This window comes from Gigantopelta aegis, chromosome 7, assembly GCF_016097555.1.
Source record: "Gigantopelta aegis isolate Gae_Host chromosome 7, Gae_host_genome, whole genome shotgun sequence".
In the NCBI taxonomy this organism is placed as follows: Eukaryota; Metazoa; Mollusca; class Gastropoda; order Neomphalida; family Peltospiridae; genus Gigantopelta; species Gigantopelta aegis.
The window spans coordinates 41,132,839-41,277,017 of NC_054705.1; the positions used below are offsets into that span (position 1 = coordinate 41,132,839).

At 39.1% G+C, this 144,179-nt stretch overlaps 7 protein-coding genes across 12 annotated transcripts in view; 5 read left to right on the forward strand and 2 right to left on the reverse strand.

The window, feature by feature from the left end:
* The first annotated feature begins 2,597 nt into the window (after nt 1-2,597).
* LOC121377059 (serine/threonine-protein kinase STY8-like) lies at nt 2,598-20,901 on the forward strand. The gene is made up of 6 exons (XM_041504918.1): nt 2,598-2,839; nt 7,909-8,366; nt 9,852-10,237; nt 13,925-14,184; nt 19,622-19,835; nt 20,166-20,901. The coding sequence occupies exons 2-6, from the start codon at nt 7,925-7,927 to the stop codon at nt 20,748-20,750; spliced, it is 1,887 nt and encodes a 628-aa protein (XP_041360852.1). The 5' UTR covers nt 2,598-2,839; nt 7,909-7,924; the 3' UTR covers nt 20,751-20,901.
* Nucleotides 20,902-27,872: 6,971 nt separating this feature from the next.
* On the forward strand, nt 27,873-30,531 carry LOC121376902. Its single transcript, XM_041504686.1, has 3 exons — nt 27,873-28,179; nt 28,623-28,856; nt 29,442-30,531. The coding sequence occupies exons 1-3, from the start codon at nt 28,095-28,097 to the stop codon at nt 29,876-29,878; spliced, it is 756 nt and encodes a 251-aa protein (XP_041360620.1). The 5' UTR covers nt 27,873-28,094; the 3' UTR covers nt 29,879-30,531.
* Nucleotides 30,532-31,252: 721 nt separating this feature from the next.
* On the reverse strand, nt 31,253-34,333 carry LOC121378088. Its single transcript, XM_041506187.1, has 4 exons — nt 33,876-34,333; nt 33,010-33,136; nt 32,330-32,539; nt 31,253-31,510 (listed from the first exon to the last, which is right to left on the reverse strand). Exons 1-4 carry the CDS (start codon nt 34,331-34,333, stop codon nt 31,253-31,255), a joined length of 1,053 nt encoding a protein of 350 aa, XP_041362121.1.
* A 212-nt stretch (nt 34,334-34,545) lies between these two features.
* LOC121376901 (protein REDUCED WALL ACETYLATION 2-like) lies at nt 34,546-65,271 on the forward strand. 3 transcript variants are annotated; one of them, XM_041504683.1, is made up of 5 exons: nt 34,546-34,663; nt 52,997-53,473; nt 55,188-55,306; nt 58,647-58,774; nt 63,995-65,271. In XM_041504683.1, the coding sequence occupies exons 2-5, from the start codon at nt 53,012-53,014 to the stop codon at nt 64,960-64,962; spliced, it is 1,677 nt and encodes a 558-aa protein (XP_041360617.1). In that variant the 5' UTR covers nt 34,546-34,663; nt 52,997-53,011; the 3' UTR covers nt 64,963-65,271. The 3 variants fall into 3 exon arrangements, with proteins under 3 accessions (XP_041360617.1, XP_041360616.1, XP_041360618.1); XM_041504682.1 differs by lacking the exon at nt 34,546-34,663 and adding an exon at nt 41,376-41,675; XM_041504684.1 differs by lacking the exons at nt 34,546-34,663; nt 52,997-53,473 and adding an exon at nt 41,376-41,675.
* Nucleotides 65,272-70,541: 5,270 nt separating this feature from the next.
* Nucleotides 70,542-88,759, forward strand: LOC121377200 (HCLS1-binding protein 3-like). Its single transcript, XM_041505105.1, has 7 exons — nt 70,542-70,686; nt 71,960-72,122; nt 76,338-76,545; nt 79,690-79,819; nt 81,469-81,596; nt 83,481-83,622; nt 88,009-88,759. The coding sequence occupies exons 1-7, from the start codon at nt 70,661-70,663 to the stop codon at nt 88,484-88,486; spliced, it is 1,275 nt and encodes a 424-aa protein (XP_041361039.1). The 5' UTR covers nt 70,542-70,660; the 3' UTR covers nt 88,487-88,759.
* A 13,485-nt stretch (nt 88,760-102,244) lies between these two features.
* LOC121377768 (solute carrier family 22 member 18-like) lies at nt 102,245-123,590 on the reverse strand. 2 transcript variants are annotated; one of them, XR_005958655.1, is made up of 10 exons: nt 122,811-123,590; nt 120,037-120,280; nt 119,002-119,134; nt 118,195-118,307; nt 114,589-114,681; nt 110,128-110,240; nt 109,288-109,389; nt 105,440-105,560; nt 103,035-103,262; nt 102,245-102,888 (listed from the first exon to the last, which is right to left on the reverse strand). XR_005958655.1 is itself a non-coding variant. In XM_041505860.1 (9 exons), exons 1-9 carry the CDS (start codon nt 123,012-123,014, stop codon nt 103,090-103,092), a joined length of 1,296 nt encoding a protein of 431 aa, XP_041361794.1. In that variant the 5' UTR covers nt 123,015-123,590; the 3' UTR covers nt 102,245-103,089. The 2 variants fall into 2 exon arrangements, 1 of the variants encoding a protein (XP_041361794.1); XM_041505860.1 differs by having other exon boundaries at nt 102,245-103,262.
* Nucleotides 123,591-128,378: 4,788 nt separating this feature from the next.
* Nucleotides 128,379-144,179, forward strand: part of LOC121377794 (ras-related protein Rab-32-like) — a 19,768-nt gene continuing 3,967 nt past the window's right edge. Inside the window, exons 1-3 of one of the 3 annotated variants that reach the window (XM_041505889.1) lie at nt 128,379-128,469; nt 137,311-137,436; nt 141,772-141,850. In XM_041505889.1, coding sequence (XP_041361823.1) covers nt 128,467-128,469; nt 137,311-137,436; nt 141,772-141,850 — 208 coding nt within the window. In that variant the 5' untranslated portion in view covers nt 128,379-128,466. Of the gene's footprint in view, nt 128,470-135,076; nt 135,242-135,452; nt 137,437-141,771; nt 141,851-144,179 lie in introns of those variants that run through there. The other 2 variants (XM_041505887.1, XM_041505888.1) reach the window with 2 other exon arrangements.

Genomic DNA, 144,179 nt, shown 5'->3' on the forward strand with positions numbered 1-144,179 from the left:
CAATTTTGATATAACATTTAAAGACTACACCTTTAACTATATGCCCATAAATGATTATAGGAAATAATTTTATCTACTAGTAGAAAATAAATTTTTTATTGGAGAATCTTTATCACAAATAGATGCTCACATGTAACTTCTAACATAGCACCTTTAAGTGGTTGCAACATTGTGTAAATGTACTTATATTGAATTTATATTCACTAAATATGCTGGTTAAAAATGTATGCTGCAATTCAAAATAATCAGTTAACTTGCAGTTTTAAATTAAAAGTATGTTTAAGGGTAAATGAAATTGACACATATCGCCAAAATGTATTATAGTCTGTTCCAATAAAGGTCACAAATCTCCTGTTTACTGACATCTTTATTTTAATTTCACGAGTAAACACCACCTTGTACATCAATGAGAGCCCAAACAAGTAAATGCTAAATTAGGTAGAGTATCATTAAATTGGTATTTACAAAATATTTACTTGTCAGTTTAATATGAAAGAAATAATTGACGAAAATCATTTTTATTCTGTTTCCTACACTACTTTAGTTACCTTAAGAGTGGTCTTAAAGGAACATTCCTGAGTTTACTGCAATTTTTAAGATGCTATCGACTAACAAGAGACGTTTTAACAATTGTAATTACATATCAATTGTTTTTCTGCATAATATATTAGTGGCTGTATATTAAACATGTTTCTGATCGTTCTAATATTTGTACTAGGTTAAGTTTCATTTTATTTCCTAAAATATATTTGATATGTAAGTTTAATCGTAGAAATATTTTATTAGTCGGAAACATCTTACAATGTGGCAAACTCAGGAATGTCCCTTTAAGAGAAACATCTTACAATGTGGGAAACTCAGGAATGTCCCTTTAAGAGAAACATCTTACAATGTGGCAAACTCTGGAATGTCCCTTTAAGAGAAACATCTTACAATGTGGCAAACTCAGGAAAGTCGCTTTGAGAGAAACATCTTACAATGTGGCAAACTCAAGAATGTCCCTTTAAGAGAAACATCTTACAATGCAGCAAACCCAGGAATGTCCCTTTAAAACGTATTTAAGTGATATGAATGTAGTATTTTAGTTCAGTGGTATATCGATCGCTTGATGCGCGGTCGGTTTGGGAGCGTTCCCGTCAGTGGGCCCATTGGTCTATTGCTCGCTCCAACTATTGCAACAAGACTGGTATATCAAAGTTCGTGGCATGTGTTATCCTGTCTGTGGGATGGTGCTAAAAGATCCGAATCCCCAACCAATGATAAGTGTTCAGTAAAACACCCCCTAAATCAGATGTGTGGTATACGACGACCATTTAACTGATTGGGTTTTTTCTTGTTCCAACTAGTGTACGGACAAAGGCCGTGGTATGTGCTTTCCTGTCTGTGGCAAAGTGCATATAAAAGATCTCGTGTTGCATTTGGAAAAATGTAGCGGGTTTCCTCTGACGACTACGAGTCAGAATTACCAAATGTTTGACATCCAATAGCCGGTGATTAATTAATCAATGTGCTCCAGTGGTGTCGTTAAACAAAACAAACAAACAGTTTTTGTGTATACGACGGGAATCAATTTTAACTTACCCCCAGGCCTGGACATTGATTTAGTTTTTATTTACATTATTTTAATTACAATAGAGGGGGCGGGACGTAGCCCAGTGGTAAAGCGCTCCCCTGATCACGATGCACGGTCGGTGTAGGATCGATCCCCGTCGGTGGGTCCACTGAGCTATTTCTAGTTCAGTGTACCAAGACTGGTATATCAAAGTCCGTAGTATGTGGTATCCTGTCTGTGGAATGGTGCATATAAAAGATCCCTTGTTACTAATGGAAAAATGTAACGAGTTTCCTAAGACTATACGTCAAATTACTAAATATTTGACATCCAATAGCCGATGATTAATAAATCAATGTACTCTAGTAGGAGTCAAAAATAAATAAAATAAATAATAATCATAATGTGTTTGTTTTATCGTGCTCCTGTCATTAAACATCCATTCATCTAAAATGTGCCGAAGTATTGTTGGAACTTTCCTTTCCTCCTAGAACAACCTGTAGCGAGACTGAAAGTGGAGACATTTCGTGGAAAATCTGTCGTCATAGCCATAAATAAAGATCAGCGTCATTAAATATGTCCGAGGTATTGTTCACCATTCCAGTCGTAAAGGGGGCGGGACGTAGCCCAGTGGTAAAGCGTTCGCTTGATGCGCGGTCGGTCTAGGATCGATACCCGTCGGTGAACCCATTGGACTATGTCTCGTTTCAGCCAGTATAGCTGGAGTATCAAAGGCCGTGGTATGTTTTATCCTGTCTGTGGAATGATGCATATAAAAAGATCCCATGCTAGTAATGGAAGTAATGTAGCGGGTTTCCTCTCTAAGTCTATATGTCGCAGTTACCGAATGTTTGACATCCGATAGCCGATGATTAATAAATCAGTGCGCTCTAGTGGTGTCGTTAAACAAAACGAACTTTAACTTTTGTTCAACATTCCATTCCTTTCCTTTCCTCGAGATGGTGTAAACTGAAAGTAGAGATATTTCGTGGAAAATCTCCCATCGATGCCGTAAATAAAGCTCAGTGTCATTGAACTTTGTTTCCCTTCTGTATCGCGTGAACTGCTTTAAAATCTGGGTCACATTCTACATTGTGAAGTTATCGCTAAGATCCTCTCTGTAACGAGACATTTTAGTTTTATTTGTGGCTACCAACGGACGACATCCACATTGAGGGCACAGTTCGACGTCGTCGTGAACGTCAACGGTCACCTAGCTACATCGCCGTCAACAGTTATTCGCCATCCCAAAACGTAACGGGATCTCCTGACGTCCATTTTGTTTTGGTAAGGTATACTTGTGACGGGCGTATGACACGGGTATCCCCAGTCAATAACCGTGTTAGCAAACCTTCAGGGGCGTACTGTGGTTTGTATCCGTGTGTGTGTGTGTGTGTGTGTGTGTGTGTGTGTGTGTGTGTGTGTAATATAAACCTTGAAGCCCTCTGGACACGTATATATATATATATATATATATATATATATATATATATATATATATATATATATATATATATATATATATATATATATAATGTCAAACCTGTCTGGAATGCATCTAATTGCCTCTGGGCAGGCTACGCTTGACATTTGTAGATTCACTTACTATGACAGTACACTGCATGAAGTAGGAATTAAATAATTTAAAAAAAAACCTTGTTGAGAACGGTTAATTTAATACATTCCATTTGCATTAGTTCTGAAGGACCGGCCTCGGTGGCGTCGTGGCAGGCCATCGGTCTACAGGCTGGTAGGTACTGGGTTCGGATCCCAGTCGAGGCATGGGATTTTTAATCCAGATACCGACTCCAAACCCTGAGTGAGTGTTCCGCAAGGCTCAATGGGTAGGTGTAAACCACTTGCACCGACCAGTGATCCATAACTGGTGCAACAAAGGCCATGGTTTGTGCTATCCTGCCTGTGGGAAGCGCAAATAAAAGATCCCTTGCTGCCTGTCGTAAAAAGAGTAGCCTATGTGGCGACAGCGGGTTTCCTCTAAAAACAGTATCAGAATGACCATATGTTTGACGTCCAATAGCCGATGATAAGATAAAAAAATCAATGTGCTCTAGTGGCGTCGTTAAATAAAAGAAACTTTTAGTTCTGAAGGAGACGACGTGAAAAGTTGATTTATAGTCAACTGTGAAGCACACATCCGTTGATTAGCAGTACAGACTGTAAAGAAAGAAAGAAAACAAATGTTTTAAAGACTATATATGTGGCAACCTGTACTCAGCGGTCACCTGTCTTAAGCGGCTACTTTTATCTACTCCCTTGTATATATATATATATACACACACACACACACACACACACACACACACACAGTGGACTCTGTCTAAACCGGACTCACTTGGTGCCGTCGAAATAGTCTGGTTTACACAGAGGACCGATTTAGACAGAGTTCATCCAGAGTTATGGTTCTTGAATGATCACGATCAACTATTACATTTGAACCCATGGATGGTTGGGAAACACAGTCATACAAGCCAGACTTGCAATCGATTATTTCACAGTATACTCAAAGGGACATTCCTGAGTTTGCTGCAATTTTTAATTTTTATTATGTTTCTAAATAGTTGAAATTTAAAAATATAAATTATTGCATTCATTGTACTATGCCTAATAATAATAATTAAAACAAACAATTGTGAAATAAGAAAGATTTATATCGTAAAAGTATATTGTACATTATGTTTTAAATAAAGTTTATTATGTTTTAAAATGTATTAATAATTTACATTTAATCTTTGTTATTTTTCCTAGAGTAAAGTATAAATAAATTAATTAATAAAAGAAATCGTCAGTGGATCACAGGAACGCATCGCAGGTAGGCGCACACGAGACGCAACCGCTGCCTTGAGTCTGCGTTTTTTAACGCAGACGCATGCGTTAAAAAACGACTCGGGATGGGGGGGGGGGGGGGGGGGGGGTTAGAGTTGAAAATGGACAAAATTTAGAAAAATAGCAATTAGTAAAAAAAAGTTAATAGAATTTAAAAAAAAAAAGTTACAAGCCAGAAATAAAAAGAATTGATTGCTCGGTCGAATATTTATATAATTTGGAGCATTTTAGAAGGACAGTCAAAATAAATAAGAGAAAGAAGGGAGGATCGGACTATTTAATAGTACACAAAAAAAAGAGTAATTTCGACATAAACTTTTGAACGAAGGTCTAAAAGTTTAAAGTCCGATCTATATGTCCACGTGAGTGGCCTCGTGCACAGCTTGTAGGGACGAGATGGGTTGCATCCCGTCAAGAAAACCCCTAGATTGACAGTCAATAGACGTTGAAGGTGTAGTGCTGTGCTGAAATACAGATCTTGAGAAGCCGGATCCGTCTGAACGAGAGAGAGAGAATCAGACTAGGGTATAGTCCAGTCATGGGTTGGTATAGTGGTGCGGACGGGCCCGACTCCGGAGGATACGAGAGGGTATTACAGTCAAACAAAGTAAAGTCTAGAAAAGAGTAGTAGGGGCCGACCCCGCTTCCTTTTTCTTCTTAGAGTGGGGCGATCAATCTTCCAGTGCTGCTAGGACAGGCGCGGACATGTAGAGAATAAACGCGAACAACCGTGGCGTTCTGCAGAATGGCCGTCATACGAGTCACGAAAAAAACAAGTCAACATAGTCCGACGGAGAAATGACGTGGAGGCAAGGGATCTCGCTAAAAAAGAATCCAACCTGATGGTGCAGACTGTCGAAACGAGAAGCGTTCCAGCATTCAATCAGTTCCAATGGCCGCATACATCCCAGTAGAAAACTTCATTCGTTGACAAAAACAACAAAAGTGAAGGATCCCGAAGTCGAGCCACGAAAGCACGTGCAGTGTGCACAAACACGTCTTACCGCGACGAGCTGCAGACTGGGAATGGGGCATTAGGTATCAACACACACATTAATATTAATCCGATTGATCTAACGGCCTACCGTATTAAGACTAAACTTCACACGAGTGTGATTACATTTTGTATTTGATCTTGCGACGGTGTCCTGATTACTTGGCAAATGACGATCATTGTTCAACTAATTAAGCAGCCCGTCAAATCCCAATCCGGTGTAGACAGGGGTAATTAATGCATGAACGATTCTTTCGTTCTTGATTTTTTATCCAGAGTCCGGAGTAGACAGAATACGGATTAGATAGAGATTTATACCTAAGAGATAAACGGTAGCTGGACGGGGCTTTAGAAATGGACCGGTTTACGCAGAGATCCGGACACACACACACAAACACACACACACACACACACACACACACATATATATATATATATTTATATCTACATCTACATCTACATCTACATATGATTTAGTTTTTATTTACACTATTTTAATTACAATAAATTAGAGGGGGCGGGACGTAGCCCAGTGGTAAAGCGCTCCCTTGATGCACGGTCGGTCTAGGATCGATCCCCGTCGGTGGGCCCATTGGATTATTTCTAGTTCAGTGCACCACGACTGGTATATCAAAGTCCGTAGTATGTGCTATCCTGTCCGTGGGATGATGCATATGAAAGATCACTTGCTACTACTGGATAAAAAAGCGGGTTTCCTCTCTAAAGACTATGTCAAAATTACCAAACGTTTGACATCCAATAGCAATGATTCATAAATCAATGTGCTCTAGTGGTGTCGTTAAACAAAACTTTTTTTTTCAGTATCTAGTTTTTTTTTATCAATAATGAATAAACCTTGCAAACAAGAACTTATCGTGACTGTTTTTAACCAGCCTCTTGTACGATCAACCTTTGTTCCTGTTGTTGGCGTTACAAAAGTGCTATTGCGAACAAGCTCTGTCAGTGGCAGTCCTCCTGTGATGGATGAAGTTGATTTTGTGCCGGGTTCTCATCTGTCATACATATTTAACGTATTCAGACGGGTTACGATTCATAAGCTACACGCTACCTGTACCTATATATACTCAGCAATTTCCTTATTTTAAATTCGCTGTTAGTCGAAAACTCCGATCTCTTGGGATCAGGAAGAAGTTTGATTTGTTTAACGACACCACTTGAGCACATTGATTTATTAATCATCGGCTATTGGATGTCAAACATATGGTTATTTTTGACAGTCAAAGAGAGGATTTATTTAACGACGCACTCAACACATTTTATTTACGGTTATATGGCGTCAGACATATGGTTAAGGACCACACAGATATTGAGAGAGGAAACCCGCTGTCGCCACTTCATGGGCTACTCTTTTCGATTAGCAGCTTTATTTAACGACGCACTCAACACATTTTATTTACGGTTATATGGCGTCAGACATATGGTTAAGGACCACACAGATATCGAGAGAGGGAACCCGCTGTCGCCACTTCATGAGCTACTTTTTTCGATTAGCAGCAAGGGATCTTTTATATGCATCATCCCACAGACAGGATAGTACATACCACGGCCTTTTTTACACCAGTTGTGGAGCACCGACTAGAACGAGAAATAGCCCAATGGGTCCACTGACGGGGATCGATCCTAGACCGACCGCTCATCAAGCGAACACTTTACCACTGGGCTACGTCCCGCCCCCTAGCAGACAAGATAAGCGTGTCTACATTTAGGGACCGAGGACAATGGGTACAACTTGACAGGTGCGCTACAACAGCTTGCTATGAATGTGCACGCTGAGCCATATGACCTGACCTGACCTGACCTGACCTGACCTGACCTGAGATAAGATTTACCGAAGTGATAGCTAAATTTCATGTTTTTAATAATCAACTTCCAACTGGTATCGCGTATTTTCTTTTATTTTGTTACATGCCTTTATTGAAATCGGTTGACACTGCTGAAAATAGTATGTATGATACAGGCACGGCGGAAGCAAGTAGACATTGGAGGGGCTGCTTGAGATCGAGGGCGCAAAACAAAGTTTCTAGGGGATGCGGGGGTATGCTCCCCCGCAAAATGTTGAAAACTTTAGGTCTTGAAATGCAATTTCCTACTTTCTACAAGTCAAATGCATCTCTTCCTTAAGATTTACTACCAATAATATTTTTGATTCAGTATCATCAGCCCAGCCGTGCCTGTGATGCATATCGTGGGCCCATGTGCAAAATGTTTTAGAAGGGGGTCTGGACTTTGACGAGTGAGGGTCGGGTCGTGCTCCCCTTGAAATTGTATTAAAAAAAGACACAAATTTGCTTGAGAGAGGAGAGGAGATCCGAACCCAAAACACTCCTGCACACGTGCCTGACTTTGAACATTTTGAAGTTTTGAGTTTTGCATTTACCATAGTTCGACACCCAACAGCCGATGCATTTTTCGTGTTGGGGTGTGGTTCAACATCTATTGTGTTCTATTCTATTCTACTGAACATTTTGAATATAAGCATGAACATTTGTTGTTTCAGGGTTAAATAATCGAAAATGCCGAAAGGACATTACGTGAACAACGCAATGAACCGCAGTCTTGGACGGGTTGGAATGGATCGAGGATCGGCAGTCCACTCTACAAGTGGATCCTCCAGCGGTGGTGGTGGTGGTAGCAGCTACTCCTCTGGCATTTCATCATCAACGTACGTAGACAACTCTATGAACCGCAGCCTTGGACGGGTTGGAATGGAACACGGGACGGCAGTCCACTCTAGAAGTGGGTCCTCCAGTGGTGGTAGAAGCTACTCCTCTGGAGTTTCATCTTCAACATACGTCGACAACGCAATGAACCGCAGCCTTGGACGGGTTGGAATGGAACACGGGACGGCAGTCCACTCTAGAAGTGGGTCCTCTGGATCGTCGTCAAAGACGTACGTCGACAATGCCTACAACCAAAGGTTAGGTCGAGTAGGACAGGAACTTGGTACAGCCGTTGGTAAGTGTCATATCCTGTGGCAGGCATCCATATTGCCAATGACAGTAGTGAAAGCCCTGGATTAAATTTTAGATTCCCTTGCATCAAAATACTAGTATATGTTTCAGACTGAGCTTTATGTTTCCACGATTGACAGTATGTATGACAGTGGAACATCTTCTACTTGGATGATGATGATGATGCGGAAAAAGTGTATTTTTGTCCATTTGTCAGTGTGGTAACTGGTTGTTCTTGTTTTTATTTCTTTTTCTCCTTTTTTAATTTTTTTTTGGCGGGGCTGGTGTTTGGTGTGTGTTTGTGTGGGGGGTGGGTGTGGGGGGGGCGGGGGTTCACGGCTCTTTAAACTGTTTACATTTAACTTTTGAATTTATATAAAGATGTTGATCGTCGATTTATTTATACATTTACACATAACCGTCAATATATATTTCGTGCTGATATGTCGTAAAACATTCATTCAATAGATATTACATTTTAAAAACAAATTAAAACTTAATTTTATCCAGCCAGTGCTCCACAACTGGTGTAACAAAGGCCGTGGTGTGTACTATCCTGTCTGTGGGATGGTGCATATAAAAGATCCCTTCTGCTAATCAAAAAGAGTAGCGCATGAAGTGGCGACAGCGGATTTCCCCTCTCAATGCATGTGTGGTCCTTAACCATATGTCCGACGCCATATAACTGTAAATAAAATGTGCTTCCTTCCTTACTTAATTTTATTTCCACCCACGCGAATCGTCTGTGGGCCCATTGGGCTATATCGCGTTACAGCCACTGGTCCACGACTGGCATATGAATGAATGAATGTTTAACGACACCCCAGCATGGTTGGTTGGGTTCGTATATGTCCAGTTTGTGGGATGTTGCATATTTAAGTATCCCTTACTACAAATGGAAAACAATGTAGCGAGTTTCCTCTGTAGGGTGTATACTACCAAATCAAATCCCATAGACGATAATAGTAACATATGTGGTTAAAACTCCTACCTGCAGCGTATCAATCGACATAAACGCCACGGATATAAATACTACCACCCCTCACCCTTAAAGTGGATCAGAAAAATATTGGTGGTCAAGCTGCTCATGACTACCCTAGTTCCGCACAAAATTCTAGTTCAGGTTTTTTTACAGGTACCCCATACATGTTTCAAGCACAAGGCTACTTGACACAGTGATACTAGATGAAATAAAATCGCATACATTTTTTGCCCAGATGAATTTTTTTTTTTTTTTTTTTTTTTACAACCAACACACTCATATTTATCACCAATCTCAGGATTTGTGGTGTTCACTTGTCTATCAAAGGTTCCGTGCAGCTCCAACTTTGACCAAGCCGGAAGTTATTTGGTTTAATACTACCTCTAAGACTATTCGTCAAAATTACCAAATGTCTGACATCCAATAGCCGATGATTAATAAAGCAATGCGCTAAAGAAAATAAACTTAACTGATGTTTGTTGAAACTGGTATTCGTTCTATCTTCAGTGTCTAAGTCTGGGAGCGGCAGCGGTCTTAATGCGAAATTCGACCAGATGGCTTTGTCTTCATCCAAGGTCTACAAGGACAACTCGCTGAACAGGAAATTGAACCGGGTTGGGAAACCTTTTGGAACCGGCTCAAAATCGGGTGAAAAGCGAGGGACCGGAAAAGTGTACGTCGATAACGCCTTCAACCGAAAGCACGACCGTGTGGGGAAACCGCTGGGCACGGTACCGATCTCCAGAAAAGACGAGAAATACCGGGATACGGAGCTGAACCGGCAGTTGGGTAGAGTTGACAAGCCGTGGGGGACCTGTCCCAACCCGAGACGAGCGAAGAAGGACAAAATAACCAAGCTCATCGATGATCTAGTAGCCTACCTTGAACAAAAGGTTAGTTTGTTCAGTCAAATCAAGTTTGCACATATTTCAACCCTGTTATGTAAGTTTCTTTTCTTTAACGACATCACTAGAGCACATTGATTTATTAATCATCGGCTATTGGATGTCAAACTTTCGGTAGTTTAGACAGAGTCTCAGAGAGGAAACCCACTAAATTTTCCATTCAACAGACAGGATAGCGCATACCAAGGCCTTTGATATACAAGTCGTGGTCCACTGGCTGGAACGCGAGATCCCAGATTGACCGCGCACCAAGCGAGCGCATTACCACTGGGTTACGCAGGCCGTTAGGAACCCGGGGGGAGGGGGCACGTGCACCCCACACACACACCCACACACACACACTTGCGAGCCGTTTTTTGTCTTTTTACATATTAATGTTTGCCATTGTAACCAAAATCTGATATAGTTTGTACCCGATCCGTCAGTGCCCCCCCCCCCCCCCCGCACCTCCCACTCCCACACACACACTCCCAAAGTCTTTCCTACGGGCCTGTTACGTCCCGCCCCTCCCTGTTACGTAGCCCGAGTACTCTGCAGCTCAATAAAGCTCAGGTGCTGGCGGGTTTCTTCTTGTAGTGTGTGTATTAGTGGTTAATATGTGAAATATTTGTTATTGGCGAACTCGACAATTATCAATGGAAAGGTATTTAGCGTCAAACATAGGATCTGTGTTTCATTAATTAGTGCGGGAATCGGCCATTCAGTGTTTTAAGTTCAGTTATCACTGATTGAGAGAGCGATCATAACTGCCCGTCTATCTCTCGAACGGCAGAGTACTCGGACTAACCTGTTATCACTGACTGAGAGAGCGATCATAACTGTTCGTCTGTCTCTCGAACGGCAGAGTACTCGGACTAACCTGTTATCACTGACTGAGAGAGCGATCATAACTGTCCGTCTGTCTCTCGAACGACAGAGTACTCGGACTGCCCATTTATCACTGACTGAGAGAGCGATCATAACTGTCCGTCTATCTCTCGAACGGCAGAGTACTCGGACTACCCAGTTATCACTGACTGAGAGAGCGATCATAACTCTCCGTCTATCTCTCGAACGGCAGAGTACTCGGACTACCCAGTTATCACTGACTGAGAGAGCGATCATAACTCTCCGTCTATCTCTCGAACGGCAGAGTACTCGGACTACCCAGTTATCACGGACTGAGAGAGCGATCATAACTGTCCGTCTATCTCTCGAACGGCAGAGTACTCGGACTACCCTGTTATCACGGACTGAGAGAGCGATCATAACTGTCCGTCTATCTCTCGAACGGCAGAGTACTCGGACTACCCTGTTATCACGGACTGAGAGAGCGATCATAACTGTCCGTCTATCTCTCGAACGGCAGAGTACTTGGACTACCCAGTTATCACTGACTGAGAGAGCGATCATAACTCTCCGTCTATCTCTCGAACGGCAGAGTACTCGGACTACCCAGTTATCACTGACTGAGAGAGCGATCCTAACTCTCCGTCTATCTCTCGGACTACCCTGTTATCACTGACTGAGAGAGCGATCATAACTGTCCGTCTATCTCTCGAACGGCAGAGTACTCGGACTACCCAGTTATCACTGACTGAGAGAGCCATCATAACTGTCCGTCTATCTCTCGAACGGCAGAGTACTCGGACTACCCTGTTATCACGGAGTGAGAGAGCGATCGTAACTGTCCGTCTATCTCTCGAACAGCAGAGTACTCGGACTACCCTGTTATCACGGAGTGAGAGAGCGATCATAACTGTCCGTCTATCTCTCGAACGGCAGAGTACTCGGACTACCCAGTTATCACTGACTGAGAGAGCGATCATAACTGTCCGTCTATCTCTCGAACGGCAGAGTACTCGGACTACCCTGTTATCACGGAGTGAGAGAGCGATCATAACTGTCCGTCTATCTCTCGAACGGCAGAGTACTCGGACTACCCAGTTATCACTGACTGAGAGAACGATCATAACTGTCCGTCTATCTCTCGAACGGCAGAGTACTCGGACTACCCTGTTATCACGGAGTGAGAGAGCGATCATAACTGTCCGTCTATCTCTCGAACGGCAGAGTACTCGGACTACCCAGTTATCACTGACTGAGAGAACGATCATAACTGTCCGTCTATCTCTCGAACGGCAGAGTACTCGGACTACCCTGTTATCACGGAGTGAGAGAGCGATCATAACTGTCCGTCTATCTCTCGAACGGCAGAGTACTCGGACTACCCTGTTATCACGGAGTGAGAGAGCGATCATAACTGTCCGTCTATCTCTCGAACGGCAGAGTACTCGGACTACCCAGTTATCACTGACTGAGAGAGCGATCATAACTGTCCGTCTATCTCTCGAACGGCAGAGTACTCGGACTACCCTGTTATCACGGAGTGAGAGAGCGATCATAACTGTCCGTCTATCTCTCGAACGGCAGAGTACTCGGACTACCCTGTTATCACGGAGTGAGAGAGCGATCATAACTGTCCGTCTATCTCTCGAACGGCAGAGTACTCGGACTACCCAGTTATCACTGACTGAGAGAGCGATCATAACTCTCCGTCTATCTCTCGAACGGCAGAGTACTCGGACTACCCTGTTATCACTGACTGAGAGAGCGATCATAACTGTCCGTCTATCTCTCGAACGGCAGAGTACTCGGACTACCCAGTTATCACTGACTGAGAGAGCGATCATAACTGTCCGTCTATCTCTCGAACGGCAGAGTACTCGGACTACCCAGTTATCACGGACTGAGAGAGCGATCATAACTGTCCGTCTATCTCTCGAACGGCAGAGTACTCAGACTACCCAGTTATCATTGACTGAGAGAGCGATCATAACTCCGTCTATCTCTCGAACGGTAGAGTACTCGGACTACCCAGTTATCACTGACTGAGAGAGCGATCATAACTGTCCGTCTATCTCTCGAACAGCAGAGTACTCGGACTACCCTGTTAAGTACAAATGTGCATTTGTAAACTTGTTTCTGATTGGTTATCTTATTATAATTATAAATGTATAATGCTAATATTTAAGATAAAACCAATGACTTCTATCAACATGATTATGTCACATGACCTGACAATAGCAGGTTATAATTTCATTTTCATGTTATTTTTAATGACGTCACTTGTTTATAAATGTATATTCAGCATAATTAAGTAAGGGCCTGTTAATATTTTCGGAATTTTCTTTAAATATTGGCAAAGAAAGCGATTCATCCGTTGTAAGGTCTCTACCTTTATTTTAAATGCTAGGAAGGACGGAAATATTTTCTTTAACGACGCACTGAACACATTTTATTTATGGTTATATGGCGTCGGACATGTGGTTAAGGACAACACAGCTGCTGAGAGAGGAAACTCGCTGTCGCCACTTCATGGGCTACTCCTTTCGATCAGCAGCAAATGATTTTTTATATGCACCATCCCATAGACAGGATAACACATACCACGGCCTTTGATATACCAGTTGTGGTGCACTGGCTGGAGCGAGAAATAGCCCAATGGGTCCATCAGTATATGTGTGGTCCATAACCATATGGCCAACGCTATATAACAGTAAATAAAATGTGTTGAGTGCATCGTTAAATAAAATATTTCCTTCCTTCCTTCCCGTTCGGTGATTACTGCATCGACATAGTAGATTTGTTGAACCCTCTGCTCGAATCATTCATTCACAAGTTTTGATCTTGCAGCAACAACAATCCTACGACTTCCCGTTCGATGACTACAGCGTCGATGGTGAAGAAGTGAACGAAGCCACGGACTACGCTGTAAACTACACTAACCGCCAGAGAGAGTTGTCTCGCTGGCAGGAAGAGACGGGCTCCACCCAACCGCCGAGGACAGATCTTGAACACGTGGACGTCGGCAGAGACTACATCATCAACTACGACGAGCTGGAGATCGGAGAACAGATAGGAAGTGGGTCATTCGGTGACGTCTTCTTCGCCAGGTATCCATCCATCGATCATTTCATTTCAATTCAGTTTCAGATTTCAGAGAATATCTCGTCTTCTTCGCCAGGTATCCATCGATCATTCCATTTCAATTCAGTTTCAGATTTCTGAGAATATCTCGTCGTCTTCGCCAGGTATCGATCCATCGATAATTTCATTCAATTCAGTTTCAGATTTCAGAGAATATCTCGTCTTCTTCGCCAGGTATCGATCGATCATTTCATTTCAATTCAGTTTCAGATTTCAGAGAATATCTCGTCTTCTTCGCCAGGTATCGATATATCGATAATTTCATTTCAATTCAGTTTCAGATTTCTGAGAATATCTTGTCTTCTTCGCCAGGTATCCATCGATCATTTCATTTCAATTCAGTTTCAGATTTCTGAGAATATCTCCTCTTCTTTGCCAGGTATCGATCCATCGATAATTTCATTCAATTCAGTTTCAGATTTCAGAGAATATCTCGTCTTCTTCGCCAGGTATCGATCGATCATTTCATTTCAATTCAGTTTCAGATTTCTGAGAATATCTCATCCACTATGGCGAACAGATATGACGTCTACGTCGTCAAGCATCGATCATTTCATTTCATTTCAAATAGAGTTTCGTGCTTATTTCCAATTAAGGTTCAACCACTCTGTCAAGGACAGTTGATTCGTGGCAAGTGAGAGAGGAGAGGGTGTAGTGGTGGTCTGCAATTTAGTTCCGTGCTTATATCCAATTAAATGTTCAAGCACTCTGTCCTGGGCACACATATACCTCAGCTATATGGGCTATCTCTCCAGGACAGTGTATTAGAGGTTAGTGAGAAAGGAGTGGGTGTAGTGGTGGTCTGCAATTTAGTTCCGTGCTTATATCCAATTAACTGTTCAAGCACTCTGTCCTGGGCACACATATACCTCAGTTATATGGGCTGTCTCTCCAGGACAGTGTATTAGAGGTTAGTGAGAAAGGAGTGGGTGTAGTGGTGGTCTTCAATTAATTTCGTGCTTATATCCAATTAAATGTTCAAGCACTCTATCCTGGGCACCTTACACCTACTCACTGAGTCATTAAAACTCACTTTGGGTGGAAGCCGGTGCCAGGCTGCGAACCCAGTACCTACCAGCCTCATGTCCGATGGCTTAACCACGACACCAACGAGACCGGATGAGTATCGATCCCTGTCGGTGGGTCCATTGGGCTATTTCTTATTCCACCCAGTGCACCACGACTGGTATATCGAAGGCTGTAGGTATGCGTTATCCTGTCTGTCGGATGGTGCATATAAAAAATCCCTTGCTACAGAATTAACAAATATTTGACATGCAAAAACCGATGATTAAATAAATCAATGTGCTCTACTGGTGTCTTTAAACAAAACAATGAATGAAGGAATGAAGAAATATTTAAAATTAATTCTGGGTGGAATTTAAAAGATTCCAAAACATTTCGGTTGCCAAATATTTAGAATATCATTTCTCGTCGGCTTCAGCTGATCACACTCAGCCAAAATGTGACGCACAATTAGTGCACACTGACAATGTTCAGACTGAGGAGGAAGGTCTTCCTTTAAAACAAATGAACGCGTCAAATATGTATGACCGATGCGGACAAGGCAAAATAATACTTCATCCTTCCTGCACCGCCTGTAGGAGTACTGCCAAGTCGAAAACATATATTGATTAATATTATTTAAAATCATTGTAGAAGATACCGACACTGTCACGTGGCAAATTCAACGCAACAACTAACTACCTTTTCATTGCCTTCAATGCCAACATAACCGGCCTCGGCGGCTCAGTGATTAAAGGGACATTCCTGACTTTAAAGCTAATAAAATGACAGTAATATGGATTAGTAAACTCACCTGTAATACATTTGTGTAAAAAAAATCAATGAAAATAGCGAAATTGAAATACTTACATAGAACAATACTTTCGGGATTCCCCATGACACGATTATTTGAAATCCTTGCGGAAAGGTCGCAGTGATGACGAGAACACAAATTTCCCACAATGCAATATTCAACATGGCTTCGGTGAGTACACGTTTTTGGGATGCAGTCGATTCGTCCACTGGACAATTTGTCCACGGACGATTCGTCCACTGAAAATTCGTCCACTGAGGAATTCGAGACGATTCGTCCACTACAAAAAATCAGTTCCGGACGATTCGTCTACTGGGTTTTTATTTCCTCAGTACATTTCCATGGGTGAAAGTTTTCTGGCATATGCCGGATTTTCCGATTTTTCTGGGTCTCTAAGGATCGTTTTTCCAAATCGTGTAAATCCTTTGAGATTTTCATAGGGGGGTGGGTAGGGGTTATGACCCAACTTCTCCGATTGTTGATAGTAAAGTTTGTTTTATTTAACGACGCCGCTAGAGCACATTGATTTTTTATCTTATCATCGGCTATTGGACGTCAAACATATGGTCATTCTGACACTGTTTTTAGAGGAAACCCGCTGTCGCCACATAGGCTACTCTTTTTACGACAGGCAGCAAGGGGTCTTTTATTTGCGCTTCCCACAGGCAGGATAGCACAAACCATGGCCTTTGTTGAACCAGTTATGGATCACTGGTCGGTGCAAGTGGTTTACACCTACCCATTGAGCCTTGCGGAGCACTCACTCAGGGTTTGGAGTCGGTATCTCGATTAAAAATCCCATGCCTCGACTGGGATCCGAACCCAGTACCTACCAGCCTGTAGACCGATGGCCTGCCACGACGCCACCGAGGCCGGTCCCATTGTTGATAGATGATTACTCCAAAGTTCAACAAAAAGTTCGATTCTACAACCTAGTTTTAGCAATGATTCAATCCGAGAAAGTTCCCCGATCTAGCAGATGCACATTTCAGTAAGTGCGTGATTTGTTTTTGAATTATTTTTTTTTGGGGGGGGGGGGGGGGGGGGGGGGGGGGGGGGGGGGGGGTTACGGAGATCGCCGATCCTTTCCGTTCGATTCCGACAAAACTGACTCAATGCGATCACCAGTCAACGGAAACACAGTCCGTGAAACGAGATCCGGAAAGTTGAATCAAGTCGCGTCTAAAACAACACGCTTTGTTTGAATGACATTTGTTGAATTGTTTTTTAATGTACATTTAATTATATTGGAATTGAAGACAACGAGTTTTTATTTTATTTCGAGGTTATTAGGCATATGGGGATAATATGTGACGAGGGAGGGTACAGTGGATATAATGTACGCCACTGAAGGAGAACATGACATGGGGGAGGGTAATAAAGTCTTCCGACGCGGAGGCTTGCATTACCTATTTACCACATCGTGACATGCGAGATAATGTACGAGCGAGTGGACGAATCGTCAGTGGACGAATCGTCCGGGGCATGATAATGAATACAAACAGTTAATAAAAAATGGATATTAATGTTGAATTCTAACTCTATTTTACTTTTTTGGTTATAGTACACCACAAAATAATGTTAAGAAACGATTACAATGTCAAAGAAATAACTATTAATATGTATGAAAAAAATGCAGTCATCGAGTGGACCAATCGTCCGTGGACGAATTGTCTAGTGGACGAACCGTATGGAAAGCACGTTTTCAATGTTATTTATTTATTGACGTTTTGCATTGATTACCAACGACTTTCCATTTGTTTCCTACAAGTCAGTAGTATTACACAAAATTCGTTGAATTAAGCGATACGAATGGACGCATTTTAAAAGAAACAAGTAGAAATGATGCCGATAACAATTCCAAGATTTCATAACAATGTTCTTTTTTTTCTTCTTTTTTTTCAACTTCAATAACTTTTTGATCTTGTCTCTTTTCTATTGCCTTCGGCTTGGCAAGCCTTCTGATCGTTCTAGCATTTAGGGTTAGGGTCACTTGTACTTATAGCTATAGAGATCTATAGATGTTGGAAAGATCGGACCTTTGTCCATTAGTCAACTCGCCCCAACCCAAGCATTATACTCATAATACTGTGACGGTGCAATTTTATGGGTATCTGGTCGTTTCGGCCGGTTGCTAGTCACTTCGTACCTTGGTCCTTTCGTACCATAGTCATTTCGTAGCTTGGTTCTTTTGTACCATAGTCATTTCGTACCTAATTTGGTCCTTTCGTACCATTGCAAAATTGAAAGTCATATCGTACCCAATCTAATTACGTATATAAGATGCAAACACCACCTGCAACTGACTTTATAAATCATTAAATATTTAATTTTGTCCCTAAAAAAAGATCAAGTCATTTCGTACCATACACTGAAACAAATTTGTTGTTAATTTAAGGGCGTTTCTGATCAGCAAAAAAAATAAAATAATTGTCATTGTGTATAAGTAATAAACATGAGCAACTGGCTGATTTGGTAATCGATAGGGTAGTCAATGTGTTCAGTGGTTGTTATTGTTTATTTCTTAAACAAATAAGATAACGAGTAATAATAAGTAATATTCGACCATTTCAGCTGGTAACTGAAAAAAAAAAATCATATTTATTTATTATTATTAGCATATGTATTAATTATGAATGTAAAAAAGCACACTTTGGTCAATTGGAGCCAATTTCACAAAACATCGAAGTTGGCCGTTAGTAGTACATACCAAATACGGCTCTTGTCAGGTAAAGTGGAAATAACAGTTGACAGGTGTTATGGTAAATCAATAACGATATGCTGCACAATAATGTGTTCTGATTTTCAAACTGTCAAAGTAAATTTAAAAAACAAAAAAACACTGCTTTTATGCTATGGTCGATTCGTTTTTTATATACTGGTATGAAATGACTATGGTATGGAAAGACTTCTCACAATGGTACGAAATAATTAAGGTACGAAATGACTTTTTGCAATGGTACGAAATGACTAGGGTACGAAATGACCAGGCAGCATGGTATTTACATGTGCTCTACGTCACAAAAAGGTCACGTGATGCGCTTCAAATGCATGACAAGTCGAAGGGAATCCGCCGTCTAAAAATAGACTTTATTTGACGGTTGAAGGGGAAAATAAATGGATACGTACGAAAAAATATTTGGCAAAAATGCATATTGAGCTACTACGAACATTTGGGGGACCAAAAACACATTGGATATACAGATATAGATATTCTGGACAAGGAAATGTAAGTAAATTGTCATTCTAACAATTAAAAAAGGTTTTATTAGCCAGAAACTTTATAGCATTGCAACAAAGTCAGGAATGTCCCTTTAAGCCTCGGACTACAGGCTGGTAGGTACAGGGTTTGCAGCCCGGTACCAACCCCCACTACAAAGTGAGTGTTTAAGGGCTCAATGGGTAGGTGTAAGGCCACTACACCCTCTTCTCTCTCACTAACCCTAACCCAATATCCTAGGAGGACAGCCCAGATAGCTGAGGTGTGTGCCAATGACAACGTGCTTGAACCTTAATTGGATATAAGCACGAAAATAAGTTGAAATGAAATGATGTCAACATGGCTTTTTAACTTTGTCCGCCAGGTGGAGGGGCACGATTGTGGCGGTGAAGAAGCTGCACATGCAGAACGTTTCCAGGCGCCGTCTGGAGGACTTCATCAAGGAGGTCCGCCTCGTCAGTGATCTGAGACACGACAACATCGTCGCCTTCATAGGGGCGTGCGTTCAAACCCCCAACCTGTGCATCGTTATGGAGTTCATGAATATGAGTCTGTTTGATGCTCTCCATAAGCAGCAGGTACACACTCTCTCCCTTTCCCCCTCTCCGTCCCCCTCCCTCCCTCCCTCTAGTTGGTGAGGGGGCGGGGGTGGTCACAGCCTCCATACTGGCTCCATAGTATCTCTAATATATCATTTAAAAACGTGTAGGATAAAAAAACAAAAAGTTACATTTTCATCCTCAAGTGAGGGGAGGGTAAGGGGCAAATGCGCCGAGGTGTTAAAACTAACAATTCCTAGACTCGTATTTTTTCATGACGCCATATAACCGTCAATAAAATGTGTTGAGTGCGTCGTTAACTAAACCATTTCCTTCCTTTATTTCCTACGTTTTTTTTCTCCCTCCAAGATGGCGTTCAACGACAAGGAGAAGATACGCATGCTCAGACACGCGTGCGCGGGTCTAACCTACCTGCACGAGAAACGCGTGGCTCACTGCGACATCAAGTCCCAGAACGTGTTGCTCGACATCCCCCTGGAAGAAGAAGACAAGGAGAAGGACTACAGGATGGTCACAGCCAAGATCACCGACTTCGGCCTGAGCATGATGAAGGCGGAGACCGGGACATCCATGTCCATGCAGGACGCGACGTTCAGAAACCGAGGCACGCCCCGCTACTCCGCGCCGGAAGTCCTCCGTGGGGAGATGCTCGATTCGTCGCAGTACATGATGGCAGACGTCTACTCCGTGGGGCTGCTGATGCTGGAGCTTACCGTGGAGGAGGAACCCTTCTACGGGCTGAACGAACTGCAGCTGCGCAGACAGGTCGGAGAGGGTGGTATGCTGCCCGCCGTTCCAGACGACATCACGCTCTCCGGGGAGTTCCTGGACGTGCTGAATCGTTGCTGGAAGTTTCACCCCACCGCGAGACCGTCTGCAAGAGAGCTTCTAGGGAATATGAACGAATTGCAGAGATTAATCAAGGTGGATTGAATCGAGACCGAGATTGTTACCGACTGTAAATGTTAAAATTATATGCTTGGCATCGTAAATTTCTTTTTTTTTAAATGTTAGACCTATTATTAGTTTTAGCCCTCATTAAAGGGACATTCCTGACTTTTAATCAAATTTTAATATGTTATTGACTAACAGACGTTTTAACGATTGTAATTACATATATTGTTCTACAAAACATATTAGTGTCTTTACATGTATATTAAAGAGACATTCCTGAATTTGCTGCAATTTTAAAGATGTTGTCGACTAACACTTTTTAACGATTGTAGTAATTATTACATATCAAATAGTCTGTCATACATATATTCAAGTAGTTGATGGTGTAACAGAACATTTTGGGGGAGTGTATAGTTTAGGTATTGTGTGGATTTGTTTAATTATTTGGTTGAACATTGAAATTTAACCTAACTTGATAATAATGGCTAACGGCTGTCAAAAGCTATCGGCAGTGAGCCACTTACACTGACATATCGCATCCACGTGTTTGGAGTGTTCGAAGGCCCTATGGTGTGTACTATGTACTGTGTACAGTCAATAGAAATGTAGTGATGTAACACATGGCTCATAATAAGCGGTTATAAATTATCGGCCAACATGATCATGATTAAATCGATGTTTTTTATCTCATTTTTGAAGGACTAGTAATCCGGAGAGGCCCAAACAAGCACGCGCCGCGGCTGCGTAGGAAAAGCATTTTCCCGCGTCCCCTGGCATGTTTGGGGTTTTTTAGAAAATTTATATGAAATGTATTTCAGGCGGCCATTGTTTTAAGCATGACTTCTGGCGATAGTTTAAGGTATGTAGAGGCGTTTTAAGGTGCAAAACACTGTTGGGGGGGGGGGGGGGGATGGTGCAAGCAAATTTTCTTTTTCTTTACGTCCCAATTTGTTTCTGAAATGCTGACACAGGGGTTACGCATTTCCTTGCCTCTATGTATTCATATCCCTGGGATAGGGATTCTTACCCCGGTGTCAGTGGCGGTGGTGGTGGTGGTGGTGGTGGTGTGTGTGTGTGTGTGTGTGGGGGGGGGGGGTTGTTAAATCAATGTTTTATCGAGTTTGGTGTCAAAATAAAGGGAATTTGAAACTGAATAACATTCTAGTCCTCGTTACCTTCTTTTCAAACTTTTGTTATTTTCAAAGATAAACATATCGTGTTTGGTACCAAAATAAAGGGTATAATAACCTGTTATTTCCGGGAAAGAAATATGCACTCGTGGATTTTGAGAATGGACTCATGGAAATGAGCCAACTCAGAAGCAAATGAGTCCACTGGAAAACAAATGGACGCCTGGGAAAAGGTCCTTAATGCTACGCCTGGAAACCACTCCCTGGAGGATGTTTAACTGCACGTGTTCTAGATGACAGCTCACTATGGCACATACCAGACCCTGAAGCAGCTATCATCATGTATGTGAATTACGTATTTAAATTGTCCTCTTGTAACACACTGCAGTGTGTTCGAGTGTTGTTTAATAAATCTTCTTATCAAATATCTAAATTGCCATGACTGTCGGGTTCATAAAGGAAGGCAGGCATTGTATTCTTCGGCGATCTTCGTTTTCCCGCACACTGGGACGAATGAATGGGCGTTTAACAACACCACAGGTCGACGTGTATGTACATCACCGATCGGGTGCCATGCAGTACTACATCCAACTTGCTGGCATGTTTTAAACACAAACATATGCATGCAGTGCAACTCTAATATTTAAAATTGTGCATAACTAAATATCATCAACAAAAAACTACAGGAAAAAAGCACATCGTTTTTTAGCAGTGTATGTTTCTCACCTCCTTTGGCGTGTATAATTAAGATCTCGAAATGGCTTCATGGATGTTATGTTTCGTACACACCCACCCAAAGTTTATATGTAGCAAACATATAACATTATTTACTACATCATAAGCTATCTTTATATACCATTGATAAAATATCACATTTACTTATTTTCGCATTTGTATTATGTCTGTACTACTACTATCTTTGCTCCTGTAAACCATGTCCTACCACTGAACACATGTCCTCATATGCCGTAGAATACGGCCCGAGTGTAATAAATTATTGTCTTGTCTTGTCTTGTCAGATTGATTACATGAAGCTGTGATCAGCGACGTCTAGGTAATACTTGGATTTAAAGGTGTGGCAAGTACCTATAACATCATAATCAAACGAAAATCTTTAGTGGTAATTGTGCCTACTTGCTGACCTATTCCACATCTACCAATAAAGATTATATATATATATATATATATATATATATATATATATATATATATATATATATATATATATATATAGCACTAATTAAGAAGTATGTCCAGTGGTAGTTTTGATTTAGTAATTTAATCTGAGTAGTAGCCTCTTTGTGGCAGTGCAGGAGGGAAGGGAGGAAATGGTTTGTTTAACGACAAACATTTTATTTATGGTTATATGTCGTCGGACATATAGTTAAGAACCACACAGAAATTTAAAGGATTCGCGCTGTCGCCACTTCCTGGGCTACTCTTTTTCAATTAGCAGCTATCTGGGTTCTTTTTATATGCACCATCCCACAGACAGGATAATATATACCACGGCATTTTGTTAAACCAGTTGTGGAGTACTGGTTGGAACAAGAAATAGCCCAATGGCAGTGCCAGAGGGGTGCAATCTCAAGTAAAGAATGTCCTCGGATGTGAGCTGTCCTCTAATAGATGACGCACTAGATAGAGATATTCATGGAATCGGCTACTATTTTGTGAAACGCCCCTTCGACTCTGTATTGTGCACAGCTGTGGCCCTCATTACGTATTGACGTTATGCACGATATTGCTATCAATTTTTAAACTTTAGGATTCGACTTCCGTGTTGTTGAGTTTTCAAGGCTATTTACGTAGATAATAATTAAGCCTTTGTTTTTTTAGAAGATATATTTGCTCGTTATCAGTTTAATTTATTCTCGGCTATTAAATGTTAAAAGTAGGAAATATGTGCATTGTTCAACTGATAAACGTCGTATTTTGACGTGTAAATTGTAACATTTACAAATGGTCACCTTTAATCAAAACATTGCTTGAAAATGCATGCAAAACTGTGGAGTTCTGCGTAAACGGCATGCATGTCAGATGTCTCTACTGACATCACATGATTTTAGACTGAGGAAAGTTTAAAAGACAAACAACTCATGTATGTCCAAATAAAGAACAGTCAACTAAACGCACGTAAACTTTAAAAAGGCGATAAAACAACTAATACAAATTTCAGGGCTAAAAATTTGGCTTTTTTTCACGAGAATCCATATGGATTCCCATTGAAGGAGTCCACGGGAATCATCCGATCCTGAACTTCATCAACAGTGTTAGTTTATAGAATTCTGTATCATATGCTACTAACTGTATATGTCTATCAATCAATAAAATATTTACATGCTCCTATACCACGAAGGTTTCGAGCATGTCTATCCCAGTTTCGGCCACCGGATGCCAGTAGTCCAACCTGGGACAGAACAATTACTGGGGCAATTTTGATATTTAAACAAACAGGGAAAAAGGACTTTACAATAAATAATTTTGTGCGTTATTTTGCCAAACAATATTTAATATACAGTAAACAACTGACAATTTGTAACGCAAATTTAGATCGGGCAGTCCTAGTAAATATATAAATGTTTTTTGATGAATGGTATTTTGTATGGTAATTTATACGTTGTTGTTAGCCCTCAAAATAGTGGAGCATTTTAACAAACGTTGCCACGTGACGTATTTTGATTGGTACCGCGTCAGCGCTGGGAGGCAAGAAACCAGTTGTATAATGAACAATCGAATGTTTTTTTCCGTCAATTAAATCAGTGTAGACTGTTTTGTGATGAATGGTATTTTGTCATGGTAATTTCATACTTGTTGTTAGATGCACAAGTCACTGTACTAAGGATTATGAAATTAGTTTCATCAAATACAGTGGAAGCGAAACGTTGAACAGTTAAAGCTGATCAACTTTGCCCATCCCACAACGGAGATCGTCATTTTATACAAGGTTTGTTGTATGTTATTCATTCGTAATACTAATACACGTCAGTATTTATTGAAATGAAAATTGAAAAAGATAATAAAATAAAAAATAATAATAATAAAAGCCCCCACCAAACTGACATGGAAACAAAGATAGATACTCTGTGAACAGTAGGCCTACCCAGTCAATCGACAAACAACGTTTTATGTAACTTTTTGTTTGTATTGACAGATCCATTATAGTGGGTAAAACAAAAATCTGAATATATTTTATATTGTATTATGCCATAAAATATGTAGGTGGCTGGAGTATTTATATTTTTAATTAAATAACAGGGAGCTGTGCGTGTGTGTGTGCAATCAAGCATATATATATTGTTTCATATGAAAAGGTTCTGAAATATTTCCATTTATTAATTATATTATATGTTAATTATAATGTTTTTACTTTTTTTTTTATTGAAGAAGTGATCCACAGGTGTATTTGTAATGTGTAAGTTGATTTTTTAATAATAAAAATAAAAGGTATAAACATTTCAGGGTGGGATATCAGATGTATTAAATCATTTGTTTGGGATTAAAAATAAATAAATACTAATAATAAAACTGGATATTGATCCACAAGTTGGTGATAGCCACCATATTTTATTAAAAACATAAATTATGTTACATGCATTTATTATACAAGTTATCTGAATTTGTTGCAGCAAATAAAGAAAGAAAAGGGGAGCTGATTGTATTTATAAGTATTATTGTCATCAGTGACAGATGTCAATATGTCTTCACAAATACATTTATGTGTATTCAAATATTTCAATAATATTCAATATACACAATATAAAACTTTCATACTTATATATCATAGAAATTTACCAATTTTTCTTATTTTTTTCTAGGTATCAGTGATCCCTGTTTATGGACAAAAAGAGAACTGGCAACTCTTGGATGAAAAATGGGCCTTTCACGATGAATTAAGGGCGTTCAAGTTTTAGGGTGAATTAAGGGATGCTAAGGAGAACACTGGTATTAGATTCAGCGATTCTTTTCTACAGTATCTCATGTTTCTGTGCATAAGAAGGATACCAGAACCTTTTTCACTGACTTTCCAAACTACCATATGCAATATTATTGGGGCTATTCAGTATGTGATGATGACTTTGATAACACTTGGATTTAATCTTTTTTTACCAGGATCTCTATTTTCTAATAAAAACAGACTTTACAAAATCAATAAAATTATATCGAGAAACAATAGACAACACATATTTATTATTTTCTTTTTCTATTATCATTATAAACCAATGATCAAATGATATTTGCATTGTGTTAATGTGTGTCTTACATTTAAAACATTGTATTGTTACCATTTACAGTAATTTGTTGTTTTAACTGGTTTATTAATCAGGTTGAAAGTGATAGCCTTTGAAACTGTGCCTCTTGTCAAAGGTAACTGACACTGTTTTAGATTTGAAAGGAAGGAATCTTTTATTTAACAATGCACTCAAGTCATTTTAATTACGGATATATAGAGTCGGAACATGTTTAGGGATCACACAGATAATATTAGGGAGGAAACCTGCTGCTGTCACACAATGGATTACTCTTTCCGATTAACAATAAGGGACCTTTTATATGCATCAGCCCACAGACAGGATAATAAATAGTGTAGCCTTTGTTACACCAGTTGTAGAGCACTGGCTGGAATGAGAAACAGCCCCTATAGGACCACCAACAGGAATCAATCCTAGATCGACTGCGTATTAAACTATGTCCTGGCCTGCATGGGATTAGGCAATTAAAATATTAATGGCAATTTTTATGTATATATATATATATATAAAAATAATGCTACAAAATGTTCTGAAGATGGAACCACAAAGGTGAGGGACCAAGTAAATTTGAGATGTATCCGGTTTTAAAGGCTAAGTTCTGTACTAATATTTAAAAAGGGACGCTGTAGCTAGAGGGAGCAATGTATGTGTGGTCATGGAACATGTATGGAAACTAAATTTAGGTTCCTCCATTTTAATACAATGTGTTAATATGTATCCGATATCAGCAAGTTTAAGGAATAAAAAAGGACTTGATAAAATTAATAGTTTTATTAAAGTTTTTGTAATTTTTCTAATAAGATACTTGCTTAAATTTATTGTTGATGAAAAGCCTTACAAATGAACCAGTAGACAAGTCTGATGTGTTATATATATATAACTACTGTCTATATATTGTCTACTGGTTGTTCATTTGTAACAAATGTTCATATATATATATATGTGTGTGTATGTGTATCTATATGTACATATATATGTATATGTATATGTACATGTATATATATATATATATATATATATATATATATATACATGTATATATACATATATATATATACATATATATATATATATATATATATATATATTATATGGGTTATTTAAAATTGTTTAAAGAAATAATTTCCTTTAACAAAGTGTAGGCCAATTATTTCTTTTAAACAGTTTTAAATAAAAAATATAGGCCTACTCGTTTTATTTTATTATTTTTATTTGTGTGTGCGCGCGCTCGTTTGTAATGCTTTACTTGAAATATGGACCAGACGCTTTAAAAATACATGGACTAAAAATATTTATTCAGGTGAAAAGAAAAAGAAAAAAAAAGGAAGTTTGCTATAGTTTTGAACTCGGTCAATCGTCAAATTTTATGGGTGGAAAGAGTACATGTATCTCCTCCATACAGGAGCTATGTAGAATAGCGTTCCCGTGCTACAAGCGGTAATTTAAGCACGTGTTGGCCATTCTTTGCTATTCACGCTACGCTAGTTCGCTTTGTTACTAATGGCCATTATGATAGACTTCTGCCTACCAGATGCGCGCGCATGTTGATACGTGACGTCACTTCCCTAAACACATGGCTTCTCCTATAGGGGTGGCAGGTGACTAGGAGGTTAGGCTTCAGCCACAGGAGGGTTTTTTTAATAGGGGGATATGTTTTACTTAGGGGCACCCATCGTATTGGGGACTTCGGTGTGGCCGAAACCGGGGAAGGCTCCGGGTCCCCCGGACAAACCTAACACCCTTACGGCCAAAACCGCCTACGCCTACCACTGTATACGAGGGTTGACCAGCTACGTCATGGTCACGTGACGCGTGTTGACAAAAGGCTTCCGGTTGGCAAAACAAAAGAGGATTCAGTGAAATCAGTAGAGCGATAAGTGTTTTGAACTTTGAAGTGCTGTTTATAATAACAATGCCAACTAGTTGCTGTGCCCCAGTCTGGTATCGGTTTTTATCGATTTCCAAGAAGTACTGATCGTAGGAATCGATGGAAAGTGGCAATGAAACGCACCTGCATTGAAGACAAAACTAAAACATGGGAACCGGCAGAACACGACCGCGTGTGCAGTAAACATTTTATCACAGGTCAGTTTTACGACGAAATATATTTTTATCTTTTACATTGATGTGTTTTATTATCTCAGTTGTTTGTAAATAATGTCAGTTTTTTTCTGAGGTAAGATTTAAGAGTAAAATAGTTTTTTGAAAAAACCCACCCTATTTTTGTGTGCGATGTAGAAAACTGTGGGCTCAGAAATAAATACCTTGTAGTAGTAACTTGTTGTTTGTTGAGTTTAATGCAACACTGAGTAAAATATATTTTGAAATGGCTCACAAGATAAATTATATAAAATATCTGTGGGTAGGGGAGGGGGGCTTGTTTATAGTGGGCAAGTTGATGGAGTCGTCAAGTAATAAAGGAGATTTTGTTAGTGCAGTGCAATACGAGATTCCCTCCAAACAATTATAAAACTGACATACCAATTTAATAATTACTGTACAATACTAAAGTTCATTATTGTTTACAGGAAGACCTGTAGATGATGATGATCATCCGGATTATGTGCCAAGCATTTTCATCTTTTCGCCGGTTCGAGAGAGCACACCTAATAAAGTTAGCAGATACCACAGAGTAAAACAACGTAGAGAGGTGTTACAAACTCTAGATGAGGAAATACAACAGGAACAGAATAGAAATGATGTTGCTAACATTCTTATGGACCTAACCCATAACATATGTACAACAACATTTACAGATACAGGTGACATGTATTTCATACTTAAAATTATTTTAAACTTGGCTAGCGAGCTTTCTTTTTATTTGAGTAAAAACAAACAAATCACTTTCTTTTTTTCAAATATATTTCATCATCATAAAATGAATGGTTTTGGGATCAGCCAATATGCTAAGGTCTCTCCCAGCATTTTTAAAAAATACAACAATATAATCAACATGACATGACTGTACAAAAACAAGGTAACTTTTATAGAACAATTACTTTCCTCAAATGTTTGCTGTTTATACTTCTTTTGTACAGGATGTTATCTAAAAATGTATTTTGGTTTAAGTATAGTTTGTATAAGTGTATTTTTATATTAATATATATATATAATCTATATTACTTTTAATAATGTGCTATATTATATGTCAGATATGTATAAATTGGCAAAATAAAATATATTATTATGGAATACAAATTTTTGATACAAATATAATGACAGCTGTATATTTATAAACACAAAACCAACATAAATATATATATACTAATATTTACATTACAACATCCAAGTTATTTCAACTGTTGCTATTAATTTTGCATTAATACTCAATTTTTTTTACTCAATAGGTACTGACCCAATCCCTGAGGAACCAAGTCCACTGCAAGATGAGTTTTTTGAACTACAAAGGAAATATTCTCAGTTACAAACAGAGTATCAGCGAGTACTAGACCACAACAGAGAACTAAAAGATGAAATTCAAAAGAAGAAGTTTACGTTTAGTAACTTGGATAATGCCAAAATATCAGCTTTAACTGGCCTGTGCTCAGTGGCAGTGTTCATGTGGGTTTTATCTCTTGTAAGTTTATGTATTAAGAGAATAGGAAATGTAAGTCCTGGTGACCAGCTGTTGTTGGTATTAATGAAGCTGAGGTTGAACTTGACAAACCGAGACTTAGCATTGCGGTTCAACATATGCCCAACACAAGTATCAAAGATTTTAGGTCAGTGTTTACCAAGAAACTTAAATTTCTTATACAGTGGCCAGATAAAAATACAATACTGAAAAACTTGCCTAAAGCCTTCAAAAGAAACTATAAGAAGTGCAGAGTTGTCATTGATTGCGCAGAAATATTTCTTCAGAGACCATCAAATCTAGATGCTAGGGCCAAAACATGGAGTAACTATAAACACCATAATACCCTTAAGTTTTTAATTGGTATTACACCATATGGTTCTGTTAGTTTCTTGTCTGAATGCTGGGGTGGGAGAGTTAGCGACAAAGAAATTACTGAAAAATCTGGGTTTTATAACAAACTGGAATATGGAGACTTAGTCCTAGCAGATAGAGGTTTCCTTATTGAGGAAGAACTTGCAGTACATGGTGCATCTCTGGCAATTCCACCGTTCACAAGAGGCAAGAAACAGCTTTCTCAGCGAGAAATCGAATGTTCCAGGCGTTTATCTAGAGCCAGAATCCATGTTGAAAGGGCAATAGAAAGGATAAAAAATTATCAAATTGTAAAACACACTATGCCAATATCATTGTCAAAACATGCTGATGATATCTTAACAATCTGTGGTGCACTGACAAACCTGATGCCGAAGCTTGTAAACTAAGCAATTAACATTTGAACAGTCATGATATTTGCTATTTACAAAGTAATTAATTCAGTTTTATTTACATCTGATTGCAATAAAATATAGTTATAATGATAATAGAAGTCCCATAATTCTGTGGATATGTCCATATGATATGTTCAACATTTACAACATGCCTCACACATCCATGCCCCCCTTGGTTTTCTGTCGAGACCAACACAACTGAAATGGAAGTATTTAATTTTGCACACTTCCCTTGAGCACTTCTGCACTTTCCCAAATCGTGGCCTCTTACATGTACAAATAGCAATATTCTCTTTTTCTTGTAGCTTGTGGCACAATATTTCTGGCACAACAGTGTGAAATGCAAAGTAACTACATTTTTCAATTAAAGATTTCACAAAGTCTGGGTCATAGTTTACAGTTTTAACCGCAATGCCTTTTGTAGTGTACACTACGAAATCACAGAAAAATAATTTTGTCAAATACATCTGGAATTGTACTTGTGTATAATACCTGTGATTCAACTTCAGGTCGAGGTTAGAATCAAGATAAAAATCTCTGTCTATTTCGGATATTTTACCAATTTCTATGTCCTTGTGCTTGTAGGAACACTTTACTTCCAGTAGGCCTATGCCATGGCAAAGACAGGTCCTAACTCCATCTGGGGATGCAGCAAATATGGGGCATGTGGCATCGATGACCAGACCACTGTCCTTTAATTCAAACTGGTTGTGATTCCTTTTCATAATTTCACAGTACAGCATTTTCGCTTTTGGTTCATTACTCAAGCCAAAACTGACTGCATCCATCTTTGAAATGTCAGTTTCATTATACTTCATGATTCGGTTGAGTAGCCCTTCTGTTGGTGTTGTGTCTCTCGTCTTGTCTTAATATCATGGGCAACTGTGGCTGTTATTCTTCCCTCTCTGTGTCGATGCCATAAAGCACTGTCTGCTTGTGACCGTGTCATTTTCTCCAGGTTGTCAATTTGGTGTTGCGTTGGCTTAAAATCTTTCATAAATCCTTCACACTTCTTTTGCAAGTCCTCCGGTGTGAGAATCGAATACTCCACCTCGTGGAATCTAGTAAGTAACTGAAAAAAAAGGAGATGGTATAAATAATAATGCTTGTATTAAATTGAAGTGATAATTAACAACATTGGTAATAGCAATTTAACAACTACACACACACATATATATATATATAGAGACGGAGAGACAGACCAACCAGGACTAGCTCTGCCACTCGCCAAATTCACCAAATGCGAATTTTATTTCAATTTTGCGAAAAAATATTGTTATAATTTATATTTTGTTGGAAAATAGCTCTAGGTTTTGCATTTTTTTAGTTAATTTAGCGATATTTTCTGATCACCCAGAGCTAGCCAACACACACGTGTGTGTGTGTGTGTGTGTGTGTGTGTGTGTGTGTGTATATATATATACATAGATTATTTTTGTTTACTAAGCTTGATAATGCATTTTGACATAAATAACTATAGCATTAATGGTAAATCATAAACTAAACAATTTGAAGGTACTTTGTTATTAAAATGAAACTCATCATTACATAGGGCTATTTCTCGTCCCAGCTAGTACACCACAACTGGCATACCACAGGCTGTGGTATGTGCTATCCTGTCTGTGGGATGGTGCATATAAAAAATCCCTTGCTACTAATGGAAAAATGTAGCAGGTATCCTCTAATACTGAAAATTACCAAATGGTTGACATCCAACAGCCGATGATTAATAAATCAGTGTGCTCTATTTGTGTCGTTAAAAAACCCCACCTTTTAACTCATTACATACGTATACATTATAACCCACTGTATGTTGATGCTGCTTTCTGCTTTCATCTCCAAACACATCCATTCTTTCTGGATGCAGAATTATAATCTATTGAAAACTTACTTGTGGAATTTCTTCGTCTTCAGATGCAGTGTCTGTATCTGAATCATTTTTGGTGAGAACACACGCCTTCGGGAATATCTGTTTCAGCTGCCTCAGAGCTGCTCTCTCGTCCACTGGTTCAACTTCAATCTGTGGAGTTGTTCGCTTTCTGTTTAGGCTGCCTTTTTTGTGTCTACTGAAGTTGATTTCTCTTAAAGGCTGTGGTGTAACCTACACATATTAAAAATATAGTTATTTACAAGACAATTTTTTAACAGGGCTCACATTGGAAAAAAATTTGGTTTAGCCAATTTTCAAATATAGAGAGTATTTCCTTGAAAATTATTTTAAAAATGTTTTAATTTAAAGAATATTTTATTAGCCAAAGACTAAATGTTGTAGCCACTGTATAAAAATTAGCAAAAATGTAACCAAACTATAAAGTACATCTATTTGGTTAAAATATACCAACCAGTAAATGTTCACCATCTATATATTTTCATGAATAGCTTTATATTAATCAATATTACATTATGATTATGCAAAGTATAATGATATGCATTGTTAACACCTGTGATACAACTTGCACTGGTCAAATATATATATGTAAATAAAGTATTTTATATTAACTATTGCAGTGTTATACATGTATTACTGAGATATTTAATCAGCTGCTAGTAAATATAACATGCCATACATACCTCTTTTCTATAAAATCTGTTCCAAACACAGGCTGTGCTTGTCCGTGATTGCTTGCTGAAACCAAGTTTAACACCTGCTTCTATCTTGAAAAGGACTGCAGCAATATGGCTGCATGCCTCTCCCAAACTGAAAGATCAATTGACCAATAATAAATTTACCTATATATGTATATGTGTGTGTGTGTGTGTGTGTGTATATATATATATATATATATATATACACACATGTATATATAAAGAAAAAAACAAAGAAGTGTTTTATTTAACGACGCACTCAACACATTTTATTTACGGTTATATGGCGTCAGACATATGGTTAAGGACCACACATATTTTGAGGGGAAACCCGCTGTCTACTCTACATGGGCTACTCTTTCCGATTAGCAGCAAGGGATCTTTTATTTGTGCTTCCCACAGGCAGGATAACACAAACCATGGCCTTTGTTAAACCAGTTACGAATCACTGGTCGGTGCAAGTGGTTTACACCTACCCTTGCGGAGCACTCACTCAGGGTTTGGAGTCGGTATCTGGATTAAAAATCCCATGCCTCGACTGGGATCCGAACCCAGTACCTACCAGCCTGTAGACCGATGGCCTGCCACCGAGGCCGGTACATGTATATATTTGACATATGATATATGTGTTTGCTAGATTTGAAGTTTAATAAATCCTTCTGGTTTTACCCTTGAAAAAACTATTGTGTCTGTAGATGTTAAAAATAAATATATAATATAATAAATCAAATTATAAAAACAAACTAGACATTATTTGCAATTTCTCTCCTTATTGAAGATGTCAAATCCACCCCCCATATTTTAACAAAGCATGTGAAAACTGAACACAGATAATAGCAAAAGAATATTACCCGGCCATACAGGTGCAGTGTGCTGATATCACATATCCCTGTTTCTTGTCCAGACACACCCAGGGCTCGTGTGGTTTCTTGGTGACACTCTGTGATGGGGTAACACTTGCTTTTATGAAGCACACTGGACTATCTTCAGCGATCTCATAAAACAAACATGTATGTACATGGCCCGAAATGAAAAAATTGTAACCGTCTAGTGATTTGTAGGCCCTCGTCGCTTCCTTTGTGTAGATGCCGGGGGTGTTTACAAGGTAGTTGTACATGTCTGCATATTCCACTGGTGGCCATTTGTTCATGGCTTCTATCCACTGGTCCTGAGGAATATTATATGGATCAGGCAAAGATATTGTACCCTGGTGAACTTTCAGTTTTGTTTCATACCTTGATCTAGCTATACTATCGAGATTCAATACATATTGTGAAAGACTGACATTAGAAACGAGGCATAATAACATCTGAATCGCTACACTCTGCCATGCTGCGTGGTTACTTCTGCCAACCAGGCAGTGCGCATGCGCGGGAAATCAACGATATAAACAAAAACAAGCAACGTTCGTATGTATGGCCATTTGGTTTACCGTGAACGGCATAAACCAGTCGGGCGGACGTTTTTCTGCTCGATCTGGCTGAAAGCAGCCCATTACTTTTCGAAGATTGTTTATTCGTAAACAGCGCATGGGATTTTTTGCCGATGTATCTTGCGCATTTGGTTCAATGTTTGTATGGATATTACAGAAACACATTTCCACAACCGACACAAAAGATGTATTGATTAAAAAGAGCAGGTGATTCAAGGTTTGGAACATAATATCAGCGAACTAACAGATATGTCTGATGTATTACTAATTTTGGGAACACTTAATTACTGTCTATTGTTATTATGTAAGAACTGAACAAATATTTTCCTTTCGGTTCTCTTCGTTGACAATTTGGTTCATAGAAATGGGCCAACAACCGCTTGGCTACAGGCCAGACTAGTCTCGATAAACCGCTATGTTTCGAACATGCATGGATTCGAATGCATGCTACGCCTTTGAAGCCAGTTTAAACTGAAGCTTGATGACCAGACTAGTTTTTATTTTATTATATATATATATATATTTTTTTTTTAACTCGGTAATGTTTTACTCACTGATATTATTCGGATGTTTTTTTTTAATTGTTTTTATTGAGGGATTTTATTATTATTAAAATTTGTTTATCCCACTGCCCACTTTCCTTTCTCCCCTTTGAATTCTGTCTCATTTCTTCCCGATCTGGCAACTCCTCCTATCTTTCAACTTCTTTCGCTGTCCACCTCCACATCCCAGTCCTTGTCTCTCCAACCGCGACAGGTGCTTGTCTCTTGTGGCTATCTGTGCCACACACCTGCCATTCCCCATCAGCTTTTAGCTGTGGGCTTAGTCTGACCACTTCGGGCAGTGTTCAGTAGTTACTTCTGGCATTGTTAAGAGGCACTTGTAACCACCTACTATGCACCCCTACTACCGGCGGTCATTAGTTAGTGCCGTGGGTCAGACCAGCTTTATTAGCGGCAGAGGACGAGGATGCCAGGTGGGTGCAGGGACATACACAGAGACTGCACCCGTGGAGGAAGTTGAGACAGGTAGGCGATGGTGTGGACAGCTCAGAAAACAGGGTCGGAGGAAACTGACAGAAAGGGTCGAAACAGATTGAAATCGTGGGAGAAATTAGGTTTTTTTATATTAAGATAATGAGAATGATAGGCAGAGGGTGATAGATGAAAAAGATGAAAAAGATGAATGAATGTGTGAGCCTACTTTGACGGGATTTGAACCACTGTCGAAATGTCTGATGTTTTATTTTGCGCGAATCCTGGCGCGAATCGGATTCGGAGATTCGCGCGAAATTTTAGCCCTGCAAATGTTAGCTTCCTGTGCATAATTTTAATTGTATCTACAATATTTTAATATTATTTTAAAGGTCTTTCTTTTATTATTAAGATGGCTTAAAAGTAGTCATTTAATGTCATATTATGTTGTTAAGATATACATTTCACATTCGATGATGATTGTTTAAAAGACTATTACATGTTCTCTGGCACCCAAAATTACAGCATTCATAAAAGGTGTTGAAAATAGGGGGCCTATACATACATTTTTTAAATGCATTAAACTTACAAGTAAATCAGAACTGACGCAACACACAAACACACACGCGCACACGCACACGCACACGCACACGCACACGCACACGCACACGCACACGCACACGCACACACACACACACACACACACACACACACACACACACACACTAGAAAGCCCAAATAAAACGTTGCCTATTTTGTATACGTTTTTGACGTTACATAAACTGGTTGCAATACCGTGCACATACAACGTCGTTGCGGTTTTGTCTTTCCTTTCAAATTCCTACATGTAAAACTGAACGTCTAGGCAGTACCTGGAGACTGTCCCTACTTCGCAGCCACTTCGCAGCCATTGATAGGTACGTAACTATTTTAACGCGATCATATTCCACTGGGGTTTCGAACACGCCCATCCCGAGGTCCGACCTCATGTTTCCGACTAATATTCTTTTTGACGAATAGAATTACATATTTAAATACATTTTCTAGTTTAGAAAAAAAAAAGACGTTTGTGGAAAGGTGTTTTTCCCCCGACAGAAAACGTCTTGTGAGAAAAGGTGGGTGCATGTGCGGGTTTGGTAAAAACCGACATATGCGGTATTAAAAAAAGGGAAGGAAATGTTTTATTGAACGACGTACTCAACACATTTTATTTACGGTTATATGGCGTCGGACATATGGTTGAGGACCACACATATTGAGGGAGGAAACCCGCTGTCGCCACTTCATAGGCTACTCTTTTCGATTAGCAGCAAGGGATCTTTTATGTGCATCATCCCATAGACAGGATAGCACATACCACGGCCTTTGATGTGCCAGTCGTGGTGCATTGGCTGGAGCGAGAAATAGCCCAATGGGCCCACTGACGGGGATCGATCTCAAACCGACCGCGCATCAAGCGAGCGATTTGCCACTGGGCTATGTCTCGCCCCTATGCGGTAATAACGTCTGTCCCTCATATAATTATGATTAAGAAAATCACCAATATCTTTTCCAACGTTCGAAATTATTGTAAGGTACAATCTGGTTTGGGTTACTACAAACATTAGAACGACAACAAACATCTTCTTTATACAGGAAGGAAATGTTTTATTTAACGACGAACTCAACACATTTTATTTTACGGTTATATGGCGTCAGACATATGGTTAAGGACCACACAGAGATTGAGATAGGAAACCCGCCGTCGCTACTTCATGGGCTACTCTTTTCAATTAGCTGCAAGGGATCTTTTGTACGCACCATCCCACAGACAAGATAGTACATACCACGGTCTTCGATACGCCAATCGTGGTGCACTGGCTGGAACGAGAAATAGCCCAATGGGCCCACCGACAGGATCGATCCCACACCGATCGCGCATCGAGCGAGCGCTTTACAACTGGGCTACATCACGCCCCACGAATGAGGGAGCAGACCGAATGTTTACGCTCAGTCTGTATAGATCAACTGTGAGATCAAAACTGGACTGTGTTCATTGTTTATGGGTCAGCAATTCGTACTTGCAAATCGTCGTTAAACTAAGAAAACCTCGTCTCTGCACGTTTGGCGTTTCTAATACCACAAAATGTTGTTGTTGTTTTTTCTTCATATTTTAAAAAACGCACGTGCGTCTGAGAAATGACAGTTATGAAGTCGAGTTTTACACTATTTTTTTTAACGATATTTCACTGTTTCGACGTCACAGTTTCACTCTCTTGTAACGTTATCCAAATGTGTTACAGCTTTGTAACTTACCCAAACTTAAGTGTCCATTTTTTACGAGTCTGCGCCTTTAAATTATGAACCTGAAAAATATGTATAATATACCAGTACATAAAATAAAAGGGTTAGCAGCAGTTAGGGTAGCAGACGACAACATACATGTGATATTCAATCACAACGAAAAACGTGTTTCAATACCATTGTGTAGGACAGGAGGATTAGTTATCAATTTAACTTTCAACTGGTGAAGAAGTTTTGTCCTGGCGGGCTCTTGTGCCCAGGACAGGCGTGCGCTACAGCAGCTTGCTCTGAATGTGCACGTAAAACCCTATGACCTGACCTGACCTGACCTGACCTGACCTGATGAAGAAGTTTTTGTTTAACGACACCATTATGGCACATTGATTTACTAATCATCAGCTATAGGAAAGTGTGCTATAGGAAAGTGTTTTGTTTGATTAAGGAAGGAAATAGTTTATTTAACGACGCACTCAACACGTTTTATTTACGGTTATATGGCTTTACCACTGGGCTACATCCCGCCCTCCTCATTGATTGAAAACCCTATTTTATTGTACAAAGAAAAAGAAAGAAATGTTTTATTTAACGACGCACTCAACACATTTTATTTACGGTTATATGGCGTCAGACATATGGTTAAGGACCACACAGATTTTGAGAAGAAACCCGCTGTCGCCACTACATGGGCTACTCTTCCGATTAGCAGCAAGGGATCTTTTATTTGCGCTTCCCACAGGCAGGATAGCACAAACCATGGCCTTTGTTGAACCAGTTATGGATCACTGGTCGGTGCAACTGGTTTACACCTACCCAATGAGCCTTGCGGAGCACTCACTCAGGGTTTGGAGTCTGTATCTGGATTAAAAATCCCATTCCTCGACTGGGATCCGAACCCAGTACCTACCAGCCTGTAGACCGATGGCCCAACCACGACGCCACCGAGGCCGGTTGGAAGGAAGGAAGGAAATGGTTTATTTAACGACGCACTCACATTTCATTTAACGTTATATGGCGTCGGATTGTTTGATTGCATCTGTATAGTCGGGGAGGGGGGGGGGGGGGGGAGACGTCGGTCTAGGATCCATCCCCGTCGGTGGACCCATTAGGGTATTTCTCGTTGCAGCCGTGGTATGTACTATCCTGTCTGTGGGATGGTGCACATAAAATATCCCTTGCTGCTAATCGAAAAAGAGTAGCCCATAAAGTGACGACAGCGGGTTTCCTCTCTCAATATCTGTGTGGTCCTTAACCATATGTCCGACACCATATAACCGGTAAATGAAATGTGTAGAGTGCGTCGTTAAAAGATTTCCTTCCTTCCTTCCTTCCTTCCTGTATAGTCGGTACTAGCATGTTACAGGGAGCGCGATCTAACTCAGTCGGTTGAGTGCTCGCTCGAGGTGCTTGCGTCGCAGGATCGAACCACCTCGATGGATCCATTCAACTGATTGTTTTTTCTCGTTCCAACCAGTGCACCACGACTGGTCAACGGCAGTGGTATATGCTTTCCTGTTTGTGGGAAAGTACATATAAAAGATCCCTTGCTGCATGCTGAGAGTCAAAATGTTTGACATAAAATTAATTAATCAATGTGCTCTAGTGGTGTCGTTAAACAAAGAGAGAGAGAGAGAGAGAGAGAGAGAGAGAGAGAGAGAGAGAGAGAGAGAGAGAGAGAGAGAGAGAGAGAGAGTATATATCTCAAATTTAGATATTTTAATCGCCTTTCAACTGGGTGGGTGGGTGGGCTGACCTCTGTAGGGTCAAAGTTGACGGTGACGGTGGGGGTGGGTGGGCAGTGCCTTTGATACAAAATATGTTGAGTGCGTCGTTAAATGAAACGTTTCTTCCTTCTTTTTGGAGATACCCATCGGCCGACGGCGTGTTCGGTGCTAGGATATTCTTAATCATTCATTCATACATTTATTCCATTCAGACGAGTATGCAGGGGTAGGCTGGTTCTGGGGTCCGAAACCTTTCCTGTTCCAAGTGAATTTCTTTCTTTTCTTCTTTTCAACTTTTTTTTTAATAGATTTTCCGCGGCAGCATTACCTGACACCCCCACCCACCCCTCACCACCACCCCGGAGACGCATACACACCCCGAATAATTTCCATGTACACGCGCCTTTATTTTGCAGCTTTTGAAAACTATATTTACTTTCGTGACCTAGATTCTTTCTAAGACCTCACGTCTCTCTTTGTGTTGCCTGTTGCACCACGCCTTAATCGACGAACGACGTTCTTCAGCTTAAATGGTTGTGACACGAGATATTTTTAGAATTTATTATACATCTTAGGGATTATGGGTGTCGATATATCAGCATTCAGATCGTACATAATAAATCTGTACGACAAAATAATAATAATATAATAATAATAATAATAATAATAATAAAAATAATCTAATTAAAACCATATGCCAGCACGAGACAGAGTTGAAAGGGTATTTTGGGAGACTAGTGATTAGTTCCACGAGTCTTATCAGTATTCTATAGGATGGGACGTAGGCCAGTGGTAAAGCGCTCGCTTGATGCGCGGTCAGTCTATGATCTATCCACAACGGTGGGCCCTTTGGGCTATTTCTCGTTCCGGCCACTGCATCACGACCGGTATATCAAAAGCCGTGGTATATGCTGTCCTGTCTGTGGGATGGTGTATATTTAAATATCTCTTGCTACTAATGGAAAACTGTTGCGCGTTTCCACTATGATTATCCATGTCAGAAATGCCAAATGTTTGATATTCAATAGCCAAAGATTTATAGATCAGTGTGCTCTAGTGATGTCGTTAAACAAAACAAACTATCGGGATTGTCTTCGAAGCAAAGACGGTATTGTTTTCTCATTGGAAACGTGGGATTTTTTAATAAACATTTTCCTACCGACAGGAGAGCACATACCACGGTCTTATATTATACCAGTGTTGAATCGTAGAGCGCCGATTCGGACAAGGAAAAACGGGTCAACCGAAGCATCTAAACTGAGATGCATTTTTCGTTCTGGGGTGTTGTTAAAACATCTATTCTGAGATACATCTATTCTGAGATACAGTTGTATGTACCGTTAAAATACATGTGTAATTAGGTAAATGTGTAGTGTATGTATTTGATTATTTATTTGGTGTTGGGTAGGGGGTATCTTTATTTTGTTCTAGTTTTTGTCGTACATGTATGTGTATTCTAAATAGTTAAATACAAATATTCTCCAAACGCCACCTTCAAAGGCGCAGACCCTAGTTTTACCGTGTGAAAATGGACAGTAAGTTAAGTTAATCTGAACACCTGCAAAACAAAGAAAATCTGAAGATTGTGATGTTTAAACCTGAAAATATCGTCTAAAATAGACTAGAGCCTGTCTGGATAACCATTACTTCTCAGACGAACGTGCGTTTTTAGAATTATGAAAAAAGCATTTTGGGTTATTACAAAAACCTGGATGACCAGAACCACTTCAGGTGTACGAAAATGAATATTCTAAATAATAAAATGTAAGTACTCCTAATTTAAATGATCAAAACCGGCTTTAAGAGTGAAAAATACGTCATAGTGTTTAAAAACTAATCTGTGTCCCTTTAACGCATGGACACTTTTGTCAGGCTCTATACACGCACGAAGAACATACGAACCGTATCGAACGATCCATCTCTATTCACTACCTTTCAGTGAGCTATTGGACTATAGGTATTTGTTTATTGATGGTAGTCGAGGCCGTGGGTAGACGGGAGTCGAAACCTTCCACATGTTACCCTGACCATGACACGACAACGGATTTGTTTTTAAGTATTGATCAGTAATATCATCAATGAAACACGTTGTCGTGTCTGAGCATATATATACATATATTATATACTTCTTTTACGGTCGGTAAAAAACGCGGATATGCACGGATAAACACGAACACGGACAGGAGTGAAGTGGATATTATAAAAGGATACACACAGAAACACGGTTGTCTACGGATGCAGGTACGTTCAGCTTCTGTGATCTTGTATAACAACAGGGAGGTTCCCAGCTTAAAATATTACTCTAGATTCGTAGAGAGACGTATATAAAATTAAAGAACAGTATTAAACAGATACTCGACAACAACCGGAACGCGAACGGGTATGTGTGTACGTACACGTACGTACGTACGTACACACACACACACGCACACACGCACACACAATTATATTTATTATAGACATACACATAGACACACACACACAACACACAACACACAACACACACACACACACACACACACACATATTATAGACATATACATACACATAGACATACACACACACACACACATATATTATAGACAGACATACACATATACATACATACACACACACACACACACACACACACATATTATAGACAGACACACACACACACACACACACACACACACACACACATTGTGCTCCCTTGTACATGCCAGCGTGGGCGATCCTCACCCCACCCACAAACCCTTTCCTGTTCTGGACGGAGAGGGCAGCGAAAAGTCGACACCTGCGCCATGACAGGCGTGCGCTACAACGGCTTGCTCTGAACGTGCACGTAAAACCCTCCGACCTGACCTGACCTGATGTAAAAAAACATTCCTAGTTTTGTCACACGCACACGCACACGCACACACAAGCGCGCGAGAGTAAAATGCGAGTAATCTGTATATCCAGGGGTGCAGAAAGCACTCGTCCGCTCGCCAAATGCGAGTACAAATTCTGACGGACGAATTAAAAAATGCAACTACCAGTCCGACGGACGATCTATCTTTTTCCGACTGACTATTATCTTCTTTTCGTTCGCTTGTTGACTACACGTCGCGGCCAGGGGTGACTATGAACGATACTGTTCTCTGTACTGACTATTATAATTTTATTTATTTATTTTTTATTTATTATTATTATTATTATTATTATTATTATTTTTTTTTTTTTTTTTTTTTTTTTTTTTTTTTTTTGCATTGAATCCGCGACTACGCATCAGTTATGCAAGAATTCCAAACGATTCAAACAAACCTTTTAGAATCATGTCGAAACACATTGCCAATAAACGACTTAGAGTTCCGAATTGCGCAAGCGTGAAATTCCGGAAACGGGATATAGTGAAAATGGAACCATGCCAACATAGCCCCAAACGAAAATGAAACCAAATTGGACAAAATGGAACCTAGCGTTGACTGAAACGGCACCACACAATCTATATATCTACAAGATATTATTTTTTACCATTACATTGAGGTGCCGTTATAGCCAAATCGGTTCCGTTTTTGCCAACAAAAATGGTTCCGTTTTGATAGTGGTTCCGATTTAGCCTAATTCCCAGAAAATAGGGCCTAACAAAGGTCAGTAGTTCCTAAAAAATATATATATATATTTGTTTACGTTGAAAGTATATTGCCGGTGTGTTTTGAATAGATTATTCTAGTAAATACTTGCGGAATGTCACTTGAATTCACTTCGCCTTGTATAGTGTTATTCGGGAGCATACAAATTCAAAAAATATCGGGCAAGATTATTTATGCAATAGGCGAACTTGTTGGTCTATTTCAACATTGAAAAAACAGGGGGGAAAGTGTAGTAATAAATTTGGATTGTATACTAGTATAAACAGATTTTATGGCTATACCATCACGGGGTTTCTTTTCGTCTTGAAACGAACTTTATATAAAATTTTATATTGAAATTAGTTTCCGGCATACTTCGTAATTCACCAGAATCATTTCGTATACCCTCGGCATAATCCCGAATGTTTTCAAATTCTTTTTAAATCACTGGCATGATTTTGATTGGTCGAATGAAAATTGGTTGGTCGAATGAAAGGTCAACTGGACATGACAAATTCAAAAAATATCGGGCAAGATTATTTATGCAATAGGCGAACTTGTTGGTCTATTTCAACATTGAAAAAACAGGGGGGAAAGTGTAGTAATAAATTTGGATTGTATACTAGTATAAACAGATTTTATGGCTATACCATCACGGGGTTTCTTTTCGTCTTGAAACGAACTTTATATAAAATTTTATATTGAAATTAGTTTCCGGCATACTTCGTAATTCACCAGAATCATTTCGTATACCCTCGGCATAATCCCGAATGTTTTCAAATTCTTTTTAAATCACTGGCATGATTTTGATTGGTCGAATGAAAATTGATTGGTCGAATGAAAGGTCAACTGGACATGAGCTCCAACGGGCTGCTGTTAGATCCACATGTAATACATGCTGCTACTGGATCAAGAAAGGTGGACACACGTGTAAAGGCGCCGCCATACGATACGAGTGCCGTGTACGAAAATAGTATATTGCACCGCAACTGATTTTATAATGGGCGTTGATCAAAAAGCATTCAGTGAACACCTTAGTGTAGCATTTAGCCCTAAGGTTTACACATAAGTTCCGAAAGTCATGCTACAGGTAGTATTAAACCAAATAACTTCCGGCTGGGTCAAAGTTGGAGGTGCAGATAGAGAAGTGAACTCCACAAGTCCTGTGATTGGTGATAAATGTGAGTGTGTTGGTTGCCAAAAAAAAAAAAAAAAAAAAAAAAAAAAAATAATAATAATAATAATAATAAAAAGTTTCATCTGGGCAAAAAATGTATGCAATTTTATTCCATCTAGTACCAGTGTGTCAAGTAGTCTTGTGCCTGTAAAATAAATTACTCCAATTTTGTGCGGAACTAGGGTAGTCGTAGACGCTACACGTTATCTCAAAAATGAGCAGCTTGACCCAGTTTTTTTCGATTCACTTTAAGTGATGGGATTTGATTTGATATTATACACCCTACAGGGACCAATTTTTCATTTCAATGAAAATGACATCGACACGGCACGAAATGAGATGACGCGCGATATCCTGTATTAAATGCAATATATATATATATATATATATATATATATATATATATATATATATATATATATATATATATATATATATATATATATATATATCCACTAAATCTAACATCTTAAAAATCCAAATATATACACTTCATTATCTATAAATATAGGATATTAAATGAGTGGCCTATTGTTACCATTTACATATCTTACAACGATCTGTTTAATGGTAAGCCTTCTGGCTGTATTTTGCCCATGTTATTTTGTAATATCGTGCATTGACCTTTTGTGACATGGGTGCATAGCGCAAGAGACAGTCGGAGTGAATCGGTTAATAAACCACATGTTCGGACCGGTACTACAGCCAAATGCGGTTATATATATATATATCTATAAAAAAAAAAACTGAAACGAAATGTTCTCAATTTTGGATTGAAAATAAATGCTTTTATAATGTATATTCTCAATGGTGTATGTTGTTAGTGCCAACGAGAACCCGTTCTATTGGCAATCTTCATTTGAAGTTGGACAATTTAACAAGGGTTTCAATGCAGATGACATCTGTGTAGTGAGACCCAAGAGACGGGCACAGGGAGGTGCCAACAGGTGTGGGGAGGGGACACACACATACATATAAATACATGTATAAATATATAAAAACATCGCTACTGCGAGTTATTTAAAAACGTTACAATACGATACGTTTTTAAGCAACTAAGGTGTGCACCGCATGCTTTTTGGACAAGGAAATATTTTGTTTAACGACACACTCAACACATTTTATTTACGGTTATATGGCGTCGGACATATGGTAAAGGACCACGCAGATATTAAGAGGAAACCCGCTGTCACCACTTCATCGGCTACCCTTTTCAATTAGCAGCAAGGGATCTTTTATATGCACCATCCCACAGACAGAATGGCACATACCACGGCCTTTGATATACCAATCGTGGTGGCTCGAACGAGAAATAGCCCAATAGGCCCACCGACGGGGATCGATCCCAGACCGACCGCGCAGCAAGCGAGCACTGTACCACTGAGCTACGTCCCTCCCCGCTTTTTTGGGCGTTCACACACACACACACACACACACACACACACTATAATATAATATAATTAGAAAATTTGTTTCTAATTTTCATTATTATTCATACTTACCTAGTGCTAGCACAACAAATATGCTATTCAACCTGAGTCATACCTACACACTGCAGAATTCTCTCCCTTGCCGGATATGCGCAATGCTATCCTTGCATGGGCTACCTGTAACTTCATTCTCGGTTCAAAGTCCACCCACCGAGGGAAAGCCTCATAGGGGTGGGTGGGAGGTATAGTTTGTTGTGCTAGCACTAGGTAAGTATGAATAATAATGAAAATTAGAAACAAATTTTCTAATAGTCTTATTCAACTTACTGTGCTAGCACAACAAATATGCTATAACGGACGTGCAATGACACCGTTAGAGCACGTGAATTCAACATTAATGGGAGGAGGTAAGAAAATAGAGGACTTACCCGTACCCAAAAAGCTCCTTTGAAGTAATGACATGGAGATAGGACGAACCACGACATACGGTAACAAGGAGTCAAAAAAAAAAAAAAAACAAAAAAAAAACTTTTGGGAATAAAAAGGGGCTTCCCAAAAGAAAAACTCATCCCCATGAAAGAGAGGAAAAACATCTCCCCAGGGAGAGGAAACGGTAGACAACACTACAAAAAACCCCATCCCTCAGAAAAGAGTGGAGTGTTAAACATGTCCGAAGCGTGAATCGATGGCAGTCGGACGGAAAAGAGGTCGACCCCTTTCCGTTGCCCTGCGCACAGACACGACGTGTTGAGCCGCAATGACTGTCTGGATCCTACGCGTACCGTCAGGACCAACCGCCATATCCCGGAAATAGAAACGGTCAAAAGTGTGCCGTCCTTTCCAAACCCCTGCATTCATGACCTTTATAATATCTAAAGAGTCATGAAAATTCAGGGAAGCAGAAATGGCTCGGATCTCATGTGGTTTAACAGAGAAATTCCGTAACACATGATCACCCACCATCTCATATGCTAGCTTGATGGTAGCTGCTATCCATCGAGACAAAGCATTTTTTGTGACATCACCCGGCCTAATGGTATAAGAAATAAACAATCTCTTTTTACCCTGCCGCCGGTTTTTCGTACGCTGCAAATAATACTTCAATGCTCTCACCGGGCAAAGAAGTCTATCCGAGTTATCAGATGACAGTGTACGAGATAAACTGTGAATGACAGTAGGTGGAAACTCTTCCCCTGGAGACTGGTTTTTAGCAACAAAGATAGGGTCGGTACGTAAAGTGACAGACCCGTCCGAATTGTAATCAACCAAGTCATGCAAAAAAGCATGTATCTCACTGATCCGACGACAAGCTGCCAGTGAAACCAGAAACAGAGTCTTCCACGTCAAGGCACGAAGACTAGCAAACCTCAACGGCTCATAAGGCGCACCCTTAAGAGCATGTAACACCAGAAAGACATTCCATTTCGGAATAATGGAAGGTCGTTCAACCGTGGATTGTAATGATGTAAGTAAATCATGCAACACCAAGTTGGTAGAAAAGTCACGACATCCACACTGTTTAAGAGTAGTGAAAATCGCAGCTCTGTGACTTTTCACTGTCGTGACTTAAGTTTCCTTTCTTGGACCAACGCCAGAAAGTACTCCGCTAAATCGTTGACAGTAGGCGATAAGGGATCGAAATCCCGTGCGTTCGCCCAACGAACCCACATACGCCAGTGACACTGATAAACCGACTCGGTAGATTTGCGCTTTGCTGAAGAGACGAGATGCGCAATTCTTGTCGAAAAACCTCTGCGTCGCAAGGAAGCCCTGATAACCTCCACGCGTGAAACCGGAAGACCTCCAGCTTCGGATGCCACACCGTCTGACTCAGTCGCTGGCTGAGTAGATCGGACAACACTGGTAATCGGAACGGGACTGCCACTAACAGTGACAGGAGCTGTGGAAACCAGGGCTGCGCCACCCACAGAGGAGCTATCAACGTCACGTGACAAGGTTCCTGGACCACTTTGGTCAACACCTTGCCGAGTAAGACAGGAGGAGGGAAGGCATAAAAATCCAGTCCCGTCCAATCCATACTTAACGCGTCGTACTCCAACGCCAATGTGTCCGGTACCGGGGACACGAACACCGGCAATTGGTTGTTCAACCGTGTGGCAAACATGTCCACCTGTGGACTGCCCCACACCCGAAGAACCGCTGCGACCACCCTTTTGTTCAACATCCACTCCGTCTGAACAGGGGTATGTCGACTGAGGGCATCTGCTAACACATTCACCGATGAAGGAATGTGTTTCGCCCACAGAGTGGTCCCTAGTTGGTCGCAGAATTCCAAAATCGCAAGAGCTTTGCGACCCAAAGTCTCCGATTTGGTTCCACCCCAACGATTGAGATATGCCACTACCGACGTATTGTCGCATCTCAACAGAATTCGACGGTGTCGAAGAACACACCGGAAATGAAGACAGGCACGATGCACTGCCTCCATCTCCAAACAGTTGATATGAAGCTTCCTCTCGGAGAGATTCCATACCCCTGAAATGTGTTGATCCAACAGATGCGCCCCGTACCCGTGCAGCGACGCATCCGTGAACAGGATCAGATCCGGAGCAGGGGGGTGCAACGGAACCGATAGGGACATGCACTTGTCCGACAGGCACTCCTGTATCGGATGAATGAACCATGGGCCCAGAGGCACTATCGTGTCCCAATTGTGACCGTCCCACCGTGGGGACAAATGCCACTGGAGTGGTCGTTTGAATCGGCTGAACCGCACGATCAATGAGGCCAGAGATTCGAGGTGGCCCAACACCACGTGGAGAGATCGTACCGTAGTACTTTGCTCCCCCATCAAACGTCGCGCCGACGTTTGGAAATTGTGGATACGCGCATCGGTGGGACGAACCGACGCTACCACAAGATCGAAGACCACTCCGAGATATGTGAAAATCTGAGCCGGCGTTAACTCCGATTTCACCCAATTGGGAATAAAACCCAATTGGAGGATCGTGTCCAAAACCAACCCGACATTGGTCTGACACTCCTGTTGCGACGAAGCTGGGATCAACCAATCGTCCAGATAGGTATGCATTCGAACCCCTAACAAATGAACATGACCTACCACCGCTTTTACCACACGTGTAAAAGCATGGGGACTCGTCGCCAAACCGAACGGAAGCACACGAAACTCGTACGCTTTCCCGTCGAACAGGAAGCGCAGAAACTTCCAAAACGCCTTGTGCACCGGGACATGGAGGTATGCGTCTTTCAGATCGATCGACACAGCCCACTCCCCAATTTGAAGCAGGTTCCGGACCGAATGAACCGTTTCCATTTTCATGGAAGGAACATCGACGTAGACGTTCAGTGGCTTCAAATTTAGGATTGGTCTCCATTCCCCATTTTTCTTCCGGGCGAAGAAAAGATGAGAATAAAATCCCGGAGTGTCCAGACTGACTCTCTGGATGGCCCCTTTGTCGAGAAACTCGGCAATCATACTCTCCACTAAAACGCGCCGATCCGCGGACGGTAACGGCGGCATTCTCGGAGTGGAAGTAAGAGGGGGGCTCGAAGAAAAGGGTATTTTGTAACCGTGTCGAACGACCGACAGAACCCAGGGGTCGAGACCAGGCAGCTTGCACCAATTTCGAAGGAAATGGCGGAGCCTGCCCCCCACGGGTATGTTTGCTAACGGTACCTCCGAAAGCAACTGCCGATCGTTCACGTACCCTCACCCCAACCGCTTACCACCCGTAGGCGCAACGCCTTTGGTGGACTGAGAACGGAACGCAGTACGACGTTTGCGTCCTCGCTTAGCGGAAGACGGGTTGTTACCTGGTTGCCTCCTAGTGTCAGGAACCCTAGGGATCTGAGCCGACTGTAAAAAAGCAGCCTTTTTTACAGGAGGAGGCTTGAACCCCGAAAACGTGGACCGACGTTTACCAGAGGTTGAGGGTCGAGTGTTCGGGACTGGTCGCGACAAATCCTTGTCTAGGACAATATTAAAATCGGGACCGAAAAGTAAATTTTCCCGTACCGAACGTGTACGAAAAAAACGTCTTCGCAACGTTTGACGCACTCAAACCCGCCAGGTAATGGTCACACCGTAACAAAAGACTGTTCGCAAACAATCGGCCAGATAACTGAGCGATATGCTTAGAGGCTTTTGACGCAGCCTCCAAACAGCCTTTCGCCATCGCGGGAAGGCTCTCGACAGCCTTATCCAAGCCAAATAGGAACGTACCTAAATGGTTATTAACCTGGAACATTGACTTAGCCAGCCGTTCGAACGATTCCAGATCCGCGATTGGCAATGACACACATGCGGCGATGGGGAACAAGCGGCTCGGACACTAGCGGGAACGACCGCCGGATGTTCGAGAAAATCCGCCCCCAACGTCTCATAGGAGTCGGCACGAAAAATGCGCGCTCCCGTTAGGATTTTCCCCGTAGGCAGTGCCGTTGGGTACTCATCAACACCCACTCCCAGGATACGATCACTGCCAGTGATCAACACATCAATGTCACAAAGTGAACTGTGCGCCTCCTGTGCAAGTGGTAAACCCGACTCCTCACGAGGAGTGACCAAATTCAAAGAACGGTTCCCGAAGGAGACACCCTTGAATGTAGGCTGGGCCTCAACCTGAGGTATAGCGTCCCCGCATACCTGTCGGACCTGGTCCCTGACAAAAGCCAGAACCGCCGGATAATCGCACTCCTCCTCTACCTCCGAACCGAAGTGAGAGAGAGCTGGGTCAGCGACAGAATCCGGTCCAACCGACGCTTCCTCTGAAGCCAGGTCACTGTCCACTGGATCCCGAAGATCGATATGGACTCCTCCCCCTAATCGAGACGCCCCTGGGGCAGCGTCTCCCGAGACGGAAACAATAGGAACCGAACGACAATCCCTAACTGCATCGTCAAACTGCTGTCGAGACGCAGTTTCTGCTGGTTTTGGCGGAAAACCAGGGGGGGGGGGGGGGGGGAATGGGAGCCGCACCCGTCGGTCCCGTCTGCGAAAGCAATGATCCCAACTGAGGCGAAGCGTTCAAAAATTCCACAAAACTCCGAAACAACGTTTCCTGAAAGCCTAACGGTCGTTCCTGCGCCAAGTGCGGAACGGTCGGAGTTTGCGGCCACAGAGTACCCCCAACCGAGGGGTATCTGCGCGAACCTCGTCCTCTATCGAGTAAAGTCGAAGAGGTAGGGACCAAAGACGGTGCAAACTGTGAGGAGATGTCCGTTGCTACCGAAGTCACCGGACCCTTGGGGTAAACATATGCAAACGGAGGACCCAAACGGGATGAGTCCTCCACCCAACGGTAAACATCGGTCGGGATGCCATCAGAGACGGATCCCGGCATCGGAACAACTGGCTCAGTTCGAAGCAAACTGGCAGAACTCTCCTCGGGCCTTGAGAATGCTGAGGTGCCGAAGCGACTGTCAGCAATCGAAGGCAAAGTCGGGGCCACCTGCTCTGCGGACGAAGCAGTGGACCTATGCACAACGGAGTGCATGTGCTCGGTAACCGATGAAGTCGTCAAAACCGGTGCCGCGACGACTCCACCCTGCCCCCCTTCTGTTTGTAAAGGTAACCGTAACGACGATGGCGACGCCCGCGACGAAGCCACACAAACAGAAGAAGGCGCCGTCACTAACGAAGACGGCTCACGTACCACGGTCACAATAGGAGCCCGGGGGGGCGCTCCCGAAGTATCTGTAACTGTACTCGTAACACGGACCGAAGAAGAAACACCCTTGTGTTTCCCCACTTTCCGGACACTTTTAGAAGTGTCTACAGACTTATGGGACCTACCCACTAAGTCCGACTTGCCGACTACTGCCGAAGCAGACGACAAGATTTTGCTGGTACCCGAAACCTGAGTCTGCGAACCGAACCGAACCCACTGGTCAGGAGACCACGTGGCGCAGATCTCACACTGACGGTCTTGAGAACAAGACCGACAGTCCGGACACAACACGTGTGTGTCTTTACGACGTAAAAGAAATGGACAACCATCTCGCGCACAAACTTTCCGTGCGCTAGCTGTCAACGAACTCGCGTCGGACATGGTAAATTCAACACCGAATTCCCAACTACCAACCGTATGTCAAGTTCAACCAAAAAAAAAAAAAAAAAAAAAAAAACACAAAATTACAAGTAAAGAAAACTTTTTGCCAAAGCTTAACAGGTGTTAACAGGTGGACTGCAGAATTGAGAATGAAGTTACAGGTAGCCCGTGCAAGGATAGCATTGCGCATATCCGGCAAGGGAGAGAATTCTGCAGTGTGTAGGTATGACTCAGGTTGAATAGCATATTTGTTGTGCTAGCACAGTAAGTTGAATAAGACTATATAATATATTATATATATATTATAATATATTATAATATATTATATTATATTATATTATGTATTATATTATTGTATTATATATTATATTATTATATTATATATTATACCACACCACACCGCATCGCACACTGCACTACGCACTGCATGCAATCCAATCCAATCCAATCCATAATACAATATATAATACAATATATAATACAATATATAATACATAATATATAATACGTAATGCAATGCAACAATATATAATATAATATAATATAATATAATATAATATAATATAATATAATAATAATAATATAATATAACATAATATATTATAATATAACACTTTGGGGGCATTTTCACCATTTTCGGGGCACTTGTATTTCATTAAAAATAGACAAACATTAATTGAAATAAACATTAATGTAATTTATGTGTTTGCTTTAATAAATGAATGGCAAAAGATATGACATATTTTATTAATACCTTTTTTGGTGTTTTATAGACAATTTTAGAATTAATTACTGAAAAAGGCTGCTTTAATCTCAGGGCAGCATGGCGCTGATTAAGGCAGGATGGCACTAGCCTATTGAGGTATGGTGCTGCACCATGCTAAAACAAGCAAGGGACAACACCACAACACACAACACACCACACCACACCCCACAACATAACATAACATGAATTGTGCTACACACCACACCACACCACAACATAACAAATGAATTGTGCTACGTAACGCTGTTCAGTAAAACCACTCGTCTTCTGCATCGCTACATAACGTTTGGATATACAGCCTTCGATCCCCTAGTGCGTTACGAAATATATGAATGGCCCCTTACTCCTGTTACGGGGTGACAGGCAAATATAAAATATGGCGATGGGGGAAACGGTGTGATGGGTGGGTGGGAGTTGGAATGGCTCCACTCACACTGCCCCGGCTACGCCACTACCTCAAATATAGTTTCTGTTCCAAACCCGCATTTCTTATTCTAAATCAATGTGTTCTAGTGGTGTCGTTAAACAAAACCAACTTTTAACGTTTTTCTTATTCTATTTCAGTGATTATTTTACATCATGGAACGATTACTTAGAAAAGCAGTTAAAGATATGAGCCGGTTTGACAACACTACTCGGACCACTTCACTCGGGCAGCACCATACGGAGGAACACATTGTGAAAAGTAGTACCATGAAACCGATACATCGTGATCCCACTATTGTCCAGCTCGCTCTGTTTGTCATCTTCGTCGCCGTCACAATCATCTATCTTATCCGAAAATTTACGAAACACCGCGATATCCCGATTCCGGATCCGGACCCTGAAGCGGGGCTGGATGGTGCGCACAATACGAATTCCGTTAGAGACGGCACCCCTGGGATTAATGCCGGGGTGAAAACGGGTAGTTCTAAGAAAGGCGTGATAACAGCGCGGACTAACACCGATGTAAAACCTTCACCAAACATTGATGATCTTTTACGAAGTACTATCATATTTGGTGTCATCATGGGATACTATTTTCTGTGTGACTATATAAAGGTAAGATTTGTCTAGCCTACGGCCCCTTTTCCATTCGGAGGACCAATAAAAAAAATCCGTCAAATTTCCTTCAATCAAAACTGCGCACCTTTTCCCTTTGGTATTCATCGTACGAGGCAAAGTAAAGTAAAGTAAAGTAAAGTAAAGTAAAGTTTGTTTTATTTAACGACGCCACAAATTAAGTTTGTAGCTTGGTTGATTAGGACTATGTTAGAAACACTGAATACACAAACACGGACGTATACTGTACTTAAATGCATTTAAAATATCATTTAACCGGTCGTGGTTAGGCCATAGTCCTACAGGCTGGTAGGTACTGGGTTCGGATCCCTAGTCGAGGCATGGGATTTTTAATCCAGATACCGACTCCAAACCCTGAGTAAGTTCTTCGCAAGGCTCAGTGGGTAGGTGTAAACCACTTGTACCGATCAGTGATCCATAACTGGTTCAACAAAGGCCATGGTTTGTGCTATCCTGCCTGTGGGAAGCGCAACTAAAAGATCCCTTGCTGCTAATCGGAAAGAGTAGCCCATGTAGTGGCGACAGCGGGTTTCCTCTCAATATCTGTGTGGTCCTTAACCATATGTCTGACGCCATATAACCGTAAATAAAATGTGTTGAGTGCGTCGTTAAATAAAACATTTCTTTCTTTCTTTCTTTAAAATCCAATAGCTGAAAAATGTCTTATGATGTAAGCAATGAGTTAACGCGAGATATAAATAATAATACATGAGTGGCGTTAGATACCATTTATCTTACAACGAGTCGTTTATATAGAGAATAATACATGAGTGGCCGTTAGATACCATTTATCTTACGAGTTGTATATATAGAGAATAATACATGAGTGGCGTTAGATACCATTTATCTTACGAGTTGTTTATATAGAGAATAATACATGAGTGGCCGTTAGATACCATTTATCTCACAACGAGTTGTTTATATAGAGAATAATACATGAGTGGCCGTTAGATACCATTTATCTCACAACAAGTTATTTTAAAATGTATCAACGAGCAGTTCAAAAATGTTATGTTTATTTTTTTGTAAACAGTCCAACGCAGTTTATTTTGGCAGCCCGTCTAAATTGCTCAGTTTATTTTGGCAGCCCGTCTAAATTGCTCAAATCACCTTAAAACCGTTTCGGTCGAGCATTCTTAACTTTATTGTTTGGACTTAAATGTTTGAAGCTCATTTTGGTTTTTGGTCTTTGACCTAACTACTAAATTCATATTCCAAATTCCGCCCACCTCCAACCCCCCCCCCCCCCCCCCACACACACACACACCCGGCCCGGACCTTATAGATCAGACTTTAAACTTTTAGACCTTCTTCAAAATTTTATGTCGAAATTGCTTCTTTTTTTATAATATTATTAAATAGTCCGATCCTCTCTTCTTTCTCGTATTTATTTTTGGACTGTCCTTCTAAAATGCTCCAAATTATATAAATATTCGGCCGAGCAGTCAATTAATTTTCATTTTTTAATCCTACTAATTTCTTTTACTAATTGCTAATTTCAAAATTCTGTCTATTTTTACAGACACATGATTGGCAGGTTAACTCTACGTCACAGTGTAATATATTTCCACCGTGGTTTTCATTGGATGCATGGCACTGGTGACCTTGTCATCACCTAGGAGCTGTCATTCGTATGTCTTGAAATTGTTAACACACGTACGTAATAACACTAGTATTACATTTGTTTGATCAGGTATTCCCTGCATTGGAGCGGAAGTACAATCGAGATGAATTCCTCTTCCTCGTCTTCATTCTGTTTCTCGTTGGTTGTGCCTTCACCATTCGGTCGACGCCCGACAAAATACTCAACAGGTAAGTCGTTTGGAAGACCTCGGCAAATTACGAATTTCGACGGTGAATTACGGAAGGTACCAGACGTTTCGCCCACACGCCAGTTCGCCCCCAGGTAGTTTGCCCCCACGTGCATAGCTAGTTCGCCACCACAACGATACCACTGTCGATTGTTGCAAACATATTATTGTACAAAGAACAAAATAATTGGGCACAAGTTTGACAACTTACGAGGCCCTCTTCTATATACATACAATATACATGGCGACCTATATTACATAGCTGTAAATATAAACTACATGTATACATTCAAGGATAACCAGTGTAAGGAAATGTATTATATACAAAAGAATGTGAAGGAAAGAAAAACAAATATGATACAAAAGATTACACAAATAGTACATCACGTGCAGTTAAATTCGCTATCACATTTACAAATAATCCTTATGGTAATTTAAATAATACTTCATTAATCAAAAGAATGAGGTTTATATATATATATTTGAACATAAGTAAATATTTCTTTATTATTGGCATCGCTTAATGTGCTTCTACCATATAACAGTGACTGTAAATCTATTGGTTGAAAAAGCTGCAAGGAATTACATAGAATCAGTCTCTGTTCATATTGTTTACATTGTAAGACAAAATGGATATTGTTTTCTAATCTGTATCCACAGTTACATGAAGGGTCTATGGTTAAGTCCACATTTGTACAACTCGGCGTTTAAAGGGCTACATTCATGTCGTAATCTAGTATGCAATATATTTTCTATTCTTTTTCCACAGGAAAAATAATATGGAATTTTATTTACCACTGGTGTTACTGCTTTTTTGAAAGACGATATTGTTTCACACTTTTTAATTGCTGGGCTTAAATTATTCCATAAATCAATTGCTGAATAAATAAATGATGATTTTAATAAGCAGGTTCTAGCAAAAGGTGTAGATATGTCCTCCCGATTTCTTAACATATAAGGAACCCTTTCTTCTAATCTTTGTGGAATACAATTAGTTAAGAAATCGGGAGTCATTCCTTTCATTATTTTAAACATTGTACAGAGTTTTGTTTTTTTCTCTCCTTTCACCAAGTGTTGTAAGACCGGTTTCAATATATAGCGAATTACGTGAAGCAAATTTAGGCATGCCAGTGATTACCCTTGCAGCTTCTAGTTGTACCTTTTCTAAATTATCTGTCGATGTGAATGTGTGGTCTCGACTCATCTGTGTGTGCCGAGCTTCCTCTAGTGCAACCCTACCCCATTTTAAGGCGATTTCGCGCACTCCCATGTGCAGTTTTAGATGCTCGGTTTGTCAGTCGTCGAACTTTGATGCAAGTATTATTTACATTTTCAGATCACGCGGAATTTTACTTTCGTAAGAATCCGAAATAAACCGATTTATTATGAAAGAAATGTTTTATTTAACGACGCACTCAACACATTTTATTTGCGGTTATATGGCGTCAGACATATGGTTAAGGACCACACGGATATTAAGAGAGGAAACCCGCTGTCGCCACTTCATGGGCTACTCTTTTCGATTAACTGCAAGGGATCTTTTATATGCACCATCCCACAGACAGGGTTGTACATACCACGACCTTTGATACACAAGTCGTGGTACACTGGCTGGAACGAGAAATAGCCCAATGGGACATCCTTTCGACTGCCTTGGTCAGATATGATTTTGAGCATGGAATACGGTTTTGTGATTCAAAATTATTCAAAGTTACATATTGTTTGACTTTCATGGTGATTTACCTATTCTGACACAAAGTTATGGCCCTTGAACTTTGGAGATGCGAAAAATGTATGGACCTTGTATGAGGACATGTATTGCTTTAGCAGTAGTCTCAGAATGCTTAGGGTTTTGTTTTGTTTGTTGGTGTTTTGTGGTTGTTTGTTTTTGTTTTGTTTTTTGCGGGGGGGGGGGGGGGGGGGCTGTTCATTTTATTTGGGGTAGTTACTCTTAACAGGTAAATTTATACTGAATCAACTTGGTAATATCTTAATTGGCTCCCCATATCCTTATGCTAGTGTCAGACTACCAACTGCCACGACACAGTTGGACAACTTTCTCTCTCGCGACTTCTACGACTGTCCAGTTGCTAGTCTGAGCGCTCTTACAACTCGATTCTCGTCGTATAACCCCATTAGTTATTAAAGGGACATTCCTGAGTTTGCTGCAGTTTTTAAGATGTTATCGACTAACAGACTTTTTAACGATTGTAATTGCATATCAAATATATTTTTCTGCATAAAATATTAGTGGCTGTATATTAAACGTGTTTCTGATCGTTGAAATATTTGTACTAGGTTAAATTTCATCATATTTCTTAAAATATAGTTTTTTCGTACGTACGAAATTATTTGAAGATAAAATCCAGTTTGGGCTTCTTACAAATATTAAGACGACCAGAAACACATTGAATATACACACACTGATATTCTAAACAAGAAAATATATTTAATATGTAAGTTTAATCGTAGAATTATTTTATTAGTCGGAAACATCTTACAATGCAGCAAACTCAGGAATGTCCCTTTAATCTGAGCGCACCCGTCTAAGTCGGGAGTTGGGGGAAATTACAACTTAGCCGTCAAGTTGACCACCTTCATCGTAACAGTTAAAAACGTTTGTTTTGTTTAACGACACCACTAGAGCACATTGATATTAATCATCAGCTATTGGATGTCACACATTTGGTAATTTTTATAGTCTCAAGAGGAAACCCGCTACATTTTTCCATTTGTAGCGAGGAATCTTTTATATGCATCATCCCACAAAACAGGATAGCACATACCACGGCCTTTGATATACCAGACGTGATGCACTGGCTGGAACGAGAAATAGTCCAATGGGCCCACCGACGGAAGGAAGGAAGGAAATGTTTTATTTAACGACGCACTCAACATTTTATTTTACGGTTATATTATGACAGACATATGGTTAAGGACCACACAGATATTGAAAGAGGAAACCCGCTCTCGCCACTTCATAGGCTACGCTTTTCGATTAGCAGCAAGGGATCTTTTATATGCATCATCCCACAAGACAGGATAGCACATACTACGGCCTTTGATATACCAGTCGTGATGCACTGGCTGGAACGAGAAATAGTCCAATGGGCCCACCGACGGGGATCGATCCCAAACCGACCGCGCATCAGGCTACGTCCCGCCCCTCATAACAGTTGACAGTTTGAGTCTAGCATTAGCTTGGAGGAGGGGGAATTAATCACTTCCCACCCACCGGTGGGTTGTTGTTTTTTGTTTTTTTGGGGGGCGGAGGGTTGGGGAGTTTTTGTTTTTAATGTGGAGATCTGTGATTGGTGATTGAGTTTGTGCGTTTGCCCTAGGAACCAGACGGAGGAGTGGAAGGGATGGATGCAGGTGATGTTCGTCTGGTATCACTACTTCGCCGCCAAGGAGTGGTACAACTGGATCAGACTCTACATCGCCTGCTACGTCTGGATGACGGGTTTCGGTGAGTTCACTGCCACCCCGGTAAACGCTGCCGGCCTTCTAGAGTTTTTATAAAATCGACTAGTTAAAGGATCATTGATTTAATTTTTTTTTACTAGGCACGATTAAAAATTCACTAGCCCTAATTTACTTTAAATTAATACAATCACGAGCGTAGGAAGGTGCCAAAAAGTGGTGGGGGCACACTTTTATATTTACACTCTTTTACACTATTATTAAGCAAATATAAAGCAAAATATCTGAAGGGGGGGGGGGGGGGGGGGGGGGCACATGCACATTTGATCGTTTTGCTTCACTAGCCGCCGGGCATGGCAATATTAGGGTTTTTTTTACTATCCCAACATTGAATATCACTACCCATGAGAGTGAGGCTACCATAATCCAGAAACCATGCACCGACATAGCGCCATTGTCACCCGTGCAAACGCTGGCATTGTCACCCGTCTGGCACAGTATCCTCCCTTTAGGATGACAATGTTGCCACCCCTGTAAACTTGCATCGCAATGTTGTCACCTCCGTAAACACTGGCATAGCATCCTCCCCTTAGGACGACAATGTTGTCACCTCTGTAAACTGGCATAGCGTCCTCCCCTTAGGACGACAATGTTGTCACCTCTGTAAACTCTGGCATAGCTTCCTCCCCTTAGGACGACTTCGTTGTCACCTCTGTAAACTCTGGCATCACCTCTGTAAACTCTGGCACAGCGTCCTCCCCTTAGGACGACAATGTTGTCACCTCTGACATAGCATCCTCCCCTTAGGACGACTTCGTTGTCACCTCTGTAAACACTGACATAGCGTCCTCCCCTTAGGACGACTTCGTTGTCACCTCTGTAAACACTGGCATAGCGTCCTCCCCTTAGGACGACTTCGTTGTCACCTCTGTAAACACTGACATAGCGTCCTCCCCTTAGGACGACTTCGTTGTCACCTCTGTAAACACTGACATAGCCTCCTCCCCTTAGGACGACTTCGTTGTCACCTCTGTAAACACTGGCATAGCGTCCTCCCCTTAGGACGACTTCGTTGTCACCTCTGTAAACACTGACATAGCATCCTCCCCTTAGGACGACTTCGTTGTCCATAGATGAGAATCCTCCAGATTTATCCGGAATTCCGGATTTTTGCGCTGCCCGATTTTGTTCCGGGTTTTGTTAGAATTCTATCTAATTAAAATTAACTCCACTGTTACATGTGGATCTAACAGCAGCCCGTTGGAGCTCATGTCCAGTTGACCTTTCATTCGACCAATCAAAACCTTACTTGCAAAATCATGCCAGTGATTTAAAAAGAATTTGAAAACATTCGGGATTATGCCGAGGGTATACGAATTGATTCTGGTGAATCACGAAGTATGCCGGAAACCAATTTCAATATAACACTTTATATAAAATTCGTTTTAAAACGGAAAAAAAATACCGTGATGGTATAGCCATAAAATCTGTTTATACTACTATACAATCCAGATTTTATTACTGCACTACTGCCGGTCGATGTGCCGTCACGTAACCGGCATAGTAATACCTGCCAGACAAACAAGTGACAGCAATGAATTTGATGGCAAGTTCCAATAAGGCAGCCACTGTTACGTCTGCATCATGTAAACATAATATTGATTAATACAAAGGACGAAAAATACTTCCGATTTTTTTTTTTAATGTAACATTTAGCTATAGCCTACAGCCGAAAACTTGACATAAAATGAACAAAACAAATGGTAGAAAACTTAGTTTTTCCTGGTACACATTTTTAATAAATAATAGGGCCTACTATACATCATAATTCGGCATTTGGTGCAAAATCCAATTTACTCCACATATTCTTTAAGGTGGACCTATTATGACAGCTTTTTAATAACCAAAGTCAATAAAACACTTACAAAAAAAACCCCAACCCACCATGCACAATGTGTGTCAACTATTAAAAAAAATATAAACTGTATTATGAAAGTTTATGGCACATTCCTGGGTTAGTTGCATTGTAAGATGTTTCCGACTAAAAGTATTTCTACGATGTCAATCCTGTAAACACTGACATAGCATACTCCCTTCAGGTCGACTTTGTTGTCACCCCTGTAAAAACTGGTCTGGCATCCTCCACTTAGGATGACACTGGCACAGCACCACCACCACCACCCTCCCCCTTGGGAGAATGCTAAAATATCTGGACGCGGTTGTTTCTGAACTTGGGTGTGGGTTCGAATTCGAACTTGGCGGTCCCTTTTGTTTACTATTTCCCAGAACGCCTATATGAACAGCTTAGTATTGCACTGTAAAAATCACTTAAGCACGCACAAAGACATTAAACACACAGACGCATAATATTTATACTATACAGATACAGTACGCGTACGTAGACATCATAGTATCACACTAGTGGATATCTAGAGAGATATCTGCATGCATTCCGAAAGAAAGTGCCAGAGAGAGAGACAGAGACAGACACAGAGAGAGACACACACAGAGAGAGACGGAGACAGACACAGACACACAGACACACAGACAGACAGACAGAGTGAAGATAGAGGCAGAGATAGAGGCAGAGATAGACAGACAGAGCCAGACAAAGGCAGAGACAGACACACAGAGAGAGAGAGAGAGAGAGAGAGAGAGAGAGAGAGAGAGAGAGAGAGAGAGAGAGAGAGAGAGAGAGAGAGACAGACAGAGACAGACAAAGGCAGGCAGAGAGACAGACAGAGAGAGAGAGAGAGAGAGACAGAAGCAGAAACTTAAGAGTGAGAAACAGACGGGATACTGAGAGAGACATAAGCCGAGACATATTACTTTTTCAAGACGTTTCTTTTGCCTTTGACTATATGAAATCTCGAGAGAAGTAAATTAAGCCAGGCTAGATGATTGACACGTTAAATGTTTCAGAAGAACCGTCTACCGAGTACGTGATCGATACCTGCAGACTACCTGTCAATCGATCACCACACCGGAAAGATTTGCGACAACACACAAATCTATTAACATCTGTTGCACAACATAACAAGTTACAGTTTCATTTTATTACACAGTTAAGTAAACACTATGAAAAAAATATGTCACAAGATGATACAGGGGCGTAGCGTGGGCTAAATCGGTAGTGGGTGGGGACGGAATATGAACTTTTGTCTACAAGTCTAATATTGCACTGTAAAAATAACAATAATAAAAAGGTGTGTAGCTTAAGCGGGGCGTTAGTCCGAACCCCCACCCCAGCTTATGCCATGTGACACTTGATGAAAGAGAAAAAATGTGTGTGTGCGCGCGCGCGCGTGCGCGTGTGACAAGTCTCTAGACACATACTCATTTGAATTTGCCACGTGGCCGTGTTGGAATTCCCTACAGTGATTTTAAATATAACATGGGCGTACGAAATCGCTTTTTTATATAATTTAATATATCTGACATTATTATATTTACTCAACATAGAAATATATGCCCAATATCTCTGCAATCTATTTTGGAACCCACCTTTTCAAAATCCTATGTACGCCCGTGTATAATATTGACCAATGTATCTCAACACATTTCATTTACGGTTATAGGGCATAGTCATGCCAGCAATGCGGGATTGAGTAATGCTAGATTAAGAAAACTATCAACTGCCACGACAAAGTTGGCCAACACAACGGTGGCGCTGTAATTTCACAATTCCCGATATATGATGAAGAGAGAGGAAAATGTTTTATTTAACGACGCACTCGACACATTTTATTTACGGTTATATGGCGTCGGACATATTGTTAAGGACCACAGATATTGAGACAGGAAGCCCGCTGTCGCCACTTCATGGGATACTCTTTTCGATTATCAGCAAGGGATCTTTTACATGCACCATCCCATAGACAGGCTAGCACATACCACGGCCTTTGATGTACCAGTCGTGTTGCACTGGCTGGAGCGAGAAATAGCCCAATGGGCCCCATTGACGGGGATTGATCCCAGACCGACCGCGCATCAAGCGCTTTACCACTGGGCTATGTCTCGCCCCTTTGGCAACAGAAATGTTTTGTAATCTTTTAAATTCCACCCAGAATTAATGTTAAAGTTTTTAAAACATGGATTTGTCGCTTAATGAATCTTCATAATAATAATAATAATAATTTAAAAAAAATACAATAACGCTTTCAAACTCACGCCAATCTTCGGAGCACAAATCCTTTCTTGTAAAATAAAATCGCCAACATATTCGTGCCTCGATTAACACAGAACACACTGTTTTGAACAAGCAACCAAACCAAAAGCCCGTGCAATACGTGTCCTCGTTCACTACAGCACATCCACACAGATAATCGCAACAAAATTTCACTTATACCGTATTTAACCAACAATAAACTCGAAAAAGAAAACAAAATAACCATACCGTATTTTACTAACAATAAACACGGTACACAATTACCCTTCGATCTTGACACCAGTTGTTGTTTTTGACAGGTGGACAGGATAAGTTTGCTGTTTGTGTGTGTGTGTATTCTGTAACATGTGTTGTTTGGCCAAAAATTGGGGTGAGGGCGGACCAACCTTAAATGTTTTATTTCTGGCATACAAATCACAAGAATAATATTATGTCCATAGCCATGAAAATATATAGATCTGCAGAAACCATAAAAGTGATATTCGGTGAAAAGTCATATTTTCACTGTATTTTCGTTACTATGCAAATATAGAAATCTTATTTATATTTTGGTGGACAAGTTCATTCCTCAGTTATCTCCCCTGTACATTATATATACCAGTAATTAAAATTTTGAAAACACTTGGACGCCTTTGGTAATAATATTGTATTAATTTAGTGCATAGATTACTGAACCTAGGACATTGGAAGAATAAAGAGATGGTTATATTCTGTCTTATTCAAAGTGCGCGTATTCTTTCAGGGACTGTGCTTATAAAACGTTTAGTCAAGAATCAATTTCAAATGACGTCACACGCATGCAATGTATATCGCGTTGCCATGACGATAAAGTCAAAGACTCTATTAGTCTTGAGTTCAGACGTTTTAGAAGTGTCAGGCCAGATCTGTCTGCATCTTCTCAGTTCAGTATATATTATATTATATTATATTATATAGATAGATAGATAGATTCTTCAGCCATTTAGGGATCTAGGGATGGTCCGGTTGTAAAAAGTTACCTATATATGACATTTATGTAATATTTATTTTTATTATTATTTATTTTTTCATTATTATTCAAATTATTACTTATACTGATTTTTTGTTTAATTCTTTCAGGGAACTTCTCATTTTTCTGGTTGCGGAAGGACTTCTCTTTCTGGCGCATGCTCAAAATGCTCTTCAGACTCAACTTTCTGGTGATATTCGTCGTCATGGTGACTGACAACCAATACATGCTGTACTACATCTGCGCCATGCACACCTACTGGTTCTTCACCGTGTATGTCTTCATGGGAGTTCTCTCCTCGTGGAACGAACACCGCTTCAAGATGGCGATCAAGTTTGCCGTCTACTTCGTCTGTAACGCCCTCATTTTCGACGTGCCCGGGGTCGCGCCCGTTATATTCCGCCCGCTCCAGGTGATCCTCGGTTACCGCGAACGGAAATACAACATGATGCACGAGTGGACTTTCCGTGTGGGTCTCGATCACTGGGTCTGTTTCGTCGGGATGCTGTGCGCCTACAACTACCCACATTTTGAGTCTTTTATCAAGTTCGTGGAGGAAACGTCGGCGAGCGCTAGAGAGAAATACACGAAATGGGCCATGAAAATGGCCCTAGTGCTGATTGCGTGTCTTGTGGGCGTCTCTTGGTACGTCCTCTTCATGGGGAAAGACAAGTTCGCTTACAACAGAATCCACCCATACACCTCTTTCATCCCCATCGTCGTTTTCATTGTTTTGCGGAATTCGTTTCCGTTTCTACGCAGATATTACGTTTACATGTTCGAGTGGCTAGGGAAGATAACTCTGGAGACGTACCTGTCTCAGCTGCATGTGTATCTTCAGTCGAATGCCAAGCATCTGATTGGCTACATCCCAGGCTATCATTTACTCAACTTCGCCCTAGCAACAATCATTTACTTGGGGATCTCGCACGCCCTTTTCAATCTCACAACGGAGTTCAGTACATACCTGATACCAAAGGACATGAAGACTGTTCTCAGACACGTCATCCTCGGAGCGGTGATCGGTGCTTTGGCTGTGGGTGTTGCATTCTGGGTAAAAAGTGTAATTATTTTGTAACACTTCTATTATGGATGAGTAAATGACTGAATCAACGAATGACTTGGTAACACAATGTTCGCCATCAGCAAAATCAAGGCGAGCCGAAGATCGCTCTCCTTAAATAGTGATAGGCGAGCGATCACATGAAGTTTCCAGGCGAGTGTGGAGAGGTGAGCGGGAGTGATCACTCGCCTTCCCTGGTGAAGAATCAATAACTGTTACACAGCATTGAACTAGCAACACAATTGTTCAGACTAAACATTTTGAAAAAAAAAAAAAAGAGAAGAAGACGTGTGATTGGTTACAGTAGATACATTAAATTATTTTCAAGAAAGAAGTGTTTTATTTTCAACACATTTTATTTGATATGGCGTCAGACATATAATGCAGATTTTGAGAGGAAACCCGCTGTCGCCACTACATGGGCTACTCTTCCGATTGGCAGCAAGGGATCTTTTATTTGCGCTTCCCACAGGCAGGATAGCACAAACCATGGCCTTTGTTGAACCAGTTATGGATCACTGGTCGGTGCAAGTGGTTTACACCTACCCATTGAGCCTTGCGGAGCACTCACTCAGGGTTTGGAGTCGGTATCTGGATTAAAAATCCCATGCCTCGACTGGGATCCGAACCCAGTACCTACCAGCCTGTAGACCGATGGCCTGCCACGACGCCACCGAGGCCGGTAAATTATTTTCAAACATGATTGGATAATGCTGAAACTACTTTCCGTCCAATCATCAGTGTTTATGTTGTAAAAGTAATGTACTTATGGAAAGAAATGAGGGAACATATGGAACTGTAGACCTTTTCCTTTTAACTTATTCTCGTGCTTATATCCAATTAAGGTTCAAGCACGTTGTCCTGGGCACACACACACACACACCACACACACACACACCTCGACTATCTGGTCTGTCTGTCCAGGACAGTGGGTTAGTTGTTAGTGGTTAATGAGATAGAAGAGGATGTAGTGGTCTTATACCTACCCATTGAGTCGTTAAAACTCGCTCTGGGTGGGAGCCGGTACCGGGCTGCGAACCCTGTACCTACCAGCCTTATATCAGACGGCTTAACCACGATGCCACCGAGGCCGGTACTGTAGACCAATTTTAATTCGCTGGAAACTAGCGTTGTTCTTTTTGTTTGGTTGTTTGTTTGTTTGATTGTTGTTTCGTGGGGTTTTTTCGTTTTTTAAATTAATTATTTTATTTATTTATTTATTACGTTTTGGTGACCACCGGACTATTTATCACTATAACCTACCAGAGCTCTACCAAATGTCTGACATCCCACAGCCGATGATTAATGAATCAACGTGCTCTAGTGGTGTCGTCAAACAAAACAAACAAACTTTAACATAATTATTTACTGTTACTATTTGTGTGATCCTTATTTTCTTTCAAACAGTATATCAACCGAGAACGGTTGCGGTAGTGCGCAATCTGATTAAAATTAGCTCTACTGGTCTACCAGTGGAGCTAATTTTAATTAGATTGGGTGGTGCGATGGTTTAGCTGTCAGTAAATTAACCACGAAGTGTCGTATTAACTGCCGGTATGGTGCGGTAGTTAAGCTATCAGGTTCAAGACTGGTAAGTGCCGGGTTCGCAGCTCGGAGCCGATCTTGCAGGGATTCTGCGCCAGGCAGTACGAAGGGTAAAACTACGTTACCTGAAATTGGTGGATTTATTTTTATGTTGGTAGTTATATTTTTATTGAACCTTATTCTTTTATTGTTTTTTTTTGTTGTTGGGGGTTTTCCCGTCCCAAACAGCACCTTGCGACTGTCACTGATATATCAAAAGCCGTGGTGCATGCGCTGTCGTGTCTGTGAGGAAATATAGTGGGTTTCCTCTAAGTCTGCGTGTCAGAATTAACAAGTGTTTGTCATCCAATAGCCGGAGATTAATTAATCAACACAGCTGGTTCATCAAACGCCGTGATATGTGCTGTCCTGTCTGTGGGAAAGTGCATATAAAAGACCCCTTGCTGCTTATCGGAAAGAGTAGCCTATGTGGCGGCAGCGGGTTTCCTCTAAAGAAATATGCCAGAATGACCTCAATGTTTGACGTCCAATAGCCGATGAATGTCCTCTAGAGGCATTGTTAAATAAAACAAACTTTACTTTGTTTAATTAATCAACGTGATTCTAGTGGTGTTGTTCAACAAATCAAACATTAACTTAAGTTGTTGGCGGACACAGGGACATGGAAATCAAAGTTATGCAATGTACTACAGTCATTTCGTATCTAATGCTAGGTTTAGGCTACCAACTGTCACGACGGACGTTGACCAGGTTGCCGATCTCACGACTTCTACGACTGTCCAGTTGCTAGTCTGAGCGCTCTTACAACTCGATTCTCGTCGTATACAACAACTACGTCCCATTATCTGTGTGATCTGGGTGCATTCGTAAGCTGGGATATGGAGAAAATTTACATCGCAGCTGTCGAGTTGGCCAACTCCGTCGTGTCAGTTGATAGTCTGAAACCTTTTTTTTTTTTTTAGTCTTTACCTAGCTTAATGTGGTTATATCGACATTTTGTCGTCAGATGAGAGAGAGAGAGAGAGAGAGAGAGAGAGAGAGAGAGAGAGAGAGAGAGAGAGAGAGAGAGAGAGGGGGGAGGGGGAGGAGGGGGGGGGGGGGGGGGGGAGGGAGGGAGGGAGGAAACTCGTATCTGCATAGGCTACTCCTAAATATAAAGCATCAAGGGATCTTTTAAGTGCATTTATCTTTTGTGACATTCAATAACCGATGTGTATTTTTCTGCTGGGGTATCGTTAAACATCCATTCATTCATTCCTTTTCCCAAAGAGAGGACAGGCTGGACAGCATGCACCAAAGCTTTTGATATACCCGTCGTGGGGCACCGGGCACAAAAATGTTTTTATGTCGAAGTCTGCGCTAACTTATCGTACTCATTGTCTATTTTTTATAGATACCGTTGTTGATAATTACGGGTTGAACACTTGCTTTTTTAATTTGTAAAATAATATTTGTCACTGTGTGTGTGTGTGTGTGTGCGTGTGTGCGTGTATTCGCTTCGTGGTTTTTAAATGTCCGAAACGTATTATGCGAATACAAAATGCGCATTATTAGACTTGCGTGCATGAGCGAGGCGCGATCGAAACGATCGTTCTCCCAGTTCTGAAAGGCTTAAATAGGGAAAACAAATGGTGGTGAGGCAATATTTTGAAATGATGATATTTTAATAGATGTGTTCAGATGTTTATTTTACTTGCAGGCGATGTTTATCGTGCCGGGGTGTGAAGTGTCGTAGTTACATTAATATCCATTCGCTAATTTTATATGTAGGTGCCATGTTTAATGATGAACTCTGTTGTATTTGAAAATATTTTTATTTAATATACAATGTTATACAAATTATATCAACGAGGGTGTTAAATTAAAAACATATGAACGGTTTGTTTTTTGTTTTTCTTTTTATGTGAACGAAGTTATTGTCCATGTGGCGGGACGTAGCCCAGTGGTAAAACGGTCGCTTGATACGCGGTCGGTCTGGGATCGATCCCCATCGGTGTGCCCATTAGGCTATTTCTTGTCTCAGCCAGCGCACCACGACTGATATATCAACGGCCGTGGTATGTGCTATCCAGCCTGCGATTGTGCACATAAAAGATCAATTGCTATTAATGTAATAAAAAATTTAGCGGGTTTCCTCTCTAAGACTATGTCAAAATTACCATCCAATTGCCAAATCCAATGTGCTCTAGTAGTGTCGTTAAAGAAAATAAACTTTCTACCTAGATTTTTCCTGAGGTCACAATGAGTTATTTAAGTCTGTGCCTTGTAATTTTCTGACTTTATGGATCAGTCCCTTAAAATTGAAGTGTCCTTTTTATGAAGGTCAATACATACACACACACTCTCACTCACTCACTCACTCACTCACCCACCCAATCACTCACTCTCTCTCTCTCTCTCTCTCTCTCTCTCTCTCTCTCTCTCTCTCTCTCTCTCTCTCTCTCTCTCTCTCTCTCTCTCTCTCTCTCTCTCTCTCTCTCTCTCTCTCTCTCTCTCTCTCTCTCTCTCTCTCTCTCTCTGATCGTAAGCTATTTAATCCCGTCCCTACCTGCTGTATACACCAGTGTTGTAACTTAATACTACCATGTCGTGACAAAGTGAAGCAGACTTGCCTAAAGGCAATAAATACTATCTAGTATTGTCGTTATTTAACATCACGTCACATGCGGTTAAAATAACCCCTGGCTATATATATAATAATACATTAAGGTGAGGCATGTTAACTGTTTTGCCCATTGGGCTATTTCTCGTCACATCCAGTGCACCACGATTGGTATATCAAAGGCCGTGGTACGAGCTATCCTATCTGGAATAATGCATACAAAATATGCTACTAATGGAAATATGTAGTGGGTTTCCCCTCTAAGACACGAGTTACCAAATGTTTGACATCCAACAATCGATGATCGATTAATCAATGTACTCTAGTAGTTTTCGTTAGAGGTGCAGACCCTAGTTTTAACCCATAAAAACATGGACACTAAGTTACAAACATGTAACTCATTTGGATAAAGTTACAATAGAGTGAAAGAGGAGTCTGTGACGTTAAAACAGGAAATATCCTTTAAAATATACTAAAACTCGAATCAATAAACCGTTACTTCTCAGACGCACGTTCGTTTTTTAAAATATGAAAACTGCAATTTTTGGTACTACAAACAACAGGATGACCAGAAAGACTTCCGTTCTACAGAAATGGGTAATCTATTGAATAAAATATAAGTAATGTTTGATTTCAGCAATCATAAACGGCTCTAATAGTGAAAAATATCCTGCAGTGTTTAAAAACTAGGGTATGCTCCTTTAAGAAAAATTAAACTTAACTTTGTTTGGAATGTCCACGTTAGGACATTTTAAAAATCTATTTGGTGTCCACCATGACTAGAGAGAAAGAGGGAGAGAGCGAGAGAGAGAGAGAGAGAGAGAGAGAGAGAGAGAGAGAGAGAGAGAGAGAGAGAGAGAGAGAGAGAGAGAGAGAGCGAGAGAGGGGCGGACGGACATACGGACATACAGACAGACAGGCAGGCAGAGAAACAGAGAGAGAGAAAGAGAGATAGAGAGAGGGGGGGGAGAGAGAGAGAGAGAGGGGGGATGTTTTAGTTATTGATATTGAGATAGGAAACCCGCTGTCGCCACTTCATGGGCTACTCTTTTCGATTAGCAGCAAGAGATCTTTTACATGCACCATCCCACAGACAGGATAGTACATAAGTACATACCACGACCTTTGTTACACCAGTTGTGGAGCACTGGCTGGAACGAGAACTAGCCCCATGGACCCACCGATGGGAATCGATCCTAGATCGATCATGCATCAGGCGAGCGTTGTACCACTGAGCTACGTCCCGCCCCGAGGGAGACAAAGAGACAGGCAGAGAGAGAGAGAGAGCAGAGAGAGAGAGAGAGAGAGAGAGAGAGAGAGAGAGAGAGAGAGAGAGAGAGAGAGAGAGAGAGAGAGAGAGAGAGAGAGAGAGAGAGAGACAGACAGACAGAGATATTAATGACAAGACTTGAGAGAATCGAAATTTGATGTTATTGTTATAGTTTGGTGCCGTACATTGAAGGAGGAAATATTTGTGAAGTCAGATTAACAATGGCGGCGCCCGTGGAGTGGGCGTGAACGTATTTCATTGTCGATTTGAATTGTTACCTGTTATAATTTGTCAGCATGCCATTAGCTACAGTCACAGTGAGGTAATGACATTATGCTTTTCTTTATGACTGATCAGGTAAAATTGATATTGACACTTTTAAAATTGTGTTTTATTCCAAAATATTGGGGCCATTTGGCATTTGACAATTACAGAATTGGTGCATTAGTACCATTACTATATAGTCCAACAAAAATGCTTTTCGGCAAAATATCCTGTTTATCATGATTTTCATTGGGGGGTTTTGGGGTTTATTTTGTTTGTTTTTTAATATGTACACTCAAATGTCTTTCAGCTTTATACCCATCACTGATGCAAACATTGCTTAGCCTTGCTTTCACAGACGTCTTGCACATCGTTTTATTTACGTTGGTATTTTCTGATCCCAATATTGCAAGAATCATAACTGTCTAAACCGGCATAATATTATTTCTTCGGTCGTAAGTGAGTACACTGTATAGGCTACATGTATATAAATAATAATGCGTATCAAATAAGCTATTTGTTATTCATTTGAATATCACTGTTCACGTACAGATTCATCTTTGTGTAATTTTATTTAAATAGCACACAAATGATCAAAGTTTAGGTTACAAGTGTTTTTGTTTTAAAAGAACAAATGAGTACCGTTTTCGACTTTAGTGACATGTAACAACATGATGTTGTTACTGACATGTAACAACATGATGTTATTACTGACATGTCACAACATGATGTTGTTACTGACATGTCACAACATGATGTTGTTACTGACATGTCACAACATGATTTTGTTACTGGTAAATTGAATCTTGTCTGCTGAGAGGCAGGACATAGCCCAGTGGTAAAGTGTTCGCTTAATGCACGGTAGGTCAAGGATCGATCCCCGTCAGTCGACCCATTGGGCTATTTCTCGTTCCAGTCAGTGCTCCACAATAGGTGTAACAAAAGCTGTGGTATGTACTATACTGTCTGTGGGATGATGCATATAAAAGATTCCTTGCTGCTAATCGAAAAGAGTAGCCCGTGAAGTGGCAACAGCGGGTTTCCTCTCTCAATATATATGTGGTCCTTAACCATGTGTCCGACGATATATAACTGTAAATAAAATGTGTTGAGTACATCGTAAAATAAAACATTTCATGAATGACCGTTTCAGACTTATTTCGATGCCTGCAGATCTATCATTTTCAAATACAAAATACATAAATTCTTAGCCGTACAAAACATTTTATTACAATAAATGGCCAGTACACAATTCTTGAATGTTACTTTGAAAAGTCCATTGCATAACATTAAAGAAAGAGAAAAGAATAATGGGTTGTTATTTTTTTCAGAGAGTTGAAGAATAAAGACACTGCTATTGATCTGAGTGTTCCGACCTACAAAGAAAGTCGAGGTCTCCTCGGATCGACCGTCGAATACCATGTGGTGGTTGTGTCGTCTTTGCCATTCTTCAAGTCGCCCAAACACAAAGAGTCCGATGTGGTTCAGTTTATGGTTATTATCAAGTTTTCATGTTACATTGTAGCTTGAGTGTATTTTACCTTTAACCTGTTTATACCATAGGTAACCCCCAAACAAACCCCCAAGCTTTAGCAAGTAACAAGTGAAAATTATTTCACTCAGGACATAAATTTTATAATAACTGGTAACTCATTTATTATTCTATTTATTACCCCAGCTTTTTTTTTTTTTTTTTAAAGCCTTTATTTTCAATATATTATATTATATCCTACATCAGCTACACGTCCATGTATATAGAAATGACGTAAACTACTTTACTGTTCTGGGTATTGCCTTAACTTTGTATTTTATTCACGGTTACAGATAATTTTCAAAACCCAAAGTTCTATTTATTCTGTAAAAAAAAATAAATCTATAATGAATTTTATTAGACTACCATTTTATTACAAGTTTAAACACTGAAACCAGAAAGACGTAAACGCTAACACTAAACTACGTGACGTCATTGTGTGTGATTGGTGATTGGTTTGTTGGCGTCAGATCATCCAATAGTAGTGTACGTTAAACCAATGCATGATAATTTCTCAGTGAGAAATTACGGTTTTTATTTTCGCCGTTATGAGTGCTTGCTGGAGTAATAAACATTACTGTATATCCTTGAAGTGCTTGCTGGAGTAATAAACATTATTGCATTGTGTATATCCTTGAAAATTATTAAAAATACTTAAAGGGACATTCCTCAGTTTGCTGCACTTTTTAAGATGTTATCGACTAACAGACACTTTTAGCAGTAGTCTCAGAATCCTTAGGGTTTTGTTTTGTTTGTTGTTGTTTTGTGGTTGTTTGTTTTTGTTTGTTTTGTTTTTTGCGGGGGGGGGGGGGGGGGGGCTGTTCGTTTTATTTGGGGGTAGTTACTCTTAACAGATAAATTTGTAATATCTTAATTGGCTCCCCATATCCTTATGCTAGTGTCAGACTACCAACTGCCACGACACAGTTGATCAACTTTCTGCTCTCGCGACTTCTACGACTGTCCAGTTGCTAGTCTGAGCGCTCTTACAACTCGATTCTCGTCATATAACCCATCAGTTATTAAAATGACATTCCTGAGTTTGCTGCACTTTTTAAGATGTTATCGACTAACAGACACTTTTAACGATTGTAATTACATATCAAATATATTTTTCTGCATAAAATATTAGTGGCTCTATATTAAACATGTTTCTGATCGTTCTAATATTTGTACTAGGTTAAAATTCATCTTATTTCCTAAAATATAGTTTTTTCATACATACGTAATTATTTGAAGACAAAATCCAGTTTGGGCTTCTTACAAATATTAAGATGACCAGAAACACATTGAATATACAGACACTGATATTCTAAACAAGAAAATATATTTAATATGTAAGTTTCATCGTAGAAATATTTTATTAGTCGGAAACATCTTACAATGCAGCAAACTCAGGAATGTCCCTTTAATTTAAAGAAAAATGTATTTCATTAAATTGTATAAAAATTTAGCAATTGGCTAAATTGGTATTGGACAGGGTGAGCCCTTCCCTTTTCAAATACATTCCACAGGCCTTGATCCATGAAACCATCCAACTGGCAGTGCTCCCACCCCACCCCCGCCCCAAAAAAGGTACAAAGCAATCCAATATAATATATATACAAGAAGAAACTTGACACACCTTTCAGTGATAAAAATAAGCAGAATTTTTCACTAGTCCACCGGACAAACATATCTAGCAATCGACTTGTCCGACAATATTTTCACTTGTCTAAATAAATAGTTTGTTTTATTCAAGTACAAGGACGATGTTTTTCATTGCTCAAAAGGAAACTTCATTGAACATTTTCACTTGTCCACTGGACAACCACCAAGGTACATTTTGTTTGTCCGAGTAGATTTTCACTTGTCAGGACAAACGGACAAGTGCTTATTTCGAACACTGCCTTTATACAAAAAAAATCCAGCACATTGACACATTTCTTTTCATATCAACTTATTTTCATGCTTATATCCAATTAAGGTTCAAGCACGCTGTCCTGGGCACACACCTCAGCTATCTGCGCTGTCTGTCCATAACAGTGGATTAGTTATTAGTGGTTAGTGAGACAGAAGCGAGTGTAGTGGTTTTACACCTACCCACTGAGTCGTTGAAACTCGCTCTGGGTGGGAGCCAGTACCGGACTGCGAACCCTGTACCTACCAGCCTTATGTCCGATGGCTTAACCACGATACTACCGAGGCCGGAACATTGACACATACTAAGTGGGCCATAATCTAGAATTGGAAAAGTAGGAGGGGTGACTGCTCTCTTCCCAGAAGAAGGGAGAAGTTTACTTAAAATGGGCAGAGTGAACATTTATTGATACATTTCATAATGTTTCATCATTCTCTGTTTTTAATCGACCGGCCTCGGTGGCGCAATGGTTAAGCCATTGGACTACAGGCTGATAGGTACTGGGTTCGGATCCCAGTCGAGGCATGGGATTTTTAATCCAGATACAGACTGCAAACCCTGAGTGAGTGCTCCGCAAGGCTCAATAGGTAGGTGTAAACCACTTGCACCAACCAGTGATCCATAACTGGTTCAACAAAGGCCATGGTTTGTGCTATCCTGCCTGTGGGAAGTGCAAATAAAAGATCCCTTGCTGCCTATTGTAAAAGAGTAGCCTATGTGGTAACAGCGGATTTCCTCTATAAAAAAAAAACAGTGTCAGAATGACCATATGTTTGACGTCAAAACTTTATTTCTGTTTTTAATCAAAAACGTTGATGTGCAGAATGACACAATGTTCGGTAACACAATGGACAGACAGGGTGTTTAGTGACCTATGACTCTAAACAAGCTGGTGTTTTGACATCTGTTATGTGATTTTGTTTTTGAAATCAGATTAGGTCCAAAATATTACGGCGACCTCAATTGACTTCTCACTATTGCTAGCCCATTGGGTCATTTCTCACTCCAGCCAGTGCATCATGACTGGTACATCAAATACCGTGGTATGTGCTATCCTATCTATGGTGCATATAAAAGATCCCTTGCTGCTAATCGAAAAGAGTAGTCCATGAAGTGGTGACAGCGGGTTTCCTCTCTCTCAATATCTGTGTGGTCCTTAACCATATGTCCAATGCCATGTAACCATAAGTAAAATGTGTTGAGTGCATTATTAAATAAAACATTTCCTTCCTTCTCACTATTGCTAATACCTGGACCTTGGCGGAAAAAACCTCCATTTCACCGGTAAGATTAGGGCCAGCTAAGTACCAGTACTAGATGCCTAATAAAGGAATTGATTTCTAAATCTTGCAACTTAGATCTTTAGTTTTATGATTTTTTAGTTTTAGATATATTAATTGCATCATGGAAATATAAATAAATTATTATATCTTAAAATATTCATACTTCAGGGCTCAAATTTAAGAATGTGTCTTCCACAGCAATTAAAAAAAAAATTCTTATGGGTGAAACATCCCATCGGTGGCAATTTTGTAAAAAGTGACATTTGCAACAAATATACTGGAAGGTTATTTTGCTATATGTAGACATTTCAAATGTGTAAATCTTAAATATTGGCAGATAATGTAAACCAGGTGTATACATTTTGCCGTGGTTGAGGAGCTCTGTCGATGGAACAAAAGTGGTGTCAGTAGCAATACTCTCAGGGTTTCTGCCAGAGGGCGCCATACCCAAATTGTTTGGCAGATTTTATGTTTTAAAGTTCATTATTTGACAAAATCAATTACTTTTATCATTACTGTACGATTTTCTTAACTCTAACCCTAAACTTAACCCACTTTCTTTCTGGGGGGAGGCCCTCCATACCCTCTGTTGATAGTGGTTGCATTTAATTCCATAGTGCCATTGGGCCTACCCAAACATTTCTTTCTGGCAGAAATGACGACAGTTGCCGTTGGTGCCATCATTAAGATCGAATCCTGACACTTCTTTTATTGGTCATTGTATGTTTTAAAAAGGGCAGACAATGCATAACATTAATATATAATATACCAATGTATATACAGTCAAACCTCACAAAACTGGACCCTCTGTAAACGAGAATCCCCTCAGAACCCGACGTTTTTCATGGGCCCTTTTTAAATATATGCACATAAGAGAACCTCTGTGAACTGGATACCTCTTAAAACTGGACTTTTTACTTGGTCCCGAGGGTGTCCCGGTTTAGAGATATCTCACTGTATAACATTAATATATAATACAGTTGATCATTTGACAGATTTCCAAGAAGTTTGCTGACTTTGAGGAGCTCCACACGAGATTGAATGAGAAGTACTCGGGGACAGCCTTTCCACCGCTCCCTAGAAGTGTTCTGCGAGTGAACGACGTGATTGCTCGCGAAAGAAGAACCGAACTGGACCACTTTCTGAAGATGGTTGCCGTCATACCAAAGATTAGCTCGAGCAGTATTATTATTGAGTTCTTAGGTAAACGCACGGACACTGTACGTTGGCAGTGTTATTATTGAGTTCTTAGGTAAACACATGGACACTGTACATTGGCAGTGTTATTATTGAGTTCTTAGGTAAACACAGGGACACTGTACGTTGGCAGTGTTATTATTGAGTTCTTAGGTAAACACATAGACACTGTACATTGGCAGTGTTATTATTGAGTTCTTAGGTAAACACAGGGACACTGTACGTTGGCAGTGTTATTATTGAGTTCTTAGGTAAACACATAGACACTGTACATTGGCAGTGTTATTATTGAGTTCTTAGGTAAACACAGGGACACTGTACGTTGGCAGTGTTATTATGGAGTTGTTAGGTAAACACACGGACACTGTACGTTGGCAGTGTTATTATGGAGTTGTTAGGTAAACACACGGACACTGTACGTTGGCAGTGTTATTATGGAGTTGTTAGGTAAACACACGGACACTGTACGTTGGCAGTGTTATTATGGAGTTGTTAGGTAAACACACGGACACTGTACGTTGGCAGTGTTATTATGGAGTTGTTAGGTAAACACACGGACACTGTACGTTGGCAGTGTTATTATGGAGTTGTTAGGTAAACACACGGACACTGTACGTTGGCAGTGTTATTATGGAGTTCTTAGGTAAACACACGGACACTGTACGTTGGCAGTGTTATTATGGAGTTCTTAGGTAAACACACGGACACTGTACGTTGGCAGTGTTATTATGGAGTTGTTAGGTAAACACACGGACACTGTACGTTGGCAGTGTTATTATGGAGTTCTTAGGTAAACACACGGACACTGTACGTTGGCAGTGTTATTATGGAGTTCTTAGGTAAACACACGGACACTGTACGTTGGCAGTGTTATTATGGAGTTCTTAGGTAAACACACGGACACTGTACGTTGGCAGTGTTATTATGGAGTTCTTAGGTAAACACACGGACACTGTACGTTGGCAGTGTTATTATGGAGTTCTTAGGTAAACACACGGACACTGTACGTTGGCAGTGTTATTATGGAGTTCTTAGGTAAACACACGGACACTGTACGTTGGCAGTGTTATTATGGAGTTGTTAGGTAAACACACAGACACTGTACGTTGGCAGTGTTATTATGAAGTTGTTAGGTAAACACACGGACACCGTACGTTGGCAGTGTTATTATGGAGTTCTTAGGTAAACACACGGACACCGTACGTAGGCAGTGTTATGGAGTTCTTAGGTAAACACATGGACACTGTACGTTGGCAGTGTTATTATGGAGTTCTTAGGTAAACACATGGACACTGTACGTTGGCAGTGTTATTATGAAGTTGTTAGGTAAACACACAGACACCGTACGTTGGCAGTGTTATTATGAAGTTGTTAGGTAAACACACGGACACCGTACGTTGGCAGTGTTATTATGGAGTTCTTAGGTAAACACACGGACACCGTACGTAGGCAGTGTTATGGAGTTCTTAGGTAAACACACAGACACTGTATGTTGGCAGTGTTATTGTGGAGTTCTTAGGTAAACACATGGACACCGTATGTTGGCAGTGTTATGGATTTGTTAGGTAAACACACGGACACTGTACATTGGCAGTGTTATGGATTTGTTAGGTAAACACATGGACACTGTACATTGGTGTCTAAATTTAGAGCATCTTTCGATGGCAATTCTGTACAAATAATAACAAAGTAAATATCTGATAATGAGAAAAATGCCATTTTAGGTCAATATATATGGACAGGTGGCTGATATATACCAGTCTTGACTGTGTATGTGTGTGTGTAGAATGCTCACATAATACATTATTTTTATTCCTAATATATGATATTGACGATAATGAAATACACGAGGGTAATAATCTCTTTATCATATAAGCTCAAGCTTAATACAAGGTGTTTTTGTAAACTGTACACACAACTTTAATTCCAGTCCGCCATTACTAGATATTCAAATGACATAAGAATATGTGGCGCGGTGTATTTTTGAATGGAACTAACGTCAAACTCGAATGACGTCATTTGGATGTCCTTACATCAAAACAAATTAGGGCTTAACGTTTTTTTGTTTTCTAAACACAGGACAGCTTTCAGTGTCAAATTGCCACTGAAATGTTTTTATTCGATGACTATGAATGCATACGTCAATTATGGAGTGTCACACAAATACGTTTGCTTAAATGTCAATAAACCTAGTGCTGTGAACTCGATTAATTTACATCTAATTTGCAAAGTTATCAAATTCTTAAAGTATGTGATCTTAAAAATATCACATACTTTGATTGCACTGAAAATGTAAGATATTATATGATAAATATACATGTGTATTTCCTGTCCTGGATGGAGGACCTTGCACAAGTCGACATCTGTGCCCATGACAGGTGTGCGCTACAACAGCTTGCTCTGAATGTGAACGTTAAGCCCTATAACTTAACCTGGATGTGTATTTTATCTATAACTTGACCTGGATGTGTATTTTATCTATAACTTGACCTGGATGTGTATTTTATCACACCAGTACTAATACTGACTTGAAACCATGAACAATTTACTAATTACTAATTTTTATTGTTTCAAATTTAAAGAAAAAATCATCATCAGTTTAATGAAATGTTTGTCTCTCACAGCTAATTTGAGCTACTCGAGTACGTGACAAGTAGAGGTTACAATCTCGAATACTGGAGTCCACGATTTTGGACTCGCGGAGGTGACAGCTATTGTGAACATGTATTGTGCTACTTGTGGCAAATCCAACTCCATTTTAACTGCCTGTCTCTTTTGTTTAGCGACACCACTGATGTCTCATTCATTTATTAAGAGCGGGATTTAGCTCAGGCAGTTGAGTGCTCGCTTGAGGTTCTTGCGTCGCAGGATCGAACCACCTCGGTGGATCCATTCAACTCATTAGGATTTTTCTTGTTCCAACCAGTGCACCACAGCTGGACAGAGGCCGTGGTATGTGTTTTCCTGTCTGTGGGAAAAAGCATATGAAAGATTCCTTGCTACTAATAGTCAAATGTAGCAGGTTTCCTCTGATGACTACGAGTCGGAATTACCAAACGTTTAACATGCAATATATAGCCGATGATTAATAAATCAATGTGCTCTAGTGGTGTCGTTACACAAAACAAACTATGTTATTTCGTTCTGTAGGTGTGAATCCACTCAAAGCTGGGAAATACCGACGTGATGGATCTACAATCGACGAGAAAAAGGAAGACAAAAACGTTGACGAGGAAACCCAAGATGGTGAAACTGAGAACACGGAAGGACAAACGGAAAGGTCTGTGACACAACAGTGAACACCTTGGGTGGGGGGGAAAGGCCGGTGACACAACAGAGAACACCTCGGGTGGGGGAGAAAGGTCTGTGACACAACAGAGAACACCTCGGGTCGGGGAGAAAGGTCTGTGACACAACAGAGAACACCTCAGGTGGGGGAGAAAGGTCTGTGACACAGCAGAGAATACCTCGGGTGGGGGAGAAAGATCTGTGACACAGCAGAGAATACCTCGGGTGAGAGAGAAAGGTCTGTGATACAACAGTGAACACCTCGGGTGGGGGAGAAAGGTCTGTGACACAACAGTGAACACCTTGGTTGGGGGGAAGGTCAATGACACAACAGTGAACACCTTGGGTGAGGGAGAAAGGCCTGTGACACAATAGTGAACACCTCGGGTGGGGGAGAAAGGTCGGTGACACAACAGTGAACACCTCGGGTGGGGGGAAGGTCATGGGGTGGGGGGTACAGTGAATGTAAACTGATTGCTCACATCCCACTTTAGGTCATCCATTGATTCATCCATCCAATTAATAATTGACTCATCCATTCACCTTCCGTCCATCCATCCTTCCTTCCATCCATCCTTCCTTCCATCCATACTTCCATCCATCCATTTACCATGCAACTAATAACTGACTCATCCATCCATCCACCCATCAATCCATCCAATTATTGACTCGTCCATCCATCCATTTATTTATCCATTGAACTAATAATTCACTCACTCATCCATCCATCCATCCATCTGTCGATGCATCCAACAATTGACTCATCCGCCCATAAACCCACCCATCCATCCATCCTTCATTCATCCATTCAACAAATAATTAATCTGTCCATCCATCCATCTTCCATCCATCCATTTATTCATTCATCCTATTTTTAATTCACTCTTCCATCCATCCATCCAATCATTGACCCATCCACCTACTGATCCATCTATCATCCATCCATCCAACCAATAACTGATTCATCCATCCACTCATCCATCCATCATTCATCTATCCATTCAACTAATAATTCATCCATTCATTCAATAATGGACTCATCCATCCACAAACCCACCCATCCATTCATCCTTCATTCATCCATTCAACAAATCATTCATCCATCATCCATCTATTAATCCATCTATTCGCCTATCCATCCATATATTTATTCATGCCATCATCCATCCATTCATCCATTGGTCGATCCATCAGTTCATCCATTCATTCCATCATTCATCCATCATCCATTCATTCCATCCATCTTTTCGTCCATCCATTCATTCCATCATTCATCCATCATCCATTCATTCCATCCATCTTTTCGTCCATCCATTCATTCCATCATCCATCCATGCATCATTCATCCATCCATCCATCCATCCATCCATTCATTCCATTCATTCCATCATCCATCCATCCATCCATTCCATATCCATCCATTCCATATCCATCCATTCCATATCCATCCATCCATCAATCAATCCATTCATTCATTGTCCATCCATCCATCCATCCATGTTTTCATCCATCCTTCCGTCCATCCATCCATCCATCCATCTATCTATCCATCCTTCCGTCCATCCATCCATTCATGTATTCACTCCTTGATCCACCCAACCAGCCACTGATTCATCTGTTCACTCATCTATTGTGTTTCAGCTCCGACCTGAATCTATTCGACGATGAAGCCACCGAGGAGGACAACACAGCTGGACTCTTTCTCATAGAGGGAGATAACCAGACAGCAGATTTGTTCACTGGAGACACAACCAGCTCTAAACACTCGGGTAAATGGAGTTTTTGCACGGGTGGCTGCAGGATTTTGTTAGGGACAGGGTGATAAATCAAAATAAAGGACACCATGAAGCAAAAGTTTAAAATTTGTCTTGCATAACGACATCACTAGAGTACATTTATTTATTAATCATCGGCTATTGGATGTCAAACATTTTATTTAGATGAAATTAGTGGGTGAGCCTTAACTCGAGCATGCATTTAAAGCCGAAAATACTGCTCAGTATCAGTATCAGTATTGTATTGGAAAGAAAGAAATTAGTTCTATTCATATATTAATCACAGTATTTTAGGGATATATTTAAGTTTAGGTGAGTGTGGGTGGGCACCGTTCCCCAGGATCTGCACCTGTTCTGTTTCAGTTTCCATCAACACCTTTTTGTCTCACCTTGTATGAATTTGAAGGATTTTGGCAAAAGAAATTATTGATTGTAATTTGTAATGGGCATATTGTTTAAGATCTTTACAGAACTTCACATACATTGTTTTCGCTTCCTATTTATTGCATGAGTTTATTTTGTGCAAGAATGTATACCACAAGACTGCGTAGCAAAAACAATATATATGAAGTTTTGTATTTATTACATACCTTCTTTTATGCTTTACAAAAATGGTTTTTAATTTAACGTCATAACAATACTTTCTTAAATCAATGTTAAATCTATACTCCTTTCATGGATTTATGTAACATTAAGAATCTTACTCTGCAATGGTCTTGTATAATGTTTCAAATACGATGTGACGTAATTTGTAAATCATATATGACGTCAGTAAATAAAAGGCGCTAACTGCAATAAAAATAAAAAGGGACTTCCCCATTTAAAAGTTCCGGTCCAGATCGCACGTATGTGTGATTGATGCAAAATAAATTTATCACACGGTTTCAAAATGTCTTTATGACTATAGTAAGACTGAACAGGTATGTAATAAATGTTTATGTTGCAAATCAATTACAAAATCACTACCAGTAAATAATTTTGCAGACCTCACTTTTTATGGAGAGCTATCACTCTCGCTCTCCATCACTCCCCAGAGACTAGTTTAAGGAGAGTGATATTTAGATCTTAGCATGTGAATTTATATGGTATCAGTATGACATCTTAATTGGCTCCCCGTAATCTAATTTAGGTGAGCAATTAATAACTCCCCCTACTTTTTTCATTTCATTTCAACTTATTTTCATGCTTATATCCAATTAAGGTTCAAGCACGCTGTCCTGGGAACACACCTTTGCTATCTGGGCTGTCTGTCCCGGACAGTGGGTTAGTTGCTAATGGTTAGTGACAAAGAAGAGGATGTAGTGGTCTTACACCTACCCAATGAGTCGTTAAAACTCGCTCTGAGTGAAAACTGGTACCGAGCTGTGAACCCAGTACCTACTTGCCTTAAGTCCAATGGCTTGACCACAACACCACCGAGTAGAGGTCTGATGTTGGCATAGCGCAATCTTGTCACAGCCAAATTAAAGGGACTGACCCTAGTTTCAATCCATGAAAATTAACACTAAGTTTAGTTAATCTACAAACCTGTAACACATTTGGATAAAGTTACAATTGAGTGAAACATGAGTCTGTGAATTTGAAAGGGTGAAATACCCTCTAAAATAGACTAAAACTCGACTCCGTAACTGTTACTTCTAAGCCGCACGTGAGTTTTTTAAAAATATGAAAAATGCATTTTGTGCTATTAAAAACACCAGGATGACCACAAACACTTTGAATGTGCAGAAATGGATAATCTAAACAATAAAATCTAAGTAAAGTATGATTTCAGTAATAAAAAACGGCTCTAATAGTAAAAAAATATGCATAGTGTTTAAAAAGTAGGGTATGTCCCTTTAACAAAAACACCTTTTACTTTCTTATTTTTGTCTGCAGAAGCAGTCCTGTTTGAAGATCAAGACTATGGAGCAGGGATAACCGAGGAGGATGAGAAAAACCTCTTCCTGCCAGACTCGATTATCACGAAAAAAGTCCTCGTGCAGACCACAGGAAGTGAAGACACGTCCGATCTTTTCGAGTATGTTTGTGTTACAATCATTTGGCTAACACCTTATAAATATATACTAGAAATTTAATGACTATTATAGTCGCAGACACTAGTTTCAACCCGTAAAAATGGACACTAAGTTTAGTTTATCTACACACCTTTAACACATTTCGATAAAGTTACAACTGAGTAAAACATGAGTTTGACTTTGAAATGGCAAAATACCCTCTAAAATAGACTAAAACTTGATTCTGTAACCGTTACTTCTCAGATGCATGTGCATTTAAAAAATAATATATGAAAAAATTTAATGTTTGATTTCATTGATGATAAACATCTCTAATAGTGAAAAATATGCCTTTAATTAGTGTTTAAAAACTAGGGTTTGTCCCTTTAATATCATTTCCTTTAATGCTATAAGCATTCCTTTATAATATATCGGACAAGTAAGGATTTCTTCTACTTATTAAACATTGCCAATTTCTGATACGGCCAATAATATATGCTTGTTCCTGGTTATTGTTTTATTAAAGGGACATTCCTGAGTTTGCTACAGTTTTTAAGATGTTATCGACTAACAGAGACTTTTTAACTATTGTAATTACATATCAAATATATTTTTATGCATAAAATATTAGTGGCTGTATATTAAACGTGTTTCTGATCTATTTCTACTAGATTAAATTTAATTTTACTTCCTAAAATATATTTTTTTCCTACGTACGAAATTATTTGAAGACAAAATCCAGCTTGAGCTTCTTACAAATATTAAGACAGTCAGAAACACATTGAATATACAGACACTGATATTCTAAATAAGAAAATATATTTAATATGTAAGTTTCATTGTAGAAATATTTTATTAGTCGGAAACATCTTACAATGCAGCAAACTCAGGAATGTCCCTTTAACAGTAAAAAAAATGGTGTAATGTGTATACTGACGGGATTCAAACCTTCATGTACTACAAATATTATCCGTCCAAATTGAACCTAAAGATAGTACAATCTGTAGACAATATTATCGTCTTATGAGAATGGTTTATTTTATTAATTATAACTGAATTATTTCATGATCTTATCAAAGTGGAGGTGGGATTTAGTTCAGTCAGTTGAGCACTTGCTTGAGGTTCTTGCATCGCAGGATCGAACAACCTCGGTGAATCCAGTCGGCTCATTGGGTTTTTCTCGTTCCAAGCAGTGCACCATAACTGGTCAAAGGCCATGGTATGTGCTTTCCTGTCTGTGGGAAGTGCATATAAAATATCCCTTGTTGCATTAAGAAAATGTGGTGGGTTTCTTCTATTGACTGCTGTAGTCAGAATTGCCAAATGTTTGACATCCAGTAGCCGATAATTAATATATCAATGTGCTCTAGTGGTGTTGTTAAACAAAACAAGCTTTACTTTACTTATCAAAGTGATTTACTTTTAAAATTATAAAATATTTGCATGTTTCAAATAGTTTTCAAAGAGTCATTTATATGTAGCTTGTGTATATCTGTATTCCAGCCAGTGCACCACAAAGGCTGTGGTATGTGCTATCCTGACTGTAGGAAAGTGCATATAAAATATCCCTTGCTTCATTAGAAAAAATGTAGTGGGTTTCCTCTGATGACTATATGTCAAAATTACCAAATGTTTGACATCCAATAGCCTATGATTAACGAATCTAGTGGTGTCGTTAAACAAACCAATTTTTTTTTCTGGTCCAAGTATGTGTACTGTATATTTTTATACCCAACACAACATTTGTAGCTTTTTTACGGAGTTATGGCCCTTGAATTTCGAAGATGTAAAACTTTGTTTTCTGAACTTTGTTTTCAGAAGGCCTTGAGATATTGAACTGAAATTTTGTGTATAGCTTTATCATGAATTGTAAGTTTGACTGTTATGTAGGAGTTATGGTCCTTGAACTTAAGAGATATGAAAATTAGTTTTTCTGGTCTTTAAGTTTTGCAATGCCTGAAAATATTGAGATGAAATTTTGTATATAGCTTTTCATGTACTGTTACTGATCAAGTTTAACTTCAGTGGTGATTTACCCACTTTTCACAGAGTTGTGGCCCTTAAAGGAGCTCAATCACGGATTTAGTGGGCCTTGTTTCTCTAAATATGCATTATAAATGAAACTTACATTCATTTGGAATACCAAACCTAGTTATTGTATGATCCAAAATATTTTAATTGAACTACGATCAAGGGAATTCCACGACATGCTTTATTTTTAAAATTTGGAAGTCTTCTTGTAAAAGGTCATAAAAATACAGAAAAACAGACTCGTAGTGATGAGGCTATATATACGACAACCGTATAATGTATTTGTGGATTTTATATAAACGATCGCCATGTATAGAGACTTGGCAAATGAGGGCCGGCTATATACATGGCAAATAATAAAAAATATATTATTTCATGACGAAAATAACTGCGAATACGCTGAAATAAAATAATAAACAGCGGAACATGAATTCACCATTTATTATTATTATTATTATTATTATTATTATTAGGCGCGTGTGCAAATTATTGTGACTGGTTTGCAAAGTGGTATTTCGGTTTTAAAACCAGTGTATTAAACATTGCATGGTTTGTTGTCCAAAGGTTGGTTAATTATTACTTAACCCAGTTGAATCCAGTTCTATGTGCAGGGACAAGTTCAGCCTGCCGTTTGTGCATGTGTGCACGCATGTTAATCTTACGTTTTTATAGCCAACACTCTTCCAGATAAAACACCGCCCCTCCACCCCAAAAAGGTAGTAGTAGGCTAATAATAATAGTAATAGTAGTAGTAGTAGTAGTAGTAGTAGTAGTAGTAGTAGTAGTAGTAGTAGTAGTAGTAGTAGTAGTAGTAGTAGTAGTAGTAGTAATAATAATAATTGTGTATTATTATTATTATTATTATTATTACATGTATTATAATGTTGGTAAAATCGCGGTGGGGTGGGTGGGGGCGGTTGTTACAGAAATGTTACATAAATTTAGAGGGGAATCCGGGAGTGGTCCAAGCTTTACTAGTAGCCTATAAAAAAATTTATTTTGAGTTTTATTGGCCCTTGCAATTTTGAGCATTTGAAATGTGACTAAATACAGCAAAATAACCTTTTAGTCATATTTATTTACGGTAAAATTAACTTTCTTTACAAAATTTACGTAAGCAGCCTCAAAATTGCAATCAGTGAAAAATTATTAAGTTCAAGCCCTGTTGTTAGTTTGTGTACTGTCCGTAGTTAGTTTCTCTTTCAGTTAATCTACATCAGCCACTGATAATTTGTAATTGTTATTTTTATTTATTTACTTATTCATCATCATCATCATCATCATCATCATTATTATTGTTATTATTTATTTATTTATTTATTTATTATAATTAATTTTTTGTTAATACTGTAGGGACAATATGACGCTATTCATATATCTATGGAAAACGTACACAAAAGGGTCCGCTAAATTCATATACTCCCCCCACCCCGTTCCCTGTTCAAAAAATGCACTGTTCGTACAGTACTTAGTATGTATTCCTCTTGTTCCAGATGGTTCGGTAATATGGATCAATTAAATACATGTACTTATTTACCGCCTATATACATTTTTGCTGTGAATATAGCCAGCCCTCGTTAGTGGAGGCTATAGACACATATATAGTCGCATCGTATATAAACACCGTCTAGTTCAGAGTATTCTTTAAAAATGTAACAATTCCTATTCCAAGTCAGCTGTTATGCCATATTTTGTATAATAATGAATTTGACATGGTCGAAAATGACGGTGTTTGTGATCCAGATGTTTAGAGTTTTTCGCGTATGACTAATGATAAATTTACCTATAGATGCAAAGGCCTAACTAGTCGGGATTGTCGACGTTTAACATGCTTCTGTTACTAAAATAAATTAATGTAGAAGCTTAATATCATTCAGTACAGGTTTTTATTAATTTTTAATAACTTATTTTTAATGGGTTTTTTTCTTCTATTTACCCTACGTCGCAGAGGACGGTCAAGCGTTCTCGTTACACGAGCTTGGTAAATCGTTTTGGCACTGCGGTTATTTGGGGAATGCCCGTCACGTGACTCAAAATAATACGTCACACCTCTGTTCTCCAAATAGCCGTTATTTTTCTCAGAATTATGGACCGTTCCCATAATTCAATTATTTTTTTATAAAATATCAATAATAAGTGTGATATGGTGGTTATGTAGATGGTTCAATAAAGTACTTTTAGGTACAAATCAAATGTATATATTGTCATATAATACTTTGTTGGGTCAATAATTAGGTCAGCCATCCGTGACAGAGCGCGTTTAATCTTAGAAGATATGAAAATTTGTTGGGCCCGGGTAGGGGACATGTATTGCTTTAGCAGTACTCTCAGAATGCTTGTTAAATATTAAGTTAATTATTTTGTTTCTTGTATTGAAGGTTAGATGATAACCTAGACGACCTTATGAAGATCACGATAAGTAAAGCCAAGGACCAAGAGTCTTCCACAGATGTTTCAACCAATGAGGACAACTCTTTCACAAATCCTCCAGCCAATGAAGAATCAGCTTCCAATAATCTTCCAGCCAATCAGAACAGTCCTTCCACAAATATTTCATCCAGTCACGACACAGTTTCCAAACCAACCAAGCCTCAGCTTCCGCAGAAGCCGAAACCAGCACCACGGTCAAGGCCACCTGTGGTTACAGAGACATCTGGTGTGGAGAAACCAAAGCCGGCCGTTCGACAGAAGCCTCCAGTTAACAAAAAGCCACTGGTTGCTAAGAAACCAGAATTGATGGAGAATGTTGAAGTTAAAGGAGCAGATTCTGTTGATAGTTTGAACACGGACGACATTCTTAAATACATTCAGACTAACACAGAAAATACGGAGACTGATTTAGACTTGTTTTCATAGCTTAGAAGATGCTTAACCCCTTAAGTGACTAAATCCAGCGTGGGTGACATAAAGGATCACATTATGTTGATAGTTTGATCACGGATGAATTTTTTATAAATACATTCAATCTTAACACGGAGAATAAAAAGTCTGATTTAGACTTGTTTTCACAGCCAAGAATGACAATTAACCCATTATCAGATAAGTTCAACTTGGATGATAAATATTTAGTCTAGTATAAAAAATAAAATGTCAGATTTAGACTAAAGTACTAATAAAAATTATACCCAGGTGATTTTCCAGTCTTATATATTAGTTATGAAAATCCCTGGAATAAAAAAAATGAAAATGTGTCAGTATTTTCATGACCTGTTGTGGTATTCAAACAACCGATACCTAAAATGACAATAAATGACCTGTTATAGATCGAAATATGAGATTTATTTACAATTGTACTGCAAAACATATGTTATATGAAACGGACTATAACACCAAGTTTGATATTGAACACACCTGAGACCACCTCTCTGCTTAGCTTAGTACTTGTGATTTCACCTGTCAAGTGTAATCAATATAAACCTGGGAGTTATAGTCTGTTCCAAATTACTTATGTTTTGCAGTAAAATTGTAAATACATCTCATATTTCTATCTATAACAGGTCATTTATTGTCATTTTTTGTAAAGGTTGTTTGAATACCATAACAGGTCATGATAATACTGACACATCTTTATGGTTTTTATTCCAGGGATTTTCATTACTAATAAATAAGACTGGAAAATCACCTGGGTATAATTTTGATTAGTACTTTAGTTTATGTAGCCAAGAATAATAATTAACTTTTTATGAGATCTAAAATCCAACTTGGATGATAAATATTCAGTCTAGTATAAAAAATTAAAAGTCTGATTTAGATAGATAAATAACTAGTTAACATGCTCATATACCACTGGGGTTTCGAACACGCCCATCCAGAGTCCGACTTCTGATAAGATTGAGGTTTTTTTATAGCAGAAAAAAAGAGACTGTTAACACCTTAACAGATAATGTTTTAACACCGATGACATACAATCAATTTAATACCAAAAATAAAAGAGTCAATACTCTATAAAAACTGTTCACACAAAGAGTTTGATGAAAACTGGGCACCTTGGCAAAGATGTCTAGAAAATTAAACTTAGCCTTAATAGTTAAAAATAACTCTAATATAAGACACATACTGTTGTTGGGTTTTTTGTAAACTAAAAGGTTTGCTTTCTATATTTGGAAATATGGATTTTTCTTTTCTTCTTTTCTCTCTATCTGTTTAAATTGTCTTTTACTATATATCTTATTCTCTCATTAATTTTGTGCTCCAAATTTGACTGATTAAATTAACTAAATTTTATTGAATGGGTTTTATATTTATGTATCTATTGTAAGATAATGATTTCAGGGCCCCAACCCTGACATTATCAATATATAAATATCTGGGGCAATAAATATATTTTAAAACATTTTTTTTTTAAATAAAATAAATAAATAAATAATAAAGAGTTTGATTTAGACTTGTTTTCATAGCTGAGAATGTTTAACCCTTAAACTGATTGAAGTCCAACACAGATGACATATATTCAGTCTAATACAGAAATAAACAGTGATTTAGTCTTTTCGTAGCAGAGAATGTTTAACCCTTAAACTGATTGAAGTCCAACACAGATGACATATATTCAGTCTAATACAGAAATAAACAGTGATTTAGTCTTTTCGTAGCTGAGAATGTTTAACCCTTAAACTGATTGAAGTCCAACACAGATGACATATATTCAGTCTAATACAGAAATAAACAGTGATTTAGTCTTTTCGTAGCTGGGAATGTTTAACCCTTAAACTGATTGAAGTCCAACACAGATGACATATATTCAGTCTAATACAGAAATAAACAGTGATTTAGTCTTTTCGTAGCTGGGAATGTTTAACCCTTAAACTGATTGAAGTCCAACACAGATGACATATATTCAGTCTAACACAGAAATAAACAGTGATTTAGTCTTTTCGTAGCTGGGAATGTTTAACCCTTAAACTGATTGAAGTCCAACACAGATGACATATATTCAGTCTAACACAGAAATAAACAGTGATTTAGTCTTTTCGTAGCTGAGAATGTTTAACCCTTAAACTGATTGAAGTCCAACACAGATGACATATATTCAGTCTAACACAGAAATAAACAGTGATTTAGTCTTTTCGTAGCTGAGAATGTTTAACCCTTAAACTGATTGAAGTCCAACACAGATGACATATATTCAGTCTAACACAGAAATAAACAGTGATTTAGTCTTTTCGTAGCTGGGAATGTTTAACCCTTAAACTGATTGAAGTCCAACACAGATGACATATATTCAGTCTAATACAGAAATAAACAGTGATTTAGTCTTTTCGTAGCTGGGAATGTTTAACCCTTAAACTGATTGAAGTCCAACACAGATGACATATATTCAGTCTAATACAGAAATAAACAGTGATTTAGTCTTTTCGTAGCTGGGAATGTTTAACCCTTAAACTGATTGAAGTCCAACACAGATGACATATATTCAGTCTAATACAGAAATAAACAGTGATTTAGTCTTTTCGTAGCTGGGAATGTTTAACCCTTAAACTGATTGAAGTCCAACACAGATGACATATATTCAGTCTAATACAGAAATAAACAGTGATTTAGTCTTTTCGTAGCTGGGAATGTTTAACCCTTAAACTGATTGAAGTCCAACACAGATGACATATATTCAGTCTAATACAGAAATAAACAGTGATTTAGTCTTTTCGTAGCTGGGAATGTTTAACCCTTAAACTGATTGAAGTCCAACACAGATGACATATATTCAGTCTAATACAGAAATAAACAGTGATTTAGTCTTTTCGTAGCTGGGAATGTTTAACCCTTAAACTGATTGAAGTCCAACACAGATGACATATATTCAGTCTAATACAGAAATAAACAGTGATTTAGTCTTTTAGTAGCTGGGAATGTTTAACCCTGAAACTGATTGAAGTCCAACACAGATGACATATATTCAGTCTAATACAGAAATAAACAGTGATCAGTCTAATACAGAAATAAACAGTGATTTAGTCTTTTCGTAGCTGGGAATGTTTAACCCTTAAACTGATTGAAGTCCAACACAGATGACATATATTCAGTCTAATACAGAAATAAACAGTGATTTAGTCTTTTCGTAGCTGGGAATGTTTAACCCTTAAACTGATTGAAGTCCAACACAGATGACATATATTCAGTCTAATACAGAAATAAACAGTGATTTAGTCTTTTCGTAGCTGAGAATGTTTAACCCTTAAACTGATTGAAGTCCAACACAGATGACATATATTCAGTCTAATACAGAAATAAACAGTGATTTAGTCTTTTCGTAGCTGGGAATGTTTAACCCTTAAACTGATTGAAGTCCAACACAGATGACATATATTCAGTCTAACACAGAAATAAACAGTGATTTAGTCTTTTCGTAGCTGAGAATGTTTAACCCTTAAACTGATTGAAGTCCAACACAGATGACATATATTCAGTGTAATACAGAAATAAACAGTGATTTAGTCTTTTCGTAGCTGAGAATGTTTAACCCTTAAACTGATTGAAGTCCAACAACACAGATGACATATATTCAGTCTAATACAGAAATAAACAGTGATTTAGTCTTTTCGTAGCTGAGAATGTTTAACCCTTAAACTGATTGAAGTCCAACACAGATGACATATATTCAGTCTAATACAGAAATAAACAGTGATTTAGTCTTTTCGTAGCTGGGAATGTTTAACCCTTAAACTGATTGAAGTCCAACACAGATGACATATATTCAGTCTAATACAGAAATAAACAGTGATTTAGTCTTTTCGTAGCTGGGAATGTTTAACCCTTAAACTGATTGAAGTCCAACACAGATGACATATATTCAGTCTAATACAGAAATAAACAGTGATTTAGTCTTTTAGTAGCTGGGAATGTTTAACCCTTAAACTGATTGAAGTCCAACACAGATGACATATATTCAGTCTAATACAGAAATAAACAGTGATTTAGTCTTTTCGTAGCTGGGAATGTTTAACCCTTAAACTGATTGAAGTCCAACACAGATGACATATATTCAGTCTAACACAGAAATAAACAGTGATTTAGTCTTTTCGTAGCTGAGAATGTTTAACCCTTAAACTGATTGAAGTCCAACACAGATGACATATATTCAGTGTAATACAGAAATAAACAGTGATTTAGTCTTTTCGTAGCTGAGAATGTTTAACCCTTAAACTGATTGAAGTCCAACACAGATGACATATATTCAGTCTAATACAGAAATAAACAGTGATTTAGTCTTTTCGTAGCTGAGAATGTTTAACCCTTAAACTGATTGAAGTCCAACACAGATGACATATATTCAGTCTAATACAGAAATAAACAGTGATTTAGTCTTTTCGTAGCTGGGAATGTTTAACCCTTAAACTGATTGAAGTCCAACACAGATGACATATATTCAGTCTAATACAGAAATAAACAGTGATTTAGTCTTTTCGTAGCTGGGAATGTTTAACCCTTAAACTGATTGAAGTCCAACACAGATGACATATATTCAGTCTAATACAGAAATAAACAGTGATTTAGTCTTTTCGTAGCTGAGAATGTTTAACCCTTAAACTGATTGAAGTCCAACACAGATGACATATATTCAGTCTAATACAGAAATAAACAGTGATTTAGTCTTTTCGTAGCTGGGAAAAGATTAGCACATATTATACTATTATTCTTTGATTCAGGGCTGTTCTACAATTTGTCAGGTGGGGGGAGTGGTAGGTATCTCAGTTATTATTTTTATGCCTGGCAGGTTTAATGTAAACTAATTTTTTGATGTAAATGCATTCTTGTGCTGAATTCACATTTACATCTTCAAGGCACAGACCCTAGTTTCAACCCATAGGAAATGGACACTAAGTTGAATTAATTTACAAACCTGTAACTCATTTGGATAAAGTTATAATAGAGTGAAAGAAAGAGTCTGTGACTTTGAAATTGGAAACCGGCCTCGGTGGCGTCGTGGTTAGGCCATCAGTCTACAGGCTGGTAGGTACTGGGTTCGGATCCCAGTCGAGGCATGGGTTTTTTAATTCAGATACCGACTCCAAACCGTGAACGAGTGCTCCGCAAGGCTCAATGGATAGGTGTAAACCACTTGCACCAACCAGTGATCCATAACTGGTTCAACAAAGGCCATGGTTTGTGCTATCCTACCTGTGGGAAGCGCAAATAAAACATTTCTTTCTTTGAAATTGGAAAATATCCTTAAAAATAGATTTAGAACTCTAATCAATAACCACTAATTCTCAGATGCACATGCATTTTTAAAAATATGAAAAATGCATTTTTGTGGTATTAGAAACACCAGGATGACCAGACACTCTTAGGTTGTATGGAAATGGATAAAGTAAGCAATACAATATAAGTAATGTTTCATTGCAATGATCATAAATGGCTCTAAAAGTGAAACATATAGCCTTAGTGTTCAAAAAACTAGGGTCTGTCCCTTTAAACTAGTTTAACGACATTGGTATTTATAAGTAAATCAGTTTAAAATATAGGTATGAACACAATCTTTTCACTAAACCGGCATAGCTAAAACACTTCGGTGTGTGGTTTAGTAGGGTATAACTAAATCAGTTTAAAATATAGGTATGAACACAATCTTTTCACTAAACCGGCATAACTAAAACACTTCAGTGTGTGGTTTAGTATGGTATAACTAAATCAGTTTAAAATATAGTTATGAACACAATCTTTTCACTAAACCGGCATAGCTAAAACACTTCGGTGTGTGGTTTAGTATGGTATAACTAAATCAGTTTAAAATATAGGTATGAACACAATCTTTTCACTATACCGGTACCACTAAACTGGCATAGCTAAAACACTTCGGTGTGAGGTTTAGTAGGGTATAACTAAATCGGTTTAAAATATAGGTATGAATACAATCTTTTCACTATACCGGTACCACTAAACCGGCATAGCTAAAACACTTCGGTGTGAGGTTTAGTAGGGTATAACTAAATCAGTTTAAAATATAGGTATGAACACAATCTTTTCACTAAACCGGCATAGCTAAAACACTTCGGTGTGTGGTTTAGTATGGTATAACTAAATCAGTTTAAAATATAGGTATGAATACAATCTTTTCACTATACCGATACCACTAAACCGGCATAGCTAAAACACTTCGGTGTGTTGTTTAGTATGGTATAACTAAATCAGTTTAAAATATAGGTATGAATACAATCTTTTCACTATACCGGTACCACTAAACCGGCATAGCTAAAACACTTTGGTGTGTTGTTTAGTATGGTATAACTAAATCAGTTTAAAATATAGGTATGAATACAATCTTTTCACTATGCCGGCATAGCTAAAACACTTCGATGTGTGGTTTAGTATGGTATAACTAAATCAGTTTAAAATATATGTATGAACACAATCTTTTCACTATATCAGTACCACTAAACCGGCATAGCTAAAACACTTCGGTGTGTGGTTTAGTAGGGTATAACTAAATCAGTTTAAAATATAGGTATGAACACAATCTTTTCACTAAACCGGCATAGCTAAAACACTTCAGGTGTGTGGTTTAGTATGGTATAACTAAATCAGTTTAAAATATAGTTATGAACACAATCTTTTCACTAAACCGGCATAGCTAAAACACTTCGGTGTGTGGTTTAGTATGGTATAACTAAATCAGTTTAAAATATAGGTATGAACACAATCTTTTCACTATAGCTAAATCAGTTTAAAATATAGGTATATCTTTTCACACTAACTATGCCGGCATAGCTAAAACACTTCGGTGTGTGGTTTAGTATGGTATAACTAAATCAGTTTAAAATATAGGTATGAATACAATCTTTTCACTATACCGGTGTAGTTTAACCAGACTGGTATTTGTAACTAAATCAGTTTAAAATATAGGTATGAACACAATCTTTTCACTATACCGGTACCACTATGCCGGCATAGCTAAAACACTTCAGTGTGTGGTTTAGTATGGTATAACTAAATCAGTTTAAAATATAGGTATGAATACAATCTTTTCACTATACCGGTGTAGTTTAACCAGACTGGTATTTATAACTAAATCAGTTTAAAATATAGGTATGAACACAATCTTTTCACTATACCGGTACCACTAAACCGGCATAGCTAAAACACTTCAGTGTGTGGTTTAGTATGGTATAACTAAATCAGTTTAAAATATAGGTATGAATACAATCTTTTCACTATACCGGTGTAGTTTAACCAGACTGGTATTTATAACTAAATCAGTTTAAAATATAGGTATGAACACAATCTTTTCACTATACCGGTACCACTAAACCGGCATAGCTAAAACACTTCGGTGTGTGGTTTAGTATGGTATAACTAAATCAGTTTAAAATATAGGTATGAACACAATCTTTTCACTATGCCGGCATAGCTAAAACACTTCGGTGTGTGGTTTAGTATGGTATAACTAAATCAGTTTAAAATATAGGTATGAATACAATCTTTTCACTAAACCGATACCACTAAACCGGCATAGCTAAAACACTTCAGTGTGTGGTTTAGTAGGGTATAACTAAATCAGTTTAAAATATAGGTATGAACACAATCTTTTCACTAAACCGGCATAACTAAAACACTTCAGTGTGTGGTTTAGTATGGTATAACTAAAACAGTTTAAATGTTAGTGTAAACGCGATCTTTTCACTATACCGGTGTAGCTAATCTGGCATAGCTAAAACACTTCGGTGTGTGGTTTAGTATGGTATAACTAAAACAGTTTAAATGTTAGTGTAAATGCGATCTTTTCACTATACCGGTGTAGCTAATCTGGCATAGATAAAAAACACTTCGGTGTGTGGTTTAGTATGGTATAACTAAATCAGTTTAAAATATAGGTATGAATACAATCTTTTCACTATGCCGGCATAGCTAAAACACTTCGATGTGTGGTTAAATTAGTATGGTATAACTAAATCAGTTTAAAATATAGTTATGAACACAATCTTTTCACTAAACCGGCATAGCTAAAACACTTCAGTGTGTGGTTTAGTATGGTATAACTAAATCAGTTTAAAATATAGGTATGAACACAATCTTTTCACTAAACCGGCATAGCTAAAACACTTCGGTGTGTGGTTTAGTATGGTATAACTAAATCGGTTTAAATGTTAGTGTGAATGCGATCTTTTCACTATACCGGTGTAGCTAATCTGGCATAGCTAAAACACTTCGGTGTGTGGTTTAGTATGGTATAACTAAATCAGTTTAAATGTTAGTGTGAACGCGATCTTTTCACTATACCGGTGTAGCTAATCCGGCATAGCTAAGACATTTTGGTATGTGGTTTAGTAAACTGGTACAACTAAAGCAGTTTAAATATCAGTGTGAATGCAAACTGTTTAAAAATAAACTAGTATAAGGTGACCGTAAGGTCACAGAATAAGCAGTAAGTGTGTTAGCTATGGTCCAACAGACTCCTAGTTGGTTGTTGTTTTGATGTCTTGCCAGGCAGGGGGGTTGCGAGGGGTGCGTACGCACACACACACACACACACCCCATAGTCTGCCGAGGTCCATCTGTGGATATGTAAAAAAAAAGAAGTCCGATGATGTGACAAATTTACTTCCCAGAATGCAGGAAAATGCATCTCCTGCATTCTACGTTTAAAAACATTTTTGGTGAGCATGCCCCCGGACCCCCCTAGCAACTCCGGCCCTTTGGATTGTCGATTACGCACCCCTCCATATACGGGCCTGCTTGCACAAGTGCAGGTAACCACTTTCACCGTATAGCTATTGCACTCGTCATATCCAACCAATAGCTAAGCCAGTATACCATAGTTAGGGGCGGGATGCAGCCCAGTGGTAAAGCGTTCGCTTGATGCACGGTCGGTCTAGGATCGATCCCTGTCGGTGGACCCATTGGGCTGTTTCTGGTTCCAGCCAGTGCTTCACAACTGGTGTAACAAAGTCCGTGGTATGTACTATCCTGTAATTGGGATGGTGCATATAAATCAGGGGCCTAATTCACTAAACTCTTGCAACTTTGCGATCTCGCAGTGCAATGCTAAAAGACTTACAAAGAGGATGCTTTGTTGTCTAAGAGAGCCTAAGAGACCTTTGTGAATTAGATCCCAGAATTCCATCAAAACCAGATGGTTTTCTCTGTCCCTTGCGGGCGGGATGTAGCCCAGTGGTAAATGGTGGGTGCGTTCGCTTGATGCACGGTCGGTTTGGGATCGATCCCCGTCGGTGGGCCCATTGGGCTATTTCTCGCTCCAGCCAGTACACCACGACTGGTACATTAAAGGCCATGGTATGTGCTATCCTGTCTATGGGATGGTGCATGTAAAAGATCCCTTGGTGCTAATCGAAAAGAGTAGCCCATGAAATGGTGACAGTGTGTTTCCTCTCTAATATCTGTGTGGTCCTTAACCACATGTCAGACACCATATAACCCTAAATAAAATGTGTTGAGTGCATCGTTAAATAAAACATTTCCTTCCTTTCTCTGTCCCTTGTTAAATATCATGACAGAACAAAACCTCTCTAGACTGGAACCCACTTCAAACCAGAGTTTTTACTTGGTCCTATAGGTGTCCGGTTTAGTGAGGTTTCACCATAGTTCGTTAATTTGTATATATTTCCACAAATGAACAATCAACACCCAACTAAAATAAGGCACAGAAAACTTGAATACTTACTTCCAAGTAAAACAGAAATTTGTTGTAATTGAATATATTTATTTCATGTAACTTCACAATATATCGTTAAACGACTTCTTTCAAATTGGTAATGGCCAAAAAGTACAGTTATAAGCAAAAAATAAAGCATAAAAAAGCACATTCACTCACTGGCAAATCATTTAGGTCAAAATTTGTTCGATAAAATGATCTATTAGGCTTCATCTCTCGATCTGGATCAGAAACTTAAACTTTTAGTACATATCTTCATTAGTCAAATGTTTGTTTTATTTTAACAACACCACTAGAGCACATTTGCTAATTTTTACATATACATGTAGTCCTAGAGAGGACACCCACTACACCTTTTACATTAGTAGCAAGGGATCTTTTTATAAGCACCATCACACAGACATGATGGCATATACTGCAGCTTTAGATATACCAGTCATGGTGCACTGACTGGATCGAGAAATAGCCGAATGGGTCCACCAACGGGGATCGATCCTGGCCCGACGATACATCAGGCGAGCGCTTTACCACTGGGCTATGATGTCCAGTGAAACTTCTCTAAACCAGACACCCTCAGGACCAAGTAAAACGTCCAGTTTTAACAGGTTTCCAGTTTACAGAGGTTTTCTCTTGCACAGCTATTTAAAAAGGGACCATGAAAGGCGTCCGGTTTTGGGGGAATTCCGGTTTACAGAGGGTCTGGTTTTGAGGGAATTCCGGTTTACAGAGGGTCCGGTTTTGAGGGAATTCTGGTTTACAGAGGGTCCGGTTTTGAGGGAATTCTGGTTTACAGAGTCTGGTTTTGAGAGAATTCTGGTTTACAGAGGGTCTGGTTTTGAGGGAATTCTGGTTTACAGAGGGTCTGGTCTTGAGAGAATTCTGGTTTACAGAGGGTCCGGTTTTGAGGGAATTCCGGTTTACAGAGAGTCCAGTTTCGAGAGGTTTCACTGTATTACATAAAATTATTGTAGACATCCCTGGATTGTCATATGGCAATTGTGGCATTAAGATGCAAATAAACACCACCACTACAGTGCACTGATAACTGAATAATTGGCTATTGGTCGTTAAACATTTGGTAATTCTTGTATGCCCACCAGTTTGTTTGTTTATTCTCTTGGTGTTGGTTTTTACATTAATGAAACATCAAAATGTTTTAAATATTTTTATATAAATTTAATTTTAAGGCGGTTTTAGTGGAAACTATTTTATTTAAAGTTTTATCATTTGGTAAGTCTGACGAGCAGCCTTGCTACATTTTTCCATTAACAGCCGAGAATCTTTTATACGAACTTTTCCCACAGACATGATAGCAAATACCATGGCCTTTGATATGCCTGTCATGCAGTGCTGGTCGTGACTGGGAAAACCCCCAATCAGAGCACGTTTCCACCAAGGGGCGACACTTAGCTCAGGGGTAAAGCACTCGCTTGATGCACGGTCGGTTTGGGATCAATCCCCGTCAGTGGGCTATTTCTCGTTCCAGCCAGTGCACCACGACTGGTACATCAAAAGGCCGTGGTATGTGCTATCCTATCTATGGGATGGTGCATATAAAAGATCTCTTGCTGCTAATTGAAAAGAGTAGCCCATGAAGTGGCAGCAGTGGGTTTTCTCTCTCAATATCTGTGTGGTTCTCAACCATATGGCCGACGCCATATAACCGTAAATAAAATGTGTGAGTGCATCATTAAATAAACCATTTCCTTCCTGCCTTCGTTTTCACTGAGGGGGTTCAATCCTTCAACCAAAGGACCTCAGACGAGCGCTCTACTGACCGAGCTAGATCCCAGCCCCCTCCCCTGCCTCCCCACCCAACGATGGACAAATTAATAAAAGGTGATCATCTCATGTTTATTTCAGATGTTAAAAGTATTTTTGTTTAACAACACCACTAGAGCAAATTGATTTATTAATAATTGGCTATTGGATGTCAAACATTTGGTAATTTTGACATATATAGTCTGAAAGAGGACACCTGCTACATTTGTCCATTAGTAGAAAGGGATCTTTTATATGCACCATCCCACAGACAGACTAGCACATACATGTACCATGGCCTGGAACGAGAAATAGCCTAATGGGCCAACCGACAGAGATCGACCCCAAACTTACCCTGAATCAAGCAAGCGCTTTACCACTGGGCTACATCCTGTCCCCATTTCAGATGTATTCAGTTTTTAGCCGTGAACAAAATAAGATGCATGTAAAACACTTTCTTCTCCACCTGTCGGACAGCGTACTATGTGATATTTGTTGTTACACACCACTGGTATATCAAAGGCTCTTGTATGAGTTGTCCTCTCTGTGAAAGTGCATAGATAAGGATACTCCCCGAGTGTCTTGTGATATAATTTATCAGCACGAGTTGATAAAAGTATGAAATCCGAGTCTTTGAGTACTGATAAATTATCATATCACAAGACACGAGGGGGGTATTCTTTTCATCATCCATTATCATTTGTTTCATTTTTGAAAATTGTAAACAATGTCAGTAATGTTGGTTGAATGTCACTATATTTGGCAGTGGTAGACTATTAGACAGTGGTGTGACATCATTAATGACATTTTTTTCATTTCAACTTATTTTCGTGCTTATATCCAATTAAGGTTCAAGCACGCTGTCCTGGGCACACACCTCAGCTATCTGGGCTGTCTGTCCAGGACAGTGGGTTAGTTGACAGGTTTAGCGCTGAAACATACACAGTGACGTAACAAAATAATGTCTTGTGATTAAAATTTGACCAATCAAGATTAAAAGGAACGATATCTCCCAGGAGAATATCGCAGGAGATATCACAAATTATAGCGCCAGTGATATCTCCCAGGAGAATATCGCAGGAGATATCGCAAATTACGGCGCCAGTGATATCTCCCAGGAGAATATCGCAGGAGATATCGCAAATTACAGCGCCAGTGATATCTCCCAGGAGAATATTGCAAATTATAGTGCCAGTGATATCTCCCAGGAGAATATTGCAAATTACAGCGCCAGTGATATCTCCCAGGAGAATATTGCAAATTATAGTGCCAGTGATATCTCCCACAAAAGACTTTAACGGATGATAAAAAAAGATTCCTTGATACTAATACAAAAATGTAGCAGGTTTCCTCTCTAAGACTCTAAGACTATGTCAGAATCCATTGGGCTATTTCTCATTCCAGCCTGTGCACCACAACTGGTATATCAAAGGATGTGGTATGTGCTATCCTGTCTGTAAAAGTACATCTAAAAGATACTAATGGAAAGATGTAGCTTTGTTTTCTCTAAAAGACTAAATTAAGTAAACATTACCAAATGTTTGACATACAATAGCCAATGATTAGTAAATCCATCTGCACTAGTGGTGTTGTTAAACAAAACAGACTTTTTGCAGTTAAATACTTTGGTGTATCATAAATTATTAACCATAATCGGCTGTTTAAGGAATTCGTAAAGTGACTATTAAAGTAACTAAACGATAAATAAAAAGTGTAAATTCAACCCATGGGCTCATAATAAATACATTTCCACAACGAAAATAATAAAGGCAAAATGTAAATGAATATTTAAAGATACATTAGCTTTGGGGGCATCCACCCTCCCCCATCATACCTTATTTTGGTTTTAACGGCCACCTTTTTTATTTGTATGTTGCCTAATAACACATGCAAAAGCAGGAATTTAATAAAACTCATAGACAGTGTAGATGCACACCGGCTCTGGTGATGTCGTGGTTAAGCCATCAGACCTAAGGCTGGTACCGGCTCCCACCCACAGTTTTAAGAACTTAATGGGTAGGTGTAAGACCATTACACCTTCTTCTCTCTCTCACTAACCAGAAGTAAAGTTTGTTTTATTTAACGACACCACTAGAGTACATTGATTTTTTATCTTATCATCGGCTATGGGACGTCAAACATATGGTCATTCTGACACTGTTTTTTAGAGGAAACCCTCTTTGTTGAACCAGTTATGGATCACTGGTTGGTGCAAGTGGTTTACACCTACCCACTGAGCCTTGCGGAGCACTCACTCAGGGTTTGGAGTCGGTATCTGGATTAAAAATCTCATGCCTCAACTGAGATCCAAACCCTGTACCTACCAGCCTGTAGACCGATGGCCTAACCACAACGCCACCGAGGCCGGTCTAAGCAGAAGATGCCAGCAACTGGAATGGTGGGGGTGAAGGTAGATATACATGTATTTGCTTTTCATCGTGGGGAGGGGTTGTTTGAGAACTATGCATAATCTTCAAAATTGGTGAGACCAAAGCCAGTGATTATAAAACTTTTGAGTGTGGACTCAAATTTTTAATGAGCTCATGTACATACAGTTTGTGGAGTGTTTGCCATGGCCTCAAAGTCTCACCCTGACTCTATTAGAGTCTTGAGTCTACAACTATAACCATAGGGCCAGGACCCGTGCTTATAAAACTTTTAGAGTCTAGGCCCTGTGCTTCTAAACCTTAAAGTCTAGACTTTAATAAAGTCCAGACTTTAACGTCATGGCAACGCCATTCAAATGGCATAAGTTAAAGTCTAGACTTTAAATTTTATAAGCACAGGCCCTGACTCAATCTCTAATGATATCACACACATACAATTTGTATGGCATTGTCATGACATTACTGTTTCAGAGACTCTATCAGACTCTCAAGTCTAGACTCTAAATGTTTTAATAAAGTCTAGACTTTACGTTTTATAAGCACAGGCCCTGACTCAATCTCTAATGACATCACACACATACAATTTGTATGGCATTGTCATGACATTACTGTTTCAGAGACTCTATCTGACTCTCAAGTCTAGACTCTAAATGTTTTATAAGCACCAGGCCAGGTCCCACCTAGCACCTTTGAGACACACCCACAGGCTATGATGGTTGTCTGAACTTGATGAAGAGAACCACGGTTACGATACTACACAGAACGAATCCCAGGTAGCCGAACGAGGGGAATCCTAGATGTTCCAACATGTAACCACCGATCGTAGGCGACACGGTTCTCACTAGGGAATGTACAGCCATGTTCAGGCCTAGCATCGCACCTGCGAAGAAAAAAAACAATCAAAAACAAGAGATCATTTATATGCTCATTCCGACAAACAGGCCAGCACATACCACAGCCTTTGATAATTTTTTTAAAGGTCTATCTTTCCTATAAAAGCTGGTGTGTGTGTGTGTGTGTTCGTGTGTGTGTTATAGTCCATTTTTTTTAAATACAAGTACAGAAGAGGATCTCTCTAAACTGAAACCTCCCTAAAACATTAGTGAATCAGGACTCGAACTTAACCTTTTCAGACTCGTTAACCCATTGTCTTCAAAGTGCCCCAGGAACTGATATATATTTGACAGTTAAACAAAGGATAAATTTACAGATGGTTATTTGATGATAACTGATTTATTATTCATAGTAGAAGACTGGTTCAAGCATATTTGTAAAGATAAATCAATTTTCTATGAGAAGGAGTTCATTATTATACATGTACATATATAGAGGTATATTAAAAAAAAAAATCACTGGTTATAAAAACATACCAAATTTCTATGAAAATGTGTAAATGTATAAACCCATTTAGAAAATCTCTCCGACCACGTGCAGATCTCGAAAGTGGTATGTCATCTTGAATTCCAGATAGTATTTCAGCTAGTGGAATTCCATTGGAATTATCACTCTTACATTCCGAGAAAACATCACTATCACAGTCATTTTCCGTGAAGGTCGTATTATCGAAAATGGATGTCACCATTGTAGTTAACAGAACAATTATACCAAATAGGCTGAAAAGTTTCGAAATAAATGAGCACATTCTCACGGCAAAGCATGTAAAACTTCTACAGGATGTTGTTGTTAGCACTGCCTCTATTGCGCATGTCAACCTGTGACAAATTTGGTTGTAAATACAAACTGAAAACACACCACGTTTTTTCCCCGTCTTGTAGTCTGAATAGTGATTATTGTTTTTAATGGGATTTTCCATTCCATAGTGGGAAAGGGTTAACGTCAGTACATAGGTCGGGAGCTTCACCAACAATACTTCTCTGCCACTGTTTAAAATTTGATGTCATCAGTAAAGCTCCTCAATAAGGATAAACTGTATATATATTGGGTGTACATTATCTGCTAGCATTTAACATTTGTGCTTTTGAAATATGTCTACATACATGTACAGAAAAATAACCTTTCAGTCATGTTGATTTGCTGCAAAAGTAACTTTAAAAAAACATTATCAGCAGGCAGGCATAAAATAGCCGTCGGTGGGCAGTTTCACCCATGGCAATGTTTTTACAAATATTGCCATAGCCGACAAATTCATAAGTTCGATCCCTGGTGCCTATTATAAAAGCTATAAAAAGAATCCCAACGCCCGTATTCAAACCTGGCTGAATCGGAAGCAAATGTTTTATTTAACGATGCACTCAACACATTTTATTTACGGTTATATGGCATCAGACATATGGTTAAGGACCACACAGATATATTGAGAGGAAACCCGCTTTTGCCACTTCATGGGCTACTCTGTTCGATTAGGCGGCAAGGGATATTTTATATGCAACATCCCACAGACAGGATAGTACATACCACTGCCTTTGTGACACCAGTTGTGGAGCACTGGCTGGAATGAGAAATAGCCCAATTGGGCCACCGATGGGGATCGATCCTAAACCAACAGCGCATCAAGCAAGTGCTTTAACACTGGGCTATGTCCCGCCTCTTGCTGAATCAGTGTTTCACATTATGGTGTCAGGTTTTTGTCTTGCTCTGTTTAAACTAGTCAGTATATAGGAAAGTTGGTACTTTAAAACCGGGCTTAAAAACCCCTACCAAGGTTCTATAAATTCATAACTATGGCTATAACTGGTTGGAATCAAAATCAATTGCTCGAATGGAGGAAACTGGTTGCAAAAACCTACATGGGTCCCTCCAATTTAATAACATTTCATTTCATCTTATTTTCGTGCTTATATCCAATCAAGGTTGAAGCATGCTGTCTTGGGCACACACCTCAGTTATCTGGGCTGTCTATCCAGGATAGTGGGTTAGTTGTTAGTGGTTATTGAGAGAGACAAGAGGGTGTAGTGGTCTTACACCTACCCACTGAGTCATTAAAACTCGCTCTGGGTGGGAGCCGGTACCGGGCTGCGAACTTAGTACCTACCAGCCTTATGTCCGATGGCTTAACCATAAGACCACCAAGGCCAGTTTTAATATCAAAGATCTTACCTGTGTCTGCATCTGAGACAGTTTTCGTCACCGCTGCACTAAGGACAACATTCTTGGTGGTCAGGCCAATGACAAGAGGCAAAAACACAGCACACAACTGCCAGATGTTAGTACAAAACGCCTGGAAATACGAAGAGAAAACTTTACTACAGAATGTTTTTTAAACAAGACACAAATCCATATATAAATTATACAGTCAAACTTTGCTATCGTGATTGGTATTGGAGATCAAGCGACGAAGATGGCGATGGATTGGCCATGTCATCAGAATGCCTCAAACAGCCCTACCAAGAGTGGCACTCCGATGGACCCCTCCTGGAAAAAGGAAATGGGGAAGACCGAAAGAAACATGGAGGAGGACAGTAGAGAAGGAAATCCGAGAGCGCAGTCTGAGTTGGGGGCTGCTGGAGAAGCTGGCAAAAGACAGGCAGCAGTGGCGATCTCTGGTTACAGCCGTATGTGCTTCTTAGCACGAAGGGGATTAAGTAAGTAACCTCTGCTATCCGTATGCTGCCAAGACAAAGCAAACAAGCTCAAGGTATTGGCAGGGCTCGAATTTAACAGTGGCCATATGGCTAATATCCGCAATGCCTTAGTCATATGCTCCAATGCCCTAAAAATTAAACTGAATATTACGGCCAAATTGGCTCCGCCTTTATCTTGCACGTTAGTAATTAATCATCAGACTTGAATGCGACTCCTGAAAGTTGTTTTATTACAAAAACATGAAAATGCTCGCAGTTCTTTATTTTGAATGGGTGCCGTTGTTTTGTATTAAGATACTTTCTCCTGGCTGTAACACACTTAAAAATCTCAATCAGTCGAGGCCAAATGGCCTTACTCTCTTACATGTGAAGAGTTGAGGCACAAAACGCGATATAAACCATTTTCTTTCAAGTTTTTAGTTAAAGCCATTATTGTATGTCAGTAAGGACTAATCGTAGGCCCGCTGATTTGCTGCAAAACGTGATTGATCCTTATGAAATTGTATTGGTTAAATCGCGGGGTTTTTTTTTATCGAAACGCGATATACGCCAATTAAAAAAAATCACTTTTACTGAAAATTAAAAATGGATATATCGCGTTTTGCCCCTAAACTCTTCATGCACATGTATATGTATTTGCCAAATTCATGGCCTGTATCAGCGATTCAAAATTGACGTAAGTGAAAGTTAAAAAGATAAAAGTTAAAAACGACACTACTACAATGCGTTGATTTATATGCATGTACAATGTATATTAATTAGTAATCATTTACTGAATCTCAAACGTTTGGAAATTCAATCATATACATAATTAAACCTGCCAAATTTCTCCGTTAGTGCAAGGGTTGTTTTATATGCACTTTCCCACAGGCTGGACAGCACATACCACAGCCTTTGATATACCAGCACTGGTTGGGACAGAAAAATAAATGGGTCCACTGAGGAGAAAAAAAGAAGAAAGAAATGTTTTATTTAACAACGCACTCAACACATTTTATTTATGATTATATAGCATCAGACATATGGTTAAGGACCACCCAGATATTGAATGAAGAAACCCGCTGTGGCCACTTCATGGGCTACTCTTTTCGATTAGCAGCAAGGGATCTTTTATATGCACCATCACATAGACAGGATAGCACATACCACAGCCTTTGTTACAACAGTTGTGGCGCACTATTCAGTAGGGGAATTAAACCTGCTAAGTTTCTCCATTAGCAGCAAGGGATCTTTTATATGTACTTTCCCACAAGCTGGACAGCACATACCACAGCCTTTGAAATACCAGCACTGGTTGGGACAGAAAAATAAATGGGTCCATTAAGGAGATTCGAACCTACAACCCTAGTGCTCCAAACAAACGCTTTTTAAACTGAGGTATATATAACGCCGCCTGCAATATAATAATGAAAGAGTTATATATTCACCCAAGTCGGCTTTAATTATCATTTGACAAGGAAGGCAATGTCTTATTTAATGACACACTCAACACATTTTATTTATGGTTATATGGCGTCGGACATATGGTTAAGGACCACACAGATATAGAGAGAGGAAACCCGCTGTCGCCACTTCATGGGCTATTCTTTTCGATTAACAGCAAGGGATCTTTTATATGCACCATCCCATAGCAAGATAGCACATACCACAGCCTTTGACAGGGCTAGCTCTGGAACTCGCCAAATTCGCCAATTGCGAATTTTGAAAGCAGCTGGCAAATTTTATTTTAATTTGGCGAAATAATTTCATATAATAATTGACATTTTTTAGAAAATAACTGTTGAATTCTGCAAATTTTGAAATTTAATAGACAATTTGGCGAAATATTTTGCTCACTCAGAGCTAGCCCTGCTTTGATGTACCAGTCATGGTGCACTGGCTGGAGCGAGAAATAGTATTTGACAAATGACGACTATTCGAACTCGCCATCAGGAGATACGACCAGACCAAAATGAAGCCCGACCACGCGACTATTCAAACTCACCATCAGGAGATACGACCAGACCAAAATGAAGGCCGACCACGCGACTATTCAAACTCACCATCAGGAGATACGACCAGACCAAAATGAAGGCCGACCACGCGACTATTCAAACTCACCATCAGGAGATACGACCAGACCAAAATGAAGGCCGACCACGCGACTATTCAAACTCACCATCAGGAGATACGACTAGACCAAAATGAAGGCCGACCACGCGACTATTCAAACTCACCATCAGGAGATACGACCAGACCAAAATGAAGGCCGACCACGCGACTATTCAAACTCACCATCAGGAGATACGACCAGACCAAAATGAAGGCCGACCACGCGACTATTCAAACTCACCATCAGGAGATACGACCAGACCAAAATGAAGGCCGACCACGCGACTATTCAAACTCACCATCAGGAGATACGACCAGACCAAAATGAAGGCCGACCACGCGACTATTCAAACTCACCATCAGGAGATACGACCAGACCAAAATGATGGCCGACCACGCGACTATTCAAACTCACCATCAGGAGATACGACCAGACCAAAATGAAGGCCGACCACGCGACTATTCAAACTCACCATCAGGAGATACGACCAGACCAAAATGAAGGCCGACCACGCGACTATTCAAACTCACCATCAGGAGATACGACCAGACCAAAATGAAGGCCGACCACGCGACTATTCAAACTCACCATCAGGAGATACGACCAGACCAAAATGAAGGCCGACCACGCGACTATTCAAACTCACCATCAGGAGATACGACCAGACCAAAACGAAGGCCGACCACGCGACTATTCAAACTCACCATCAGGAGATACGACCAGACCAAAACGAAGGCCGACCACGCGACTATTCAAACTCACCATCAGGAGATACGACCAGACCAAAACGAAGGCCGACCACGCGAATATTCAAACTCACCATCAGGAGATACGACCAGACCAAAACGAAGCCCGACCACGCGACTATTCAAACTCACCATCAGGAGATACGACCAGACCAAAACGAAGGCCGACCACGCGAATATTCAAATTCACCATCAGGAGATACGACCAGACCAAAATGAAGCCCGACCATGCGAATATTCAAACTCACCATCAGGAGATACAACCAGACCAAAATGAAGCCCGACCATGCGACTATTCAAACTCACCATCAGGAGATACGACCAGACCAAAATGAAGCCCGACCATGCGACTATTCAAACTCACCATCAGGAGATACGACCAGACCAAAATGAAGCCCGACCATGCGACTATTCAAACTCACCATCAGGAGATACGACCAGACCAAAATGAAGCCCGACCATGCGACTATTCAAACTCACCATCAGGAGATACAACCAGACCACCATGCGACTATTCAAACTCACCATCAGGAGATATGACCAGACCAAAATGAAGGCTGACCACTTGAGAATGGAGTTTTCGCTGAACCTCTTCGTCAGGATGCCGATTCCAATCCCCTGGACAATCTAAAACATCAATAGTTGATTAAAGAAACCACTCATAAGTTAACAAGTCATTGTTAACATGTTATCGGAAGTTAACAGTCATTGTTAACATGTTACTGTAAGTTAACTGTCATTGTTAACATGTCACCGTAAGTTAACCATCATTGTTATCATGTCACCGTAAGTTAACAGTCCTTGTTAACATGTCACCATAAGTTAACAGTCATTGTTAACATGTCACTGTAAGTTAACCGTAACTGTTAACATGTCACCGTAAGTTAACAGTCATTGTTAACATGTCACCGTAAGTTAACCATCATTGTTAACATGTCACCGTAAGTTAACCGTCACTGTTAACATGTTACCGACTAGTACAGCCTTTTTTAATGACTAATGTTCCACATTAAAAAAAATTTTTTTACAATATCGGTGTCTGTATATTTGATATATATTTCTGGTTGTCTTAATGTATGCAGTTCAAACACACTGTCCTGGGCACACACCTCGGCTATCTAGACTGTCTGTCCAGGACACGAGTTAGTTGTTAGTGATTAGTGGGTTAGTTAGAATGAAGAGGGTGTAGTGGTCTTACACCTACCCATTGAGTCATTAAAACTCGTTCTGGGTGGGAGCCGGTACCAGGCTGCGAACCCAGTACCTACCAGCCGTATGTCCGATGGCTTAACCACAACACCACTGAGGCCGGTTCTCTCCACAAAATGAATTCTGAGCATAACACAAGACACTGACAAGACTTACCATTGTAGTGATACCGATGTAGGACATGACAAAGCCGTTCTGGTCCGCGGCCAGGTGAAACGTGTCGATGGCTACAACCTGGAACATGCTCTGAAAGATTCCTATTGGGATTCCTGGTGAAAAAAAACAGAAGGAAAAAAGAAGAAGACAAATTATGTCAGGATTGAATAAAGGAATTGATAAATAAATGAATGAATGAATGAATGAATGAATTAATTAATAGGTGGATGCATGGATTAATTTAACTAATGACAATGCACAATATGGCCAGTTTAACCAATGACAATATGACCAGCATAACCAATGACAATGCACAATATGGCCAGCGTAACCAATGACAATGCACAATATGGCTAGTATAACCAATGACAATGCACAATATGGCCAGTGAAACCAATGACAATGCACAACATGGCCAGCGTAACCAATGACAATGCACAATATGGCCAGTATAACCAATGACAATGCATAATACATGTATGGCCAGCGTAACCATTGACAATGACAATATGGCCAGCATAACCAATGATAAAGCACAATATGGCCAGCATAACCAATGACAATACATAATACATGTATGGCCAGTGTAACCAATGACAATATGGCCAGTGTAACCAATGACAATATGGCCAGTGTAACCAATGACAATATGGCCAGTATAACCAATGACAGTGCACAATATGGCCAGTGTAACCAATGACAATGCACAATATGGCCAGCGTAACCAATGACAGTGCACAATATGGCCAGTGTAACCAATGACAATGCACAATATGGCCAGTTTAACCAATGACAATATGACCAGCATAACCAATGACAATGCACAATATGGCTAGTATAACCAATGACAATACACAATATGGCCAGCGAAACCAATGACAATGCACAATATGGCCAGTGTAACCAATGACAATGCACAATATGGCCAGTATAACCAATGACAATGTATAATACATGTATGGCCAGCGTAACCAATGACAATGACAATATGGCCAGCGTAACCAATGACAATGCACAATATCGCCAGTATAACCAATGACAATGCATAATACATGTATGGCCAGCGTAACCAATGACAATGACAATATGGCCAGCGTAACCAATGACAATGCACAATATGGCCAGCATAACCAATGACAATACATAATACATGTATGGCCAGTGTAACCAATGACAATATGGCCAGTGTAACCAATGACAATATCGCCAGTATAACCAATGACAGTGCACAATATGGCCAGTGTAACCAATGACAATGCACAATATGGCCAGCATAACCAATGACAATGCACAATATGGCCAGCATAACCAATGACAATACATAATACATGTATGGCCAGTGTAACCAATGACAATATCGCCAGTGTAACCAATGACAGTGCACAATATGGCCAGTGTAACCAATGACAATGCACAATATGGCCAGCATAACCAATGACAATGCACAATATGGCCAGTGTAACCAATGACAATGCACAATATGGCCAGTATAACCAATGACAATGCACAATATGGCCAGTGTAACCAATAACAATGCACAATATAGCCTGCGTCACCAATGACAATTAACAATATGGCTAGCGTAACCAATGACAACACAAAATATGGTAAGTTTAACACATGACAATGCACAATATAACCAATGACAACACAAAATATGGTAAGTTTAACACATGACAATGCACAATATGGCCAGCGTAACCAATGACAATGCACAATATGGCCAGCATAACCAATAACAATATGGCCAGCGTAACCAATGCACAATATGGCCAGCGTAACCAACAACAATGCATAATATGGCCAGTTTAACCAATAACAACACACAATATGGCTAGAGTAACCAATGACAACACACAATATGGCTAGAGTAACAAATGACAACACACAATATGGCTAGAGTAACCAATGACAACACACAATATGGCCAGTGTAGACAACACACAATATGGCTAGAGTAACCAATGACAACACACAATATGGCTAGAGTAACCAATGACAACGCACAATATAGCCAGCGCAGACAACACACAATATGGCTAGAGTAACCAATGACAACACAATATGGCTAGAGTAACCAATAACAACACACAATATGGCTAGAGTAACCAATGACAACACACAATATGGCCAGCGTAGACAACACACAATATGGCTAGAGTAACCAATGACAACACACAGTATGGCCAGCGTAGACAACACACAATATGGCTAGAGTAACCAATGACAACACACAATATGGCCAGCGTAGACAACACACAATATGGCCAGCATAGACAACACACAATATGGCTAGAGTAACCAATGACAATATGGCCAGCGTAAACAACACACAATATGGCTAGAGTAACCAATGACAACACACAATATGGCCAGCGTAGACAACACACAATATGGCTAGAGTAACCAATGACAACACACAATATGGCCAGCGTAGACAACACACAATATGGCCAGCGTAGACAACACACAATATGGCTAGAGTAACCAATGACAATATGGTCAGCGTAGACAACACACAATATGGCTAGAGTAACCAATGACAATATGGCCAGCGTAGACAACACACAATATGGCTAGAGTAACCAATGACAACACACAATATGGCTAAAGTAACCAATGACAACACACAATATGGCTAGAGTAACCAATAACAATATGGCCAGCCTAACCAATGCACAATATGGCCAGCGTAACCAACAATGCATAATATGGCCAGTTTAACCAATAACAACACACAATATGACTAGAGTAACCAATGACAACACACAATATGGCTAGAGTAACCAATGACAACACACAATATGGCTAGAGTAACCAATGACAACACAAAATATGGCCAGTGTAGACAACACACAATATGGCTAGAGTAACCAATGACAACACACAATATGGCTAGAGTAACCAATGACAACACACAATATGGCTAGAGTAACCAATGTCAACACACAATATGGCCAGCGCAGACAACACACAATATGGCTAGAGTAACCAATGACAACACAATATGGCTAGAGTAACCAATAACAACACACAATATGGCTAGAGTAACCAATGACAACACACAATATGGCCAGTGTAGACAACACACAATATGGCTAGAGTAACCAATGACAACACACAGTATGGCCAGCGTAGACAACACACAATATGGCTAGAGTAACCAATGACAACACACAATATGGCCAGCGTAGACAACACACAATATGGCCAGCATAGACAACACACAATATGGCTAGAGTAACCAATGACAATATGACCAGCGTAAACAACACACAATATGGCTAGAGTAACCAATGACAACACACAATATGGCCAGCGTAGACAACACACAATATGGCTAGAGTAACCAATGACAACACACAATATGGCCAGCGTAGACAACACACAATATGGCCAGCGTAGACAACACACAATATGGCTAGAGTAACCAATGACAATATGGTCAGCGTAGACAACACACAATATGGCTAGAGTAACCAATGACAATATGGCCAGCGTAGACAACACACAATATGGCTAGAGTAACCAATGACAACACACAATATGGCTAGAGTAACCAATGACAACACACAATATGGCTAGAGTAACCAATAACAATATGGCCAGCGTAACCAATGCACAATATGGCCAGCGTAACCAACAATGCATAATATGGCCAGTTTAACCAATAACAACACACAATATGACTAGAGTAACCAATGACAACACACAATATGGCTAGAGTAACCAATGACAACACACAATATGGCTAGAGTAACCAATGACAACACAAAATATGGCCAGTGTAGACAACACACAATATGGCTAGAGTAACCAATGACAACACACAATATGGCCAGCGTAGACAACACACAATATGGCTAGAGTAACCAATGACAACACACAATATGGCCAGCGTAGACAACACACAATATGGCTAGAGTAACCAATGACAACACACAATATGGCCAGCGTAGAAAACACACAATATGGCTAGAGTAACCAATGACAACACACAATATGGCCAGCGTAGACAACACACAATATGGCTAGAGTAACCAATGACAACACACAATATGGCCAGCGTAGACAACACACAATATGGCCAGCGTAGACAACACACAATATGGCTAGAGTAACCAATGACAACACACAATATGGCCAGCGTAGACAACACACAATATGGCCAGCATAGACAACACACAATATGGCTAGAGTAACCAATGACAATATGGCCAGCATAGACAACACACAATATGGCTAGAGTAACCAATGACAATATGGCCAGCATAGACAACACACAATATGGCTAGAGTAACCAATGACAACACACAATATGGCTAAAGTAACCAATGACAACACACAATATGGCTAGAGTAACCAATGACAATATGGCCAGCGTAAACAACACACAATATGGCTAGAGTAACCAATGACAACACACAATATGGCCAGCGTAACCAATGCCAATGCACAAACCTGATCCAATCTTTATAAGCAGTAGAAAGAGAACTCCGGGTGCTAAAACCAGATTGATGATCTTCTTAAAGTTGAACACACTCGAACTGGAGGCTAGGACAAAAAACACAAATCACCAATGTTAATATCCATGTAACAATTCTTTACACTGCAACAATTTCAATCACAAAATAAAAGGTCAACTATAATTTTTTAGTCAAGTAAGTTAAAAGCCAACCCTTTTTTTTATTTAGTTGTAGTCAAATATCAGAAGAAGACATTATATAATCAAGGGGTGGAATTGGTGAACTGTAAAAAAGAGGAAATCTAGAGGGGTCCCAGAAATTCTTGAAATCCTAGGTTAAAATCTGTGCCATCTGACACATTTTGGAGGAAAGAACGATTAAAATGTAAGGAAACGCAATGTTTCATGAGAGAAAAAGAGCTGATCCGAGGAGAATTCCCAGCCCTGATAATGTTTTCATTTTCAATAACGGCTACTTCAATTTTATAACACTTACTAAACTAGCTTTTTGAATGAACCAGGAGTTAACTCCCTTGAATAGTAACATAATTGTGTTTTTTTCCATCTTTGTAGGTTGCATGGTACCAAAGAAGAGAGTTCCGTGTCAAAGTTGGAGGAGCATTGTGAAATATTTATGGAGTAAAAACAGCTGTGGGTGTGATTGGTAGTAATATGTGATATTGATATTTGTGCAAATACTACATGTATTATCCATTGGCAATAAATAAATACACTTTTACCGTAATTTCCTGCGTATTGCCCACTACAGTAGATAGTCCGCAGCGATCTATATTTACGTTTCAGGATAATAAAATGCTCAGATAGCCCGCTCCGGCAGATAATCTGCGGACTATCTGCATGTAATTGTTGAAGTGATCACGTGGTCTGCCTGTTCGCTTGTACCGGTAAGCTGATATTGCTTTTGTCACTAAGACTGAGTTGTTTTTATAGTAATTTCCTCCTTGCTTCTGTCACTATCACCGAGTTGTTTTCATTGTAATTTCCTCCTAGCTACTTTTACTACGACTGAGTAGTTCTCATAAAAGCTTCATTCTGTATGTTTAGATCACAGTTTGTCAGTCATTATTGAATCATGGATTCGCCAAGTAGCAAAAAACATAAAAGGAAAAGTTACACGGCAGAGTTTAAACTTAAAGTTGTGTTATATGCGGACGAACATGGTAATAGAGAAGCAGGCCGTGTGTTTGATCTTCATGAAAAGTCTGTTCGTCAGTGGAGAAAAATGAAAGAACAATTATCAGTAGTACCTAGAACAAAAAGAGCCAGACGGCATGGCATTGCACATTTTTCGACACTTGAAGTTGATTTAGTTAATTGGATTAAAGCTCAACGTGAAAACGGAAGGTCAGTGTCGACAGTGTTGATTAGGTTAAAAGCGCAAACCATGGCTAAAGAAATGAAACTGAGTACTTTTAAAGGTGGGCCAACCTGGTGTTACCGATTCATGAAAAGGAACGATTTATCAGTCAGAAGTCATAGGACTGTAGGCCAATCTCTCCCTGCCGAATGGGAGAAAAAAGTTAGCGATTTCCATGATTTTGTTGCACGATCGAAAAAAATGAACAATTTGAAAGCAAATTTAATTGGTAATATGGATGAAGTGCCCATGTGTTTTGACGCCCCCCCCTAACAGAACAGTTGATTGTGTTGGTTCCAAAACCGTGACTATTGTAATGACTGGCAATGAAAAAACCCATTGTACTCGCTTGTATGGTCAATGGTGAAAAACTATGCCCAATGGTGCTATTTAAGCGGATTACAGTTCCAAAAGTAACTTTTCCCCCTGGTGTTGTTGTACGTTGCAACAAAAAGGGTTGGATGAATGAAGAAGAAATGTCTGTTTGGACACAAGGTGTTTGGAAAAAGCGGGCAGGGTAATTTTTTAGTCAGGCAAAGTGCCTTCTAGTTATGGACAGCATGTCAGCTCATAAACTTGAAAGTGTCAAAAGTGAACTGAAAACGCTGAATACTCATGTAGCGATAATTCCAGGTGGATTAGCAAAAAAAATTACACCAACTAGATTTGACGGTGAACCATGTATTCAAGGTTAAAGTACGAGAGCAATGGGAAGCTTGGATGTCTGAAGGATTGCACACGTACACAAAAACAGGATGCATGCGCAGAACTTCTTATGTCGAAGTTGTGAATTGGGTGCTGAAGGCATGGGAGTCTGTTGATAGAAAGATAATTATTAAAGCATTCCATAAAGCTGGAATATTAGAAGCATCAGAACCTTGTGATAGTGACAGCAGTGATGACAATATTCCCCTGTCCACCATAGCAGGTCGCTTAGAAGAAACTCGGTTGCAGCTTTTCGATAGTGAATCAGAAGACTCCGAATTCGATGGATAGGACTGAACTGTCACTGTGTTTTATGTTTAACACCGTTAATTGTGTTTAAAATAAATTTTTGCATACCGGTATTATTATTTACTTTTATGATTTTGTTTTATCAGCCCGCATGTTTATTAACAAAATAAAACGAATAATGATCACATAGTCCGCACCGCCAGATAGTCCGCAGGAGGCATTTGTTGATGTTTTAAATCACATAGCCTGCGGGCAATACGCAGGAAATTACGGTATTTGTTATACAGTTGTTGTGCAGTATATACCAGAGGTTGAAACTAAAGCGGGATGTCCCCAAAAATGGAACTGCAGTTTTCAGCAAAAATGGTATGTGACCCCCCAGTTTCTTGCAGGTAGATTAGATGTGAGGTGTAACACGTTTTATTGCTGTACTTCCTGGGTGTGTTGATACACTGCTTATATCAGTTTTATTAGTAAACATTAACATTATCGGCAATAGGAATTGATTTGGTCTATTAGAACTTGTAGTGTACAGGCTGAAAATGATCCTAAATGGTGACATGTATAAATACACGTCGTGATAAATCATCCATGTTTTTTTAATAAACTTTTAGAATGTTATACACAATACACTCTTTTCGATTAGCAGCAAGGGATCTTTTATATGCACCATCCCATAGACAGGATAGCACATACCATGGCCTTTGATGTATCAGTCGTGGTGCACTGGCTGGAGCGAGAAATAGCCCAATGGGTCCACTAACGGGGATCGATCCCAAACCGACCGTGCATCAAGCGAGTGCTGTACCACTGGGTGGGCTACATCTCACCCGTGTATCAACACACAGTCAATGCGATAAATGGTTTAACCATCTTCCGTTTCAGATTTTGCCAAACTGCACTGTTCCCCGCAGTTTAAATACTTAAAGATTACACAGTAATTAGCCACAGTTACTAAAGTTACACTTTGTTTTGTTTAATGACACCATTAGAGTATATTTTGGAAATTCTCAGTCTTCACCACCACATTTTCCCATTACTAATGGATCTTTCATGTTCTTTCCCACAGACAGGACAGCAAATACCCAATGTTAATCAAGGAAAGGATTATTTGCTTAACAACCCAGCAAAATTTTAAAACCAATATGTCTACTTAGTTTCCAACATATATATATGGTTATGTTGACAGTTTTTATCATCAGCAAGGAATATTTTTTAGAAACTTTTTTATACAGGCCAGCAGATACCATGAACTTTAATAAATAGGCACCTTCCTCTGCGACCTTCGCCTCTGGTTTCTTGGTGTGTTTCGGTACAAAAGCTAAAACGAGGACGATACTCAGCAGTGACCCAGCACTTGCCAGAAAGGCAGCAAACTCTTCACTGATAAAACAAAAACAAAAAACCCACAATAATAAGGATAATGATCATTTACAAACAGAGATTTAACAAGCATTCTGAGAGTACTGCTAAAGCAATACGTGTACACGTCCCCTATTGGGCCCAATACATTTTCATATCTCCTGCATTCAAGGGCCATAAATCTGGCAAAAACAGAAATCCCCATGCAAGTCGAGCCTTGTCTGCAATTCTACATAAACATTTAACTCAATATCTAAAAAACCCAAATGTCTGAAAAACTATATGTGGGACAGATTGATATAGGAAGGAAGGAAATGTTTTACTTAACGATGCACTCAACACATTTTATTTATGATTATATGGCATTGGATATTGAGAGAGGAAACCCGCTGTCGCCACTTCATGGGCTACTCTTTTCAATTAGCTGCAAGGATCTTATATATGTATTTTCCCACAGACAAGACAGCACATACCACGGCCTTTGATATACCAGCCCTGGGTTACTAGTTGGGAGGGAAAACAAAAAACGATCAGAGAATGGGTCCATCAAGAAGGTTCGATCCTATGACCAAAGGTTCTCAGCCAGCACTCTACCGACTGAGCTTGATCTTAAATCCATCTACATGTGGGCTATACTTCTTTCTTTTGTGCCAAAATTAGAGACATTTAAATCGTTGACCTCTCCGCAATGTAATTATTATTAAAAAACCCACACCTGACATGTTTGGTGATAAGTCCCCCTACGAGAGGCCCGATCACCATGCCAACGCCATAAGACATTCCCAGCTTCCCCAATGCATCCGCCCTCTTGTGGACCTCGCCTAAGTCTGTGACAATCATTTGCCCTCCTGAAAATACAAACTACAGTCAATTATTTATAGAAGAAAATAATGAAACATATCAGGATAAGAGACGTTAGTTTGTTTGTTTTGTTTAACGACAGCACTAGAGCACATTGATTTATTAATCATCAGCTATTTGATGTCAAACATTTGGTAATTTTGACATATAGTCTTAAAGAAAGAAAGAAAGAAAGAAATGTTTTATTTAATGACGCACTCAACACATTTTATTTACGGTTATATAGTGTCAGACGTATGGTTAAGGACCACACAGATTTTGAGAGGAAACCCGCTGTCGCCACTACATGGGCTACTCTTTCCGATTAGCAGCAAGAGATCTTTTATTTGCACTTCCCACAGGCAGGATAGCACAAACCATGGCCTTTGTTGAACCAGTTATGGATGACTGGTCAGTGCAAGTGGTTTACACCTACCCATTGAGCCTTGCAGAATACTCACTCAGGGTTTGGAGTCGGTATCTGGATTAAAAATCCCATGCCTCGACTGGGATCCGAACCCAGTACCTACCAGCCTGTAGACCGATGGCCTAACCACGACACCACCAAGGCCGGTATATAGTCTTAGAGAGGAAACCGGCTACATTTTTCCATTAATAGTGCTCAAGGGATCTTTTACATGCAGGATGAGAGACAGATTTACAAACAAGAATTCATGTATGAAGAAAGAAATAGTATACCCAGTAATGCATGAATGAAAAAACAAATGTGGGTATGGCTCCATACCCATTTTACCCTCTGGCAGAAACCCTGCCTGCATTGCACGCATAAAAAAACTATACCCTGCAAAGTACATGCATGGAAAAAGATATAATTCTGCATTGCATGCATAAAAAAGCCCATACCTTGCATTGAATGCATGAAAAAAAAGCAAAGACAATAAAAACTTACCCTGCATTGCATGCATGAACATTGATGGTAGCCTGGATACAAACAGTAGTGGAATGTTGTAGGATAATCCAAGAAGGAAGTAGGTCAAGGCCGAGGCCGAAAAGGCCAAGGTCATGGCAGCCCGACCTCCGAAAAGATCTCCGAATCGCCCATACAGAGGTCCGCCAGCCAGCTGAACAACGGCGAACGTCGTCTGTAGATATCCAAACACCACCGGGTCCACGCCAAGCCGCTTTGACAAATACTGAAAGATAAATGTTAATTTAAATTTTTTTTTTAATTCAATCCATGTGCAAAAAAAGAAGAAGTTTGTTTTGGGGTGGGGGTTTTTAACAATGCCACTATATCTATAGAGAACATTGATTTATTAATCATCGGCTATTGGATGTCAAACTTTTAGTAATTTTGACATATAGACCTCGAGAAAACCCGTTACATTTTTTATTTTGTAGCAATTCATCTTTTATATGCACCATCCCACATACAGGATACAACATATAATGTTGTCCCACCTCCTATTTAATATATTTTCATCAGGTATAGAATTACAAAGAACAGATACTTCCTGACAGGATGTTATTTTACATTTCAACACCACTTTTAGACAAGACGGTGCCTTAATTAGCCCGAGTACTCTGCTATTTGAGAGCTAGACGGACATTTGGATGGTTATGATCGCTCTCTCAGCCAGAGATAACTGTATAGCTGGCCCGAGTACTCTGCCGTTCGAGAGCTATACACGGACATTTGGACAGTTATGACTGATGTGTGCTGTAGATATCTCTATAGCGAAGACACAGAATGACTGCCTACCACTGAATAGAGAAAGATTCCTGCTCTAATACAACATTTGACATTAAATACCATTACACTGATCATTTCCAAGTTTGCCAATTACTAATATTTCACATATTAACCAACAATACACACACTACAAGAAGAAACCTGACATTACCACCTTTCAATAATGTAGGTGCTGACGGGTTTCTTCCTGTAGTGTGTGTATTAGTGATTCATATGTCAAATATTTGTTATTGGCGAACTACAAAATGATTAATGTAATGGTATGCAACGTCAAACATGTATAGATAGGGATCTTGTTGTATAACTGTAAGAGTGGGAATCTTTGCCTACCTGGTTGAAGGCAGCAATTCCGTGTTTTCACTATACAGTTATCTCTAGCTGAGAGAGTGATCATAACCATACAAATGTCTGTCTAGCTCTCGAATGGCAGAGTACTCGAGCTAGCTATACAGTTATCTCTGACTGAGAGAGTGATCATAACTGTCAAAATGTCCGTCTAGCAACGGCAGAGAATTTAGGTTTGTCGGTCCATGTGCCCTTTCCCTTTGCCCTCCCCTCTGCAATATTTTCTGGATCTGTCCCCCGAGTGAGTTTGCTTTTAAAAAATAATATTTAACTCAAACATTTTTAATTTTTAAACTCTTTTTCTTTTATTGCAGGATATGTGCAAAATAGATGGTTATTGCTTATGACCAAATAGCGAATGTTGAGCCTTTGGGATTTAGTCAGGATTTTTTGTCAGGATCCCTTGTCTGATGGGATTGGGAAAATTATAGTATGATCAAATCATACTTTAAATATGTTTTCAGGCCACTGAATGATGCAGTATACACCACTGTTAAATTAATGTATTGGGACAGACATATATTAAATACATACATACATGTGTATATTGGAAATGTTTATTTATACATTGTGTATAATAAAAATGGGTAATTTTCAATGCCACTTTTTGGGGGGAAGGGTCCTATATGCTCAGACCCACAGAACGCCTTGATAAGTCCAATTCACCATTCTAACCTTCGCAGGATAAAAAAAAGTAAAGTTTGTTTTATTCAACGACGCCACTAGAGCACATTGATTTCTTATCTTATCATCGGCTATTGGACATCAAACATATGGTCATTCTGACACTGTTTTTTTAGAGGAAACCCGCTGTCGCCACACAGGCTACTCTTTTATGACAGGCAGCAAGGGATCTTTTATTTGCACTTCCCACAGGCAGGATAGCACAAACCATGGCCTTTGTTGAACCAGTTATGGATCACTGGTCAGTGCAAGTGGTTTACACCTACCCATTGAGCCTTGCGGAGCACTCATTCAGGATTTGGAGTCGGTATCTGGATTAAAAATCCCATGCCTCGACTGGGATCAGAACCCAGTACCTACCAGCCTGTAGACCGATGGCCTAACCACGACGCTACCAAGGCCGGTCTCGCAGGATAAGTGAATTCATTAAAACATTTGATCTTGCACCCACTGTTTCTATTGGCCGATCATGATGACAAATTTTAAGCAAAATCATAAACATATAGATCTAGCGATTCCAGGGATGTGAGAGGGGCTGGAACAAAAAAGCCGGGGTCCAGGGGCCGCTCAAGGCCCTCTGTAGGAAAATTGTTGTTTGCAACCCCTCGCTGGAACTGCCAAAAATTGCATTCAATGCTAACAAATCTAAACTGGCCATAATAATATAAGGCACATGTCATAAACTTGAAACTGTGAAAACATGCAAATAAACCTTGTGTGGTCAACAGTACTGAACATCATGTTTTGGGGGGGGGTTTTAAGACGAAATGGAAAAGCGCATTTATGCGTTTCCGCATAGCTCTCACATCCCTGAGATTATGACTTGACAGACAGATGTGACATTACAATTGTTCATGGAACTTCTAGGACATGTACGATGTAACCATATATTTATTCTCTGTGACTACCAAAAATGAAATGTTTAAAATCTTTAAACTTACAGGCAGTGTCCCAGTCTGGATCCAAAAACATGTTGCATACAGAAAAATATTAATATGAACCACTAACACGACTTTGTGGACTTTAAAATTAAATATTTTAACTGTTTGGTCTCCAGCACCGTCTGGGGATAAAAGTGGCTCCGTTTTCATCGTCTCTTCAGCAGTTGGTTTATCATCACCAGACTTGACACTTCGTTTTTGCATACTGTTTTTCAAGTCGACTTTCAATCACATCTGGTGCCAAAATTAAAAATGTCTTTTTTATAAAGGGAGCATACTCTATGTGACACATATCTTACAAAAACAATCTAGGTTAAACTAATGTATTAATGTCAGACTCAAAATGCAGAACGTGAACTTTATTTCAGAATTCAGTTCCGTTTTCATTACCGGTCTGTGCTTGTGTGGGTTTGGAATAAAAGTTAGTGTAAATTATTGTTTTCATAGGCCATGGAACTAATTAACCATACATGTAGTGTTTTTGAAATGTTAGCTGTCGTTAGTGTGTCAGACTAGATTGTAAAGATAAACGGGTGTCAAATCTTATACACGTGTAAACAAAACGATAAAAGTATTGCCATAAATTGGTCTAGAAAATGGGGTTTTATATAAATCAACTGATGAAACGTTCCGATCTGAGAATCAAAGCGCTAAAATATGCATATCATACATTTAATTCCTTTTTAAAGGATCAAGTTACATGTTTATATTTAGTTGCGATGCAACCTTAATTCCAAAATGTGCTTGTCGTTCAAAAATAAACGTTTGTGTGCAAGGATAATTTTTCGTTCCATTTCACAAGCGGAATTAGCTATATATACGGCGGCCGTGTATAGTACCAGGCCTCATTTGCTGAGTCTATATACACAGCAAAACATATATTTGATGTTTTACTTTAATAAGGGGAATGCATATCACGTATAGGCAATACACAAACTAATTAATTAACAGCAGCTGAATGTATATATTTTTTGTAAAAGGTTAAATACACCAATTCAAACAGTATGCGAATTAACAGTTGATGCATGAATGTAGTAAACCCAATTGACGACATCGATGGTGCATTACTGCATGGGGTTAAGGATGATCGGAATGAATTTTGTTACTGCTAATGGCAATGCAATGCTCTTTGATTTCATTTTATTTATTGTCAAGACTTTTAAAAAGTTTTTGTTTTGTTGTTGTTTGCTTGTTTTAGGCCTAAACAAAATATATGTGTTCGGGAATGTGCGGGGGAAAAATGAATAGATTAGGTGGCTTTTTTCTCTTTAAAAAAAAGAAAACAAAAGGTCTATATCAACAAATTTGTATATAAAAACAATACTAGCATATAATATATGTATGTATGTATGTATGTATGTATGTATGCGTATTCAGAACAAGCTGTTGTAGCACATGCCTGTCGACTTTCGGCGGCTTCTCCGTCCAGTATGCAAATTACGACTGGTTATTTATTGATAAATAGAGATGGGGAGAGAAAGAGAGTAAAAAAGAAAGAGCAAGATAGGGATGGAGAGAGTAAGAAAGAGATGAAGATGGAGAGAGAGGGGGGGGGGAGAGAGATGGAGAGACACAGAGAGAGAGATGGGGAGAGAAAGAGCAAGAGAGGGATGAAGAGAGTAAGAAAGAGATGGAGAGAGGAAGAGAGAGTAAGGGAGAGACGGAGATAGAGATGGAGTGAGTAAGAAAGAGATGGACAGAAAGAGGGACGGAGAGAGAGAGAGAGGGAGAGCGACAGAAAGAGACGGAGAGAGTAATAGATGGAGAGAGAGAGAGAGAGAGAGAGAGAGAGAGAGAGAGAGAGAGGTGGGGAGGGGCAAAAGTATGCATACCAGTGATCAAAATCCCGCCCGCCAAATCGCACATGTATTAGTTTATTTAAGTTTAAGGATCTAAACATTGCAAAGTCGCCATAATCAAGGATGTAGCAAATTTGGTATGATTAGAAACACTTGGAACGTCTATTACGTAAAATAACGTTATTTTGATATTTAATATCGAAATTGTATACGATTATATTCTCAACGTTTATACAAATATCAGACAAATTCTTCCCGTACACAAAAGTTATGGTAAATGTAAAAGTAACCCTTATAGATCAAATGGAAGTACGATTATATTATGTAGAATATTTGTAGAAGTGTAATTTTATAGGTAAGAAAGCTGGACTGATATTAACGTAATATTTTCTCGCCTTTATCAGTTTGGTTTGGCATGTGCGTGGCAATAAAAATCAGCAAAACAAAAATATCGTATTTTAAGTAATTTTCTGCAATGTTTAATTACTGGTAGGGATGGGAGAGACTACATTGTACGATCTTGAATTATTCGCACTCACAGCAAAGAATAATTAAATTTGTCACACAAGAAGCGAACCACTGGAAAATATCCTCGATACAACAATAAATAAGGCGTGTCCCCTGTTCCTTCCTCTACCCTAGACTCGCCATGTCTTTCGTGCTTAACTCAAATTTGGTCTAGCTACGCACCTGACTATTAATAAAAGAGAATCACTTATTTTTCGTTATTTTCTTAATAGTGAGAAAGCGTTTGATTGTGTGTGCCATGAGGGATTGTTTTATAAACAATATTGGAGAACTGCAGACTATTACTTGGATCATATAGGCAGTAACTATGTGCAGTAACTTGTTAGTTATATATAGTACATGTAGCTATTAAAACAGATTTAATTCATGCCAGTAGTTGGCCATAGTCGAGTCATCCCGTCATATCTGCGGTTGCTAGTCACTTCGTATCATGGTCATTTCGTACCATGGTCATTTCGTACCCTGGTCATTTCGTACCATTGCAGAAGGTCATTTCGTACCCTGATCATTTCGTACCATTGCAAAAAGTAATTTCGTACTCTAGTAATTTCGTACCTTGGTCATTTCTGCATAGCTATTTATGTGTTATATTAATACATTTCTACGTGAATTTAATGATTTTGTTTGTAGACGCAGTTAATTTCCAAGGGTGGGGAGGTATAAGTTCCTTATGTTTATACATGCAGTTAAACGATATGTCCTCATTTCCACATAAAGTGGTCATTGAACTATTACATTATGCAAAATTTTGGAGGTCCGCTTTCTCGTAACGTTAACACTTAGACCCCCTCTTGTCAGCATTTATTTCGCACTTTCACAATATTAGTTGTAATCCTGCCTCGGTGGTGTCGTGGTTAAGCCATCGGATATAAGGCTGGAAGGAAAGAAAGAAAGAAATGTTTTATTTAACGACGCACTCAACACATTTTATTTACGGTTATATGGTGTCAGACATATGGTTAAGGACCACACAAGTTTTGAGAGGAAACCCGCTGTCGCCACTATATGGGCTACTCTTCCGATTAGCAGCAAGGGATCTTTTATTTGCGCTTCCCACAGGCAGGATAGTACAAACCATGGCCTTTGTTGAACCAGTTATGGACCACTGGTCGGTGCAAGTGGTTTACACCTACCCATTGAGCCTTGCGAAGCACTCACTCAGGGTTTGTAGTCGGTATCTGGATCCGAACCCAGTACCTACCAGCCTGTAGACCGATGACCTACCACGACGCCACCGAGGCCGGTAAGGCTGGAAGGTACTGGGTTAATTCGCAGCCCGGTACCGGCCCCACCCAGAGAAAATTTTAACGACTGAATAACTATGTGTAAGACCACTACACCCTCTTCTATCTCACTAACCACTAACAACTAAACCAAAGTCCTGGACAGACAGCCCAGATAGCTGAGGTGTGTGCCCAGGACAACGTGCTTCAACCTTAATTAGATATAGGCCTAAACACGAAAATAAATTGAAATGAAAATTGTTATCCATTTAAAAATGCGTGACAATTTGTTTACAACTCTATATTGCTGTTTGGCAGTAATGCTAATATTAATAAATTAACGTTGTACATAATCCAGATTCGGGCACTTGTTTAATTCGAGCAAAAATTCCAGATTCGGGCACTTGTTTAATTCGAGCAAAAATTGGAGCCCGTACGCCAATGTAAAAATAACTGATTTCAATTTTTTTTTTTTTTTTAAATCTATCATGAAAAATCTGGCTTGACTGCCGCTAATCAATTTATGAATAAAAATGACACATGGCTTTAATCTCTAGCTGTATATATCTCCTCACAGATCCTTTATCCTAATTAACGTTCTGTAACACATCCCAGAAACCTCTTCTTATTTAACGACGCACTCAACACATTTTGTTTACGGTTATATGTCGTCAGACATATGGTTGTGGAACACGCAGATATTGAAAGAGGAAACCCACAGTCGCCACTTCATGGGCTACTCTTTTCGATTAGCAGCAAGGGATATTTTATATGCACCATCCCACAGACAGGATAATATATACCGCGGCCTTTGTTACACCCAGTTGTGGAGCACTGGCTGGAACGAGAAATAGCCCAATGGGGCCACTGACAGGGATCGATCCTAAACCGACTGCGCCTCAAGCGAGCGCTTTATTACTGGGCTACGTCCCGCCCCTTTCCCATAGAGGTGTTATTCGTAATTGTTGAAGGCCTCGACCACTTTTAGATAATCCAATCTCATATATTAATACTTACTATCAAGCACCCAGGAAATATATCCCGACCCAACCCAAACAACAGCAACAAAACACAAAAGAAGTTAAAACATCCCCACCCCAACCCAAACCGGACAAATCGGCAACAAATTAAACAACGAAAGTAAATAATATAATATACTGGCAGGATGAGCGGAATTTAGCTCATTTGGTTGAGTGCTCGCCCGATGTGCTTGCGTCGCAGGTTCGAACCACCTCAGTGGATCCATTCAACTGATTGCGTTTTTTTTTTTCTCGTTCCAGCCAGTGCACCATAAGTGGTCAAAAGATCCCTTGCTGCATTAGAAAACATGTAGTGGGCTTCCTCTGATGACTACGAGTCAGAATTACCAAATGTTTGACATCCAATAGCCGATGATTAATTAATCAATGTGCTCCAGTGGTGTCGTTAAACAAAACAAACTTTATATACTGGCAGGATCTACCAGGTTTTATGTGATGCATGTTCCACTACAATCATTAAGTATTTTGAAAATTAATGTTTGATTCACTAAAACAAGATTCTACTAGTCTGCACTGTGAGTTGCTTCATATTTATATGCTAGTTCTTTAGGCAACAGGTGTATATTGTGCGGGTACCAATAGGTCTACTACCAGTATCAAACAAATATCCATTCACCGGTAATATACAACTTTTAATCGTATATATAATAAGGCCTCTGTTGTTAAGGCTAACTTTATACACGGCGATCGTATTTATTTTGCCGTGTATATAGCGAATCATCAGTTGCCGAGGCTACAGGTCTATACACGACGACTGAATACATAGCCTTGAATTCTATGAATGTTTTGCGACTTCGAGTTACATAATCTGTAATATATTATTTTAACACATCTGGGGGTTTATTTCGATGTTTAAATTCGTTAGTTTATTTTAAATTCGACTCTCTTTGGTAAAAAAAACACAACAAAAACAAAAACAACTTTTTGGATTACAAGACTACTTTATGGTATTGTTTACGCGAGCGATAGACTGTTTCTTGAAAAAGGACGCAGTTACGGTCTACGCTGAATATTGATTGAGGAAGAATTCTATTTTTGCCTTGTCATGTGATTCAATGAGGACGTGATGGTAAGAAAGGGTAAAGTTAGATTGTTAGACGATGTGGGTTTCTTTTTCAGTTCTGTCAACTTAATTTCAGATCTGAACTACTTTATTTCTGTAATGGTGAAGTGTGATTGCAGAAATTTCCAAACGACAGCTAACCATTGATGATTGAACAAATCGGTCCAATGCGGAACGAAAAACGTGTGTGTGTGTGTGGGGGGGGGGGGGGGGGTATAAACATAAACAAACCTCTTAAAATGCAGAGGGGAAAGGTTTTACAGATTATGGACCCTTAAAATTTAAAACAGAAATATTTAGTGTGTGTATTTAATAAGCATAAGTGGCGGAACAAACTTATTGAGTAATCACGCATTACGTTAGTTCATCAAGATAAACTTGAATGTAAGTGCAATGTGCACTTACATTCGAGTTTATCTTGATGAACTAGCATTCACTCAAAGTGAATTTGATGGCCAACTAGTCAATGCAGGCCTATGATTCTATGAAAATAGCTGGGTGGATAGAGAGTGTGTGTGGTGGTGGGGCTCAGAACAGGTCATCACGAGAGGCCTAAAGGTTGGTGCTATGTTGAAATTTGTCTCTGCGAAATAGGTTCAATATTTTTCTACTGGGTAGGATGGGAAGGTCATTTCCCCCCCCCCCCCCCCCCCCCCCCCTCCCCTGGCTCAAGCAAGTTTTCCTTTTTAAAAAACAATTTTTATCCCGGAAGCGTGCAGGGTATAATTAACCATACATTTTGAGGCTGGTCACCGACCCCATTCCCCTAAAAATATATATTCTCATTCCGATACCAAACGTGTCTGTCACCACAGTCTAAACACTCCCTCATCCCCCACCCCCAGCAAACAAGTTCCTGCCAAATTGATCACCTTGCAATAAAAATATTTAATACATTTTATGTAAACCTTCATGACTGCTTGCCTAGCACTGCTTCAGGAGAGAGATCTGATCTTCAGCTTGCTTTTTGTTCAAGGAAGGAAGGAAATGTTTTATTTAACGATGCACTCAACACATTTTATTTACGGTTATATGGTTAAGGGGTACCAGATGTTTTGCCCCCCAGTCAGTTCGCCCCCAAATAGGATGTCAGTTCGCCCCTACAAAGGTATCAGTTCGCCCCCAGTCATTTCGGGTCATGTTCCTGGCCTGGAAAGTCATGAATTTTTTTTATTGGTCATGGAATGGCGTGAGTGTAATAAAGTTCTGTTCTGATATATCCATACATGTTTGTTTTGTGTTGAATACGAATGCCTGGCTAGGCAGGTCAGGTCATAGGGTTTTACGTGCACATTCAGAACAAGCTGTTGTAGCGCACGCCTGTCATGGGCACAAGAGCCGGCCTTGGCCGGCTCCTCCGTCCATGATAGGCCAGGCTAGGCTGGGCGTACGTGCTTTTATGGCCATTATCGCGTGTTAACCTGTTAACTGTAATCAGTCATAGTGTTTTTTGAAGATGATCATCTTTTTTGATGTTCATGGTTACTAATTAGTGGCCAAATGAACCCCCGTAATAATCCCTCAGTTAGAATAATGCTCACCAGAAGAGGCCATATCGAATTGCTGTTCAAAGCCATCTTAGGTGTTAGCCGAATATGCATAATCAGCATCAAGGTTATGTAGCTGATTAACCATTGTTTTATTTCTTTCTTCTTAAAACAGATCATATCTGGCAGGATAGGGTGTTTTAATAAATGTTGATGATGTGGTTTGTGAATTTGTGAAAATTTTTCGGTGTCTACGCTTATTCAGCACCCTACGTTTAATTACACCTGAAAAAAATATAACCCCGTATTACAATTCTTATGATTCATGATCAGTCCAAATTGTGGAAGGACAACAACCCCTCCCCTCTAAGAAAAGAAACACACACACGAACGCACTTTAACATCCTCTAAAGAAACAGTACACTAATTGTTTAAAAGTAACAATTAATTGGGGGTGAACTGACAAATATTTGGGGGCGAACAGGCAAACAGTTGGGGGCGAATCGTCATGGGGCGAACAGGTCAAACTGGGGGCGAAGTGGCATGGGGCGAAACGTCATGGATTCATGGTTAAGGGCCACACAGATATTGAGAGAGGAAACCTGCTGTTGCCACTTCATGGGCTACTCTTTTCGATTAATTAACAGCAAGGGTTCTTTTATATGCACCATCCCACAGACAGGATAGTACATACCACGGCCTTTGGTATAATAGTCGTGGTGCACTGGCTGGAGTGAGAAATAGCCCAAAGTGCCCACCGATGGGGATCGATCTTAGATCGACCGTGCATCAAGCAAAGTTTTACCACTGGGCTATGTCCCTCCGCATTTTTGCTCGAGTCACCTTCAGCCCTCCCCCTATTCATACAGATATATATAGGGGAAGGTGTGGGCACACACTTTGCTCATGGTGAAAACTGTATATTGTACACTAGCTCGAGTCACCTTCAGCCCTCCCCTTATTCATACAGATATATATAGGGGAAGGTGTGGGCACACACTTTGCTCATGGTGAAAACTGTATATTGTACACTAGCTCGAGTCACCTTCAGCCCTCCCCTTATTCATACAGATATATATAGGGGAAGGTGTGGGCACACACTTTGCTCATGGTGAAAACTGTATATTGTACACTAGCTCGAGTCACCTTCAGCCCTCCCCTTATTCATACAGATATATATAGGGGAAGGTGTGGGCACACACTTTGCTCATGGTGAAAACTGTATATTGTACACTAGCTCGAGTCACCTTCAGCCCTCCCCTTATTCATACAGATATATATAGGGGAAGGTGTGGGCACACACTTTGCTCATGGTGAAAACTGTATATTGTACACTAGCTCGAGTCACCTTCAGCCCTCCCCTTATTCATACAGATATATATATAGGGGAAGGTGTGGGCACACACTTTGCTCATGGTGAAAACTGTATATTGTACACTAGCTCGAGTCACCTTCAGCCCTCCCCTTATTCATACAGATATATATAGGGGAAGGTGTGGGCACACACTTTGCTCATGGTGAAAACTGTATATTGTACACTAGCTCGAGTCACCTTCAGCCCTCCCCTTATTCATACAGATATATATAGGGGAAGGTGTGGGCACACACTTTGCTCATGGTGAAAACTGTATATTGTACACTAGCTCGAGTCACCTTCAGCCCTCCCCTTATTCATACAGATATATAAGGGGAAGGTGTGGGCACACACTTTGCTCATGGTGAAAACTGTATATTGTACACTAGCTTGAGTCACCTTCAGCCCTCCCCTTATTCATACAGATATATATAGGGGAAGGTGTGGGCACACACTTTGCTCATGGTGAAAACTGTATATTGTACACTAGCTCGAGTCACCTTCAGCCCTCCCCTTATTCATACAGATATATATAGGGGAAGGTGTGGGCACACACTTTGCTCATGGTGAAAACTGTATATTGTACACTAGCTCGAGTCACCTTCAGCCCTCCCCTTATTCATACAGATATATATAGGGGAAGGTGTGGGCACACACTTTGCTCATGGTGAAAACTGTATATTGTACACTAGCTTGAGTCACCTTCAGCCCTCCCCTTATTCATACAGATATATATAGGGGAAGGTGTGGGCACACACTTTGCTCATGGTGAAAACTGTATATTGTACACTAGCTCGAGTCACCTTCAGCCCTCCCCTTATTCATACAGATATATATAGGGGAAGGTGTGGGCACACACTTTGCTCATGGTGAAAACTGTATATTGTACACTAGCTCGAGTCACCTTCAGCCCTCCCCTTATTCATACAGATATATATAGGGGAAGGTGTGGGCACACACTTTGCTCATGGTGAAAACTGTATATTGTACACTAGCTCGAGTCACCTTCAGCCCTCCCCTTATTCATACAGATATATATAGGGGAAGGTGTGGGCACACACTTTGCTCATGGTGAAAACTGTATATTGTACACTAGCTCGAGTCACCTTCAGCCCTCCCCTTATTCATACAGATATATATAGGGGAAGGTGTGGGCACACACTTTGCTCTACGTCACCACAAGAAAGTACAAGGCAGATTTGTTTTGCAAAGGAGTGTCAGGTTGCTTTGTGTAAACCAAACTAAAGCTCTGTGGCTAGATTTAGGAAAAAGTTTGTATTTTAGACACAGTAGCTTGGGACCATTTAATTGGTTGTCGATGATTGCCAAAGTCTTACATAGTTTCCTCTAGCCTTTCCCAACATATCAGTATCAATAAGGGGAGGACTGAAGGTGACCCGAGTTAATTGTACAATTCATGTATATAAGGGCCATTCCGTGGTATTTGGTCCATGGGTGTGAAAATTTCAGAATGATCTGTTAAACTAAGTTTTTATTATATCTCAAAGTTAACACCCTTAAGCACATACAAATATACTTTTATTGTCAATTTACTTATGTTTTATGGGTTTTAATGACAGTTTTATTTGAAACAATAATTTTTGTAAGCCAGGACTTGACATTTGTTTTTTTGGTAATATTTCATTACTGTTATGTCAAATGTAAAAATTAGGTATCAGGACATCATATCTAAAATATACTACATATGAAAATACTACTTTCCCTTCTTTCATATCATAATTAGTATATTAAATTATTTTTCAAAATATATAATGTCACGTCCTGGCTGATTTGACATATAAAAGTTAGTTTTATTTAAAAACTATTTTTCAGAAATAAAAATCCTTTTTAATCCTCCTCCTTCTCAATTTCCAAGTATAAATAAAAGGTATAATGATGACTGGTTGTATTAAATGATTAAAATAACCACCTCAAACTTTGAGTCAGGACGTGACATTGAGCCAGGACGTGACATTCAAGATGGCATGTTAAATTGAGTAAAGATTAAAAATGTATTAAATCTCTCTATATAGAGAAATTGGCAAAACTGACTAGATTATGCACATGTACCTAAAAGAAATTACTTTTATTTTCAATATTTTTCCTCTCATCAAGAATCGGAAACGGAGAAACTGGATGTTCGGGGGAGCATGTTCAAATATTTAACATGGATTTACGTAGATACAAAAATACTATTATCAATTAATTCTATGCTTCTATGTTTTGACCAAACAATGAATTATTGATAATCCACCAAATTAAAGAATATTGTATTGATACCAAATGTTCCATTTTGTGAATCCAAACTGGTGTACACATACAATTAATATTGTGTTAAAGAATTGTTCAAATACAATGTGCTGCTAAAATCTTAAGTTTATTCCTTGGCAGATACAGGTATCCAAACATGAATTGGAATATATAAACCAACATTTCTTCAGTGAAGGATGTAATTGATAAAGATATATGTAGAAGATAAAACTTGGGTTGGGGGGATTCAAATCAAATATGTCGTTGAGATTTTGCTGTTGTCACCCATCAACAGTTTATATTAATATACATTGTTGATAGTTTGGCCTATCAGATAATGATGAATAGAAAGAAGATACTGTCCAAAAACTATAATTTCTGTACTGACTGGGGGTTCATATTTTGAATTCCAATTAAATCAGATCATCATAAATATACCAACAAAAGGCAAAATATAATAATTATAAAATATATGGTAAGTTGCAAACAAGAATTCTACAGAATTAAATGTCTGGCCTACCACAAACTTATTCAGTGTCATTGATAGTGTATTTGTAGATATCTATCTCAATGCATGTTAAAAATGTTTTTAAAACATTACACAAAATTAACTTTTAAATTAAAATATTTAAATAATAAAGTTGAAAAACAAATTTTGATGTGCACTGAGATGAATATTCATTGATAGAACTATAAATTAAGCTTTACTGATGCAGGACATGTAATTTATGAGAAATGTATCTACATTTGTACAATCAATGTTGAGCTAAATGCAAAAGTTGATGTCGCAGCTAACAAAAAAGTTATACCTACATGTATACTTCATCTTTTTAGTTTGTGCATGTATTGTAATGTAAAGGTAAGACGAAAATCACCACACTTAGCAACATCAGGATAAACAATGCTGTTGACAGTATGGTTACTGGTTATAAAAGTATATTATATGAATATTGTATGAGAACTTTTTTTGCACAACGACAGTTCAATCAATCAGGATTTTATGCACTTATTTTGATGATTAAAAACACTTAAATCAAGAAAATATCATTGATTTCATAAATTAACAGTGTTTCATTAGTTAGTTGTATAAGTGAAGTGGATAAAAAGTCACGTCCTGGCTCGTCACGTCCTGGCTCCTACTGAAATTTTAAAAAGTAAATGTTACATTATAATGAATATTTTTAAAGTAAATTGCTATACAGCATTTAGAAATAGACTGGATATTGTATTAAACAGTGTATTTCAATAAGCAAACATTCTATCAGGAGAGCAGAATTTTCAAATTTTCTACAGTGCTAAAAAAAAGTGATGTCCATTTTCATCACGTCTGGCACATTTTTCTTTTCACTTTATGTCATTTTCTAGAGAGAAGCAGTGTCTGCATATACATGTGTGTTATTTTAGTTTAATTCTAGAGAGAAGCAGTGTCTGCATATACATACATGTGTGTCATTTTAGTTTAATTTTAGAGAGAAGCAGTGTCTGCATATACATACATATATATACATGTGTGTCATTTTAGTTTAATTCTAGAGACAAATTAGAGCCAGACAAATTCATGCTCCTTGACACACTCAATGAAAGGGAGATAAATCTGAAAGTGTTACTGCTGGGAGAGACCAGTGTTGGCAAGACCTGCATAATTAGAAGATACGTTTATCAGTTCTTCCAAGACGCATATTCGACTGTATCCTTATGTACTTTATATACAAATGTTTAACACCCCCCCCCCCCCCCCCCCCCCCCCCCCCCCCCCCCCCCGCCAACAAAACAACAAATGAAACGACAACCAAAAACAAATTGAAGGAATGAATGTTTAACGACACTTCAGCACAAAAATGCATCGTCTATTGGGTGTCAAACTATGGTAAAATAATGCTTGAATTGATTATCAACATTGATCAATATAAAATTTAAAAACAGTGTTAAAAACTGTGCAACGTATAACTATCACAATTAAATATTAAAATTTCGAGTTCAACAACAAAAAAAGAAAACAAGATTGTCTTTAAATAAAGAGGTTTAATATGAAGTTTATCCCCAATACCTTTGCACATTATAGAAAATATATATTAGGAAATCAACCCTTGCAATTGCCCATGGCAACCGGCAGTGCCGTAGAGTTTTTAATTCTCTGCAGCATTGGACTATACTCTTTCTTGTTTTCGATGGCATGTTTTTTTGCTGTAGACATTTTCTTAATTGCAGGGATTGTTTGGGAAATATAATCTAATTCAAGCTACTAAATTTTTAATTTGGAAATAAATAATAGAGATTAAATACTGCATTTATGTATAGTCCGAAAATTAAACTTCTATTAACAGTTTATTAGGCTTTTCATAATATGAACCAGTGTCCCATGACTGGCATATCTAAGGCTGTGGTATGTGCTGATTTGCATATAAAAGATACCCTTTTTTTTTTTGCTAAAAGAAAAATTTAGTAGGTTTACTGATCAAATGTTTGACATTCATTAACTCATAAATAATTGTGCTCTAGTGGTGTCATTAAACAAAACACTTAAAAGAATTGTTAAATGTTAGATGGGAAAATGTTACAATGGCTGAAAAGTCAGGAATACCCCTTGCATATATACCTGTGTAATATGAACTATTTTTTCTTCTTTCTTTAAAAAAAAAATGCTTAAACAAATTATTGTTGATGCCCAGCCACTTGGTATTGTAAATTATATTGTACCTTTTTTTCTGAAAATAAAAAAAAAATTAACAATGAATTATTACCCCATCAACTGATAACAATAATTTTTATCCACTGGCAAAAGTGCCAGCGTTATGTTCAAGCCCTAGATGTTAGTCACCAGCAGTTGGTGATGGAAAGAAGTAATAAGCAGAAAAACAACCACCTGTGAATAGTTGATATTTTTGTTGCTTTGTGAACTATATGTAATTTTCAAATGTCTTTTAGCCAGGTACTGGTAAAAAGCTGAAAACAACCACTTATGGCTAGTTGATATTTTTGTTGCTTTGTAGACTGTATGTATATTGCTGTTAGTCTGTTCCAGGCAGCTGGTGGTGATAAGCTGAAAACCAACCACCTATGGCTAGTTGATATTTTTGTCGTGTTGTGGACTGTGTGTGTATTGCTATTTGTCTCTTCCAGACAACTGTTGGTTATATAATAAGGGATAGGCTTGGAAAGCAACCACCTATGGCTATTTGATATTTTTGTTGCTTTGTGAACGGTATGCATTTACAAATGTCTTTCAGGTAGGTACTAGTAACAAGAAACTAAAAACCAACCACCTATGGCTAGTTGATATTTTTGTTGTGTTGTAGACTGGATTTACAAATGTCATTCAGGCAGGTACTGGTAAGTTAAAAAGAAGCTGAAAGCAACCACCTATGGCTAGTTGATGTTTTTGTTGTGTTGTGGACTGTATGCATATTGCTGTTTGTCTCTTCCAGGCAGCTAGTGGTTATATAAGAAGGGATAGACTGGGAAACCAACCATCTATGGCTAGTTGATGTTTTTGTTGTGTTGTGGACTGTATGCATATTGCTGTTTGTCTCTTCCAGGCTGCTGGTGTTGATATAAGAAGGGATAGACTGGGAAACCAACCACCTATGGCTAGTTGTTATTTTTGTTGTGTTGTGGACTGTATGCATATTGCTGTTTGTCTCTTCCAGACTGTTGGTGGTGATAATAAGGGATAGACTGGGAAACCAACCACCTATGGCTAGTTGATATTGTTGTTGTGTTGTGGACTGTATGTGTATTGCTGTTTGTCTGTTCCAGGCAGCTGGTGGTGATAAGAAGGAACACCTCTACAAGATCCTAGTGATCGGGGAGCTGGGAACGGGAAAAACAAGCATCATCAAGCGTTATGTTCACCAGTTCTTTTCACAGCACTATAGGGCTACGGTATCCTTATTCCATATACAATGTATATAAAAAATACATGTACTTTTAATGTTGATTCCATGAGTTGTAGAATTTTTTTGTTTTAGTGATTTCAGCTTGTAAACTAGAGGAAACTGAAGGCCAGGTGCCTCCACCTAATATGGATTTGATTAATATATATATCTTCTTTCTCACTAACAACTAACCCACTGTCCTGCACAGACAGCCCAGATAGCTGAGGTGTGTGCCCAGGATAGTGTGCTTGAACCTTAGTTGGCTATATAAACCGGCCTCGGTGGCGTCGTGGTTAGGCCATCCGTCTACAGGCTGGTAGGTACTGGGTTCGGATCCCAGTCGAGGCAACAGATTTTTCATCCAGATACCGACTCCAAACCCTGAGTGAGTGCTCCGCAAGGCTCAATGGGTAGGTGTAAACCACTTGCACCGACCAGTGATCCATAACTGGTTCAACAAAGGCCATGGTTTGTGCTATCCTGCCTGTGGGAAGTGCAAATAAAAGATCCCTTGCTGCCTGTCATAAAAGAGTAGCCTATGTGGCGACAGCGGGTTTCCTCTGAAAAAAACAGTGTCAGAATGACCATGTTTGACGTCCAATAGCCGATGATAAGATAAAAAATCAATGTGCTCTAGTGGCGTCGTTAAATAAAACAAACATTTTTTTTAGTTTGATATAAGCATGAAAATAAGTTGAAAAAAAAAAGAGAAAAATATTGTAGTTGGTTTCCTCTCTAAGACTATATATATCAAAATTACCAAATGTGTGACATCCAATAGCCGATGATTAATAAATCAGGGTGCTCTGGTGCTCTTAAACAAAGCAAACTTTTTGTATATGGCCTTAAGCTGTCATTCACCATATGCGATTTAAAACTGAATTTGGCAAATATATGTCTTATCCAATTCATCAATGAAAGCTAATTCGAAAACTATTTTGTTTGTACGTGTATAGCTATCTTAAAAACATTCTGTTTATCTAAATGTTACCTGAATTTGACTACAGATTTTCAAATAAAATTTGCCAAATTACTATATGCCAAAATGTTTATTCGAAAAGGGGTAAATGAAGAATTAACATTATAGCTGGGATTGGAGGTCATGGAATGTGAAAAACAAATGTTACGGGAGATGGTATTTCATCAAGAGCTATGTGTATATCGATTATTACTTAAAGGAACATTCCTGAGTTTGCTGCAATTTTTAAGATGTTTTCGACTAACGGAGACTTTTTATTGATTGTAATTACATATCAAACATATTTTTCTGCATAAAATATTAGTGGCTTTATATTAAACGTGTTTCTGATCGTTCTAATATTTGTACTAGGTTAAATTTCATTTTATTTCCTAAAATATTTTGATATTTGATCCAGTTTGGCCTTCTTACAAATATTAAGATGACCAGAAACACATTGAATATACAGACACTGATATTCTAAACCAGAAAATATATTTAATATGTAAGTTTAATCGTAGAAATATTTTATTAGTCAGAAACATCTTACAATGCAGCAAACTCAGGAATGTCCCTTTAATGTTTTCAAAAAGTTTATAATTCAAATTTTCAGTCACAGATGTTATATTTGATTATGTATTTACATGTACTAATAATGTATAAATTAAATAAAAAATATAAACAGAAAGCCAAAATTATGTCATAGTAGCAGTGTAATAATGGCATGATGGGTTACATATAATTATTACAAAACAGTACAAAAATGGCTAGATTATGTACATGTATTTCTTAATCCTTTAATGGTCCAAATTTGTATGTTTTATGTTTGGTTGTTGGTTGAGGGAGGGTTTTTTTTTTTTTTTTTTTTTTTTTTTTTTTTGGGTGGTGGGGGTGGTGTAGGGGTTCTTAGCCTTCATATTATGGCTTAGATGAAAAACTACTTTTGCTTGACATTTTCCTAAATATTATCCAAATCACAAACACTGCTACATGTAGCATGATGTACTATTTAAAGAGTGCATTTTCAAAATGTTATAGGCCAATTTCCAAATTTTGCTAAAATGTTCCAATAGTTTCCAACAAAATGTTATCTATATGCCCATTGAACAGGATAATAAACTGTTCTTTGTGTGATATATGCTATATCAAAACCACGTAAATGATTTAATCATATAATGTCTTACATTTTCAGTACAATCAAAGAATGAGATATTTTTGTCAGATAACATACTTTAAGAATTTGATAACTTTGCAAATTAGATGTAAATTAATCAAAGTCACGGTACTAGGTTTATTGACATTTAAGCAAACATTCTAGGGTGACACTCCATAACTGACATACAGGTATACATTCATAGTCATCGAATAAAAACATTTAAATAACAATTTACACTGAAAGCTGTCCAGAAGACAGAAAATGTTAAGCACTAGTTTATTTTGATGTACGGACATCCAAAATGACATCATTCGAGTTTGACTTCATTTCCATTCAAAAAGACACCACTCCACATATTCTTATGTCATTTGAATATTTAGTAATGGCAGACTGGAATTAAAGTTGTGTGTACAGTTTACAAAAACATGTTGTATTAAGCTTGAGATTACAGATATATGATAAAAAGATTATTACCCTCGTGTGTTTCAGTATGGTCAATATCATATACCGTATACGCAAATATTTTCGCGATCAGGCTTTCATTTTACATTTTCGCGACTGTCCCCCGATAATAAAATCAAAATTACCCATATTTCATTTGCCAAACTCTTTTCAATGACGATTTCACACACACACTTGGACATGTTACCATGCTGTCAGCGAGACGTCAATGTTGTATGTATGTTTGATAAGAGATGTTATTGATGGAACACGCACGTGCGATACAGATAATTGAAAACACAAATATCAGAAGAAATAACTTAATTATTGATGGTACCCACAAACTTCAATTCACGGTTACAAAGAAAACAAACAAACTGAGATTACATAACAACAGACTTACACCCAACTGTGTGTCACTTCGATCAGATCCACATGACCATGTAGGTTTACAGAACCACATGACCTTGTGGATAATTTGGCGGTAAAGACATAGTGCATACGAAACTCGGTATAAATTTAACAGGTACCTCTGACTGCTTGTCTTTTGTATCCATGAAAATTATACCAAATCGGAAATAAGTTCGCGCGTAATTAAATTTGCGATGTTGTCAACGTGTTCACGATTTTACTCGGTATATTTTATTCGCTAACATTTTTGCGTACCGGTATACGGTATTAGGAATACAAATAATGTATTATGCTCACCAGACGCTTGCATAATACAAGTTTTGTTTCCTAATATATGATATTGACGATACCGAAAAACACTCTAATAACCTCTATATATATATATATATACATATCAGGGTTTCTGCCAGAGGGTAAAACGGGTATGGCGCCATACCCAAATTTTATTTTGTTAAAATTTTTCACAAAATTAATTACTCTTATCATTACTATACGATTTTCTTAACCCTAACCCTAAACGTAACCCATTTTCATTCTGAGAGAGGCACCCCATACCCATGACTGTGGTTGCATTCAATTCCATAGCGCCATACCCAAAAATTTCTTTCTGGCAGAAACACTGCATATATATATACACATGTATATACATATAATATATACTATAAATGAGCTCTTCATCTGTTTATCTGCTTTAAAACCTTGGAATTGCATGTACCGCTACACGTATGTGCAGTGTATGTGTATTGTTGTTGCATTATATCTATATTTAAATACGTATAATAAAAACGCGGTAATGTACAGACTACAGCTGCATTTTACCTGGGCTTACTCCTGTGGACTAACTGCTTACTTTCTGCATTTTAACCTTTAGTGTATTTTTCATCTGCTGTTCCTTTGTTTATTGTCAACTGCTTTGGGTCATCAGAACAAGAACTTTAAGCAGACTAACCTTGACATTAACCTTGACATACCTTGACATTTCAGCCACTGTAACATGTTTTCCATTCAAATGTAACCTTTTTAACAACTAAAATTACATAGTATGTGTCCGTTTATCCAGTGTACACGTGTCTGTTTGTTCTAATGTTTGTAGTAGCTCAGGTTGGATTTTACCTCCTAATAATTGTGTTAAAAATAATATATACAGTGGACTGTGGGTGAAGGAATAGTGCTCTTGTAGAGCGTTCACCAGAGAGAGATGGGTAACTGTCTGTCTGTCTCTCTCTCTTTCCCTTTCCCTCCCTTCCCTTCCCTTCCCCTCCCATATGTGTTGAAATAACTATATTTTAGACATCAAATAGCAGTAGTTGCAAACACAAGTACGCTTTTCTTTTATGTACATGTTTGTATGATTATCTCCCTTGACTGGGCACCAGATAGGCGTGGATTTTGCCTTGAAAGTTCTCAACTGGGATGCAGACACACTGATTCGTCTTCAGCTATGGGACATTGCAGGTAATTAGTTCGTAACTCCCCTACAACCAAATAGTAGTGACAGGTCATATAGTTTTTAAACACTAACTAAAGGACTGGTATTTTTTCACCTAGAGTCTAGTTTCAAACAGTAAAAATGGACACTAAGTTTAGTTAATTTACAAACTTGTAACAAATTTGGATACAACAGAGTGAAACAAGAGTCTGTGATGTTAAAATACAATTAAAAATAGAATAAAAGCGACTTCATAACCGTTACTTCTCAGATGCACGTGCGTTTGAAAAATGTTTGTGGTATTAGAAACACCAGGATGACCAGATCGAAACACATCGGTTGTACGGAAATGGATAATCTGAACAATAAAATATATTGAAGTATTTGATTTCAGTGATCATAAACGGCTCTAATAGTGAAAAACATGCCTTAGTGTTTAAAAACCTGGTCAACTCTGTCCCTTTAAGAACAGAATTAAAATACCAGTATGGTGTAAAGTACGTAGTATCAGATAATTTAGAAAATATAATTTCAAACTGAGCAGATATTTTTCACTGTGGATGTGCTTTTAATTATATTTTTTGTGGTATTAAAGTAATACCAGTATACCGTAAAAAAAACACATGGAAATTTATATTGTAATACAGTAGCAGTCGGTATTTTGTGCGTGAAGCTAGGTTCAACAAAGTTCACAACACCAGCTACGGGTTAGGGCATCATCTTTTATTCATGTAAACATAAGACACAAGACACACCCTGCAAGGATTAAAAACACAAACGTTAACAATATGGTAAAAACAATACAAATATATCCCTGTCGAGGTAAAACAAACATTCAGGCATATATTAATGAAATAAATTGCAAATCATAGAAAACCGGCATTAAGCATTAATTATCATTCTGATGATTATGAATCATCATCCTCTTTATCCTAAATACTGTCATCACGATTATTAATCATGTTAACATACATGTACATACATATATATATATATATAATCAATTCGTGACCACCAATTATAATCATTGATTAAAACAAAGGGGAGATAATTTATAGTAAATAGGGTTATTTAAATAATTGTAATTATAATTATTATTTGACGTAATAAAGAGATATACTTATCTTTATCATTAATGAGTTTATGAAAGAAAGGATATAAATTACAAGAGTATATTTAAAATTACAAATATATAAATATTAGACTTAACCTGTAGCTTAACATACCATATGAGTTACACGTAGGCATTGTGTTGATATATTCGATAACAACTGGGGAAACCTGCATACAAATAAATTCATAATATCAATTGTTTAGTATATGGTTTCCATATATATCTATTATACATTCAGAAATAAAACATTTAAACTAATTCATTCCAAAACCAATGTTGTGGTGTAGTTCGTCATAAAACCAGTTGATTAAACGTAGCTAAATTATTAACTCAGATAAGCTAACAACTAAAACAGAAACTTCACTTAAATCATAAAATATATAGTTTTGACAGCAGAAAACAAAGATGGCTGACATTCATTATGTCACGCCCTGTAATCCATAATAATTAAAAGGCAGATTTATTATTAAATATTATATGTTAAATTATTCATTAATCTTTACCAGGAATAGAAAATTAGGCATCTACTATTATTATTTAAGTTTATCTTCTATAACAAAATTAATACTAACCTTTAAATTAAACTTCTACTATTTCTCTCTGATCTGAACTTGTTTCTCCAAATACTAAATAATTCTGTCCTGTTTGGTCAGTCCAAAGAAAGCATGCAGATACAGGCGAGTGTTAATTATCCAATGGGAGAGAAAGAGACAAGGGTCAAAATTTAAAGATAGCTTGGGTGTTTGTATTGTAGCTGTGGCTACCAAAAGAGCTCACACTGACTGCACTGATGTGGTCACGCGTGGTTGACCAGCATACACGAACACATCACAGGTACAGGGCAATACTAGAAAAAGGTGATAAAATGTTAATTATAGTGATATGTTGTTCAACCTGTAGTTGTTACAGCCTGAAAATAAACATTAATGAAATACATACTAAATACCATACTTAAAGGTACATACTCCTCTAAGAACCTGAAATTAAACATTAGTTACATAAAACCTATATGCTTACAATACATTTATACACATGTATCTTATTTTGTTGTATGATAAATCCTAATTTGGTAAATAGACTGTCAAAATGGGCATCAAATGTTCTCAAGACCTTGATAATTTTAACAGACACTGTAAACACTGTTAGGACTCAAACTGAATAATTTAAAATAAATTAATGAAGGAAGGAAGGAAGGAAGGAAATGTTTTTATTTAACGACACACTCAACACATTTTATTTAC

What these genes read in the sequence shown, in the direction of transcription:
- LOC121377059 (XM_041504918.1), top strand. Translation starts at nt 7,925, where the DNA reads ATGCCGAAAGGACATTACGTGAACAACGCAATGAACCGCAGTCTTGGA. An exon ending in TAGCCTACCTTGAACAAAAG is followed by an intron (nt 10,238 to 13,924) that starts GTTAGTTTGTTC and finishes TTGATCTTGCAG; the next exon opens with CAACAACAATCCTACGACTT. An exon ending in ATGCTCTCCATAAGCAGCAG is followed by an intron (nt 19,836 to 20,165) that starts GTACACACTCTC and finishes TCTCCCTCCAAG; the next exon opens with ATGGCGTTCAACGACAAGGA.
- LOC121376902 (XM_041504686.1), top strand. Translation starts at nt 28,095, where the DNA reads ATGAAACGCACCTGCATTGAAGACAAAACTAAAACATGGGAACCGGCA. An exon ending in CAGTAAACATTTTATCACAG is followed by an intron (nt 28,180 to 28,622) that starts GTCAGTTTTACG and finishes TATTGTTTACAG; the next exon opens with GAAGACCTGTAGATGATGAT. An exon ending in AACAACATTTACAGATACAG is followed by an intron (nt 28,857 to 29,441) that starts GTGACATGTATT and finishes TTTACTCAATAG; the next exon opens with GTACTGACCCAATCCCTGAG.
- LOC121378088 (XM_041506187.1), bottom strand. Translation starts at nt 34,333, where the DNA reads ATGTTATTATGCCTCGTTTCTAATGTCAGTCTTTCACAATATGTATTG. An exon ending in ACAGATTTTATAGAAAAGAG is followed by an intron (nt 32,540 to 33,009) that starts GTATGTATGGCA and finishes TAATATGTGTAG; the next exon opens with GTTACACCACAGCCTTTAAG. An exon ending in AAGACGAAGAAATTCCACAA is followed by an intron (nt 31,511 to 32,329) that starts GTAAGTTTTCAA and finishes CTTTTTTTTCAG; the next exon opens with TTACTTACTAGATTCCACGA.
- LOC121376901 (XM_041504683.1), top strand. Translation starts at nt 53,012, where the DNA reads ATGGAACGATTACTTAGAAAAGCAGTTAAAGATATGAGCCGGTTTGAC. An exon ending in TTCTGTGTGACTATATAAAG is followed by an intron (nt 53,474 to 55,187) that starts GTAAGATTTGTC and finishes TTGTTTGATCAG; the next exon opens with GTATTCCCTGCATTGGAGCG. An exon ending in CCCGACAAAATACTCAACAG is followed by an intron (nt 55,307 to 58,646) that starts GTAAGTCGTTTG and finishes CGTTTGCCCTAG; the next exon opens with GAACCAGACGGAGGAGTGGA.
- LOC121377200 (XM_041505105.1), top strand. Translation starts at nt 70,661, where the DNA reads ATGCCATTAGCTACAGTCACAGTGAG. An exon ending in TATTATTATTGAGTTCTTAG is followed by an intron (nt 76,546 to 79,689) that starts GTAAACGCACGG and finishes TTCGTTCTGTAG; the next exon opens with GTGTGAATCCACTCAAAGCT. An exon ending in GACACGTCCGATCTTTTCGA is followed by an intron (nt 83,623 to 88,008) that starts GTATGTTTGTGT and finishes CTTGTATTGAAG; the next exon opens with GTTAGATGATAACCTAGACG.
- LOC121377768 (XM_041505860.1), bottom strand. Translation starts at nt 123,014, where the DNA reads ATGCAAAAACGAAGTGTCAAGTCTGGTGATGATAAACCAACTGCTGAA. An exon ending in GCTTATAAAGATTGGATCAG is followed by an intron (nt 110,241 to 114,588) that starts GTTTGTGCATTG and finishes TTTTTTCACCAG; the next exon opens with GAATCCCAATAGGAATCTTT. An exon ending in TGTCTCAGATGCAGACACAG is followed by an intron (nt 103,263 to 105,439) that starts GTAAGATCTTTG and finishes TTTTCTTCGCAG; the next exon opens with GTGCGATGCTAGGCCTGAAC.